This window comes from Tachypleus tridentatus, chromosome 10 (assembly GCF_004210375.1).
Source record: "Tachypleus tridentatus isolate NWPU-2018 chromosome 10, ASM421037v1, whole genome shotgun sequence".
Classification (NCBI taxonomy): domain Eukaryota; kingdom Metazoa; phylum Arthropoda; class Merostomata; order Xiphosura; family Limulidae; genus Tachypleus; species Tachypleus tridentatus.
The window spans coordinates 153502468-153618415 of record NC_134834.1 but is presented as its reverse complement, the minus strand read 5'-3'; the positions used below and the strand labels follow the sequence as shown (position 1 = coordinate 153618415).

The window sequence follows — 115948 nt, the reverse complement described above, 5'->3', positions numbered from 1 at the left end:
CAGAAAAATTATTCTCATATAAAGATGAAAAGGATTGTATCCTTGATACAATCAAACTTCACAAAAGTTTGAACAAAAATGGAATTATTGGAAGACAATATAAATTAGTCAATACACTCACATGTCTACCAGTTTGTCTATTTATTTAATTTACTTTGGTTTCTTCTGTAACCATAGTTTTATTGCATTCACACTTTCACAAAAATAGTCAAAACACTTTCTTACAAGATTTAAATTGAAATAAAAGTTAGAGCTATTAGTGGTTTTATAGCATCAAGAAGTATTACTTTTCAAAAACTACTTGTGCCCAAAAAATTTCTATGCACTTCCAAATTAATTCTTAATATGAAAAATATTAAATTTTGACAAAAATAAAAGCTGAAAGCAAATTTCTAATTCTAATCCATGTTTTTCAGTATTCAATTTAATATGGACCCCATAGTGAGGGGACCTCCCAGGGAAAGTTCTGTTCTTTCAGTTTACCTACTCTGGGAACTAAACATCCACCCACGTGTTTGCCATGCATGGTGACCTGTGAAGGGTAGAAGAGGATCCTGGTAGTTGAGGGGTCTAAAAAGTAATTATCTCTTGATGCTATAAAACTACAAACAGCTGAAGACAGGGAGCTCCCCTTCAGTCAGTTGGCTAGTCCACTTAGACTAGGGTCAACCAAGTACCAGTATTGGATGTTCTCAACAGGTGTTGTGGATATTGTATCTGATGCTGGTGTTTGGGTATAGTACTCATGAAACCCTGGTGGTGTTGCAGTGTCCTTGTTTGACATTGTAGTGCATCCCTTCCTAGGGCTCCATGGTGGGTAGGGGCAATGGGCACCAAATTTTATTATTATGGATATTCCCAATAAAAACTTAAAATAGTGAAAAAACAGTCCATAGGTAAATGACCACATCTTGAAGATTTCTAGCAGCAATCTTCAACATCTGTACCTCATTTTCTTATATTACATATTCTTTCAGACAAACCTGCAGGACAGATGTCTCCCTTTTTTGTTCAGCAAGGACAAGAGGAACTTGCTGGCTCTCCAAAGTCAGTAAAGAAGCTTCACTCAGGTGACATATTGGTGAAAACATCCACATCTCACCACAGTAAACTCCTTTTGCATTCAAAAGCAATTGGGGATATACCTATCGAGGTAACACCTCATGCTACTTTGAATTTGTCACAAAGAGTTATTGAGTGGGATTTGAAGAACATCCGAGTCAGATTCTTGCTGGTTTCTCCACCCAAGGAGTTTCTGTAGTGATGCGTATCTCCACTTACAAATATAGGAATTATGATGCCAACCAATGTTCTCATTCCGACATTTACATCACGTCCACCTGCCCCCATCAAGGTAGGTTATTTTAATTGCAAGGTACGGCCATTGGTTCCAAACGCTCTCAAATGTTTCCCATGTCAGCAGTTCGGTCACTCGAAGACGTCATGCTGTGGTTCCTTGACGTGTGCTTGTTGTGGTGGCAAGGACCATGATGCATAAAAGTGTGAAACGGACCCTCATTGCATTAATTGCAATGACTCTCACCCATACTACTTTTGTTCTTGCCCCAAATAGTTGGAAGTAAAAGAGGTGCAGTATTTTAAAATGATTCAAAACATTACTTAACTTGAGTCTCAAAAGTTGTCCACCACTTCATATCAGACATATTCTGCTGCATTTCCTTCAATTACTACAGCAGGAGTGCAGATGGGATCTCTCTGTACCTCCAAAAGAATCATTTTCAAACCAAACGAAGTCTTTTGACCTCCATGGTTAAAAAAGATGAATTTCACCACCCATCTCTGTACCTAACATACATTCCAGCAAACCCAAAGATCCCCTTTCTTTGGTTATGGATACAGGCATTTCCTCTGGTACATCTTCCACCTCAAGATGCAAAACTATCATTTGTTCATGTCCTCAGTCACTGGAATCCTCTTCCAACAGCAAAGACCTGCCCAACTGACCCAGGGCAGGATCCATTAAGGTCAACAGACCTCCCTCAAATAAAGATAAAAACATGATCATAACTAGAAGGGTTCTTCACCCAATTTGCCTACACAAAAATAAAAATGGGCACCTTGATACAATGGAACTGTCAAGGGTTATGTTTTAATCTGGATAACAAAGGCACTGATTGCTTTCTACCATCCTGTACATATTTCCTTATAGGAAACATTCCCGAAACCTGCCGACATAGTCACCTTTCGGCAGTTTTCTTGGTACAGAAATGACAGGCTATGTGACAGACGAAGGCATGGAGGGATGGCACTGTTTGTTGATCAGCATGTAGCCCACCCTTGGAAACTGTAACCATCTGTATTTCTTTGGGTCTTACCATTGCTGTTTCTCTTCACCTGTCATCTGGAGAGACCTATGCTTTCATTTAACATTTGTACTCTCTTTTTTAATCCTGGTGGGAGTTTAATGGACATCATCCCCTTTGTTGGAAGTGCTGATATTGATGGGAGGGGTTGTTCTGTAGAGTGTATGCTCTCTTATCACATCCTTTCTCTTTTCAGTAGTGGTTCTTATACTTATTTTCATGCACCTAGTGTGTCCTTTAGTGCTATTGATCTCTCAGTTTGCTCTCCTTCACTATTCTCCCACTTTTCATGGAGAGTTGACAATCCATGAGACAGTGATCATTTTCCTATAATTTTGAGATACTTGCCATGGTCAGTGCCACCAAACTTGCATGCCCCAGTGGAATCTGAATCAAGCAAAGTGGCCCTTTTTCACTGTTTTCTCAGAGCTTGATCCTGCCATCAATATATGACTGTGTGGCAGCAGGAACTGACTGCATTCCTAAAACTTTGAAGTTTTCCACAATATCCTCATCCATGGAGGAATCCTGCCTGCCACAGGGTATGGAAGGCTCAAAAATGGCCCTGGAGATACTTTTCATAGGAATCCCATACTCTCACATTGCATTATTTTCCAGCAAGTCTGTGTACATGCTTAGTGGGTAAGAATTGAAAGCTAAAAGGACTCTTGAATTACGTTCACAACCACCATATCTTGTACCACCAGTTTGAAAGTCATATGGGACAAGAATCAAAAAGGCAGTAGGTAATATAATTCTGTCCCCTTCTTGATCTTGCTCTCTGATGGCCAGGAAATTACTGATACCCTAGGCAAAAGCTTTTGCTAGTACTTCTGCATAGTCCTCCACTTCCTTAGCCATCGAGACTCGGGCAGAGCAATCACCTTTTTCCTTTCGAGCTGAGTGTATGACTATAATCATCCCTTTACACTGGTGGAACTCAAACTGGCCCTTTATCAGTTAGACCTGATGATGTACACTATGAAATGCTGTGCCATTCTTCCAGTCATGGACTGATGCACCAATGTGTTGTCTGTGCAAACACTCAAGTCATAGAAAGTCCTTTGCAAATTGTATTACTGTAGTTTCTCTTTTACTGCTGTAAATTAGATAAATAGCAGTAACTCAACTTTTGTTTTAATTCAGAAATTAAAACCTTAGCTTTATCTTAATTTCCTTTTATGAATTTTACTTGTTTGTGGCAGATAGCCTAGTTGCGCCATAAAACACCAAACCAACCAACCAATATGGACAAAAATTTTGTTTTGCACTCAGACCCCATCAAATCACATGACTAAGATACAAATGTTTGTAACATTTGATTTATGTATGTCAAATTTGGTCAATTGAACAGAGAAGAGTACTCTTTCAGTTTATTATTAATAATCTAATACATGCATTTTTATTTCTGTTAAGAAAGGATACATGGAATTAACTACACAAGTTTAAAAATTAAATTATCACTTCCTTTTCTACCATGCTAGTGTAACAGCAATATATAAAACTATGCAGGCTTACCCACAATGTAAATCTGTTTTTGTGTACACACCAACCTATCTGTGCTGTTATTACCTTAGGTTTCTGAACTTGATTTCTAGTAGACATTGTAACATAAAAAAACTTAGTGATTTAAAAAAACTGAAAAATTGGATTAAACTAAAATGGATTTAAGTTATTTAAAACTTTGATACACTGGCATCTCACAAGTTGTATGTAATGAAAATGTATTTATAACGGTATTTAACATTTTTATATTTTACTGAGCATACTGGTTTGTTTAAACAATTAAACATGTGCTCTACTTTACTATTCCTCAGTGTTAAAATTATTTGCTAAAACATGGAATGTAGGTTAAATTATGTAATAGCAAATGGTGCTGCAAACAAAATCTGAAAAACCGGAGTTTAATAACAAAGAATAAGTAATTTACAAAAGCACAACCTAGAATTGGAGAAAGAACAAAGACAGAACAAGGAAAAACAGGACAAATTTCTCTAGTAAAAAGTACAAAAACGAAATAGTCAGTTGATGCATGCTATTGTAATCAACAAGTGGAAAAGCATTTAAAACGTTTAATTACAAATATGCCACTTCTTCACTTCGATGTCATCATAGTAACAAATTCTGTGGAAAAAAAAAAAGTTAAATAAGAATCCATGAACACAGTTTTACAAATGTTCAGTCCTAAGGTTTCCTTTTATTGCATGACTCACACACACACACACACACACACACACATAACCTTAACAACTTTTAATTTTTAAGGAACTTCATTCATACAAAAACAGAATGGCTTACAGTTAATTTGTCTTGCATTATCACATGCATTATAATTCATTATCTTCATGCACAAGTAATTTAACATTTCTGCCAAATTGAAATATCACACAAGGTAAGCAAAAAACTAATTATTACAATACTTTTGAAGCAAACATTTGAACATGACTTAACATCCACTAACCTTCATAATTTACTTGACCATCACCATCAATATCAGCTTCTCTAATCATCTCATCCACTTCTTCATCTGTTAATTTCTCCCCCAAATTTGTCATTACATGCCGCAATTCAGCTGCACTAATAAATCCATTACCATCTTTATCAAATACCCTAAAAGCTTCTCTTATTTCTTCTTCACTATCAGTATCTTTCATTTTCCTTGCCATCATTGTTAAGAACTCAGGAAAATCAATTGTCCCATTTCCTAATGAAACAAAAGAAGTTTCAATTCTACAGTACATAAAAAAGTCATGTGCAAAATCCCAAAGTAACATTTGTTATATTAAGCTTTAACAAAAGAATTCAGTCTTAAACATTTTCTTCTGGGGGTGTTGAGCAACTCTTTTTACTTAAATTTGAGATATAGCAACATTTAAATAACCAATAAAAATTCTATACACATTCATCAGAACTAAAATGATAAAATTAACTTTAAGAATTCTGGTATTCAATGATGAATTTTCAAACAATTTTAGACTGTCATGCCCTCTCTGAAATTAAAATTAATCCATTTTATTATGAAGATTGCAGCTTCAACACTTTACATTCAATGTGAGACTGTATATTATGAAATTATTTTAGGAGTATTATATACTTGGTTTAAAAAGTCCAAGTACTATTCTTCAATACATAAAAATGTACATGTAACACTTTTTGCCTAGAGCAACTTTTCCTCATTGACCTTACAAAATCTTTGAACAGGAATCTTTAGACTTAGATTCTTGTATTTATTCTGATCAGCTTGATTTTATTAAGATGCAAGGTTTCAGAACATATTGGAACTGGGCAATTTGTAGAATTTATCATTGTATTGTGTGGTTCATTAAATCTATTCTTGTATAAGACTGACAGCTGGAATAAAAAAACTAAAATAATAATAAGAAAGAATAGCCAATTTTGAAGTTTCAACAGTATTTAATATAATTTATGCTCATATGTAATTGTGTAGATTCATCTACCAGCTCTAATACATTCAGTATGCTACTAAAGTGCAATCCACAATTAAAATAATGTGTAATATTTTCTTTACAAATGTTAATAACAAGAAAATACAATGATACTTTGTGATCCACTTCTGTTGTCTAGTGTGAAAATTAAAGTATTTACAGAAACAAAGTTGAAATACACAGACTTTACCACAAATAAATGACCCAACACAAAAGAAACTTGTGTGAAGTCAGTAGAGTTTGAAGACTTGCTACTCTCCCCTGTTTTCTTCACATACCAATTCCAGTAAATTTTTTGTTCCATGGACATTTTCAATACAAGTTAATCATATCTGATGAAGATTTACAAAGCTATCAGTCATTATAAATTTCCAACAATACTGATTACATACTATAGCATAGAAACTAATTCATACCATCTGCATCTACTTCATTTATCATATCTTGTAGTTCTGCTTCAGTTGGATTTTGCCCAAGGGACCTCATAACTGTGCCCAACTCTTTTGTTGTGATTGTTCCATCTCCATCCTTGTCAAATAGTGAAAATGCTTCTTTAAATTCTAGTAGAAAAAAAAGTACACCCAAAATTCATTATAATTTTAAGAAGGTATGCTGAAATAACTTTCTTTATAAGCCAAATAAAATTCACTTAAATACAACTTCAATACCTTTTAAATCAGTATTTCAAAAGCTGTAAGATACATAGGTATCCATTTCAGAGATGTTGTGATAAAATAAATCCTTTCAATGGTTAAGCATTCTATTATACAAATGCACAACAGTGTAACCTACCTGCAATTTGTTCTTCTGTTAGTTGATCTGCCTGTAAACAAACAAGGTGGTAGATGATTTGTAATGGCATTAAAGATAAAGTAACATTTATTAAAAATAAACTTCCTTCTGAAGTATCATTTTAACCTAACTTATAAAATTCAAATCTTTCTGTGTGCAAAAATCACAAGTTATACTTCAGTCACTGTAAATTAGAGTTCTAATCTGAGAAGAAAGATTTACTGAAGAAGGGTTCAAAAGTAGGCTATCAGAATGATACTGGAAGTGTGTATTATTGAAATTTATAAGATTATCTTTGAAGCTGTGAGGAGAAATCAATAAAATAAAGATTTGCATTGCATTCTGTGAAAAAACAGAACAAGATATGGAAAAGGCAGGCTAGGTTTTAAGTGAAACAGTCATTTCATTGATGAGAAATTATTTGAAGCAGTAGTATAAACTAGTACTTAAGAGTTTAAGATAGATTCCATAACTTTTTCCAAGGGTGTGAAGAGATTGCTTTAGAACAAATCTCTTACTGACCCTTTGCTAATATTTCTAATGTATTTTTGTAAAATATTAGTAACAAGATATGGCAGAAGACAATTTTATAAAGCTCAAAGTTAAATGTTTCACAAATGGCCATTTCTATAAAAAATAAAATAAAAACATTACAAATTGAATGCTGTATTTTATTTTATATAAAAATATACAGTTTTTACAAAGTTCTTGACCAATTAAAAACATCGAATAGAAAGTACCTTAAAAACAAAGAAAATGTATTGTTCATCAAAACTACTTTGGAGTAGTAATTCAACTGTTTACCTAATGTAATAATAATAAAATGCATCACAATCTATTGAATTTAGATAACTTTCATACTGAAAAAGAATATTAAACAAGTATAATGAAATGATGAATGGGTTGCTATCATGGATTGCAAGCAGGAATTTTATCTCTGCATTTATTCACATAATTTTCAAAACATATTCCTTGATAATGGTAAGGTATTCATATGAGAATTAAGTTGAAATATTGTAATTTACACAAGCTTACAAGTCTTACTTATGCTAATCTGTTCACTTGTACTTAAATTTCAAAACTATTCAAATTATTAGCATTACTTATTAACAGGTTTACTTCAAATTTAATTAAAACTGTAAAAATTAAAAGGGCACTTATATTGCTTAACTATTAACTTAATCAAATTAATCAGTAACATTATAGTAGCACTTAGTAATAATAGAATAATCAAATGTCCTCGACTAAGTTTACTAGTACTTTAGTGAAATATTAATACTAGTTAGAGTACAGGGTGACCTAAAATGAATACACCAAAAATAAAGTTGAATAACTTATCTAAAATAAAAACTGAATACAAATACAAGTAGCAGGCTTGTAAGTTTAATTTTGTTCTTTCTTTGATGAACAAATCGTTAGTGTTACTGGACATTCGTATTTAAAAGTTACAAAAGTTCTTTATACTGCAACTCCAAGAAACTCCTGGCTTGTTTCAAAGAGTTGTCTTCCAATAAGATGGAGCACCACCTCACGTGGGTTGAACTGTGAAGTTTTTAAAACAACTATTTTCCAGGCAGTTGGATTGGTTGGGATGGACCTATCAAATGGCTCTTTCGTTCGTCCGATTTGTCTCCGAGGCTTTTTAAAAATCAGACTACCATAACAAACCAAAAGTTTGCATCTGACACTCCCAGGTCCATATGGATCTGAATCATGATAAAGCAGAAACCAACCAACCAAAAGACACTAACGAACTGAAATACTTTATTCGCGATTCTTATTATCCATCCCTACTGCTATGTTGAAGAAAGTTCTGAAAATTTTTACGTAGATTTAGACTACAGCAAATGACGCAAGACATGCATAAGACCATAAATTGTTTAAAATTTAGAAACCTACCACTTATGTATATTTGATATCTTAAATAGCCAGTCATTTAACATCATATTTAGTATATTTTCGGACAACTTGCATTAGTAAAACGCTTGTGATCTGCACTGTTCAATGTATCAATTTATTATTATTTAACACCAATGAATTATGAAAAGCTATTAACTTTGCTATCCTAACGTCAGAAATACAATAAACATATCAAACTCAAACACGAAATAGTTATTAGTATAACCACTAATACTCTTAACGCCAGCCTACCCTAACTTTAGAACTAAAGCATCCATATTAATATTTACATTATTCAATGGAACGTTAAGAGTTCATAACCAATTCTTATAAAAAAGTATCATTTTAACGAGTGAATACAAAATAATATCACTATTTTTTTTCTTAATGTTTATTACTAAAACAAGAGTAATAAGTATATTAACATGTCAGTTACCATGTTTGATGTACAATGGATAAAATTTCTACTTTTTCTTTAAGAAAGTCCAAAATCGTCTGCAACTTGAACTCGTCAAAATCGAATGTCAACGGATTTTGAGGGAACGTAAATATCATTCCGCTTGTTTTACCCTTCAATTTCAGGATACTTTAAAAATATTTTAAAAGTCAACAAAAAAACAAGAACAAATATTTATTATTTAGAACCAATTTTTTGACATCTTATTGTAAATTTATTAACAGTTTACACGAAATTGTCTTGGTGTTTATTTATACGCGTAGAACCATGAAAGTGACCCGGTGAAATGTGCGCCAGAGTTTGGCGGTAAGATAGGACTTCATTCAACGTTGTTGGTTACAATCAGCAGGATTGGTCGTAGAGTACCTGCAATGCGTCATCCAAATGTATGAATTCATGCAGTCAGTCAGAAGAATGAAGAGAACGTTGACGTATTGTCGTGCGTCTTGCACACGTATTACTTCCCTGTGTTTCATAATTATATATATGAATGGTTTTTAGTATTTAACAGGAGCTATCGGATGTATAGTAATTTATAGTTTATTAAGTATCAGGTATATATCTTTTCCGTTTAGTTATATTACCAAGATATATTGTTAGTTTTTGCTTACGTGTGGAACCGTGAAAGTGCCACGATAAATTATTGGGATTTTCCAAGCATTTTAAGTACTAAAAGACTGTATATCTCCGGACGGCTGGCATGGGTATTAACGCTTTTAGCAAAATAAAGCATCGAACAACGTTTCGGCCTTGCTAGTCATATTCAGGTTGTGTTATCTTTGTTAACATGAAGATAACCTACGAAGGTCGAAACGTTGTTCTCTTTTTTATTTTAGTAAAAATGTTAATACCCAAACTAGTCGTCCTGAGATACGTTTTTACTTCGAGTGGGTTTCTTGTCATCACGAATTATCAGTGCTTCATCTGTTTAATGTATTTATATACTTAATGAATCCAAATGTGTGCACTACGGTACTTGTTATCAATACTGTTTCTGGCTTAGTACATAATAAAATTCAATATGTTAAAATATAGTTATATGAGGTTAAAGGAAACTTTTACGATGTAGAACGACGTTTAAAGTTTGGTTTGTATTTCGCGTAAAGCTACGAGGGCTGTCTGCGCTAGCCGTCCTTAGTTAAGCAGTTTAAGCTAGTCGTTACCATCTACCGCCAACTCTTGGTCTACCCTCTTACCAACGAATAGTGGGATTGATCGTTACATTATAACGCCCATACGGTTGGAATGGGGGTAGGGCCCTTGAGGGATGATGATTATAAGATGGGTGGGCTATTAAATTCTTTTTTTTTTTTTTTTCAGTTTGTACTGATGGAGATTTCTGTGATATTCTTCATGTTGAATAGTTGGCCCGGCATGGCCAAGCGCGTTAAGGCGTGCAACTCGTAATCAGAGGATCCCCGTCGCGCCAAACATGCTCGCCTTTCAGCCGTGAACATGACATCAACTCGCAACAAATGATTCATAAACACGTTAGCAAACCTGCGATAAATTATTTCTTCTAAGAATACTAATTTAACACTAACCCTTTATAACTATCTAAATCATAACTCTTGTATTAAATTTAAATGAAAAGACGTGCATATCTTACAGACATAAATAAACGAAAGGACAATAAATTACTTAAATTTGCTGATAATTTTAAAGTCTTAGGTGTTGCTAGCTGCGAAGAGGGTATTGCTGTTTTATAAAATGATTTAGATCATTTAGTGAGTTCGGCAAATAAATGGTAGCCAGGTTTTAATATAATAAATGCAAGATAATGCGCAAGGCTAAAGAGATTATAATTTCATTATATTGATTGCAGATTAGGCCACATTTGGAATATTATGCTTGGAAAGGGCAGTGATTTTTCGGAAAGGGTTCAGAGAAGAGTAACTAGAATGACGCCTTAGATGGAGTGTTTGCCATATGAGGAAAGATTAAAATATTTGAAATTATTTTCTGCTGAAAAAATAAAAGTTAGATGGGATCCGATTGAGGTACTTAAGATTATAAAGATAATTTTTAGTGCTGGTACTTTTCATACTTGACGACGAGAATAATATGACTAAAGGACACAAATATACATTTTGGCAAAGTAAGAGTTATCTTCAGCTAATAGTTCTATTTTTCTAACAGGAGGCAGTAAATTTAAGTGAGTTTAAGATAATTCTTGATAATTATGTAAATGATAGGGACTGGCTTCAAGATGTTTATGCTTAATTTTGTTATTTAACAGTTTTAGTTTAGTTTAGAGGATGGGACAGCCAAGAAGGAGTAATAGGTCCTTTATAGTCTCTGAACATTATATTATGTTTAGTCAAGTTAAATATTCAATACCACTATTTGACTGAACATCAAATAATATATGTTGTTCTAAAAACACTTTCGTATAATAATGCAATTTATTTATTAAATTAGTCTGCTTTATTTCGGGATACGCGTTGAATGTCCAAAACATCTTTGACGATTTAGTTTCAACTTTATTATGTCTCAAATGTTTGCAGCTTATATCAGCTTATATAGAGCTGTTACTGTAACATTTCATTTATAGAAAAATCATTATATTAATATGTTAAAGAACATGTATTTTTTTCAGAAAATTTTCTTAATTAATTATCATGTCTAGGTTAATTACAACTGCATTAAGTATGGTCGTTTATTGTATATTACTGACAACTTTATCAATTGTTTCTACTGCAACATGCCCCTTAAAATTCTCAGACTGTTTAAGAACATGCCCTCAAATAAGAATTGTGATGATTAGATTGTATATATTTTTCATGAATATCATTATTTTCTATTAAATGTTTCCAAAATGCACTCCTGATTTATTAAAGAAAATAATATCTGATGAAAAGCATGGTAATAAGATGCTATGCATTTTTTATGTAAAGAAGTTTTAATTTTTTAATGCAACTCATTTTTTATTCATCAATTAGGTGTCCAATTTTGGTTTGTTTCTTTGAAATTGAGCGCAGAGCTACAGAATGGACTATCTGCGCTCTGCCCACCACAGATACCGAAACCCGGTTTCTAGCATATTAATTCCGCGGACTTACCGCTGTGCCACTAGGAAGCGTCCCTATTTGGACTCCAAAAAATGGGATCACATTACACTTAGTCTAGAAGAAATTCTTCATATTTATAGCCGCGGTATGACGGTTTGTTTCGTTTGTTTTGAATTTCGCGCAAAGCTATACGTGAGTTATCTGCGCTAGCCGTCCCTAATTTAGCAGTGTGAGACTAGAGGGAAGGCAGCTAGTCATTACCACCCACCGCTAAGTTTTGGACTACTCTTTTACCAACGAATAGTGGTATTGACCGTCACATTTTAACGCCCCCACGGCTAAGAGGGCTAGCATGTTTGATGTGACGGGAATTCGAACCCGCGACCATCAGATTACAAGTCGAGTGCCCGGTATAACGGATCATAGATGTGCTGTCTTTTTAAGTACAAACTTTTAAGGTTTGTCATCTCTTGATCGATTTGAGATCTAATTAAAGTTTTGGATTCAAGAGATTAAACCATTTCGATTGATGTTTTTGACCAAGCCCAAACTCTTTTAGATTAATTTACTCTAATTCTGACTAAAAGAATTTTAATTTAAGGATAGACCAGTAGAGATCTTTATCAGTAATAAAATCGATTTAGGTACAAGCTTGGTATTGTTGACGCACAAAAAAATATAAATAATGGGGGAGGTCACATAAACAAATTTAGTGTAATCCAGTATACAAGAAATTTAAGTGCCGTGGCTACTGAGAATTCCTTCTTGTTCATTAACATACCACAATAAGGCAAATAAGTATGATCATTTGCACATATTTTTCACTATATATATAAACTTAACTGAAGTGTCGTAAATACATTAACATTAGAGAATGAAAAAGTGAAATTACAGTGACGTTGTTGGAAAACATTTGTCTTTCACATAAAAGAAAATCGCACTCGCACTGCGTGGGTTTGTAAAATCCCTCCAGTTCACAGGTGAAATTCAAAATCATCGTATTTCAGTTTTCATATAAATTCATAATTTTAAAGTATGTATGTAAAAAAAAAAAAAAAAAAATCTATGGGTCGCGTGTTGCCAAGTGTTCAGTAGATCGAACAATTCAAAAGTTAAGAAGTTATGTGAATAACATGATTGGCACTTCCACCTGTTGGCGTTGTAAACTGCTACTACTTGTTTTCTATCCAGTTGCCTTCCCTCTGGTTAGTAGCTCATAAACAGTGAACTAACATAACCAGTTGCCGCATGGTGAACAAAGTTCAGTAACCGCATGCCATATGGTAAGTTATTAGTATGTAACCTACTGCCTTACGGTAAATTATCTATATAAATACCTCTTGTTACACGGTATAAACTATATATATGTAAATTTCTGCTACACAGGTAACTGATTGTGTGCAAGTAACCTTCTGCTATACAGTGAACTACATGTATATATAATCTTCTGTTCTAATGTTAACTATTTCTAATAACCTGCTGTTATACGATGAACTATATACGTTGTAAATTTTTGGTATATAGTAGTATATGTATAGTAACTTTGTGTTACACGACGAAGTATGTATAGTAACCTTGTATTATAGTAACCTTTTGTTACACAATGAATTATGTATAGTTACCCCTATCAGAAAGTGAATTTTATGTGTACCTTTCATATACAGTGAAAAAATATTTCATGTTAACAATTTAAAACGTCCTTCTTGTGATCATATCTTTGTGGCGCACACACGTACACCTCGATTAAATAGCTGCGTCTGCAATATTCTTAAGATAAAACATCGGAAATGGAAAACGTGGTTATTGTGTGAATGGGATATGTGTTTGAGATAATCGACTTAACTTAAGCATACGATGGTAAGTCAGAGATCTAGTGCATAACTGCATGACGTTCCCTGGTAGGTCAGCGATAAGTATTCAGACTTGCAATGCTAAAATCCTGGATTGAATTATTCACCGATAGCTCATTTGGTTACTTTGAGCTTTGGGTTATGTTTAACACTGAACTAACAGAGTTCACTGAACGAGAAAAGTCTGAGACACCCATAATTAGTATATTTAGGAGTAGTTATTAAATATTTCACAAATACAGTTTAAAATTTGTAATGACAACTCAGACTACTTATTGTCCAAACGCATAGTATTTATACCTCAATAAGGAGTAACAGAATATACCAAACAAAAAATGCTAAAATAACACAAACTGCTTAGCCAAAATTAACCGATCATCATCAGTCACGAGCTGGAATTAATCAGTCATCAACAGCCATGAACCAGAATTGACCAGTAATCATGATCCATGAGCTGGAATGAATTGGTCATCATCAACCATGAGCTGGAATTAATCAGCCATCATCAGTCACGAGCTGGAATTAATCAGTCATCAACAACCATGAACCAGAATTGACCAGTCATCATGATCCATGAGCTGGAATTAATCAGTCATCATCAGCCACAAGGCGAAATTAATCAGTCATCATCATCCATGAGCTGGAATAAAATTGTTATTATCAGCTGTGAGCTGGAATTAATCGTACATCGTCATCCATGAAACCGATTTGTACCTCATGTTAAGCCAAATGTTTTTAGTATTTAAATTCTTCATCATTTGTTAAATTATAACCAGTATAGGATTGTTAGAAACTTTCAATCGTTTCAAAAGAGAGAAGAAGTTAATATGGATGACTACACACCATCATTCATGTTAAAAACAAATTTTAAATCAATATTAAAGCCTTTGTTTTCAGCAAGTAAAAACATTACACTTAATTAATCCAAATTTCAAATGTGTTAAGCAATTCAATCAGTTTAGGTTTCAAAAATTTTACCAATTGAACATTACTTTGTATTTTTGTTTTATAACAAATAGAAATCAGGACTTGGATGCATGAATTATCAACGAAACGTAATCAGAAAAATTGACCATTCATCCCTTTTATTAATTAATAAGAACTTCGGAGTGAATATAAAGAAAGTGTATAATAATCTGGGATTAAAGGGAAAAACTACAAAGATTAAACTTCTTTTAGAACAACGTGAAGATACATGCATATCAATTAAAAGAAGGTAAAGTATTCATGTTAAAAGTTCTGTTGGATGCTGTTATGCTGACCACGGGCATAGAAAACAGGTTTTTGGTACGAATACTTACTACTGAGCTACTGGTTAGGCTTAGGGTAAAGTAAAGACGTTGTATGTATATTATATCAATTTTTAATGAATCTAAAGAAATATCAATTAAAGAATAAAAAAGTTAAATTTAAAGTCACAATATTAAGTTTAAACAGTAACTTTTGTTAGCATATCTCGAGATTCGATTATAACATTTTTTAATCATTCAAAAGTCTTAGTTCTGCATTTCATAATACAACTGTGAAAAAAAAAGATCCAAATTACTGTTGTGTAGGTTTGTATCTGTTCAGTGATTCTTTTCTATTAAATCTACTCGGCTAAGAAAATATATTGATGTTGTAGCTCGATTTTACATCGCAGCATTTGAAAACTGCACCTTGCACTTTTAATATATTTAATGGTTATTGCATAAAAAGCTAAGTTATATGCGTTTCCGATTAAGCTTAGCCAGATGCATCAAATAACTCAAAATGTTGTTTCAAGTTACTTGGTGTGCTTTTATATGTAACCTATTATCTATACACGTACTCTAGATTTGATTTTTGCCTTATGCCTATCATTTCAATGATATTTTGGAAATTTTGGTGAATGTTAATTCGTTCTTTGTGTAATTTTTATACACTGGAAGGATTTAAAGAAGTGCTCAAGTTTACAAACGAACGTTCTATTCCTATTGGTTGTCATGTGAAAAGTGCAGGAGTATGTGTGAATCATAATAAAACTTTAAAATATTTTATAGTTGTTCAGCGCATCACTGCAGCGCAGTCTTTCGACTCGTTACGTAAAGTAACAAAAAATGTTAACAGAGTATGTATGTACATACATGAAATCTCAAGGTCTCCGAAAGAAACGCCGCACTGCGGTACTTCTGCACAACACTGCAGACAACTCGAATGCTAATTCTAAACACGAAACAAAAACAGTTACTATGACAACATTGAGTTTACGTTGAACAACTGAGTAATGTGGAATAAAGCCATCTCACAGAACTGAATGGTTTCCCCTGCATAAACTAATATGTATCAAATTAACAAACACAAACAGCAAAAACTAAACAATGTTTTCAGCTGTATACAGTTAACGGTTAATAATCTTATTTCTGATTGTGCGTTCCAAATTCCTTAGGTAAAATGGTTACATAAGCAGGTGCAGTGTTACACTAAGTTAATCCAAAGCTGACCAGACATCTTATCTAGAACTACTGTCAAACCAAATTCTCAATGCTTCTACTTTACTAAATTAAAAATTATCGCCGTTTGTTTATCAAAAACTTAACAAATGGTAATTAAGATGGGTATCTTGCATTTTTAGAGCGTAAACTGGTAAAAAAGGTTGTTCACAGTGACTTTTGAAATAATGATCTGATGTGAAATAATAATAATACAAAAGTTTATAAAAGTACATTAGTTCTATGAAATACAAAACATGATTAATGACAAATTTAATTTTCGATGTAATTACATGGTATTTATAAAAGGTCATAAAACGGCTATAAAGAAGTGATGTCGAAGAAATTGTTCACTTTTGACTTCTTCAAAAGAAACGAATTTTTCACATAAATAGTGGGGCCCGGCATGGCCAGGTGGGTTAAGGCGTTCGACTCGTAATCTGAGGGTCGCGGGTTCGCCCTCCCCCAAAAAAAAAAAAACACGCATAAAAGAAAACATGCTCGCCCTTTTAGCTGTGGAACGTTATAATATGACGGTCAATCTCACTATTCGTTGGTAAAAGAGTAGCCCAAGAGTTGGCGGTGGGTGGTGATGACTAGCTGCCTTCCCTCTAGTCTTACACTGCTAAATTAGAGACGGCTAACGCAGATAGCTCACGTGTAGCTTTGCACGAAATTAAAACCACCAACAACAACAAACAAACATAAATGATGTTGGATTTATTTTTCAGGAATTGTTTAAGTCTTAATTAAGAATTAAATAGGATGTTAAGACTACCGGTAAAAGTAATCGACCTGTTAAGAACTTGTGTGGGAGAAGGGATGGTAAAAACGGGTGGAGTTCATTCGCTATATTTGTTTATATAATAAATTAACAAGACATGTCTAAATGAAAACGGGTAATACGTATATAAATCATCCCATACCTATTATAAACATCAAATTAACATATCCAAAATAATAAGTAATCACAGTTATAATTTACACCACTATTCACGTTACGATGACAAAAAAACAAACAAACAACAACAATATCTTGCTACTGGGAGCGTCTCCCGATGGGGCAGCGGTAGATCTTTGGATTTACAACACTAAACTCGGGGACTCGATTCCTCTCGGTGGACACAGTAGGTAGCTCGATGTGGCTTTTGTATAAGAAAACACACACGTCACTGTGAGGGCGACCTCCAGTTGGAGATCTAGAGCAGGAGTGGGCAACTTATTTTTCATAGAGGCCACAACTGTGACCAATAAAAACACCGTTGGCCACACTATTCAAAAAAAAAAAAAAAAAATTGAAAGATGTTAGCTTAATAAAAGTAATTGCATTTCAACTAACCTTCAATGGGAAAAAATTGATGGGGTTTTTATCAACAAGTTTCGTAAAATTTGACTTGATATCTATGCTCAATGAGCATCTTTGCTCTGCCTTTAAATTTATGTCAGTAAGCTGAGATCGGTATCTAAACTTGAAAAAATCTAGCGTAGAAGATTTTGACTCACACACACATGGAAAATAATTTTGAAATTGCTATCTTTAAATTTGGAAGATTCTCATTTATCAGAATAGTGAGCCACCTCTCTCTTATAGAATATTTTTGTTTATCTTTTATGTGTTCTACACTTTGCAGGGTAAGCATCTCGTATTCAACTCCACACTTATCCAAAGACAAAAAAGATGTAATTTCCTTACTGAAATTTCCTAAGTCAAAGTGAAAAGGATCATGAAAAAATTCAAATATCAATTTCAAATCTTTAAATTTGGAGAAACGTGATTCAAATTTTTGAGATAGATTTTTGATCCAGTTTACATAGAGATCATCTTTAGCACCAGAGAAATCATAGTCCTTATTATTTTCTAGAAAACTATTCAACTTTGCATAATGTGTCAAATCATTATTTTGTAATTGTTCCGCAAAGAGGGTTAGATTTAATTGAAATTCGTGAATAGACTGCGATTTCTCGCTTATTATTTTACCCCTTCCCTGAAACTTCGTATTCAAATCATTCAAGTGAGCCATCATGTCGCACAAAAGGAGCAAATCACACTGCCATGACAATGTTTAAATTTCAAGGACATTTTGAATCTTATGTTTTTCAACAACATACTCTTTTATTTGAGGAAGTAAGGAAGTAGATCGTTTCAAGACTTTTCCTCTACTTAACCATCTTGCCTTTGCAAAATTATCAAAAGTACAGTCACTGCTTTTCGTCAAAAACTCAACAAACTGTCCATGAATGAGAGAGTTACTACTTCTTATATAATTCACATTTTTTACAACAATGTTCATTAAAGTTTTCAATTTATCACTTTTAGACATCTAAGCACATAAATTTTCCTGATGCAAAATGCAATGAAAAGATGGCAGCGTGGAGTTCGCACTATTTTCAATTAAATGCTGTTTCAAAAGAAAAACAAATCATGATTTCGCCCCAGTCATGGGCACCATATGTTGTCACAGAAACCACTTTTTTAAAATCCAGACTGAATTTTTTTCTACATTTCAAAAAAATTTAAAGATGTTTTTTCCACATGTTCTTTCTCGTAATCCACAAATGCCAAACATTTCTTCCCTCACTGGAAGATCTGAAGTTACATATCGAACCCAAAATATCAACTGTGCAGTATCACTAACATCTGTTGATTTATCTAGTGCTAAAGAAAAATACAAACAGTCTTTTAATTGTTCAAGCAACCGATTTTCTATGCCTTTCGCTAACTCTAGCATTCTGCGGACAATTGTTCTTCGACTTAATTGCAAATGATTTACCTTTTGAAGAATATCTTTTATTTTTGAATTATTATCCTCCAAAAGAGTTTCAATGACCACAATCAATATTTTTTTAACAATTCAGTATGAGAAAATGATTTCTTTTTTGAGCTAGAATCCAAGCTACTTTATGGCTAGCTAACGTAACTAGTTCTCTCGACGATAAAACTCTTTTTAGGTCTCCTTTTTGTTCATGAAGTTGTGTTTTCAGACGACTAATTTCATTTATAAGATTTTTGCTATCAGCTGGAAATTTTATATCAAATTCGTTGTGAAAATTGTTAAAATATTGCTCAAGGTTGTATACTTTATTATTCCTATAAACTTTGTTACACAAAAGACACACTGGCTTATTATTTGCTTCAATCACTGCAAATTTTAACTCCCAACTTTCATTAAATTCACGTTTTACCAGTCACGCGCCATTCTCTTTTTGGAAGTAATGCAAGAATCAATTAAATTGTCTTTATTTTCTGACTGTTCACCATCATCTGGATTCTTTCGGTTTCGAATTATCCTCTTATAAATATCACGGGATTAAAAACAAATTATATTTAAAAACTTGAAAGTTGCACAATAAAAATATGTTTTCAAGCGCATACAAAACAACGCATACTCGATAACAACCATCTAAACCAGACGATACAAAATGGGCGGAATCCGTGTCAGTGATGAAGGGCGCGACATTAGCGATGACGTGAGGCAGTGCAGTTGCTGATTACCAAATTTGCGATAAAAAATAAATGAAGGAAAAAGTTGATTCCTAAACTCGAGCTGACCACAACTGTTGCCCACCCCTGATCTGGAGTTACTTAGGTGTCGTTGACAAATTTTCCTTTTTGAAAACACACGAATGTGCCGAAACTGTTTTAAATATCCAGACCTTTGAGAGTATGTTCTATCCATTTACTCGTAATCTGAGGGTCGCGGCTTCTAATCCCCGTCACACCAAACATGCTCTTCTTTTCAGCCGTGGGGGCGTTATAATGTGATGGTCAGTCCCAATATTCGATGGTAAAAGAGTAGCCCAAGAGTTGGCGGAGGTTAGTGATGACTAGCTGCCTTTCCTTTAGTCTTACACTGCTAAATTAGAAACGGCTAGTGCAGATAGCTCTCGAGTAGCTTTATGCGAAATTCAAAACAAACAAATTGTGGTCTTACACCAGTCACTTTGTCATTTAAATAATATGATCACACTACGTACATTATTACGCCAATTTACAGAAACTGTCGTGATCGCGATTATACAATATTTATGAAATTAGTGCAGCAGCATACTAGACGCATATATATATATATATATATATATATAGGGGAAAGGGTTAAGCTCTCCAAGTATGTATTCCCATATCAAATGTTCCCTTGCCCTTCTATATCGGTGCTTATGGTACTGGTATGATTATACTTATAAAGCTTTTATTACCTTCAAATAATGATCAAGCCGAACTAGCTACAATATTTACTACCTGCAAAGCCTCATGCTAGTACAGCAGTAAGTCTACAGATTTGCAACGCTAGAATTAGGGGTTCGATTCCACTCGGTGGGCTGAGCAGATAGCCCAATGTGGCTTTGCTGTAAGAAAACACACACACACACTACCTGCAAGAATTTTGCCACAGGTTGAATAACTTTTCATTTGTTATCGGGCACAAAATTACACGACAAGCTATCTGTGCTCTATCGAACACGTCATCAAAACCCGATTTTTAGCGCTATAATCCCTCAGACTTTGCCGCTGAGTCACTGGTGGAGGAGAAGAGTCATTTTTAGATTAGAATTCATTCTAAAACTTTACTTTTTATCAGTAGATTTTATTTCAAACATAATTAGTAAATTATAAATGTATATATGTGCATGTATTTAATAATACCGGACCTTTTATTATTGCATACTTTTTGGATGACTCTTTCAAATAATTATATGTGTTAAAAATTGTGCAATTTAAACTATGTAAATGACTTGAGGATTAATGGTATTAAGTCGTGAATTTCACGACTTAATAGACATTGAAGATAAAAAACAAATGTGTCAAAAACACAATTCAGTCAATAATTACATTTTTTATGTATTTTAATGAGTCACTGTTGCTTTATTAACCGAAAAAGATAAATATATAATTTCTAAGATAACTTTTACTTCAAGCAAGCTTATAAGCTGCGATAGTTAAAGAAACATTATAATTTAAAAATATAACATAAGATTAGTCCAAAACTGGAATGTATTCAAATTCTAATGATAAAATTTACATTGCAAAAATATAGCTTGAAATTTAACAAGTGGTTCCAGTAGTGCAATATAATAAGGCACTATATTCATTTTTACCTCCGCCACTGGCGGTAGGCAGAAGTTAAGTTTTCACCCCTATGTGTGTTTGTTAGAAAAATTTCTTAAAAAGGCTGAATAGAATTGGGAGAAAGTTGGTATACATTTGGATTATGAACCAACTCAGAAAATTTTGTAAGATCGAAGCCATAGATGAAGGTTACAAGAATAAACAAAATCCCTATCTGTTAACATGTGGACCTTTTTTTTTTTTACACTATTTTTGCCCTATAACTCAATCAAAAATAATCGTATTTTGATGATATTTGGTGTTTGCATATAAAATATTGATCTTCATTGTCTTATCAAAAATGGTGTGTTTCTGTTGATAACGATGGTCACATAAGCTCAGATTTTCGAATTTTTTAGGAGCCAAATATCATAAATGTTGCGTGGCGGAGATATGCGCGTTAACAACAGCCCCTCTAGTTTCAAATCTTCAACAATTTACTTCGTGCTCTTATTTAATCAAACTAAAAATTAACAAAAAAGATGCGTTTTTATTATATTTACATAATTATGTCAATAGGATAGGTGAAATACGTTACACTTAATACTTACTCCACGAATTTAAATTAAGATATACTACATGCTACCTCTATACTTTACAAGACTATATACGTTTTACCTTCACTTTATGTACATAAACGTAATATATAGGTGTAGCAGAGCGAATACAAATCCGATGTTTTATTGGTTACAACTAATTCTTGGAATTAATTACAGTCCAATTCATACAGCCAGGTGGATAAGGCATTCGACTCCTTATCTAAAGGTCGCAGGTTTGAATCTCCGTCACACTAAACATGCTCGCCCTTTCAGCCGTGGGGATCTTATAATGTGACGGTCAATCCCACTATTCGTTGGTAAAATAGTAGCCCAAAAGTTGGTTGTTGGTGGTGATGACTAGTTGCCTTTCCCTACTCTTACACTACTATATTAAAGGCGGCTAGCGCTTATAGCCCTCGTATAGCTTTGCACGAAATTCAAAACAAACCAATCCATAAAAATATTTGATGAGAAATAATAACGTAATGCGCACACACAATTTACAGGTTTGAAAAATCAAAAACTCTGGCAGAATACAAATTTATTGTGTGCAGAGAGAAACAATCTAGAAATAGCGTCAAATTTTATTTTACTAATGAATTTTAATTTTCAATATTATGTTTTCTACAAGATGGTAGTGAAGGAAAAAGTATTTTAGTTCAAATATGTGAATTCGAACTTACTACTGATTATTTACAAGAACAAAAACAATTCTTGATCATAATGTCAATTAGAATATCTTCAACGTCATTATAGTTATACTTGTTTATGGATCAAATAAGTAAAAAATTAAAAGTAAAATACTGACTTGTCAACTAAACTTCTACAAATGGATTCGTCTCTAACATTCCATATGGTACTGGAAAAATTATTTACACATACCAACAGTGCTAGAGTTATGCAATGTATTGTTTGTAGTTAAGTGGCTGCCTATGCTCCGCTCACCAAGGGTATTGAAAGTCGGTTTATGGCGCTTTAAGTCTGTATACATATCGTTGCGTCACTTGGGAGCAAGTAGTTATGAAAACCCAGTAGTCAATTAAAGAAAAAAAGAAGATTATCATAAATAGTGCTACTCTGTCATAAAATATTCTCTAAACATTTTCTAAATAAATATTGTTATAAAAACTGAGTTAAACAAAAACTTGGTATGTAATATATGATGCCACTTTGTCATAAAATAGTTTTTTAAAAGACCGATGAAATAATATTAATAAGACTTAAAATCAACTGAATAATCTGAAATCAGGGAAGATTAAACAGGAAAAAGAAATTTACCTAAATTATCTGTTAACTGAATAAGCACAGAGTCAACCACAAACTGCAGAAGGAATGTAAACTATAATTTCGAATTTACTTAGTCCACCTTCATGAAGTGTGAAAAACGTTTATTGAGATGTACATTTCTACTATAAACAAAAAATCAGAGGTATTAGAAAAGTATTTGCTATTAAGATATGTCCATGAACTGATAAGTCAGTCTGATGAGCCATGGTTCAAATAATGTTTATTGTGCAATTTACATATTCCATTCATATACCCTTGACAACCTCCAAATTTGTATCTAGCTTTTTAAACATTTACTCTATCCCTGTATATTAAATCTATTATTTGTTTTCCTTTAGAGTAAAGGCACATCTGCTGTGTCCCTATGGGGAATCAAGATTTGGATTGCAACACATGTAGCTCTATGAACGTACTACTGTCCCACTAAGGTATCTGATACATACTCTTCCCCATCATGACCTGTTGCTAAATCAGCCATAAGGGTAAAATAATTTTGTCATCAAATACATAACACCATGTTGAATGGCACTCTGTAAAAGGTTATAGCATGCACACTTTGACTCCCACCTCTGCATATAGGGTTAAGTCTGAGAAAGAAAAATAGAAAAATTCCCATTGTTTCATTATACGTTAAGTATGAAAAAAATCAATACTTTAATTTCAAGTTTCTGGTATTTGCCAATGAAGGCTGACATTTAAGATTGTAAAAAAAGGTAGGAATATAGGAAAATGTCTTTAGCACACAGAGTTTTAAGATGTATTACACACTCTTTAATGTAAATTTTCAATTGTAATTTATGAAGGTAACTCATAATTTAAAGTAAGAGGAATGATTGGAAAATGCATTACAGCCCAAAGCAGGGTTTTGAGTGCTAATCATGTGTTGGACACAAGTTTTGATGTTTTTGAAGACTGTGTCAAGCTTTGGTGAATGCCTTTTTTAATTTTATAATTTGCAGTATGTAATAAATGAATCAAATACTATAAGCTTAGTATATGTAATAAAAATTATTAAATAATGTTCAGTAAAGTAGTTACTTCTTCAGGTTTATCTTGCTAGAAAACAAATGTAAAAGTAAGTCATCAACAAAGAAAGCCATTTTTGTTTGATTTTACACACATAAACATTCCCAGAAATGCCAACTGTAGAAACAACTGTTATAAAGAAAGTTTCTAAAGATGTTAGAAAATTAAAATCCTGAGGTACAAGCAACTGAGATAAATAATTCTTCTAATATTTTAAGAGCTTACTCTAACACAATTCAATACCACTTACCTAGTGCTCTATATTAATCACATCACCTTTAAAATACACTGGAAAAATTTATGTCACAAAAAGCTGAGAAAACAACAAACATACTTTGACTGCCTAACACTGTCAAAACTATGAACCTTGATCTGTGTAAGAATAAAGCTTATTTTGTTGACTCATCCCACTCTAACGTTTCTTTTAACAAACTAATAAAAAGGTTATTCATTTTGAATATTTTGACATGATATGATGAAGTAGGATTTTTGGGTATTTCAATTTAATATGATAGTAAATCTTATTTATTTTGAATATTTCAACTTGCTATGATAATAAAGGTTATTTATTTTAAATATTTCAAATTGATATTTTTTTGTAGGATATTTATTTTGATATTTCAACTTCATGAGACAGTGAATATTATTTATTTTGAATAATTCAAGTTGCTATGATGAAGTTATTTATATTAATTTCAAATCAATATTTTTGTAAGTTATTTATTTTGATATTTCAACTTCCTGTGGTAGTGAAGGTTATTTATTTTGAAAATTTCAACGATATGACAGTGTAGGTTATACTGATATTTTAAGCTTGCACGAAGGTGAAGATCATTTATTTTCTGTATTTCACCTTGATATGGTAGTGGATGTTATTCATTTTGAATAATTCAACTTCATATGCTGGTGAAGGTTATTATTACTTTGACATTTCAATTTTGTGTTAAAGTAAAGTTTATTTATTTTGATAATTTAACTTGATGTGGTGGTGTAGGTTATTTTGACATTTGAATTTGCTGTTCCAGTGAAGGTTATTATATTTTAACTCCATATGATGGTGAAGGTAATTTATTTTGATATTTTAACTTGTGTAGGATTTATTTGATAGTTAAACTTCATATGTTATTTAATTCAATGTTACTATGGAGGTAATTTATTTTGATATTCTAACATTTTATTATAAAGTAAGATTATTTATTCAATTTTTCAAAAATCTATTATTTTCAGTGTGATTGCATTAAGTGTATTTTTCAAACATTATATCACCCAAAATAAAAACTGTAATAAACAACTTAATATTCACATCACATACTTCATAACATTTTCTTAATGATATAATGGAATGCTATCTTCATTTTAAGAAGGGATATCTGCAACTAATTAAAATTTTATCACAATTCTAGAACACTATGGTATTGCTTCTAAAGTCTGTAAATAATAAAATAATTTTTTATATCTCAAACTAATAGTGATTGAATAAAGGAAATATCATACCTTATAAGAACACATTAAGAGTATTAAGTGTTTTGATTTCATGTAAATACAGTGGAATACAATAAGCACAATTGATATTCTTTTCTTTTATTATTTTTGAACTCTCTAATGAAAGCAATGAATTATTCAGAAGTAAAAATAATTGGTATATCAAGTAATTACATCTTTGGTAAAGTAACTTTCTTTCTTTTATTCCCCAACAATTTTTCAATAGAAAAGAGCAAACCCACTAAATGAATTAGAAAGTTTCTGAGGTGATCAAGGAATAACCTGATAATCCATGACAATTAAGCTTCTTTAATTTAAGAATACATACAGCTCAACATTAGTTTTATAAAACTCGGTCAAAAAATATTAAAAACCAAACACTGAAACTCAACAAAATTATGAAAACATACTTACTAAAAGGCAACAAAGATTACATTACAACGACAGACTAAAACTTTATGGAACCAACCAACTTTTACTTTTACATACTTTTACATAATTGAACTTCCTGTTCAATTATGTTTTTTACTAACATTTTATTAATGATTTCTTATTTTATTGATTTAAGTTACTCCAACTTTTTTGGTTAATTTTTTTTTTTAATTTTGGAAAAAGTATGTTCTATTTTATAGGTGTAACATGAAATTTACCTTACCCTTCTGATATGTCTTTTTCCCAAATTTAATTTGAATTTGCTAAAAAACAAAAACTTGACCATTAATTTTCAGAAGGATATCAATTACTATTGAATTAGAATTAAACATTAGTTTGATTTTCTCAATAGTTGAGGTTTCTTCGTTCCTTATATTATTGAAATAATATATTAAAGTTTTTTTTCACCTGCAGTCCCATTACATTTTTCATCTAGAAATTTGCTGACATTTTTTTAGATACTTTTTTAACAAAATGAACATTTGTTCACTCAATATAATGTGTCAAACTAATTTTTAAAAGTGACACAAAAATGTGGAATGTTTCTGCTTTGAGGAAAAACAAAAACATGCAATAATACTGTAGGTAAAGTTAGATGTGATAGCAGAATCTAGAAAAATTTAAGAATTGATCCAATGACACAATGTCAATGTTTTTAACTACTAGTAATTCTGTTTTCACAAATGCTGATTTAAAGTTAAAAAAACAAAAGAGAGAAAGAGAGAGAGAAGTTCATAATACCTGTTAAGCTATTCTTGATGACAAGAAACCCACTTGAAATAAAAATGTATCTCGGAATGGCTGGTATGGGTAGTAACAGTTTTATTGATAAGCAGAGAACAACGTTTTGACTTTCCTAGGTCATCTTCAGTTAGCCTGAACAGAAACGTTGTTTTCTGCTTATTGATAAAAGTGTTCATACCCATACCAGCCATTCTGAGATACTCATGTTAAGTGAGACTGAGAGAAGTTGCTAAAAGTCATTAAACCATTTCCAGACTGGTATGTCATTTTTTTTTCTGAAAACATATGACAACATTAAGTTTTAAAATATTTTGTCTAATCCCCTCCAAAATAAAACTATAGCTGAAATTTACTATAAAATTCTAAACTTTTAATTAGTACATCAAAAGCATTTTATCATCACAGGTCTTCAAAGAACTGAAGTAATTATATTTCTGTTTGCTACATAAAGGAAATAGATTAATTTCCACAATTCCCCATCTTTTATTTTTATATATACAAAAGTTATTGCACAAGATAAGACTAAAGGGAGGTCTTTTGAAACATCTTTACCTTTGCATTTCTTTCAGAAATTATAAAATCTTTGTAAATAACATGCAATGATAAAGTAAGATAAACAGTATTTGTGTTCAGTTTAAATAGTGTTTATTTCTTCATTGGAAAATTTCTTTTATAAAAATGTGTTTGACATGTAATGCCAATAGGTTTGATTGTTGTATTACTGCTGACAAGATAGAGTGATTTGTGAACTTTGTCCTTCAAGTCAATGATTACAGGCCTATTTTATGTTACAGTTCAGTAAAATAATAGGTTGCATGTCTTAAAATCAAAATAGAAAGTGCAAAGGTTTTCATGTTTTTGTTTCAACTGTATACTTTTCATAAATTGTATAAATTACAAGTCTTTTATATATACAAAGGCAGAAACAGCAACATTTTACCACCAGGTTAGAAAGAGTTAAATAAATCAATTTCTATTTTACTTTGTGTAATTAGAGTATGTTGCAAATGCCTGAATATAAATTTAGGTTTAAGTTCTTGCAGTCTTAGTAACAATAATAATTTCTTTAGGAACTAAATATAAAATATGTATATAGCATTAAACATAATACACAAATTCACATAAACTGGTAACAGCATAAGATTTCATTCAAGGGTGTGAGGGACAATGGAGAATGGCAAAATAGGGCTAGTAGCTTCTAATTCAATAGCTGTTGCGAGGCAGTCACTGGCTATATCCAACTGTCCTATTTCCTGTAGTACTTGACCCATATTGTACCTGTAGGTAAATAATATGAATAGATGGTTTGAAAATGTGTTAAAAATAAAATATAAGAGGTAAATGAAGTCTGAAAACCAAACTGACACACTGAAAAATGTATTACAAAAACATATTTTAATCATGAAACATCAAATTATGCATACTGCCCTTATACATGATGTTATATACAGTAGACTTACACTTCCAACTCAACTGTCTCACATGACTGATTAGAAGCAAAGATGTCAAGTGTTAGTGTCGTGGTAATGAAAGCACAACTAAGATGGTCAAGGTCATGTTGTTAGAATATCAGAGCACTTCTTCCAAAGAAGATATTTTACAGATAGCTTTTTAAAGGGAAACAATCATAACATAAGAGGTACAAAGACTATTTAAAGTTGAAAATGAAGCTCTATAGCATTAATGCTGACATTTAGAAACTGATGGCTCTAGACTTGGTGTATGGTTGTTTACAGTGGAGCTTGGCCACTGAATCTCACCACACCAGAGATATAAAAAGCCAACCAGCGTTTTTGTAAGTCTCATTAACGAGATCTACAGTAAGTTGCCTCATACCCAGAATTCTCCTGGCTATGCCCTGTAAGTAGGTTCCATGCAAAAATTGGAGTTAATAGATATTCACAGGTACATCTGAAACCAAAGAAGTAAAACAGCTGTCTTCTTCACATGTAATGGATGAACACACACAATTACATATTCAACGTAGTTATATGCATTGACCTATATGTGCAGTTATATATTAAACTTTAATGTAAAGTTATATACATTGCCTTACATTTCTAGTTATATACTGACTTTGAACGTACAGTCATACACACAGTCTTACATGTACAGGTAATTCTTTAACTAAATATATATTTCTTACTATCACCAAATGATTTAAGAAGACATTTTAATTATATGCTGAAGTACAAGAATTTTTATTGCTGCTAGATGTTTGAATTTTGTTATCCAATGAAATATTTAGCTAAGTGTCACAGAACAGTACTTTAACTGTTAGCAGATGTCTGTAGTATTCTGTTAATAAAGACTGAATATATTTAGTGATGTACCACAGAATAAGTATACGTATTGTTGCTAGGTGTGTGCATTCTGTTTAATTAGGATATAATGAACAAGTACACTCGATTGTTGTTAAATATTTTAAGTTAACATTTGTGAAGAGATGCAATCCTGAAGAATTGAAATAGGCATGCAAGTCTAAAAAATTAGAATTTGAGAAATAAAACTGAAATATTTCATTAATATAGTCCCTTTCTTTCTGGCCATAAGATACACTGAGATGAGCAAAGTGTACAAAAGCCACATGGTTTTCACTTTGGATGATTTAACCCCATTGCCACGAGCATCCTTTACTACACAACATAAGGTTTAGTGTTTTACATTCAACATATTTTTTAGTTACTTTTTGTTTATGTTGAGCCAATCAGTATAGCATAAAATCTTTGCCAGTAACCCAATTTCTAATATCATACAAGTTTTAAGTCCTTAATTTTATAACATTCTGAATATCCCATAGTGTGACACACACGATACCTTTTCTCTAAGTATCTTCTCATCTCTATTTTATCCACCACCCTTTCAAAAAGTACAAAATTAAACACCAATTACTCACTATAAAATTATTATTGCTCAGATAAACCTTAATTCTTATAGCCTTCAATTCTGTTTGGTTACATAATTATCAAATAGAAAATCAAAAATGTATCTCAGGATGTCTGGTATGGTTACTAGCACTTTTACCAAAATAAAGCAGAGTACTACATTTCGACTTTCTTAGGTCATCTTCAGGTTAACAAATATAACACAACCTGAAGATGGCTTATGAAGGTTGAAATGTTGTTCTCTGCTTTATTTTGGTAAAAGTATTAATCCCCACACCAGCCATCCTGAGACACATTTTTATTTCAAGTGGGTTTCTTGCCACCACAAAATAGAATATTAGACCTCTTCTGCTACAACCACCCATCACATACTTTCTTTCTGGCTTTGTTAACAGTTCTTTCATGTTTAATTATATATTACCTAAAATCAATAGAAAATAAAAGTTTGTATCTAATAAATTATGTATTTTATTACATCGCGTTATAAAAGATAGGTGTCAATTCTACTTATAATACAATTTTGGTTCCCACGGGAATCACAATGGCTAGCTGGGATGAATTTGTAATGGCTCGTCACATAGTTAGAAAGCTAGAATAATTGTGGTTGTTAGATGAAACTGTTTGCTTTTTAGCATGTTACTAGTCTATGTTCTTTGGTGCATTATTTAATTAAATAAAAATTATTTAGTATTTTACAACCATTACTACAAAAAGGTATGGTTAAACATTGTCAACAATCAACAGCAAGAAATAAGAATATTCAGGCAAGTACTTTATTTTTTTTGTTTTTCACGTTTATTTTTTATTTATCATTATAAAAGTAACTAAAATGTAAAAATAAAGATATCTTTAGGTTAATTAAGGCTATATTAGGTAAAATAAGCAATAATAACAATATAATAAAAATATTTCATGAGGTCTGCACTGCATGTGAGCAGCAAGGTGTAGAACATGGGTAATGTAATTCAATAACATAATCTAATTGGTGTACAATTCAAATAGGTAAGAATAATAGTCAAACATGGTTCAAAGGGCAATAAAACAATAAAATTTAATTACAAATAGATGTTTTCTGTTATGGGTTTAAAACTACTTAGGATTAACAAATATAGTTTCACACTACACTTCAAGTCATTCTCGAAAGAAAAAGAAAATAATTTATATTTAATTACATTTTGTGTTTGTGTGTGTGGGATTACGAGGTCAATCAATGTGACGAATCTTGTACAGAGCTAGAATTAAAAAAATAATAGATGAAATATAAAGTTGAATTTGAAATTTATTTAAAAGGTTTGAGAAACTACACAAATCAAATTTGGGGTTTTTGAGATGAATAAAAATGTATTTTTAGTCTAAATATGAAAATCACTTCACACATGGATTATTCAGAACAAATACTCAATTTATTAATGGAGAAATCCTCTTTTTAACTTACTGAAAAACATCACACAAATGTTTTTTTTAATACATGAAAGGCTTATAATATTTAGTAAAAGACTGCCAAATTTCATGAAAATATTCACACTACATCAAGTGTCAGTAGTATCAAATCTATAAAGACTTTATGCAAGTACAAAAACGTCACATGGATGGTAAAACTGACCAAGTCCATGTGGAGATAGTTACTGCACGGCTAGTTTGCTGTATAATCAAACTTATATTTCTGCAGTACTAGTGCCAGTCCAAAGTTCCATATCAGGACACCACTTGTGATTGTGGTTGTGATTAATGCTTTTTTTTTTTTTTATTACTGTTATTTTCACCTTTAGTTAACTTTACAGGTATTGTTTAAATAATACACTTATGTGACATTTAGTCTTGTCGTTTTCCTTGTTTTTGAAATATTTTGGTATCAGGATGTTCCAATATAGCAGTGTTTTCTTGAGATGTAAATTCTTCTGTGACGACAAAAGTCTTGTAGTTGATTTAATTTCCACCTTTACTTTGGGGGTGTTGTACAATAATAGGCTTACCCAACCTACCCATATGTTTTTTTGATGTGAAGATACCATCCTGATACAGACATTGTACCATAGTGTTTTTTCACTATATATACTTTCTTAGCCAGACAACTTTTGTTTAAATACCTTTCCAATTAAATTCCTGTGGTGAACCCAGCTTCTGACTGGATAAACTATCTATATAATTTCTGACTGTATGATATTTTGTTAGAATTAAAAAGTGTTTGAGTACAGCTGCAGGAATAGAAAAACTTAAGTGATTATGATCTTGATATTGTCAGTGTTATATTTCTCTCTAATAAGTTTTACCAGTATTAAATTAAACCCACAAACACCTAAGTTTAATGGGTGTAATCATAATATTATAATCTGGGATTAAATATTACAAAGATGTAACAGTAGTTTGGCATCTCTTTGTATGATAGATGGGTGATAAACTGGTCCACAGGAAAATTTTTATACACATACCATGCCTGAGGTGGAATAAGGGTTGGGTTTATATCAACAATATGTCACGCAATGTATACGTAAAAACGGTTCGTTTGGGTTGAGAAAATATTTTATGTAGAGGAGCGAACAAAGTTTCGACCTTCTTCGGTCATCATCAGGTTCACAAAGAAAGAAAGAGGTAACTGACTGGAAGCTGACCACATGTTTGAAAGGGGTCGTGTAACTGAGTGTCGGAATATAGGGGCGGTGTTAAATGTTTGAACATATAATTTTATACTATTTATTTTATGTTTAATACAGGTATAAAGGTGTTCCTTTGTATTGGTTTACTTTGGGTTTGAGTTGTTGTATAAGTAAGGCTTCTTTAATTCTGCGTTTGTTTATGTTTGTTTCTTTATTTAGTATTTGAATGTTTTTTATGGTTATGTTGTGTTTATTTGACTTGCAGTGTTTGAAAATGTGTGAAGGTGACTTTTTATGTTCTTTGAATTTGGTTTCCATTTTTCTACTTGTTTCTCCAATATAGAAGTTGTGGCAGTTATTACATTGTATTTTATAAATAATGTTGGTGTGGTGTTTGTCAGTGTAGTTTTTACATAGTATAGACCTTGGTTTTGTGCCTGGTTTTTGAATAAATTTGGTATTAACTGGAATGTCATATTTTGTTACTAGTTTTTGTCAAATGTTGGTTATTTTTTTTGCTGATGTCGGGAATATATGGTGTACAGTATTATATGGTTTAATGATATTTTGATTCATGATATGTATTTACTTTTGTTGGTTGATTTTGCTTTCTGTCTAGGTGTGTGCATATAATGTTTCCTATGGTTTGTGGAGGAAACTTATTGATGTTGATGAAGTATTGTTTTTATTTTGTCTAATACATCGTTAATTTTATCTAGTGAACATAGTTTTATGGCTGTGTTTATTTGGTTTCTTAGTATGTTGAGTTTTTGTTTTGTTTCATGTGCTTAGTCCCAAGGAATGTATAGTCCACAGTATGGGTGACTTTTTGGTGGATTTCTGTTTTAAATTTCGTGTCAGTTCTTGTAATTTTGAGGTTAAGAAATGATATTTGATTGCTTTCTTCCTGTTCACATGTGAAGCTTATGTTTGGATGCATAGAGTTAATGTGATTGAAAAAATTAAGCGTCTGTTCTGTAGATCTGAATCCTGCAACCGTGTCATCTACATATTTGTACCAGTATAGTGGTGGATGTAATGTTGTGTTAATTGCTTGTGTTTCAACTTGTGTGTGTAGCAATAATATGTACAAAATTTTAGGATCTATACTAAACATACTCATGTGATGGATCTGAAACATTCTGTAGTAACAATATGTAACATGCCTAATGTTACATAAAGATTTATATTAACAGTGTCTCATATGATGGATGCAAAGTGGTAATGTAATAACAATACATATAATTACTGATACTACACTGAGTCTGTCTGTAATGATATCATGTAATCATGAATTATATTACAATAAGCCTGTAATAAAATTATGCACAATGCCTTATGCTACATATGCATGTGGTAACAAGTAATCATAAATAGTTTTATAATGAGCCTTTTATACTTGTTATAAGTAAATAGATCCTAAAATTCCACTAAAAGCCCATTAATTCTTGACTATAAGTACTTATATTTGACACATAGGCTTAATGGACCATTTTCATATATTATTACACTTCCATACCAATATGCAAAGATGGCATCCAGAAGGTCTTTTCTCACAATAGTCATCTTTTGCCAAAACATTATCTCTACTTAGTTTCAGTAAAAAACTCTGTAATCTATTTTCTCTAGTTTTGGTAGGATCACTTAGTTTATTTGTTCCTGAAGATGGACTTTAGTTGGTGAGATTATAAGAGTGATTATAATATATATTGGGTCTGTAGTAATAATGTGTACCAGGAGTGATGTTATAGTGGGTTTGTACTAATAATATGTACCACAACTAATGTTATACTTGGTCCACAGTAACAATATATATCATGACTAACAAGCAATGTTACACAGGAGCTACCATAGTAATACATACCATGACTGATGTGACATAGGGTCTATAGTCACAGCTTCTCGCAAAGTTTTTTCTGCCAAATGACAACTTCCTAATCGATGATATACCAGCCCCTACAAAATTTATGTAATTTCTTATTCAACTAAATAATTATATAAAAAGGAACTTACAAGAAGAAAAAAAAGTAGACAAGTAGACAGTTTATTACAAAACTGGTAAATGTTCAAGGAAGTACAAATGATTCTTAAACTAAATACAATTGTAAAGTTAGGCTTAATGCTTGCAAATTGGTTTGGAATATTAAAGAGAAATTAACATCATTTTACTCTTTTGCTATAGGTTGCTATGTCTTTTAAAATTTTGCACGTGGTTTAGGTTTTATATATACAGGTGAATAATTAAAAAAATCACAAATAACTACACTGATACCATAGAATCTATTAAGTTTAGTAACTAAGATTTATTTAGATTTTAAAAAATATGAAACTTTGAGCAGACCAAACCTACCTCCTTGAAAATTTGGGTTGAAAGAACATAGAAGCCTTTCATATAATAAAATGGGCACATTCTAAGCTGTTGATTGGTTATTCACATGTCATATACTGTAGTAAGAGTATACAGGGACCATTTCAAAAAAAAAAAAGAGTTGAACAGGGCCACTGTGTTTGATTCAGTACATAAGCCTTGTATCTCAAGAAAATAAAAAGATATGAGGTTCCTATTTTATATTTTAGCTTATCAATATTAGTATTATGAGTTCTTAAACTGTAATAAAAGTGTAGACTTAGTATTTTGACATTACAAACATCTAATTTTAAACAGTGCCACATTAACATACCATGTGACTCCCTAAAATCTAGATGTATTCTTTTAATGCCAACTTTTAAATTAAAAAATAACTCACAATTTTTTTATAGATTGATATATAATCTACAATTTGATTCTAAACTTCTTGACAAAAATTCATAAAATAGTTCAATGAAAATTTGAATACAAGTGAGGACATGAAGGACAACACTGAGGATTTAATCAGAGAGGATGGTAGGAAATGCAAGAAAGTGAAAGTTGGAGCAATTAAACAAGGGGATACCTGAGAAGTGAGGACATGGCAAAATCTTGTAAAACAGATAGTGCTGACAATACTCTGCAATTAGTAGCAACAGTGGATACACATAGCCCCTTATCAAAAAGCTAGAAGAGGAAGGAAGTCAGGTGGAGGAAGGTAGGATAGAACAGAGAAAATCCATGATTATAATACTGATGACTGTAGACATACCACTTACATTGGTTTACTGACATGGAGGATTCTGTACATGAAATAGAAAATTAGGAAAACAAATTGCAGAAATAGTTCATCTCATCTGGCAAGGGACTGAACAAAAGCCACACATGAAGATAGAATGTAGGAAGAGAAGGATACAGAGTAACCAAATTAGGTTGCCTGAAAAGAGTGGATGAAAGGGGAAGACATGTCAATAGGGGTGGGTGATGCAGAAATGAAATAACAGTTGGCCAAAGTGGACCAACCAAGAGGGTGACACACTTCATCACTTTGATCAGCCTATTTAACTATGCAGCTTCTTGCCATGTCTTGTATAATGGTAAGATCATGAAGGGGACGACAAATGGTAAGATATGCATAAAGGTGATACTACCCCCATTCCTGAAAGTTAGAGTCAGAGGATGAAGAATAAGAGACCAAACCTAGGATTCTTGGAGTTCAGGTGAACGGCCAATGCATCCAGTTCTGATGCTCCTCATTGTGAACACAGCAAACCAAATAACTGAGGGTTGACGGACCAGTCCATCAGGAGAATTTTGTCACGATGCAGCAAACAATTTGTAACCAGGTTTAAAGCATCTGATATATAACATTCCATCAAATAAATATGATGGCTGTTGGTCCAAAGTATGAGGTCTGATGTGTGGAAACAAAGAGACTTTAACTGAGTGCCCCCCTTTGCTATGTGATGTATCATGGAAATTTCAGAATGGATCATAACCAACTCATTCCAGTGAGACAGAATCAAATGAACTATAGCCTGATGAACACCAAGAAACCAACATCTCAAAATCTCTTTCGTGTCCAGATATGTACCAAAACCTGAAAGAGAAGCATTGTTAAAGACTGCACCTCCGGAAGAGAAAAAAAAACACCCATTGAGTTATTGTTTTTGTTTAATCACCAGGTGAAGTTCATATGCAGGGAAGGAGTGAGATGGATAGGGGTGTCCAAAGGATCCCAAATGATGTTCCATCAATCCTGTAAAGCCCACTAAACAGGTAGTATATGGGCTTGACTGAGTGGAAGGAGGGGCTCCAAAGAAGGCTATGTTCTCAAAAGAGATACAGTCACTCGTATAATTGAAGAAGAAGCTTCACAGATCACAAGCATGAGGGAGAAGGTTGGATCCAGATGAGATTAGAATTGAAAATTACCCCAAGGTGAACAAGGTACACAATAGGGAAGAGGAAGTGCTTCATTACTTTGATAAGCTGACCTACCTATGCAATTTCTTAAATAATAAACCAACTGTGAAGAGAAGAGTTAGCATGTGGAGGAGATAGAAGCAACCAGGCACCAATGTAAGGGTAGAGATGAAGGTTCCTAGAGCCTGGAACTGGTAGATACAACTCTGATGGTTGAAATTAAGAAAATGCTGGGATGCTGGGGATATAAACATTTGAGACATCTACATTCATCATCAACAGGCCAGAAGCAAAAATCCATGAGAGAAGTAAGCATGACTCCACATTATATGGAGGAAGTAGTTTAAGAAAAAAAAAAGATTGATGATTGGACACCAGGTCCAGGCCTAACTGGAATCAATAAATAAGTGGGAATAGAAACCTGATGGAAAAGGATCCACCTATTCAACAATGCTATTGCGAAGAAGGTTAACACCCATCTTGGACAGACACTGGCTATAAAATGGGATAAAAATAAGAGGATGAGGAAATGGCATAAGGGGACAGAGGAGAAGGGAAAGAAAAATGAAGAATGATCCCTTCAGAAAGAACCTGCAGAACCCAAGAGTCTGTGGTCAGACTCCTACACAGTGGCAAGATGCAAAAGCCTGACCCCCACCAAATCTGTACTATCACACAAACATTGAGGGTGCTGTTTAAAACATTGATGAAAAAAATCACCAGTTGATCCCAGAAACTGGAGACAAAGATGAAGGAGACAAGACAGAGAAACATGCTCAAGAGAAGGCTGAGACAATTATGGATTCTGAAGAGTCAGGAAAGTCCCAAAGACAACTTGCCTTACAAATGGAGCATATGTACATCCTATAAGAAGGATGGGGATAAACAGATAGGACAAAAGGATGTCTTGACCCAAAAGCTCCCACTAACAGAGGAGCCACATTTGAAGGAAAAGAAAGGAAGAGGGCAGTCATGACAGAGTGGAAAACATCAGGGTATGGGTCTCCACTGAAAACCCCTCATTGATTAAGGGCCTCAGATAAAAGATTAATGGAGGAAAGAAAATGAAGTAGGAAGGATAAGATGAGGCAAATATGGGAGAGCTAACGATGGGAAAATTAGATGCCAAACCCTACAAAGCAAAGATAGAAAAAAATCCAACTGTTGCAACCCAACAAATAAAAACTTAAGCCAAAGCATGGGCTTCCATATTATATGAGGGTTGAGGCATACAGACCCCCGAAAATTTGTCCACAAACCTATTGGCACGAACCCCAAAATCTGGTGGGGAAGGGGTGGACCAGATATTGGGCTAAAAGGTATCTCACTTGAAAGGGATGGTGAGGAATTAAAGAAAATGAGAGACAAAAAGAAAAAGTAATAAAGCTGATTGATCAACTCCCAGAAAAGGTAAATGAGGACTAGGCCCCCCAACTGTAGCTAAATGTGACTGTGTGGCATAGGATAGGTGAGAGGAAAGAGGATGTTGAAGTTATAGTCTTCTTGTTCATGTGCAGCTTGTTCAAGAAGACATGACAGGATTATATCAGCAAAATCTCAATTTCTCACAATTGCAGCCAATTTCCAAAAAAACCAAGGTCAGAACATCTGCTGCTGATAACTGCAAACATAAAATCACTGTAGGACAAGCAGCAGCAACAGTAATAGAAACATTAAATTCTTAATTCACGAATGATCACTGTTAGTAGAAATAATAACAAATCCACACAGAGAACTAAATAAAATTATTAAAGACATGATATTACGTGTATGAATGAAAAATTAGAGAACTGAAGTGTAAAAAACTAAGTTCTAAAAACAACCAATTGAAATTTATCAAGTAAAGCTCATGTTAGCAACATGTCTAAATAGCATGAGTGCTAACTGAAAAGTAAAGTTGAGCTACACTGTATAGAGGGAGTCAGCTGCGCTTGGAGTTATGCCCCACTCCTATTTGTGGAAAGTTGTTGTATTTTCATTTGCATGCTATCATACAGTTGCTTCACATGAAAACATGTGAGGGTAAGTGGGAGTACGAAGCAAGTGGTAATAAAATATCTGTGCATCTAGAGGCCAGTAAAAGTCAAGTGAAGCTGTTATTTGAAGTGGAGGTAACAACAACCTTTTTAAAAGCAGTGAACAAAAGTTATAAGAAAAATTACATATGTTAACAAAGTTCTCAAAAGTCTAATCTCAGAACTTACCAAATGCTGCATAGCTTTTACATGAAGAGGATTTACAGCAATGGCATTTTGGAAGAAGGTTTTGGCTTCATGAAATTCTCCTTTATGTTCATGAATCAGTCCTTTCTATAAGAAAAACAAAATATTCCAAACATTATAAAACACAAATTTTATAAAGACCAAGAGCTTAGCTGTATTTTAAGTTAAAATCCAATCTGAAATAATGAAATACTAACCATCACCATAAGCTGATGAGATAATGGGAAAATAGAGGAGGCTTCATGGACACAAGCTTCAGCTTCTGACACTTGACCTAAACGAAGATATACTTCAGCTATAAGTAACCAGATGTGAAGTTGCAAAATCCAAACAGACTGGGGTCCTGGACGAGGATGAAAGCCACTTATAGAGGAGGCCACTTCTGATAAGGCTTGCTCAATTCGAGAGGCAGCAGCTACGGAATTCGTAGCAGGTGATCCTATAGGAAATAGCATTACAAGTGAATAACTGCTACATTGAGGTTTTCTAGTATTCAGTACACTATGGAATCATCATTGTTACTCCATGGTTAATTAATTGTGAGAACACTATGGGATCATCATTATTATTCTCTAATGAAAACAACAGATCATCAAGGAGCAACAAGAACCCCTTGGTGATCACATTACTAGACTGCCACAGAGTAATATAACACAAATTACCAATAACAAGGAGCCATTTAGTTTTAACAATGTCTTTGCACCTTCACCCACTCATAAGAAAATTAAATATTTAAACCAATCCTTTATTTTTCAGAAAATCACTGATACCCTTATAAAATGAAACTTTTGTAAACTGCTGTCTCCTACTACTGCTGATAGCAACTCATTCCATAAATCACTCATCCATTTAGAAAAAGCAAATGGCTTCACTGGAACCTAACCTGTCATTTCAAATCTTAAAACTTTTTTCATCCTACTATTTCCAGAATACAGCACACACAAACAATTTATCATGTTAGAAGAACATGCAGGTTCAAGAAGTATTTTAAGAAATGAATAAAAACTCTATAACCCAAATGTTTTTGAAAGGCAGACCTTTCTTCTTCAAGGACAAACTGGGAATTCCCAATCTGCACACACACATACATAAAATCAGGTCTTTATTATACTGATTTGCTGAATAATCTTGTAAGCCTCAACAACATTATGCCTTACCCTTTTTGTCTCAATAGAAATTAGTTCAGATCTTAACTTCTTCCTTTATGATAACTCATCCAAAGGTCTATACAAATAGCTATCTCCTTTTCTGAACCCTTTCTCAGTAAAAGAAATACAAACTGCATGCAGTATTCCAAGTGAGATGTAACTAGTGATTTATGTAGAAACAATTTTATGTTTGAGTTGAAATTAGTATGTCTATAAAAATTCCCTAAAATGGCAGTAAGAAAAAGGCAAGAGTCTTATGAATGTGAGCAGTTTAATAACTGCTGCCAATTGCAAATAGGAACTAAAGTAGATGATTAAGTTTATGAGAATTTGAAAACCCTTAATGCTGAGCACTGAAGAACCAGATGGACTGCTAAGCTATACTGACATCAATCATGTTTGATTATTATTGTCTATTATAAATCCACTCATACATTTAGCAAAATTGTTTTCTTCAATTATAAGCCTAATCATATTTTTTTTTTGGTAAAGATTAATTTTCACATTATAATCTACAGTTCTCTAGAGAAAGGCTGCACAGAATTTAGCTACTGGGTGCAAAACTGAGAGAGATATTTTCTTCAACTTTGTATCTGATGCATGATGATTTTTACAGGCTTTTTTTTTCAGGGAAAAATGTGTGCATTATATGCCATTAAATATGTTAATTCAAATTTTAATACATTAAGTTTATAATACAGCAAGTTATTTTTCTGAGTTATGCAAAAATAAATTCTTACAAAGAAAAAGTTTTTCTTTTCTGTTTGGTAACATTATTAAGAAGTACTCAGAGGTTTTCCAGAACTATAAAATTAATACATTCTACAATTAAATGAATTGTTTATTGTGTTTCAATGGGTAAGGGAAAACATGCCTTAGAATTAAAGAAAAAAATTAAAATTGTTTAAATTGTAAAATTTATCATCAAATTTAATTTAAAATTATTTATAAGCCAATATTTCATTTAAGAAATTAGTTTAAATTTAAAGACTGTCCAGAACATGCAAGACCACAGCTATGTGGGCTCTACAGTTCATTGAAATCAAGGATTAAAGAGCATGTAGAAAATATTTCATATAACTACTCAGCCATTCTTTTATACAGTTCACAAGACTGTGACTTTTTTTTTCTACTGGCCAAGACTTCAGCATTCAGGGAAGTGATTCAAGATAAAGTTACACCAAAATCTCTGGATAACAGCCACAAGTGGTAGATAAAACTCTGATTCAAAGGAAAGTGCAATACCATGAAGATAGTGCAAGATGAATGTACTGTGAGGGTCTACAGAGGACAAAGAAGACAAAAATGAAGAAAAAAGATGAGATGTCCAATCTGACAGGAGGGAACATACAACAAGTGAGGGAAGAAGACAGGAAATAAGATCAAAAGACAGATCCAATTTGTTAGGATAAAAGGTGAAATATCACAAAGTGAGAAGGAATGGCAGAAGATAACAATTTGGTTACACATACCCTAAAAATGTATGTGCTACATAACATAGAAGCCTATCCAGATCTGGTTTAGGGTAAAGGTAGAATATAGAAAGAAAGGAAATAGAAGAAAAGGATGAATAATGCTCTTGAGCTGCAAAAAATTTACGGAAAAAAGGAATGATTGGGGCAATGGTAAACACACAGGATGTAAAAAACCCTACAGTAATAGAGAAAATGGAAGGTATTGGATAGGGCCATCCAATATTTGGAAAATAAGGAGACTGAAGACCCATGGTCGAAGAGTCAGGCACGAAATTCCACCAAATAAGCCACAGAATGTTTGTCAGCAGGAAACACCCTGTTAGCAGAACAACAACAGAAGACTTTCCACTTAGGTAGGTATACTTCCACAGAAGATGGCAGTATGGAACTACCTAAGAAGGAGGCAACTAAATATGAGAAGCTGAATCATCTCACCAAACACTGGACAAAATTCACACCTGAAGATGCAAGCCAGGTAGAGTAGAGTGTAGAATTTGTAATCAAGGTTGACGAAGAAAGTAAAAGAGGAAAAGGTGGTGATAGGAACATATGTTGTAACCTTGGAAAAGAAGATTGCACTTGTGAATAGGGTGCAATTGGGACCCATCTAAGTGTGAAGTTGACATGAGAACTCACCCAATGAAGCAGTCAGATGGGAGATGACACAAAGGTATTTTTGTGACCAAACCTGCCTGAAGGTATAGGAAGCCAAAGCTTTTGGATGCATTACAAGTGCCCAAAAGAGTTGGTTGTTTGGTTTGGCATTTTATGACACAAAGCAACTAGGCTATCTGTGCCAAACATTTGGTAAAAAGTTAAAATTAAAGTAAAAAGGAATAAAGATAAAACAAAATAAAGTTTAGTTTTTGAATTAAAAACATAAATAGTGTTAAATCCAATTTGTATATCTAGCTTACAGCAGTAAGAGAGAAACTACAGTAAAACAAGTTTTAAAAGATTTTCTGTAGCATAATTTTAATTTTTATAACTCACTAGAATGATTAATGGGTAAGTTCAAACATCAGCATTAGACACCCAAAGTTGGCCTTTCCTGTCCTGGTTTCGAGTTATTTGACATTAGAGCCATTTTCTAATTAAAATTCAAACTATTTGTACTTGAATTCTTAAAGAGGAATCACATTAAAAGAGGTCTAATTTATAATTTTAAAACTTAAATTGCATTAAAAAGATTAATGGCCTTTAAAAAACTAAAATCATTTGTAAGGTGGACCATCTCCAATGATACTGTCTGACGTTATGGATAAACCTTGGGACAAAACATGTTTAAAATGGTACTGTCATTGAGAGTTGTAACAAAGGCAAGACAGTAAAATGTGGCTTATTGTGACTTGAGCGTCACACAGACAAAACACTGGTGCATCAGTTTCAGATAAAAGAAAACGATGAGTTAAAAAAACTGTGACCAATGCGTAGTCTAGTTAGAACAACTTCTTCTTTCCAATCCTTATGGAAGCAAGATGGCCAAAGTTCAAAAGAGGATTTTATTTGGAAAAGCTTGTTCTCACATTGCTCACTCCAAGTCAACTGCCAACTGGCACAAAGCTGAGCCTTAAATACAGGACTATAGTCCACGTATGGAACAGCCACAGCAGTGATAATGCCAGAGCAGACAGATTTAGCTGCAGTGTTGGCTAACCCGTTCCCATGAATACCAACATGGTCTGGTATCCAGAAAAACTGGATAGAAGTAGATGTTAAAGAGAAATGGGCCAATCAGTTTTAAATATCAGCAAGAAAAAGGTGAGAACTAACGTGAAGCAATTCCAGGGCCAGTGGAGAACTAAGCAAGTCAGTATAAATAATGCAATTACCCAATTAGTATTGAGATGTGTTGCAAAAGCAACCAATTAGGGTGAACTCCATCAATGGCAAAGGTTCCTGAAAACAAGAAGATCTAATACCACCTCTGTTGGATAGATTCAGTCTGAGCATGAAAGAATCTGCAACTAGACTAAAAGTACCTGATAGCTGACATGTGATAAGGTGAATGTGATGTGGGTGGGCCCAGTATAATAGATCCAAAATCCTAAAACATAGATCTCTGGAGCTAGTGCCCCTTGCTGGTTAACAGGTTCCACCACCATATATTTGTCTGAATGAATTATCATCAGACAATGGCTTGTGAGAAAAAGGAAGTGATGCAATGACCAGTGTACTGCTAGAAGTTTAAGAACACTGATGTGCAATACAGTTTTGTCTGCAGAACAAGGTACCATTGCAGGGATGACCAAGAGAAATCAGTGCTGTCATGGAGAACCACATCTACAAAAGCAACAGAACCTCACAAGCAGTAAGTGACCGAGTTAAGAGGGAATGGTGAACTAAAAATTTCATGAAAAGAAGACAAAGGAGAAAGCAGTGTACAACTGATAATGGTGTTAAAAATGACTTCTCTAATTTGATCAACAAGCCCACCCAAACCACTCCAGAAAGTAGTTGGTAGGCATGGGTGACTGATTCCTGCATAGAAGGAGCCAATCATCCATGTAATGATAAAATTGCATCCCCAGAGCAAGAAAATGACAAACAAGAGCCTGTACTATGTGACAAAACATATAAGGAGCCAAGGCAAGTCCAAAGGGAATGGCCCAAAATAGGTAAGCCACCCCAAGATGGACAAACCAAAGATACTGAAGATATCCATTTTTAGCATTCACAGCCCTTGAAAAAAGGTCCATTTCAGGGTGACAAGAAACTATCGGGGGAATATTAAGAGCGTGATAAAGCAGTTGAAGCAAAATAAATTTAGACCAGCCACTAATCCCCAGATTTCTTGTGGACAATAAAAAGATGGGAAAAAACAATAATCCTGGAAGGATGCTGAACTGGTTTGATTGTTTGCTCAGATGTTGCCAAATGAGATGTATAGAGGGAGACACATCACATCAGCATGCTATGCTACTATTAGATAAGAGATGACATATATTGATTTGCATGAAAATCATGTTAGAATATAGCAATTCCAATGGGGGAAGGGGAGTGCAGGCTTGTGGCATGTGATGTGCAAAGAAAAAGTTTACATATAGAAGGCAGCACTGGATATCACAATTAACTAATTTACTGAAACTCACAGTAAACTCAGTAGTTCCAATATCATATACTGTAAGAATATGATAAAAACTGTTACATAGAAGGTCAAATTAAAGTTTCACCTGTCTTCAAATAGTGCCTGGAAAATTTCCAAGAATTTCTTGATGGGCATTTGACACACTAACATTTCTAATCTCAAGGTCAACCACATCCACTTGCGAAGTCAAAGCTGAGATGCCAAGTGACAGTTTGAAGTTGAATGGCATGCTTATAACCAATAGAAAGAGCAAATTTCACATTACACCAGTGTAGGGATTTGTAGCACCAGATAGAAAAGAATCTTTGTCCGCTGTTCTTTTGAGGTGTGCATAGTGCTCGGTAAGTGTCTCGTCTTATAAGTATTAGTTTGCTAAACAGTTAAATAGAATTTAGGTTTTACATTTTTATTTTAAGTAGTTATATATTATTTGTATTTATGAATGCATGTTTGAAAATCTGATGATTGTATACATTTAATCTGATGCAGTTTGACTTGTTAAAATGTTTGAGTGAGATGGCATCATTTTTATGTGTGAGTATAAGTGAAAGAATCTGTGGATGACATTCGTTCTAGAATAAATACAGAACACCAGGGGGTCACACTGACAGGAACAGTTTGGCATATCTGCATGAAGAATAAAAGGCAAAAGAATTGGAAAGGAAAAGTAAAAATAAATTATTATTGAAGAGATAAAAGATGTGTACATGTTCCCATTTCTTACATTTAAACATTTTATTGCAGTGTTTGTTGATAATAATATTTAGAATTAATTACAGAATAGACAAAATGAATAATAAGAAATATACATTTAAAGACATTTGACATTCATTCAGAAAGTTCTAGAAACTAAGCAAATGAAATGTGAATAATTAATATAATAAATAGTATTTTTATACTAAAAAAAATTCAAATCACATTGCATGTAAACTATATTAAAAATAAGTTTTATTATAAATTGTAGAAAAAATAAAATTAAATGTATTATTTTTCTAAAACTACATAGTCTTCAACAAATTTAAAACTATTTCATCAACTACTTTCATTTTTATAGAGTTTTTATGAGAGTTACAAGTAACTACATTGTAGTCATTGGAATAACCCTTTTGCTTTAGCTAAGTGAAAGAATGCATGTGATGTCTTTCAAGAGTTATTTTAAAAATTTTATTTAAAAGTTTACAGTTGACATCAAACCAAAGTTTATAACTCAAATGTTAATATTAGATATGTTTTAATTTCTTAATTTAAAAGGAAATATAAAGAAACAAAATGCCAAATATCAAGTCTTACTTTTCACACAGCCCCCACAACTAAGTTATTGCCCATTTTATATTTTACTACCCCTACTGTACAATGTGTACAGTGACTGACTCATAATAAACTTAAATTTGAGATACAGACAAGCTAGGATATAAAAATAAGAACCTTCTACCTCTTTATCTTGATGAGATATGAACATATTTAGTTAGTCCAATAGCATGGTTCCTCACATTACTCCATTCTTTTAAAACATCTTGTTTAGTCCCATCTACTTATTTTGGTAAAGTGTTTACTATCAAGAGAAAAAGCATTTTCCTATGTCTGCAAATCTGAGTTGTTTGTAAACAGCTTGTAGGAGAGTGTCATAATTTTGCTCAAACTGTTGAAGTATGATGGCCAAGTTGTTGCTCTGAACAGATATGAGGTTTTTCAAGTCAGGTGTATATTTGAAGCCTACAAAAATTTACAAGGTTTGTAGCAAGGATTAACACATATGATGCATAAGCACAAAATCTTGTTAGACTCTTACTACTTGAAATATTTGTTTCTTGAAGTATTTTTATTAGTTTTTTTTGTTTTTATAAAAATTTAAGCATTTGTGAATAAACAGTATTTATTGTTTGAGAAATAACTTTGCTGAAAGGGAAATAGGGAATTATAAGCATACACAAAAATAATTGCCTTATATGCCTATTCAGTGTATTGATAAATCCAAAACATCCCAGAAGGATGCCCAGTACTTAAACACTTGCAATGTTTATTTATCAGCTCCAAACCATATAATAAATGTTTTCACTGGTACAGCATGGAATCTTATTATTCTGTTGAAATCTCATTGTAAACAATGTAGGATTTTTAACTGATAAATTCCACATCATCTTCTCAAAATAAGGGTTAAATTGTCTTTCTTCACTCACATTTTGTTGCTCTCAAGAGTATCACATTACAGTGTCATGTAAAATGTCTAATGACACAAGCAGTGATTTGGTGCTTTATTTTCAGCAGATCTCTACTTCAGTCATTGACAGTAAATTAAACACAGAAAATAAATTTGAAATGTTTAGCAGGTGGAACTCTGAAGAGAAATACATTGATAATAAAGGAAAAATGGTGCAGCTACTCATTTCTGATTTTACAACTTTTCTTTATACTTTGTTTGAAGAAATACATATATTGAAAGGTAGAAGTAATAACAGATGAAATGGTTTTACTGAAAAAAAAGGACAGGTTTTAATTAGAGATTTTTTAGAGTAAAAAAGTACTTTTAATTTTAATTTCAAATTCACTTTGCACTTGAATTGGTCAAAAAATAAATCATGGAAAAATCTTTAGAAAAAAAACTCTTTTTTTTTAACAAATGACAATATTTAGTGAAAGTCTACCAAATTTTGTTAAGATGCACATACTATAACAATAAAAGTTATAGTGTGGAAACCATAACAAGTACAAATTGGTTATGAGGTCAGTCAATTTAATTGACCCTGTGTTTAGAGAGTTGGTACGTTTTTCACAAGTTACAAGTTATTAGGACTGATTATGTTAAGTTTTCCAGAATTAAGAGTGCACCAATGTTATGTTTTTCAAAAAAACATAAAATTTACAATAGTACTTGAAGCTAAGAACCAGAATTTATACATATATACTATTTTCTTCTTTGATGTTATATACAGTATTGGTTAAAATGTTTAAATGTTTAAGTCTTATTTCATTACTAAGATTATTTTACATTGTTAGTTTAGTATATGAGGTTAAGAAAATCACTTAAACAAGCTTAACTTTGAAAGATTATTGGATTTATGGTTGAAAATATTAACAACAAAGGCACCCAAATGATGAATCATTACATTATAATCTATATATGTTCATTACCAGGTTGACATTGATTTTTACCTAGGTAGGTAGTTTCTATGATCAGAAATATATGAAATATCTATCAATCTTAACTTCTTAAACTTATGCATTTATTCCTGATATTTTCTTTTGTCTTTAATAAACCAATTAGGTTTGATCTCCCTGTATTAATCTATTTTTAGGATCATGTCTACTTTGAATTAAAAGCAATTTATTTAAACAAAAATCCAAATCTACCTCACATCTTCTTTTAATTCACTGTCAATTTCACCCCACTTGTATGGTTTGTGATGTCATGCTCCACTTGGCCATCACTGGCTGCGGCTGATCACGTCACATCACTTGGCCTTAATACCTGTGCTGCAGGGAACTTCGTGCACTTAGCAGTCGACTTGTGACTGTAGTAATCATGCATCATTTGTGATTTTTTCCTAATCTTTCAATCCCTTCATACTAACTATGTCAAGCAAAAACAGAAAGTGGTCGAACGAATACATACAATATGGATTCACGTGTATAACGGAACATGATGGGAGTCAGCGTCCTCAATGCATGATTTGCAATGCCAAGTTGAGCAATTCTAGTCTAGCACTGGCAAAACTAAGAGAACACTCCCTAAAGCTGCATGAGATGGGAAATACAAAAATACAACACTTGCTGAATTCAAGGTAAAGAAAGCCAGATTCGATGAAAAGGCTACTTTGCCTGTTCTTGTCTTTGTACCCATCAACAAACCGATCATCACAGCATCGTACGAAGTTGCGTACTTGATCGCAAAGCAGGACAAACTACACACCATTGGTGAAGCACTCGTAAAACCAGCTGCATTGAAGATGGCAAATATCATGCTGGGAAAAGCTGCTGAAAATAAGTTATCCCAAATTCCTCTTTCAAATGACACCATCAGCAGCAGAATAGATGACATGAGCAATGACATCTTGGCTCAAGTAGTTGCAGATCTGATTTCAAGCCCAGCAAAATTCAGCCTTCAACTTAATGAGACCACCGACATTTCCAATCTAAGCCAGCTTGTTGTATTCGTGCACTGTGTGAAGAACAAGATAAGAGAAGATTTTTTATTTTGTAAGCCTCTTACAACAACGACTAAGGCAGCTGACATGAAGAAACCTGTGGATGACTTCTCCAGAGACAACGATCTTTCATGGGATATTGTTTCTGAAGTTTGTTCGAATGGAACTCCAGTCATGCTGGGACGAAACACTGGTTTTGATGCGCTGGTGAAAGCCAATGCACCACACATCATTGTAATGCACTGTGTTCTGCACAGGCATGCGTTGGCAAAAAAACCTTGCTTTCAAAACTGGCAGAAGTATTAAAAATTGTAGTGGAATGTGTGAACTTTGTGTGAAATAGTGCCCTGAAGCACTGCATCTTCAAAGAGCTGTGTAATGAAATGGGCTCTGAATTCAAGGTACTTTTGTACCATTCTAACGTTCGGTGGTTATCCCGGGGATAGGTGCTGAATCATGTTTTTGCAATGCGTGTGGAATTAGCCCTGTTTTTGCAAGAGCACCAACACTGTCATGCAGATTGCTTCTAAAAATCTGAGTTCATTCTCATTTTGGCATACATGGCCTATATCTTCAATGCTCTCAATCATCTCAATCAACAGATGCAGGGCAGTGAAGTCAACATCATCGAAGCAGAAGAAAACCTGAAGGCTTTTCAAAAAAAGCTACTGTTATGGAAATGACGAACAGAGAATGATAACTTCACAAACTTTCCCCTGCTAGATGACTGTGTAAGTAAGATCGAAGATGTGTCTGATATTGGAGACATTTTTGTATCCAGGGAACTGAAGCAAGCAACTGCCATACACTTAGATGAGCTCGCAAAGTCTCTCGATGGATACTTCCCCACCAGAGTCATATCCAGCATGGGTGAGACAGCCGTTCATGTTTAGTGTTGTGACAGCAGATGTTAATGATGAATAACTTCGACGAAATCATTGAATTTCAGCAGAGTCAGGTTCAACAGCAACTTTTCAGAACAACAACATTCTCAATGTTTTGGTGTCCCCAAATCGTAGCATACCCTCTTATTGCTAGGAAAGCCCTTGAGATCCTCGTACCGTTTGGTACAATGTATCTTTGCGAGCAATCCTTTTCGAGGATGGTAGACATAAAAACGAAGAAAAGGAACAGACTTTGTTGCAAAAATGATATGAGAGTGGCACTTCCCAAGGTGAAGCCACACATTTCTGAACTTGTCTCTGAAAGGCAACAGCAAAAGTCACATTGATTTGCAGTAACTATTCCATTTTCTCTTAGCACATAGCTACTCAGAGGTAATATGCCTTTAAAATGGGAAATTTGAATCTGATTGTCACCTTACTGACATGTGGGCTAGATAGCAAGGTCAGAGTTATTAGGATTCATTTATAATATTCTTTAATTTTGAGCTACTAACCAGAGGGGATGCAGGTAATCAAGAGCACTTGTTGCCAAGAGTATATAGAACCAAATAATGAAATAGACTGTTATTTTCATAATGCACCCATAGCTAAAAATACAGAATGTGTTTACCAGATTTACATCTTTAACTGTTTGATATGCAGGTTGACACTCTAACCACTAGACCATGTTTGGATTGAGCATCTTATAAATGCTTGACATAGCTAACAAACATGTGTTTTGAATACTTTCATTGGTATTCTTGCTTGCTTGCAGGTGTTCTTATTCATGCACTTTTTACTGAATATTCAGGTGAATTATAACATCTCAACACAAGAATGATCTTTTTATTCATTTCATTCCAGTGCACTTGTATTAGAAAAAAATTCCAGATAGCTTCTTATTTGTTCTTAGGAAAACTCTGTTATTTCCACAATATTTATATACAGTTACATACAGAGTATATAACAGAATATTACAACAAAAATAGCATAAAAATACATTAGAATCAAATTACCTTTATTATTAATGAATCAGTTTGTCTTGTATGAAATTTTTCATGGACAGTGAATCTATAAATAAGACTATATATCAGACTTACAATACCATCAATTAAAGTGAATTTTCCAACCAAATTCCCCAAACAGTAAATTTCACATCAATGAAATAAGAATGAGAACATTTGGTCCAAGAATTGATTTTTGTCCTAAACCCAAATATAAACCTTTCATACAGCAGTACAAGCAGAAAGGATTTTACCAATTAACCCTTTGTGATGATGAGAAACCCATTTGAAGTAAAAATGTATCTCAAGATGGTTGGTGTGGGTATTAAAACTTTTATTAAAATAGAGAACAATGTTTCGACCTTCTTAGGTCATCTTCTGGTCAACAAAAAGGATGAATCTCAAGCAATCATTTCAGCCTTTTTGTTCACCTGAAGATGACCTATGAAGGTCGAACTATTGTTCTCTACTTTATTTAATAAAGCATTTTGATATTCATAACAGCCTTCATGAGATACAAATAACTGTTCAATCTTGGTTGTTATTCTTATCAATCTATCTATCTATCTATATATATAACATTAATGAAAAGTATGTTGAGTAATATTAAACAAGGATTCACTCACTGGCTCCAAATAGTCTAGAAGATAGTGCTGACCCCATAAGGTTCTTGGTACTTTCTTGTTTTATTTTAGTTCTGACACAGTTGGGTGTCAATGTTTGGTGTGGTTGTCGTGTTAGTTGTAAAATACAGTGCCAGCTCAGTGTGGGTGTTGGTTCTAAACACAATGCTAGCTCCACATGAGTGTTGGTGGCTTGGTCTTGCAATGTTAGTTCAACAAAATGCAAGTCAAACTTGGATGTCAGTGCTTACTGTTCTGACCTTGACATTTATCCCTCTCTTAAAAACCAATAAACACAAAATTGTCAATAAACTAAAAATACTTCTTAGCAATTGCACATTGTATTCTATCTTGCAATTATTTCAAAGACAAAATGAACCAATTTTTCACCTACATTCACTATTGTGATTCTAAAATTCTTCTTAATATTACCTTGAGAAAAAGCTCCAAAGGAAGAATTTAAAATTCTATCAAATATTGACCCTGATGATAAAAACCTTATTTAGTTAGTGTTTTTTTTATCTTTAGTAAATGTTTTATAGCTTCTTTTTCTTTATTATTATTATTACTTTTAAATAAGAATAATATAATTTTTCAGTAGGTACACATCTCAGCAATTGGAGAACTGTTACACCTATTCCTACATTAGAGTTATCAGTAATGTTGTAACACATTAAGAATCATTTTGTAAGTGGCTGAGGGAATACCTGGTGCATTTGTAGCTTAAGCTCAAAACAGTACAGTTGGTGACATGTGCTTTGCAAGCCACAGAAATCAAACCCTGATTTCAGTGATATAAGCCCCTGAAGCTTACTGATAAACCACCAAAGATTTTCAGAACTTCTAAATGATATGTGTATTATATTATTTGTTTTTACACAACTGTTAAAAAAAGAATAACTTTTTAAAATTTGTCATATCAGACACAGTTAATTAAAAACATATGATATTTGAAGTATTTGGGCTATTGAAAACAAACAATAAACATCCAGGCCTGCAGTGTTGTTTATAACTCTGTCACAGATTATGATGTACACATTAGTGCTATCTACTTATGACTTGTACTTTTTGACATAAAAGCTAACAAGTGCTATCACATTTGTATTATCACTAACATACAGTAGTTTTTAATCAGTTCTCAAACAAGGTCCAAACAAATGGCAAGATACTGAAAAACATAAAAGCACTAATGATACTTTGTTACCTTCAATACTTTTACTCTTACTGATTGTTGGTTTATTGCTGATATTTCCAAAATTGCAATTTAATAATATTTACTATTTTAGAGTTTGCTTACACTTGCTATTAATGGAAAAAAATTACAATCTTTAACTATGTAAACAGCATTGGTATTAACATAAGAAATTACAGTTTTGTGTGTACATAATTAGGTAGTCTTCAGCACAGGACAAGATATGCCATTAAGATAAAATATATAGTAATAACTTGGAACCAATAAGAAAAAACCAAAAGAGAAAACCTTACTTTGAAATATATAATGTATCAGTTTATATGTATATATATGTAAATCCTTACCTGAATCTCTATCAGAAAATTCTGAAGAATATACTTGGAACATGCTCCGACTTTCACTGGCTACTCTTTGTATGCTGTCTCTCATGTCACTGAAACAAAACAAGAAAGAAACAAACACAATAATATTTCAGTTAAAGGTTAAAGACTGTTTGAACAGAACAGTGCAAAGTGAATATAAATGTTATTAATGAATTGCATTTACTGTAACTTAACCATAAAAATTATGAAAATAAATTTAATGTATTTGATTTGAAATTGGAATTCTTCTATGTATGAAGTTAATTTATTAAATTTTATCACTATGAATAAAACTTTATTTTCTTTGGTGAGATGCCCTACGTCTACTTCATAAGTGTTTTACATTGTTTCCTACACCTATTTTCAGATTTATCAAAGCATAATAATATTTTTCTATTGTCATAAAGTTATGTGAATGGCAACCCTGATTTCAATTTTATGCAAATCAAGGAGTTCAGTTATGTAATTGATGCACATTTCATTACATATAAAAGTGAAGGAAACACAATGAATTTTCCATTCTCGAAAAGTATGGTTAACAACAGATGTAGCCTTATTTTCAGACAGTCAATACAGTCAGCTTGAGCCCTGAACAGGGAAGGGTAAGACCACAGTGGGAAAAAACCTGCACAGCTGTCCAGGCTTGAAACAGCCTCAGCTCCCAAAATGAATCATTCAGAGTAACAATTGAATGGATAGCCAAGAAAACAGAACCAGGTTTCACAATGATTGGTCTTCATGTTGGATGACAAATAGCATGTTTTCTTTTCTATCTTATTCATACAGGTTAGTATCTTTGGGGAGAAGTCAAGAACATGTAGATCGATCAAATGTTTTACTCATAAATGAATCATGTTTTGCATTATATCCACACAAGATGTATATACAGTTTGGAAAGCATTATAGATGAAAGACACACATATGGCAGTGGTGATATAATAATTGGACAAAGGACATGATGATGTAGTGTTACAATCATCAGTATTGCAATATGCAACTATAGTATTGTACAAAATTGTTAGGACAAGCTGATATTTTTGTTATTCTTTTCACTTTATGGAACTAATTATTCCATGCCATTAAGGAATGTAAATCTCAACACTATGGTAATGCTTCACTGATCCTTGTTGACACTCACATAAGCCAGGGTGAAAATACTTATTATTCTTTAGGATTCCCAAAACCATGTACCAAGTGTATGTTATAAGGATTCTGCTTGAATGAACATACTAATAAAATTTGGGGTGTGAAATAACTGTCATGGTAAGCTATGCACTGTCTTAACTATACAGTAATTAGCTAGAATATAGTACCAGTATATGCTAGAAGAAATCAATTTAATAGTACTTCACCAATAAACCTCAATAAAAACAGTTTTTAATGCTGCATATTAAGTTTTATTATCATGCCACAGCTCAAAGAATATAGAAAATTGTTAATAAAGCTTTGCATGATGCTGGTTGGACTCAAATTTCTGCAGACTTGAAATGTTCCTCAAACACTGTCAAGTACACTCCATATTGTGAGACCAAGAAGAGTAACTTTAAAAATATAAATGGATGAGATAGAATACCTAAACTTAATGATACTGATGTTAAGCATCTTCATTTATGCAGCCTTTGGGACAGAAGGAAATCTGCCACTGATCTCACCATATACCAAATGACAGAAAGGTGTCCCAATCCCAGTATCAAAAATACTCAATGTGAAAGGAATATTTGATCATGTAAGGGATGATTTTCTGCTGAGGCAAAAGGAGATATTTGCAAAATAAATGTTATAATGGACCAGCACAAGTTCTATCAGATACTGATCCATTTTCATATACCCAGCAGTTTGCATATTATTGGTAAAGGATTCTACAACAAAGATAATGACATTAAACAATCATCCAACCTGTGCAAAAATTATTTATCTAAGAAAAAAGCTGCTAGAATTCAAATGATACAATGGCCCCCAAAGAGCCCCATTCTCAATCCAATTGAGTAGACCTGGAATATGATAGATCAAAAACTTGACAAATCAAAAGTTACTTCCAAAGAAATTTATGGAAGTGTCTAGCAAAGCACAAAAGACACTTTGACTAAATATGTTGCAACAATGCCTGCATTTATTAAAACAAAAGAGGGACACAAAGTATTAACAACTGGCTGACTCAAGCATTCCACTAAGTTTCTATTGTACTAGATATGAAGATTAATAAAATTGTGATGTTTCACCTGTGATGTACCTTCCATTGTTCTTTGAAAGTAGCCTGAATTCTAATTTTCAGAACTCTTTGGTGGATGATATACACTACCCCTCCATGCCCAACTGTTTAGCAACTACCTGAAAGAGGATAATTAGTGAATGGAATGTCTAGCACTCTCACTTGAATCTGATTGATCACATGTAAAATGTTATAGGAAGAAGTGTAGCAATGATAATAATATAAAGCAGCATTCACCGTTTTAACTCCTCATCGTAAAGCACTTTCCAATGTTGAAGCATTTCCTTACTAGTCAGAAGTGCCATATCTCCACCCATACAATGTTCTTCCAGGTAAGCTTTGGTATACAGTAAACTAGTGAGAAAAATTACACAATGACTAGTTAATAACATTTACAAAATATTAAAATAGAGAAGTAATGAATCATAATTTTAACCAAGAGCCCATAAGCTAATATTTGAATAATAAGAAATTGCTCACAAACATGAATCAGAACTAAAATGTTTGATTTATGAAAATTACTTAGTGTATATGAAATTTGTATAATTCATTTAGTATCATTTGCCAAGACCATAGAAACATTGTAGAGGAAAGAACAATGCAGATTAAAAGTTGACCAATATATATATATAAAAACACATTTGAATACCCACCATATATGGCCTAATAACTGGTAACTCTGATGAGCTAACAAACTATTTATTGAAGAATAACTTTCATTAATCCTAATTAGAAAGTATAAGTTATATTTTTCCTTAGCTGTACTGTTGATATTACTAAAAACTTACACTGATATGTGAATATTATCATCTTTTGTTTTTTGTAAATATGTTTTAAGCATAAAGTTGGCATATTTAACAGTGGAGCTAGATTTAATTACTCATGCTGACAAAATTAAGTTGAGATAGTCTGATTCAACCCTTTCTCTTACTTCAAGTTACCAGGATACTCTTCCAAGGCAGCTTCTACTAGCTGAAGAGCTTCAGAGTATTGCTTCTGAGCAGACAAAAGCAGAACAAGCAAATGGAGAGAGCCAATATGTTCTGATCTCAGGTGAAGGGCCATTTTAGCATGCTGAACAGCCTCAGTTAACTGTAGAAACAAATCTTCAATTCAAATGTGAATTACTATATTTTCAGTCTGTAGCCTTAATTAAAAGCAGCAACTTAGTAAAACCTTTATTTTTCCAACATCATAAGTTTAATTCAGAAGAATCATGAGGGACATGACAACCAACAAAAATACCATACATGACCTGGAACTTTTAAAATAAAAGTGATTAATATTTAACATACATACACACAATTTGTTTACTTCTTATGTATATGAAACAAATATTCTTAATAATTAACAGTCAAAAGAAGCAAGACACAAAAGTTCAGGGCCCATCATTCTTTTATGTTAACTGATACATGTAAAAAATTAATTTACCTTAAAGAAAATGAAAAAAAATCCCAAAATTTGTAACTGCCCAAAAGAAATATTAAAGTGCTATTTATATAATTTACAAAAAATAACACACAGTTAAGTTTTTGACAGAAAGTCCAAAATATGACCTTAATTAAATCTGCAATTGTTAAATAATCTTACACCAAATTCAAGTGCCTAATTACATAATGTAAAAAAAGTAATATAATCTATCTGTTCATAATTTTTGCTTTTAATTTTATCTTAGCTAACTTTTTGCATATCATATGTTTTGAAGTCATAGAATGTAAAACAGCAATTAAAAGTAAGCAAGAAGAGTGTTCATCTATTTAAAACTTTCATAATTAGTGATGTGAATATACTGGTGTTGAAACTTTGATGAACTGCATTGGCTAACAACCTGGATGTTAATGACACTTATCTTTGGATTTGAGAATCCAAGTATTAAGTTTATAAAATCTTCAACTAAAGAAGGCTTCAGAACAACTGGATTTCACAATGGTTGAGACCTTAAGAAATACAACACAAATTGTATACACATTCATTAAATAATGTGAATTTAATATTTAATCTGTTTGTTGTATTCTATTTACTGCTTGCAATGTGACATCTTGAGTTTCTATCGGTCCAACTGCACGGCATCCCAAGTTTCTATAGGTCAAGTTACATAGCATCTTGAGTTTCTATAGGTTCAGTTACAAAGCATCCCAAGTTTCTATAGGTCCAGCTACTACATCTTATTGTCTCATCACTAGATCATATATTTTTACAATGTATGTATCACACTTTAAAGTCATAGATTGATTATTGAAAGTTGGCAAAGCATGAAAAAATCATTAGGACACCAGGAAGAATAACCTCCATAAAATAATTTTTTCTTTCATAAAATTTCACTGTGAATCTTCAAATATTTGCTGGAAGAAGAAGAAAAAAATAATAATGTGACCATATTTTAAATTTCTTAACAGATTTTTTTAGTAGCATTTCAGAGATTCTATTTGTAATAATTGCAATATTACAATGTCTCTTTCACTTCCACAGAAGTGTAAACACAGGAGTTACACTTTAAGGAATAACTAATGTTATTTTCTTAGGATACTAACATACCTGTCTAGCCTGTGCATAGTGCAAAGCGAGATAAAACTCGGGTAAATGATCATTTGGGTCAGAAGATTGAGCTCTACAAGAAAAGCAAAAGTTGTCAAGTTACTAATCAAAAACAAAAGGCACTATAAACAAACACTCTACTGTAACAATAAAGTTATTTTGTGGCCAAACCCACAGAAAAGTCATGCAGCTTATCTTTAGTGGGACCTCAACCTTTTGTCATTTATTTGACAGTTTAAAGCATGGTACAGACAGATAATAATTAAAAACAAACAAACAAACAAACAATGGTAAGATAATTAAAGTCAACATATTTCAGAGAGCCTTATAACATCAGCTGACACCCAACAAAGTTGTCAACTTTCCTCTCTCAGTACAGGCTTGGTCAATTTGACTAACCACATGACCTCTTTGTATTATTTCAAAGCCTTTGTAGATTTAATACCACAAACCTTTAACCCTCTCATCCTGAGTATCCTTTTCTGCATGATACAACGTTCAAGTACCTCACATTCAAAATGTTATCAAACTACTTTTTGCTTATCTTATATCAATCAGTATAGCATAAAATCTTAACCAATAATCAAAATTTTAATAGTATATCATTTAAGATCTTAATTATACAAGGCAATATTAAAAAAAAAAATCCACAAAAGCTCATGTTTATGTGAAACTTGTGTAAACTATAACCATACACAGACTTTACATACATCTGTAATCACTCATTAATAAAATACCTATGGAAAACAAGCATACAAGGTCTTAAAAAAATGATTAGTTAAAACCCTTCATGAGAGTTCTCAAAGTGAGGGCTAGTCAAATCTCAGTTTGTGAAAAGTGATTCAGAACATGATAAATTTTTTGTCAAGTTCCATATTTCCTCTTTTTATTTTATTATTCATTTTTATACAACTAGTTTCTTCTGTCTCTTTGTTGAGACTAACTTGTCAACTATACTTGTGCTACTGTACAACAATCTTTCTGTTTTCTAATCATTGGCTATTCTCCTTTACCTTGTGGCTGTTTACCTATACCATGGTTGTTTTTGTTCAAAAGACAGCTGGTTTAGGTGAAAGTTAGGCTAAATACTCTTTCTTTTTAAATATTCTGCCATCATTGAAAGAAGTGTGCTATGTTATGAATGTACCTTGTTTGAACACTTTTTAGAAGTGCGAAGAAAAAAAGTTGGTGAGGTAATTACTTAGCATGTAGAAATGTACAGGTTTCATTGGAATTTAATAAATTTTATATATGTCAAACCATAGAAATTATATTTCACTATTTGTAGCTCTTGTCTACATTATTTTGTCCATAAGCCAAACACGAAGTTGGTTGCACAATAAACGTTTTCATCTTTTTTTTCTGGCTTAAGAATGAGAAGTACTGCTCCATAAGCAACTTAAAACAGCAGGTTGTGAAGAAAAATGTCTTCCAATATAAGCTGTTGATATGGTCATGGATAGACTTTCATACATTACTGTAATTGTTGATGGAAAATGGAGTAAGAGAAGCTATGGACACAGATACACAGGCAACATGGGAGTAATGGTTATTATTGGTCAAAGAACAAAAAACTTGTTCTTAGGTGTAAGAAATAAATTTTGTTGTGTATGTACAGTAGCAACAAAGAAAGAACAGATAAGCACAGTTGATACAGAAACTGGAATGGGTCTTCCAGTGTAATGAATTTTGACATAATTATAGAAGGATTTCAAAAGTCAGAAGAGATATATAAACTCCAATATAAGAAAATAATTGGTGATGGTGATTCATCTGTACATAAAGAAGTTATGAAGCGTGTGTCTTATGGCAAGAATGATGACAAAATGGAATGTACTAATCACACTTTATGACAATACACAAAAACTTTATTCCAAATAGCAAGAGAAAGTGCAGAAAACTATAAACACTTGAGCAAAGACAGAATACTGAGATTTAAAAACTGTGCTCGTGGAGATATTTAGCACAATGCATAAAATAGTAATTCTGTAGAGGAACTGCAGTAAGATTTAAAGAATGCACTCTACCATGCATTTGATGATCACAGCAAGTGGAAATCCTAATACCATTCCCATGGAAACACAACTGACATCAAGACAAACTATTTGAACAACATATCTTATAAAGACACACAGTCTGATAAGCAATTCAACATCTAACTTAGCAGAGACTTGTATGTACACTGCTGGCCAAAATCTTAAGGCCAATGAACATAAAGAAAAAATATGCATTTTGCATTGTTAGACTTAACCATTTATTTGAGTAGAGCTTCAAAAGTTGAAAATAAGAAAATGGAAAATAAAAATAAAAACTTTTTTAGCATTTAATAGATAAAATGTGAACACTATGAAATTAGCCTAAATACTAGCTGGCCAAAAGTTTAAGACCATACCAAAAAGAAGTCCTAAACAGGGTAGGAAATGCCCAACAAGAAATCTTAGAAGTGAGTTGCACAGCTGTCATTGCGAATAACTGCAAACATTCGCTCTGGCATGGTTGATATAAGCATTTGCCAAAGGCTGGCTAAAATGTTATTCCAAGTGGTGAAAATAGTTTCATGAAGATTGTGCAATATTTGAAATTGATATCCATTTCTATAGATTTCCCTTGCCATTCACCCCCAAACATTTTCAACGAGGTTCAGTTTGGGGGCAAACTCATTGGATGGTCCAAAAGAATCACATTATTTGCCATGAAAAAGTCCTTTGTCTGGGGGGAAAGTGGATTGCAGCATTGTCCTGCTGAAAGATCCAGTCATTTCCACACAACAGTCAACAAGGATGCTCTCTCCAATAAGTAAGTTGGATAAAGCACAACCCAAAATGGACCTCTACCCTAGGAAAGTTTTGTTAAGTGTTTGGCAGGATATTGTTGGTGTGATCCACTTTGAGTTGTTGCCACTCAATGTAACAATTACATCAGATTTCTATTGTCAACAGTTAGACTGCTTAAATGTTGCACTGAAAGAAAAGAGGCCTGCTTCGATCAACCATAAAGGTGGTGTGTTACATCAGGATAATGCCAGGCACCATACAGCAAGGATCACATCTGCAAACATTGAAGAGCAAGACTGGGAAAAACTTCCACATCCTCCTTATTCTCCAGACCTTGCCCAATCCGATTATCATCTATTCCAAAGTTTGCAGAACTATCTTGATGGAAAAGAGCTTAGAACACATGAAGATGCCAAAACTACCCTCTATACATTCTTTTTCTCCAAACCCCAAAATTTTTATAGAAATGGTATTCAGAAGCTGGTGAATCATTGGCAGGAAGTAATTAATAATAATGGAACCTAGATTATTGATCAAATAACATCAAAAGTGTTTGAAATCCTTTCTTTTCTTCTGAATCTAAAATCTTTCATTACTTAACGGATGACTTGATATAATTAAATTTTATTGTTTTATTGCTGTTTGACTGTGTCGAACAACTATTCACACCATTATAAGTTATAAATCACTTGGAGAATGTACAGCTCACATTATGCTATCAAATTACAATACTCATGAGCTACTCCAGCTACTCGTGTGCATGCCTAATGAAATATTTTTATTATTATTCATTTTACCTTATTTAACCTTAACTAACTTAACAGATTTTTGGTTTTACATTTAAGTTACTTTCATAATAATAAATAAGAAATAAATAACTTATCCTTGTTTTTTTTTCCTGTTGATGACACTTAACTGTAGTTTTTGTTTTTTATATTACTGAGAGTTATGCACAAAATTTTTGTTTAATTAAATAATGCACCAAATAATATAGAATAATTATATGCAAAAAGCAGACAGTTTCCTCTAACTATCACAATTTTTCTATTCTTTAACTATGAGATAAGAGCTATTATACATTCATCCTTATCTGTCCTGTGGGAATAAAGCTTGTACTAAAAAAAGAAATTGACAATTATCTGTTCAGAAAACAAGGCAATATAACACATCATTTGATATATAAAAACTTGGCTTTCTATTGGTTATAAATAATATAGAATTAAATGTATGATAAAACTATCAGCAAGTCCTGAAAAAAAGAGGATGTTTCAGGTAGGTTTGGTTAGAGGAGTCCAATTTTCTATTTGATGGCTCTGTAACTAAACAAAATCGAAAGCAATAAAAATTATGATTTATCTGAGCAATTACAATTTTATAGTGAGTAATTTACATTGAATTTTGTAAATATTGAGAAGTGTTGAACAAAACAGAGAAGATAGAATGTTTATAGAATATTTGACACCTTTTTCACACTAGGGGAAATTTGGGATTTTTTAAAATATTGTCTTGTAAAATTAAAAATGTAAAATTTATATGCTATTAAAGTATGGATTATTAGTTACAATTGTCTGCTATACTAGCTGGAATAACACAAACAAAAAATTAGTTTAATAAAATATTGAATTTGAGACACTAAAATTCTGTAACAAATGCAGTAAATGATGTCCCAACAAATAAGATAATGAGATCAACAGAAAGCTAACATGTTAAAGAGAGTTTAATAAGATCAGCAAAAAGCCAACAAAGTTCAAAGATCTATATGTATTAAGTCCTACTGTATAACTAATATTTCATTTGATATGATCTGCAAGTAATTAGTTTGTAAAATCTTTTAATCATAGCAATCAAGACATTATATATCCTACAACTCTAAATGACTTGTCAATTGTGTTACATACTTTAGAAAGGCTTCAAAGGCTTTGGCTCTAACTGACTGTTTCTTTGGCTGTGGTCTTGCTTGTTCTGCCAGAATATGATGCCCAAGTCCAACAGCAAGGTAACAACGGCACAAAAGACCCTGAGGATGTGAACGTTCCCGCTCCAAAGCTTCTTGAGCCATTTTGAGTCCTTGTTCTGGTTGGCCTAGATGTTCGTAGCATAGTCTTGCTGCCAATAAGGAAGGAAGACTTCCAGATGGCTGTAGTTGAGCACATTCTTGTAAAACTAGGTATCCTTGACCATGCTGAGGAAGAGATTACTTGTATGGTATATAAATAGCATTTTCAATCTTTGATATTTTGGGTTACATATGATCATTTTTAATCTTTTTTTTTCCAATTTTATTTTCAAAGCTTATTACCAATGAAAACACTTTTAATAACTAATTAAACATTTCAATAAAAATCTCACAGCATACTTTATGAAAAATATTCTGAGTTATTTCAATGTTCACTGTTTAATTGATTTACTTGAACTCAAGTGTTTTATTAACATCATTAATTTAGTAAAGCAAGAACAAGATTATATCATTATGACATAAATAAGACATACACTGTCAAATGTACCTGGTTTTAATCAACTTACAAAGCTAAAATTATCTTGTAAAACTAAGTTTCAAATTTATATTCTGATTTCATCAGGAACATAAGTATAAAAACCTCACAGAAGCCAATAAATATAAATATTTCAAGGATTAACCAATTTCTCTCACTACTTGGATGATAAAAAAACAAAAAAACTTTTGAATTAAATTCTCTTGTTTCCAAAAGACTAACAGAGTAAAAATGGAGTGAAAAAAATCCTTTTCATTTGTTAATTAGAAAGTGTGTGTGCTATTCTGCAATCACTGTTATCCACTAATTTTTATGTTAGTCAAAAATATGATGAGATTTTATTTATCCTACCTTATTCATGATAAAACATTCTGTATGTACCAAAAATGTAGTGTGATTTTGCTTTCTGAAAAAATGCTGAGAGCAAAGATGCAGAAAAATATCAATATTTTTATGGTTATTACAAATGTAATTAAAGCAATGACATAAGCTCACATTCCCTTTAATGTTTGAATAACAGTAACATCATAAAGCAAACTCTTGCAAAAACCTAAGTTAATTTACAACCAAAGTCTTCCACAGAATATAAAGTTGCACCTAATTACCTTTCCTGCAGAAATTAGTGACAAAGCATATTGAAACCAGATATGATACTCCTCAAAGGAAAATTTCATTGCACCTTCAAAAGACTGCAAAAAAAAACACCACCAACAACAATCAGAAATACACCCATTCATATGAGATACAAATCAAAGACATAATATATTAATTCACACATACATCTATATAAATACCTGCAAACCAGTTATCGATCAATTACTTTTACATTTTTTGAGGAGGCCCTTGAAGCTTGAATCATTTTGTTATTGACTTTCCTGTTCAATGGGTTTCAAAATTCCACCAGAAACATTCATTGCTGAAGATGCAACAAAACTGTTTGGCTTAGAGATTGTTTTTTGTCAATACACTTTTACTTTTACTCAAGACCAAAATAACTTTGGGAATAGACATTAAAGGAAAAATGAAAATACAACATTAAACCACTATGCAGTATCAAAACAACAACAACACTGGTGATTATTTAAATAAAGAAATCCTGCAGTAACTGGTACAACTTGCTTTCTACCAGAAAATATCAAATCATTTTGAAAAAGCACTGGTCAGTTCTTTCCACACCCTACTGGTAATTTTACAACCACTAAATCAAAGAACTTTTATTTGACAAGTTCTAGTACTGATAGTAAATATTTTAATTTAAGCCTAACACTCACATATATTTTCTTTCCTTTGTGTTTAAAAAACTTTAACTGGGGCAAAGTATATTACACATACAAAAAAACTAGGTAAAGTGTAATTTGCTAATTGATGTTACTCAAGACACTATCTTCCTATTTCTTCTTTTTTTAAACAAAGTTTGGATTTACCTTTCATTTAATATGACAAATGTCTTCAGAAATTGTAACATAAATTTACTTTTTAACCATAATGTTGTCACAAGCATCTTTTACTGTGTATGACACAAGGTTTGTATCTTACATTCAAAATTTTATTAAAACTACTACTTGAATATGTTATAGCAGTGAGAGCACAAAATCTTAGCTAATAATTTATATTTTAATAATATATAAGTTCTTAATTCTACAAAGCAATATTAAAAAAATTCTGAACTTCCCCTAGTGTGACACATTTACTCTTAGCATGTCATCTTCCCTGTTTTATACATCAACCCCCCAAAAAAGTAAACAATTTATCATGAATTCTTCTATATAACATTGTAACTGCTCAGACGAACCATACTTTTTTATAGTTTTCTTTTTTTTTTTGGTTACAGAGCTATCAAATAGAAAATCAGACCCCTCTTGCCACACCTAAATAATATGTTAATAGTTCTCTCTCAAGTTTAATTATACATTACCTATAATCTATAAAAAGTCAAAGTGATCATCTATCAAATGAAAGTAACATAACACTATATTCTGAATGGTTAATTGTCAGTTCCATTCAGAAGACAAATGCAAAAAGGTTAATGACTAGCTTCAATTAATTTGTAATGACTCTTGTCACATAATTAGAAAGCCAGGATAATTTTAAAAGAGAAGAGAATTTTTCCAAATTTTGCATGTTATTAGCCTATATTGTTTGGTGTATTACTTAATTAAATAAAAGTTATTAAGTGCATTACTACCATTTGTAGAAAAAAAAGGTTAACTCTCTTTGACAATCAACAGCAGGAAAAAGAGAAGACCAGTTAATATTTTATTTCTTGTTTATTCTTTATTTATAATTATAAAAGGTACTAAAATGTAAAAATAGAAATCTCTAAGTTAGTTAAAGTTAGATTAAGTAAAACAAATATTACAATAATATTTCATGAGGCACATATTCAAGCAAGTCGCAGCAGCTTATGGGTAATGTAATTCATTAGCATAACTAAAACAACACATTCCACAAGTAATTTACAACACATAATTGCAAGGATATTAGCAGACATGGTTCAAAGTGCAATAAAACATTAACATTTAATCATAAATAAATGTTTTCTGTTACAAACTGAGAGCTACTTAGGATAAACAAATGTAGTATCATGTTATAATCTGAAGCCATTCTGGAAAGAAAGAAAAGGTAATTTTGAGTTATTTCAATTTTATTCGGTGATTACAAGGTTTGTCAAATTGATCAATTGAGATTAGTAAGGGAAATTAGCAGATAAACTACACAGTTTTGCTAAAAAAAATGTTTGAAATGAGTTTAGAAGGTTTTAGGGATTACATAAAGGAAGTTTGAGACGTTTGAAAAGAGGAAAAGTAAATTTAATTTTACATGATAATTATTTTGCATGTGGACCATTCAAAACAAATACTCAATATATTCATGGACAAACATTTATTTTATTATAAATAGTTCATCAAAAAATATTTTTTGTATGTGAAAGAATGCCAAATTTTGTGACACTATATTAAAAATTTGAAATAATAAATTTAAAGAAATTTTAAATAAGTACAGAGAGATCACATGGTTGTCAAATCAACTGAGCCCATATTGAGAGAGTTAATCCTAAACTGTTGTACTTAAAAAATGTATTATATATGCAACTTCATATGAAACTTGTATTAAGGTGAAAGTTATTATTTCCCTACACTGAAAATATATTTTCAATAAGTACTTACCTCCTATCACATTTCTTGTTCAGTGCTGCTCTCTATAAGCACAACTTTTATGCATCCTACTAGCCTTGATACTCCTACACACCCCACAGTGAACATGATTCATGGTATCTTCATGTGTAAATTATCATGCAATAACCCTCCTTATGCACATTACTTCCGCTTTTCAATTCAGTCTAACCATCCCTTCAAGATTAGGCAAAAATTAATCACTGGTAGTGTGGAAGAAGTATTAAAGGAGGTATATAACTACAGGAAATATATTTTCAGAGTAAGAAATTAACCTATGACACAGTACCTTACCTTCATTTACATAATAGCTAGAATCCCACATTGAAAAGAAGAAGAGATTGTTGCAAGGAATATAAATAAGTATCCTTTGAAAGTATCCAAAGAACACACATAGTGTGATTCCCCACTGGAATAGAAACAAACATGGGAGACTATACTACTTTTGCCTAATGTGGTAGTAAGTGTCACAAAAATGGTAGAAAATTATAAGGAGCACATTCAGTAAATGAGATATTAATATCGGCAGTCGTTAACCCCACATTGAGTAGAACGAAAAGGGAAAATTTTGTACTGGTAAACTAAACAGGACACATTGGTGCAAATCCACAACCAAAATTAGCCTTCCAGGAAACCAACAAGATGGTAGGAAGAGAATGCTGGTATGATGGTTGGCTTCAAATCCACCTGAGGCCAGATTTCACTAAGGCAGAGTGCCAAATGGACTACAGTCACTGTGCAGCATCATCCTTCAGAAAGAACTGCACAGAAGCTGGAACACATGGATGACTGACCAAGCCTACAAGCAAAAACAGATTTGAAACAAATCAAGCCTGATGTGCATATCAACCTCAGGAACCCACATACAGAGGTGAAGCATATGAAGCAAAATTGTGCGACCAAGGTAATATGAAGAATCACAACCAGCACGTGTGAGAGGACTTATGTTAATTGGTCTCATATGAATCCAAAACCATTCAATTAGACTTATATTCAGTTTATGGTAGGATGAGAGATCCCAACCAGAAGGATGAACTGTAATGTAGAAGATCTAGTCTCTCTCTTTTATATATGACTATGATTCAAATGGAGGATTTTTGTCATCTACTGCCAACTAAATGGAATTGAGCACATTAAGGAAGTTGCATCCATTATCTGCTACCCCAGTAGCTAGGAACTGGTAGGTGGCAAAAACTCTCATACTCCACTAGAAGACAGGAGAGAATGTGGTGAAAAGTCCAGATGAATGCCAACAGTGCAATGGGTTACCACAAAAATTCCTATTCTGAAGAGCAGTCCACCCAATTTATTCAATCAAAGGGACACCAGGGATGGGCAGTAAACCTACTTTGTTTCATCCATAAAGTATGTTCTGGAAAAAAGTATTTAGTTGAAGTAAAACACTGCAAGGAAAATCTACAAGTGGTTTCATGGAACACCTCATCTCAACAGTGTATGTTCTGACCATGCACATACATTGAGATTAGTGGAATTAGTCTTCACTCAAAGACTACTTTGGTGTGACATCCCATACAACAATCACCATGCCACCCCAAGTAATATTATCCTCTTTTACCCAACCTCATCAAAGTGAAACATTTTGCACTTGTTATTATTTTCATTCTATTACTTTTAAATTAATAATCATAAGTTCACAAAATTAGGCAGATTATCAGTAAATATTACTTTCACATGCAAAACAGAATTTTTTAAAATTAAGTCTCAAGGTTTGTTACACAATCTATCAATACTTCTCATGCCTTTTTTATTTTTTAATGTTCCCTATCCTATGAAATGTAATTTTTAAGATTAAAAATAGTTTTGTGCATCAGAAAATTTACAAATTTTGCATGTGAAATCCTTATCCTGTCCAGGTAGTTTCATCAAATGTTTATTAAAAAAAAACTTTACAGTTCATGTCATTTTCACTAATAAATCTCCATATGAGTTCATTCAATTTCACTGATCTTATAACCACCATATAATATTAGGAAGTTAATATAATTTATGCCTTTTTTATTCTAGAATGATTACAGATTATAAAACGAAATAATGTTTAGACAAAATAACTTAAATCTCATAACATTATACATTTACATATATTTATTATATTGACCTTTCAGCCATGCTAACAATACAAAAGTTACAATGACACACCACACATGCACTCATGTTACCATATCCAACAATATAAAACCGACCTTTAATTTTTACAAAGTGACTTACCATGGCTGTATTTTAGTGGACTAGTAGTTGGTAAAATACAGTCATATTTATATTATTATAAATTGTATATGTCTATAGACAATTACTATTCATGAACAAGTTCTTAACTGTATTTAAGACAGAGAACAGTCAATAAAGAAATAAAGTAAACAATTACCACTTCTAGTTATAACTTCTACACTTGTTGCTGCTTGTATTAGCTTACCAGGCCTTAAGAAGTTTCACATATGTAGGATATGAAACAACATTTTATATACACATATGAATAACCAAATAAATCACAAGTTACTTCACTGGTACCATAAAACTCCATTATAGCTTATCAAATCTAAAAACAAATATGTATTTGAATTTAAAAAAAAATATGAAATCATGAAGAGACTCAATACTCAACTTACCAGATCAAAGGTATGTCTCAAAAGAAAGAAAGGACACAGTTATATTTGAAAGTGGTTGAGAAAATCATTCTAACTGGTTATTCATGTCATATCTAGCAGTATGTATGTATATAGGAACTGTTTCCAAAAAATGTTAAGAGGTGAATGGGAACCACTGTGTTTGATTCACTAAATATAGTGATAGCTCAGCAAATTGAAAAGATAAATGGTTTTTATTTTACATTCTAGCTTGTCAATATTTGTAAATTGAGTTTCTAATTCAGACAAAATATAGACTTTGTAAATTTGATATCACAAACATCTAATTTGAATCATTACTGCATTCATCATAACACGTGACACACAAAAATTGACATTTAGGTATGTTTGTTTAATATTTACTTTTAAATTAAATAATGTATAACAGAAAAATTAAAATTAAATTCTCCAGTTTGATATCAAACTTAAGAAGATAAATTCATAAAACAGAGGTTCAATAAAATTATGAATACAAGTTAACAAATGTGATGATGTGGTTTGATTTGAATTTTGCACAAAGCTACACGAAGGCTATTTGCACCAGCTGTCCCTAATTTAGCAGTGTAAGAGAAGAAAGAAGACAGCTAGTCATCACCACCTAATGCGAACTCTTAGGCTACTCTTTTACCATTGAATAGTGAGATTGACCATCACATTATAATGCTCCCATGGCTGAAAGGGCGAGCATGTTTGGTGCGACTAGGATCCAAACCTGTGACCCTCAGATTACGATTCGAGTGCCTTAACTACCTGGCCACATATGCGATGATATGGGTTTTGAACTGTGATCTGTTTGGAAAGGGTTAATAAATTATAATGATTAATCAACTCAATGTCCAGCTCCAATAAAGAAGGTACACAAGACTTTCACATTTGACAGAAGTTGCCAAACGAAATTTAAATAAGTTTATTCTTCAGTTTCAGAAAGTTGTACCTCACATAACACACTGAACTGAGCTCTTCTTGCCAGGGCAATAGTTAGAAGATCATAAACAGCTGTTACGTTGTGGTATGAATGAATCCTGATATCTCTAAACTCTGGAGACCTGTCTAAAACAGCATTTCTCACAGCCTGTCGAAAAAAATAAAATAAATTACTATAGAAAAGAAAGACAATTAACACAACTTTAAAAATAATTTTACAATTCTGTATATTATGCAATAATGTCCATTAATTAGTTCATTGTTTTCATATATTTGCACAGAGCTAGTCAAGGACTATTTGCCATAGTTATTTCTAATTATGAATAATGAAACTGGAGAAAAGGCTGACAGGCAGCATCCACCATCAATGCTTATTTTTAAAAATTGTGGGATTTGACTGTTACTGGTGTGCAGTAATGTGATGCAATCAATGGACAAGCAGATCCATAACCTGGTATACAAACTATTGGACCATATTCAAGAGAAAGTTGTGATCTAAATAACTGCATTTAGCCAGGATAACAGATAAAAAAAACTTAGGACACAGAAAAGTTCTTCTATTGAATTAATTACCTTTTTTTCTCTTTACAACTGAGTGCAAACATTTTATGAACTAATGAGAAAAGTAAATATTTTCTTACCATTGCTTCACTAATGAACAGTAGCAATAAAATTTCCTCATTTTCATCTTTCGGTACAAACAAACTGAAAAAGAAAGTTTTATTCAAAAGTAATAGAATATGATGCAACTGTTTTAGACAAACAATCCTGCTTTTGCTCTGAACATTACTGCATATTTCAAAGGTTACTAATAAAAAAGATATATTATTTTAGTTTTAACATTCAACTCAAACTACTCTGTGAGTCAGGTAAAGAAATAAATCAAGGGTGAAACACTTGGTTAATTTATTTGTCATTTTTTGAATCATTACAAAATGCATCTACAAGTTAAACAGGTAACTAAATACATACCCTTTGTCCAGCTATATGTAACATGAATTATAACGTTACACAACAAAACAGTTAATAGATAATACATACAAACACTATCTTCCTTGTTTGTTGTTATAATGCTTGTATGTGATTGATGTCATTTATAGTATTAGGAGCAAATAAACAGCTATCACTTACTATGAAAACAGTATAAAAATACATATTTTAAAGCTTGTTTTAATTTTTATTGTTTATTGTACACACACACACACGTAAGTTATATATATAAATGAAACAAATAGCTAAGGCCCAGCATGGCCAGGTGGTTAATGCAACTGATTCATAATTCGAGAGCTAGGGCTTCAAATCCCCATCACACCAAACATGCTCACCCTTTCAGTCGTGAGAACATTATAATGTGATGGTCAATCCCATTATTAATTGGTAAAAGAGTAACCCAAGAGTTGGCAGTGGGTTGTGATGACTAGCTGCCTTCCCTCTGGTCTTACACCAGTAAATTAGGGGTGGCTAGCGCAGCTAGCCTTCGTGTAGCTTCACACAAAATTAAAAAAACAAACAAAGAAAAACATATAGCTTCAATACTATTATTTACATTACTTGTTATAAAATGGTAAAAACTCTACAACCTGAGCATTTTTTGGAAAGGATCTGGTTATGTAGTTTTTACCATTTTGTAGCAAGGCCTATTAAATCAATGCATTTTTTCTTACATCATGAATTTCATTAATTATTAATAGACAATTAAAATCAGCACTATAAAAAATAATGAACTTAATGTAAAATAAGTATTATGAAGATTAAGAATCAATTATAAATCCTAGTTGTCGCCTTAAAGTCATAATAGATAATGTTTGTAATAATACTTCCCAAATCCATTAAGGATATCCCTTCTGCTACATAAAATTCAAACTCTGATGTTAAACTAGCCAACAGGCATGTAAAAATCAACTTAAGGCATGGAGTTGAGTACTTAACATCCACAACATCTCAACTCATACTACCTTTCACTGTCTACAGACTGTTGTGGGAAAACAGTTACACTTAAAAGTTCTTATAACTCCTAAAGCAGAAATGAAACCATCTTAACATTTCTACTATATGCAACTCCCCACCTCGGTTCTTATAAAAGAAATAAAATAAAATAACAAAAGCTCTTAAACTAAAACTCTAATTGTATGATCATGTGCACATGCATATATAACACTCACACACATGCATAATTAAATTAACTCCTGACTTGGAAGTTTTCAATCAGTAATCTTTATTAATACCTTTACCTTTGCCCTGTGTATTTTAGTGGTTTCCATGGGCCTTCTTCTCTTTGGTTCTCTGCAATAGGAAGATAAGTATTGTAGGCCTTTTCACACACTCCCCTCAGAAACACTTCAGCAAGTTGCCTGGACATAGTCTGCAAACCATGAGAATGTCATTATCTCAAATTTCAATAAGAGCTTTACCAATCTACATTTCTGCTGCTACACTGGTAATGAAATACTTTTTACAAAACTTGGAAAGGAATTATCATTGCATATCAACATCAACAACTATACTACTTTCCCCAGCAACATTAACACTAGACATTTGGGTGCACTGGAAAGCAGTAAACTATCACAAACAAATACGTACTCTGCACCTGATTTCCACGACCCGAGAAAAATGAAAGTTTCTGACTTTTCAAACCTTTCTATGATCAATATATATTATTTATGCTTCTGATGTATCACTGAACTATAATATGTGAAGTTCCAAAACACTATTCATGTACATGGTTTAATAAAGATAAGATAAATTACATATTATGAGTTAGTTTGCATGACTGTCATTTAGCAAAACTTAATGTATAATGTTAAACACTATATTTTATCAAGTTTTATTTGTGAAGTGCAATTAAATTCATTTCTTCTTGTGTGTACTGGTACAATATGCTACCTCCTTTCTATATAGTTAAGACATTGCATGGGGTACCATGACAGTTATTTTGAATAATAAATTTGTTCACCATGTTCATTCAAGCAGAACCATTGAGATGCTCTGAGCATAATTATATGGAAATTATGACTAATTTAATTGTCAACAAGGAAAAGTGAAGCATTACCATAGTGTTGCAATTAATATTTTGTAGTGGCATAAAAAATTAGCCCTAAAAATAGAAAAGATAATAAAATATCCTTTGTACAAAACTGAGTTGAAAACAATACATTGAAATAAACTTGTTTTTGACATAAAATAACTGCAACCATTAACAGTACTACTTACTCATCCAGTGTATGCTACACATTATTTTACTACATGCTTTTAAATTCATTTTGACCATAAATCTATTGATTGCTCATGTGACAGAAAATAATTTTGGCTTACATCAGTTTTGTTTATTCCCAAGATTGATAAAATATACCTACAAGTAAATAAGTGGTAAATTCCAATCACACCATGTAACAGAATTTTTACTTTTTCTTGTTCCTGGGCAGAAAGTGTCATTTCTCAATTGCTTATGCTTAAAGTAAATGGAAAAGACATATTTTTCTCTTCAAACTTTGCTTTTGTGGCCTGGGTAATAAAATTTTCAAATTTACCCATTTTCCAAAGTATTCCAGATAGATTCAGTGCTGAGTAGCTGATAGAGAATTTTATCAAACTTACAATAATTTTCAAGAATATTGTAGAACTTATGAGTCAAAACTGGTGTCTTCGTTGGACCACAAATAAAGAATATCTTGGAGTGCACAGAATTCCCCAAAAAGCTAAGTAGGAAGGAACAAGAAGCTTGGGACAGCTTTGTCGCGGTGGTTCGGGGCTTCTTGGGCAAACACAAGGGCGAAAATTATGTGGAACAAGTTGAAGCTCTTGTGAAGAACTACGGCAAAATGGACTGCAGATGTCCCTGAAAGTCCATATCCTTGATGCTCATCTTGATAAATTCAAGGAGAACATGGAAACATACTCAGAGGAGCAAGGCATACACTTCCACCAAGACATACTGGACTTGAATGCTGCTACCAAGGAGCATATAACAAAAACATGATGAGAGCTTATATTTGGGGGCTGATACATGAAATTGATTTACATTACAGTCACAAATCTCGAATAACTACTCACTTCTAAACATTTTTCTATAACTTTTGTATAAATACATGTAAATCTTCATTCATATGTTGTTTTATTCATACCTTATGTAAATGAAAATGTGCAAATTTGCCTGTTTTTATATAGAAAATAGGTTGATTTCTAAATTTCATTACTCAGGTCACAAAAGCAAAGTTTGAAGGGAATAATGACCATTTTCTGTACTTTTACAACATAAGCAATTACGAAATTACACACACTATTCAGGAACAAAATTTGTGTTACATAGTGTAACCGATCGTACTGTCGAAAAGGTATATCTTTAACAATTATCCATTTATCTCTGGCTAATATAAAATTGCCTTTTTAGACAAAAAACATACCTACCTTGTTATTCACTAGAACAATACTAACATTTTGTCCATTCCTGATTTATATCAGTAATATAAGAATCCTAGTAAAACTATAGATACATCTACTAATGATACACATAATTATCATGTTTGATTTATATATATACATACGTATAACATAACATTGACTATATACATCTACATAACTTATCCTATTTAATTACAACATCGTAATTAGTTTATTGTGTTATTGAAATCATCGATTACACTTTCTTTACGAGATGCAGTATTAACCCTATTTACGTCATTTTGGGGTTTGTATACAACTACTTGAGGATCGAACTTCACTCATTTCCTCTTAGTTGTAGGGGTCACTTCAGGTTGAGTTGATATAGAACCACGTGAGGTAATGTTATAGTCATGGGTCATTATCCCAACTTCTGATGTCACTGGGATATTTGGGGTATTCTCCTCATTTACTGTGGCACTACCTTCAGTACTGCTACGACTAAATGGGATTTTTTTCTGTTATTACTTCATCACCTAATACAACATTTTCTTTTTTTCTGATTCTGGAGTTTCGATTTCTGTCTGTAGTATTTCTTCATCGTCATCACGAGATAAATCAAGCTCTTCTAAACTGTCATTCTCTTCATATGTGTTCTTATTTTGATCGTGTTTTCTTCATCAACTACACACTTATATTGATAAAGTCTGTAACCTTTTGTTTTCTTTAATCTTTAATCTAAATTTGTGCGATAAATTTAGGTCAAACTGATTATCCTGAGAGGGATAGAATAGGTCCACTGAATAACAAGAGGTTCAAAAAAAACTAATGTGAGATAATTTGTGGTTCTCTTATTTTGACTGAGCTCGTGAGAACAAAATAAATTTTTGTTACATAATGTTATATATAAATGAGAAAGACACGTACACAATTTATGGGCACAAACAATTTATTTTTTTCTCATCTGTATCCAAGCAATACTATTGAATCACATAAAATTCACTGACTTTTCTCAATTTTTTTCCCGTGATTTCCTGTGCCAAGAATGTAAAATATAAAGCTTACTGATTCTTTTCAGTTTTCTTGATCCACTGAAAAATGTCTTCAGAGAAAAAAAATTATTGTACCTTAGTTTACACACTCTAAATGAGCAATATATTTTTGTGTAAATATTTCTTTGCAAAACAACAACTAATCATATGATATTCTAAGACTGATATGAATTTCAATTTTATTCGTTTAATTAACACCACACACACTATTAGATATACTTTTAAACAATTCTATTATGGTTAATGATACTTAAAATAATTTAAGATCATTTAGATTTTCTGTTTAGCACTAAGAACAATTTTCAAACAAAGTGAAGCATACTATTCCTGCACCCCTTTTGAAATATAACTGATAAACTTATTGTTGTAAAAGTCACAAATCACTTGTATTAAGCAGATTCACATTGTAAATAACAAGTCACACATTTTAACCAGATTCCCATTATAAATCATGTTTGATTCATATTAACCAGATTCACATTGTGAATCACATTTCATTCACGTTATGCAGACTCACATTGTAAATTATGAATAATCTTCTGAAATCATTAATGCATATGTAAAACTGAACAAAGTATGAAATATAAAGACTGCAACTCACACAATCCAACGTAATGTATACAAGATTCAAGTAAGTTTGGTCAGATGTGTACTTTTCAGCTAAATACGAGCAGCAGTAATCTGACATTAGAAGCTGACAACACTATTTATTGGATGGTGCTTTTATAAATAAAAACACTATAATTATACATATTTTTCTCCTCTGTGGATTAAACAATATGGCAGGATTGATTTTCCTCAAAAAAGCTTAAATTACAGACTTTGCTGAACTCTAGAATGAGTTAAAAGGCTAAACAAATTAAATATTTTGTGAAAAGTTGCATGTAGTATTATTTCTTGAACATTTAAAGACGTAATTTTGCATTATAATTGTGATTCAGATAGAGTGGTAGAAACATGCATTATTTTGTGAATGATGTAAAATTTACTTAATATCTAATATTTATGTTAATTTAAGAAATGTACTACATTAATATTAAACAATCAAATCCTGAAGGAATGTTTACTTTTAACAGTATTCCAGTTATTTATTTCTCTACCATTAACTCATTACAAATAATGTGCAGAAAAATCTCTTTCCTTGTATTCAACCCTGATTTCTAATATATTCACCCAGTCTCTTCTCAAACTGCTCTGTAAAATGTAAGGTCTAATTATTATTCTTAACAACTATCCCATTAGAAAAATAACTATCTTAGCTCAACCTGTAGAGGTATGATCCACTGAAATAAGTCTGTATCAAAGAATTAATGTTCATTATAATTCTGAATTTACTTCGTACATATTCATGAAATTTGATAAGCTTTTAGTAAACATTACAAGTATGCTATACACAAAAAATTAAAAATTTTTTAATAAGGTGATTGTACTATAGATTTTAATCCGAATTTACTTTAGTCATTCTGACTCAGACATCAATAAGATGTTGAGAAAAATGTTTTTCCCTTTATATTTTCCAAATTTCATTTTCATCTCAAAAATCTCCTACATTAAATTTAAAAGTTTTTCAAGAAAAATTTTATATTTGACCAACAACAAAAACAAATCTTTTTTAGTCTTTTTTATTTTCAGAATGGCTGCAGCTTGTATTGAAAAAATTATTTTAAACAGTTTCAGGTTCATAACAATTTATCTCTGTTTTCAATTAATTTTATTGTTTTATTGCTCTTTGAACCATATCTACTGCAAATAACAATAAACCACCCATCAGGAGTGGGGAGAGTGTAAGGTAACCATTTTAAAACACATAATCAGTGAAAACCCACTTGTAGAGAAATATATATATATGCAAAAACAGCTCGTTTGGGTTGAGAAAATATTTTACATAGAAGCAAGCCGTTTTTGCATATATATATTTTAAAACACAAACAATAATTAAAACACTAAAACAAAATGCCACCAAGATTACTATACTTTATCTTGCTTTCTAACTGATGTATAAAGGAAACTGAAAATTTTCTTTACTTATTTGTAGCACCAACTTTAGTCTTCAACTGATACAATATCCTTGGGAAATAGTGCCTGTTACCAAAGTAAATTGACTTAACGATATTATAATCACATACTTCACAACATGCTTTTTCTTTTGGTCATAAACATGTACCGCTAATAAGTATGATTAAATCAGTAATTTAAAAATGTGAAAAGGTTAGAATAATTCTCTGGTGAATGTAGTAGAATCACTAATATCCCAGAAAACAAAAAGATGGAAAGTTCTTACATTAGATTCTGACCAATATTTGGCAATTCTAATTGGAAGACATTGCTAAACACATATAAGTGCAAAAAGAAAATCTAAAATGGAAAGTTCAGAGCACAAAGGATCACGTGACACAAAGAACTGAAGATTAAGAATTTATTTAAATATTTACATTTCAAACAAAAAAATCAAAACTTGCATTATATTCAAATTTGAATTATAAGCTTTGTTTTAATACCAAATTTACTGAAAAATATTAATGAGAAAGTTGTTTACGTACACATTTTTAATGCGTACTTTGACCCCACCTGCACACACAGTTAACTGGAATTGTGTACAAGTTTTCCATTTCTTAAGTCCTTTAATTTTCATGTCTGCAGTTTTTCTATAAGAACATCACCTAAGCTTATTAGATTACAAACCTTTGAAAGTCTTGAAAAATCTCAATCCTTTATCTGAAACCCTCTCTTCAGAAGATCCATATCAAAAGATTTCAAACTATCACTATATGATAACCTGAAATCATTATACTTGTCTCATCTCTTCATGAAATCGATATCTCATACATAACTGAATACTGCTTCAGTGTTAGAAAGTTAACCAATTACCTTTAACACATGTACTCAATATTTATATGTACAAGAGTTAATATAAAACTGTTGATTACTAGTTGATGTACATTTCTAGAACCTTTTTTCAATGTTTTCAGTCCCAGAAACTGATGTACTGCCTCCCTAAAGTGTTGCAAACTGCTAAAATGCATGTGCAATGATAAATTATTATGATTTACAAATGAATATTCTTTCATTTCTCTTTCCCTATATTTTAAAAATGAAATTCCATAGATTGACAAGATGGCTGTGAAGAACTGATGGTTGAGAAAAAGAGGTGTAAAAAAGTTTTAGAAACGCAATAGCATCAAATTCTTTTCCAAACAACTTCATCTTGAGAAGCCAGTAAGATTTCTTTAATTATACAATAATAATATGTGTTAAATTTCTATGCAAATGGATAAATAGGGTCTGTTTAGCAAATTAAATGCAATGTCAGTGAAATTATATATTGTGGAAAATATCTAACATAACACTCATTCACTTTACCTTATGTAGTCAGTGTAAAAGTTACATTATTTGAGATGCCCATAAATGTACAATGTTGAGAAAAAAAAAGTAAATGAAAATTAGACATCCATAATGAATGTAGCCTACTTAAAACAAGAAATTATATTAACTTCTGATTTGAAAACAAAGTTCAGCAGGAAAACTGGTGAATAATCAGAACCACATCATATGATAATGGAACTCCTGCTCATATGAAACTGGAAAAACTTTTTTTATTATGTGACGTGCAACCTCCAACTTCACAAAATTTTCATCTTGTGCATACATATATTTCCAATAGGGGGTCATGATTTTCCTACTTCACCTCTGATTCTTGTCATGGAGAACTTTATTTTTATCCATTCTCAAGGTGTCATACACACATCTAATGATCTGGCAATATCTATATAAGTGCAATAGTACTGTCTGTTGTATGTCCATGTAAATACTTTGCAGAGTGTAAATAGATCTTCACCAAAATTGGCAAGGAGGTTCATAATGTCCATGGGGAAATAAATTTTGCATTTCTTTTTAAATCATTCCTTCACCCCTGTTGATAGATCTTCACTAAATTTGGCATGAAGGTTTGTTGGGTCCATGAGGAGATACATGCAAACTTACAATTTCACATTTTGTGTTTTGCTGTTTTATTGGCATTTTGGGTTTCCAAATTTTTAAAATTTTATATATAAAGGGAACAGCTTTTCATGTCCGAGGATAACCTTTCATTAATTACAAATTTACATAACTTTCATCCACGATACAGGTACCCCAGCTAGTTTATATAATATTTAGAGGATACTATGAGCATGTATCTAACACAATATTTAACCTGGAAACAAATTAATATTTTTTGCAAATTATTAAGATGAAAAATTCAAGTTATTAAAAAAATAAATTAACAAGAGCTCAGAATGTTCAATTTGACTATAGATTATGAATAAGAATACTTAAGTGATTAGTTACTTGCCTAGTTTACTTTGTGGAGCTGGTTTCCCCTGCACTAACAAGGACTCAGAATTTTACATCTTATTTATAAAATATTAAAAATACTGAAGAGTTTATTTACTTGTCTTAGTGACTGGGTGGAGCTGGTTTCCACTGCATTAAGGACATTTCGATACTGTTCCACAGCCTTATATAATTTCCTAAAATACAAAATAAAATATCCGTACCTGTAACAAATCAATATTTCACAATTTCAAGAAAAAGCCATTTCAAAAACTTAAATCTTATGCGAGTGAAAAAATGTGCTGTTGATTTTATTTATCTTCTTTTATGTATTTAATTATATTGTTTTTATAGAGAGTTATTTTTATTAAATTGTTTCATGAAATGTATATTATTTATGTAAATCAATATTTTTAATACTTTATTCTTTTCCTGTTAATGCAATGTTATGTAACCACACCCAAGGTGCAGCTATCTTCCACTAGTCATTTCATACAGTGAAGATCTATATGGGACATGTAAAAATACAACAGGTCATCAGCAATTACTGAGATTCACATTTGAATTTTCACTATAAAACTATAATAAATTGCAACTTATAGACTGCTTTTAAACTTTTCTCAGTGTAGGATATATCTTTGCACTAACTTTAAAAATAGAATGTAAAGTAAAATTTTTAGCAGAAAGTCAACAAGTTAAAAGAAACACATTTCTAAATCTACTATGTAGCAATCAAAGCCTCTTACTTGACCAGCAGACCTCTTCTTAATTTAGAAATGTAAATGTATCAGTTTGTTCAGAATTAGACATTATTTTTGAACTGCAAGTTTAAACCAGTGTTATAAACTTGCTTGAATCAAAGTAAGCACCATTTGCTTCAAAGTACTTTTGCCAATGTGTAACGATGCTATTTAAGCCTCTGCTGTTGAAATTAGAGTTTCTGTGGTCAATGAAATCCCTGGAAGCTTCTTCTGCAGTTGTAAAACACTTGAAGAAAATGAAAATCTGTAGCAGAAAGATCTGTGAAATAAGATGGATGAGGCAGAACATTGATTCCCAACTTGTTCAATTTTTGCAGCATTATTCTTGACATATACAGACAAGCATTGCTATGAAGAAGAATAAGACTCCTTTGACTTGACCAGAGCTTGTTGTTTCTCATGCAACTTTTGATGCATTTTGGCAAATTCTTCACAGTATTTGTACACTGTGATTATTTCCCCTGGATTCAAAAAAGTTGTAGTGAATGATGCTGGTTGCCATCCACCATGACCTTTCTTTGGTGAAACTTGAGCTTTGGGAAACACTTTGCAGCTGTTTTGATATTGAACCATTGTGCAGATCATTTCCGACTGTCGTACAGAATCCAATTTTATTGCATCTCACCATCCATTCAAAAAATGGATCATTTTGGTTATATAATAGCAGTATAAACCAGGACTCATAATGCTGACTTTGTTGATCTTCAGTGGGCTCTTGAGGATTGGTTGGTTGGTTTGGTGTTTTATGGCACAAAGCAACTAGGCTAACTGCACCAAACATCCAGTAAAATGTTAAGGTAAAAATTATTAAAATTCAAAAAAGGAAATTACTGTAAAACAGAGTAAAGTTCAATTTTTGAATTAAAACATAAACAGCATTAAATCAAATTTTACATCTAGTCTATAATAGTAGGAGAAAAACTACAGCAATACAAATTGTAAAGAACTTCCTGCAGAATAAATGTAATTATCATAACTCGCCAGGATGACTAATGAGTAGTTTAAAACAGCAGCATTAGTCACCTGAGGTTGGCCTTTCCAGTCCTGTTTTCGAATTACTTGATGTCATGGACATTTTCTAATTTCAAATCAAACTAAATGTAAAATGTACTTTGATCTTTAAAAGGAAATCACATTAAAAAAGGTTTTATGTGTACATTTAAAAACTTAAAAACATTTCTAAGGTGGACTGTAACCATCGCCAATAACACTGTCTAACGTAATGGATAAACTTTGGGACAAAACATGTTTAAAATGATGCCACTGTTGAGTCATAATGATGGCAAGACAGTAGAATGTGGCTTATTGTGATCTGAGTGTTACACAGATAACACATTGTTGCATCAATCCCAGATAAAAGAAAACGAGTTAAATACTGTGACCAATATGTAGTCTAATAAGAACAACTTCCTCTTACTGATCCTTATGGAAACAAGATGGACAGAGTTCAATAGAGAGTTTTATTCGGAAAAGCTTATTTTCATGTTGATTTCTCCAAGTCGACTGCCAACTGGTATGGAGCCAAGCCTTGAATACAGGACCATAGTCGATGTATGGAACAGCCACAACAGTGATAGTGGCAGAGCAGACATATTTAGCTGTGGTGTCAGCTAACCTGTTCCCATGAATACCAATGTGGTCTGGTATCCAAAAAACCTGGATAGAAGTAGATGTTAAAGAGAAATGGGCCAATTAGTTTTAAATATCGGAAAAAATAATGTGAAGCAATTCAAGGGTCAGCAAAGAACTAAGCGAGTCAGTATAAATAGTGTAAATTTGAGTACTGGTTAGCTTCTCTGTCATCCAGGACAAGAAAAATGGTGTATAGTTCAGCAATGAACACAGAAGCTGTAGAGGGTATTTTGTACACAACCACCAAACCATAACAAACCATGGCAGAGTCCATAGAGTTATCGGATTTCGAACCATCAGTATAAATAGGAATGGAAGGATGGTTTGAAACACGTTCAACAAATAACAGACAGTATTTCCAAATGGGAGTATCTGTTTTCCTCAGATGATTTAAATAAAGGTCATATTTGGGGACTGTAATAAGCCATGGTGGAATGAGCTGACCAGTAGATACAGCAATGTTATCCAAGGACAGACCCAATTCATTCAACTGCTCCTGGATATGAAGGCAAAAATGAAAAATGGCAGATCATCTGTTCTGAAAAAGCATGGCCCACTAAGGAAGGAAAATGCAACCCCAGGTAAGATGCTGTGGTAAGGATGGAAGTTTTGAAGCATACAGTAGAGACTGTTGCTCTACTGTCAGGAGGTTCATGAGACTTTGTGTATAAGCTCTGAACTGGGAAAGTGCATAAAGCCCTGATGCAGAGCCAAAGTCCCTGATGATGAATAAGTGCACAATATATCTTTAGCATAGAACATCGATCCACTCCTCAAGTGGCGGAAGAGAGAACACAAAGGATGTTCAGTGCTCTTGTACATTTGACCCATAACTGCTTGATGAATTTTGTCTCAGGAACCACAGGTAGCACAACTTCACCGATATGAAGCTCAGGATCAGGGTGAATACCCCATTGGTAGCAAAAGTGCATGCAAACAGTTTTAGAGAGAGAGAAGTTAAAACCGTTTGCTGTGGTCCACTTCAGTAAATGATTGAGGGCAGTCTGTAGCTGCCACTCATTATACCTCATGTTTGACAACTGACATGAGACTTGAAAGTTTGCAACAGTAAGAAGGAGTTGTTCAGTGATGGCATTATTCTTTAAACTGAAAAGTGTGACACTCAAAACACAGCCCTGAGGGACTCCCAAGTTCCTGTAGAAAAGAAAGGGTAAGTGTTGAACCCACACAAACTTTGAGTTGCCTGTCCATTAAAATTTTTTTAAATAAAAATGGGCAAATAGCCACATAACCCATATAAATGGAGGTCTAACAAAATAACATAACTCCATATTGTATCATGATCTTTCTCAATGTCAAAAATACAGAAAAAAAATATTGTCATTTGAGAAAGGCTTCTATGATTGATGTTGAATCAGGTGTTCCATGGTGGAGCGCGCTGTCATCGGAACCCACACTGGGTGGGCAAGAGGAGGTTGTTTGATTTAAGAAACCAAAGAAGATGAGCATTAACCATCCTCTCTATGATCTTACAGAGACAGCTCATCAAAACAAGTGGATGGCAGTTTGAAGGAATCTTGGGATCCTTCCCAGGCTTAGAGAAAAGTAGGACAATAGCCCTGCGACAGGCATCAGTAAGAACAAACATTCTCCTGTCAGATCTGGTTAAAAGCAAATAGAAGAATAGCAAGAGAAGCAGGAGATAGATGGCACAGCATTTCATAGTGTACATCATCAGGTCCGATCTATGTACTGCCAGACCGATGAAGGGCCAGTTTAAAGGGACAATTATAGTCATAGAGATAATCAGCTCGAAAGGAAAGAGATGATTGCACTGCTGAAGCCTCGATGGCTGAGAAGGTGAAGGATGAGGCAGAAATGTTAGATACCTGGCAAAAGCTTTCACCTAGAGTATTGGCAATGCTCTGGGTATCAGCTACTTCCTGGCCATCAGATAGCAAGATTGAGAGGGTGACTGAATTATATTGCCCACTGACCTTTCAAATCTTGTCCCATATGACTTTCAAACTGGTGGTAGTAGATATGCTGGTTGTGAACTTAATCCAAGAGTCCTTCTCGCTTTAACATCTTACCCATTGAGCATGTGCATGGGCCTGCTGGAAAGTGATGTGGTTTGAGAGTGTGGGGTATCTACAAAATGTATCCCAGGCCTGTTTTTGAGCCTTCAGTGCCATGTGGCAAGCAGAATTCCACGATGAACAAGGATATAGTGGAAAATGGGTCAGAGATTTTAGGAACACATTCAGCAGCTGTCTGTGTATTAGTCAGTTACTGCTGCCACACAGCCGTCCATTGATAGCTTACACAATGGCAGGATCACATCCTGCAAGAGCAGTGAAAGAGGACCAGTTTGCTTAATTCATAAGGGCATGTGGGTCAGGCAGCACTGACTATGGCCAGTCTCTCAAAATTACAGAAAAATGATCACTGTCTGAGTGCAACTGTTAAATGACAGCAACAAGAGCTGACTGATCATTGGTCTTTCCAGGCGACAGGTAGAGAGAACAAACAGCCTCCAAGGGTGTGTCGAGTGGTAAAGACAGGGTGGGCACATGGTGATAAACCAATATTGTCACCCCTCCATGCACTCACCCATCACACAGCCTGTCATTTCTGTACAAAGAAAACTGCTGAATGGTGACTGTATCGACAGGTTTCAGAAATGTTTCCTGTAAGGAAAAACACACTGGATGACAGAAAGCAATCAGTACTTTGATGTCATCCAGATTAAAACATAAACCTTGACAATTCCATTGTAACCAGATGGCCCTTTTTATTTATGTGTAGGCAAATTGGGTGGAGAGCCCTTCTGTTTACGACAACAATTTTTTTTTATTGTCTTTATTTGACCTTATGAGGAACCTGCTTATCCAACTTTTGTCTTTCCAATCGCACTTGGGTGGTTGGCAATACGTGATTTGCTCGTGTTCAGCTTTTCTGCAAGCTCACATACAGTTATGCAAGGGTCTGTCTCAACTGCTTCCCTTGATGTGTTTTCATCTAAGGATGGCCTCCTTCCAAGACCTTTGTGGTCTTCAAAAATTTCATCTTCATGTTGAAACCTTTGAAACCAATACTGAACCACGCGTTCAGTAACAGATCCATAGCCAAATGGCTGGTTGATGTTCTGTGTACTTTCAGTTGCTTTTCGTCCAAATTTGGAGTTGTAGAAAAAAGTCAGACAAAAGTCCTTCTTGTCCATGCTGCCTTGGAGGTTGCAAAACTTACTCTGAGTAGAGTTGAAACAGCAAACAATTAAGACACCTTGTAAGTGACAAACATTGAATTAAATCAACCAAACAAAGGTAAGTTACTTGATATTCAACTTCTAAATGTCATTGTGAGAATTCCAATCTTTATTTCTGGACAACCTAATATCTCACTACTTATACATAGTGTGAGTAAAATGTAATAACAAATAAGGAAATTTTTACAATCTACTTTATAAAGCTCTGCAATTACCTGGTTGGAGAACACTGTTTTAAAATATTTTAGTTTAAAGTTTTCTAATAGGATCAAAAGAGTGTCGGGCATTAAATTAATTTTCTTGGTTAGAGACTTAACAAATTACACACAACATATCTGAGCAGGCAGTGTAAAAATGAGCAGATTAAATTTTTTGGTCTAATTACAAATAAATTATTTTAAGTTTTTTTGCATATAACCTTTCAATAAAGAGACCACAGAGAAAAGCCAATTTTACACTATATCAACTTGCCATATGCTACTATTTCAACCAACAATAACGGTTTGGCCTCATGTTTAATGAAAATTTACCACTGTGTTGTAGGCTTATTTTTGTAATTCATAATTATCTTTTAAATCAGAGGAATACTTGGACAAACTTGGAATTTAACTACATTATTCAATTGTTGTTGAACTGTGAATCTGGCTCAAATGACATCTATTTCTTGATTTGTCTGCTTCAATTTGTTTTTCTTTCTAATGAAAATAAAACTAAAAATAATCATGCAATTATTATTAGGTGCAGAACGAAACATATCATTAAACAAAAAATATGTTTTTGTTGATTTGATAAGCTGTATATGCATGGGCATCAATATGAAATTTTTAGCTGTATAATCTATAAGCCCTCAGAATTACTGCTGAGCAAATGGGAAGAAGATAGGCAAGAAAATGTGAAAATACAATTTGGTGATGTGCTTAACAGAGATATTCTCAGTGAAATGTTTTTATCAGGATATACTCCGAGTGTTATTTTAAAACTAATAGAGCAGAAAATAGTTTATACCCAAAACTGCAACACCGATTGTACAGTTTTCAGATGCAACATTCAAGAAAAACAACTTGTTACTTACCCACTTCTTATCAAGAAAATGGGAGCTCTTTGGAGAGCTGTCTCTAAAATATATCCAACTCTATATTCTGTGTTTGGAGGCAAAGGTGATCCAGAGCCTGACGTGGTGGCACCTGAAGACAACTGAGGAAGTGAGCCTCCACTGTGACCCTGGGTACGTTCAATCTCCTGAAGATAGCGAGAGCTAGTTCCCAGCTTGTACCAAACAATTAATAATCTGTTCATCTCTTTCAGCAGCTTTGTTCTTGCTTGTGGTCTGAAGAGGAATCTTCTCCAGACAGAGCCCTTTGATAATAAAATCAGCAGGAACATTGCACATAAAATAAACCCAAAGTACATAATTTAAAATATGAATGACAAATGGAGGTACTCATCATTTGTTTGGGTTAAGACTTTAATAAAAAGTGTAGGTGGATGCTATGATAAGTAACACACAAGTCCTGACTTTCACAAAACTTACTTATAATACATATTATTCGAGTATTCATTATTAGCTCACCAAATCTTTTGTATAAAGTTTAGTATCTTAATATATATATGCTTAAAACATGATATACATTCTGCAATGGTTAGGGCAACTTTGTAGAAGTGTATTATGGGCTGAAGCTGCAAGATCAAAGGTCTAAGTTGGAAATGAATATAAATTAAGAGGCAACTCTTTGTTTTTGTCACTGCTAGCACACTTTTAGTGATGTACTAAATATTTGTGAACAAACATTAAGGCATAATGATGCAGCTACATGTATGAATGCAGTTAATTTTAACTTACATCAGAGATAATACAAGTTCAATATGAACAGTAACGGGGCTGTATGGGTTGTGAATTCCTCATTAACATGCCCCTTGTTCCAAACTATGATCTCAAAAAAGATTAGTTAAGACTTGCTCGGAAACCTAGTAGTAGTTAGATAATGAACAGACAGACAAACAGATTTCTGTGCTTTACACATATGAAAGATTTTCTAAGAAACTGTCAAAAAATACTTGAATATACCCAGCAATGAATAAGGTTGATTATTTATCAACTAAACAGATTAAGATTACTTGAAATTTTAAGGAGACAAGAATGAAATGCAGCTAGAATATACAGGGTGGCCCATAAGTCCCTACCCATCCATATGTTATTAAGTTATATTCAATTACGCATGTATTATAAATTTGTTTCTTTATTTCAAAGAAATATGGCCAATGTAAGCCCATTTACACCTGAAGAGCGTATTGTGACAAGTACGTGGGTATATGAGGGCAGAATATTGGTGACACCCTGGATACATAAGATATAAGGATGGGTAGGGACTTACGGGCCACCCTGTATACTTTACACCAAAGCTATAAATTTAGTTTGATTCTTATAGATATAAATAAGTAGAGCAAAATAATTACAGAAATAATGCATATCAATTTGTGTATATGCATTTAGTAAATGTATCACATGTTAATTTAGTTAGGGCAACTTAGACTTCAAGTAATAATATAATATTGTCTTTATTTTCCTCACAATTATCAGAGAATCCTAATCAAGATGCGATGGGATACGAATAATCTAACAAGTCTTTCATCTGATTTTTTTAAAGAGAAATAGTGAAGAAAATATTAAGAAGTTAATTATGCACTTTTAACTATAAAAAAATTTACTCGACCTACCAGTAAATATTTGAACAACCCTGAGAATACAAATTGGTTATATCCATGATATCAAATACAAATAGCCCTAAAGTACAGCTTGATAAAAACTACAAAATACAAGCAGTTATTCCACGAATGAAAATATTCCAGAATCAATCTATGTTTTTACTTAGACTTCACAACTGGCCTATTGTATGCAGGTGAACCTCAGCAAAAAATGCCTATGTAAATTACAATACTGCTGTTCATAGTAAATAGTGTGACAATGAATTTCCTGTCACTTCACAAAATAAAGGCTTAAAACCAACAGAACAAATTCTTCATTCTGTAAGAAATGGGTAGAATAAACCATATCAGATGGCCACTACTGTTGCAAGTCAAATACAAAATGTTATCACACAACTTTCTTGGACATTGCATTTTTTGTTTCTAATAATTCTAGACTTGTACAATTCTTTAAGAGTGGGCCAAGTTGGGGTTAGAGATTACTCCCTGAAGTGGTATTTTTGTTACAGTTTAGGGTGCTCTTTTGACAGCTGGTTTATACAAAAGGTTGGTCACTGTTGTTTATCATAATTTTTGAATAAGGCCTTTTATCTGTCTACAATATTGAACAGCTTACTACCAAACCAGTGTATTAATGCAGAGAGTTCTTGCTCATACAGCCTAGATTTAAAAAAAAAATGATGGTTTGTCTGTCCTCAACTGTTCCCAATAAAATCATATCAAATAATTATCTTCTAAAAATACCCTCATCCCTGTTCTTCTGTATTAGTGAGGTACAATTCCACAAACCCAGTTTCAGATTTTGTAAATGCTAAATAAAATGTTCAATTGTGTCTATGCTTTAAATATTGTAACAAGCAGAAACACTAAATACAAATGTCAATATCATATCCTTTGTTTCTTGTTTATTTATTTAAAAAAATGGCATTATTTTGGAATGGGTGTCTACTTACTGGAAAGCTGTATAATTGTCAAGAAGAAAAAAAAGATTTGTACTTTGATTTATTAACTTGTTTGTAAACTCAGGAATTTTTAACAGCATCACAATTTTTTTTCATTTAAATTTATCACTTATTAAGCTACACACACACACACACACACACACACACATATATATATATATATATATATGTGACAAAATATTTGCTTTTATTGGTGGGCTTAAAACATGTTGAAGTGAGGCAAGTTTTCAATTTATTTTTACTAATAGTTAAGCCTGCAAGATAAGTTAAGACCTATACCTTGTGTGTGAAATCAAAAATACACTGTATTAATAGACATCTAAATATCACTAAATTGGGATAGTAAAAAATAATATTTACAATTACTCTAGTATGATTACATCTTTATTTACAATAAGCTGTTAATAAAATTTAACAAAATGCTCTTTACTGGTTCTATAAAGATTTCCAATAGCAGTATATACTGACATCTTGATTGTGCATATTGAATGCTTTAAGCTGCTGTCAAAGAGGAAATTCACACACCAGAGATCATCAGGTCAGTTGAGTATGCAACACACAGACCCTTGTTCAAAAGGTTATCTATCATTGTAACTCACGTCTTATAAATGACTAATATAGAAAGCATTTTGACAAGGCTTTGTGTTTTGAATTCCCATCCAACCTGAAGATCTCTGACATTAAGCAAAATGACTGGTTGATAGTGTAATGAATTCAAGATGATATAATGTTCTTTCAACTGGTAAACCTAATATACAGGATCATTAAAGTGAGATTTGTATATGAAAAAAATTAGTCTTATTGTGGTGCAAAGGTTTTTTTGTACAATGAATATCATTTTATAATATACTTTACTAATGGTTGTTAGTTTTGTATATTATACTTTATTAATGGGTATTTGTAAACTATAAACATCTTTCTCTCACAATAAGACTCATTTTTCAAATATTTCTTTATCCTTTTTCATTGGGAACTCCTTTAAATGCTTTTCTGCACATGTTACCTTAAAACTTTAATTAGACCTCCCTAATATCAATGTATGTGTATGGAATTAATATTATAATGTGCATTGGTAATCAAGTATTTTATTTTATTCATGTTTTAAGTCCTTTATTTCAAAATATACCTTTGAAAACTACTTAAAACTACACTTGTATTATAACAAGATCAATGGTATGTATCATAATTTATCTTTGATGAATTGCCAATTCATTATGTTATTGTACATTGTTAGGCCTGGCATAGCCAGATGGTTTGGGTGCTTAACTTGTAATCTGAGAGTCATGGGTTCAAATCCCAGTCACACCAAACATTCTCACCCTATCAGCTGTGGAGGCATTATTATGTGATGGTCAATCCCATAATTAATTGGTAGAAGAATAGCCCAAGAGTTGGTGGTGATGAGTAGCTGCCTTCCCTCTAGTATTACACTGCTAAATTATGGACAGCTAGTGCAGATAGTTTTCATTTAGCTTTGCAAGAAAGTGAAAACAAAGAAACAAATGTAGATTACACCTTATGATTTCAAATAGCCAAAAATATGAATTTAGAAATTTTATCAAATCTATGATATTTGCCAACAAGCCTGATTCACACAATTTTCTTTATTTCCTGACAATATTTGGAGATTGAAATGAAGGTTTTTTTTTACTGGTACATGGCCATATATTCCATTCTCATTAAGTATTCTAGATACTGTACATCTGGACACTTTTCTGATATTTTATACATGGTCATTTATCTCATCTTTAAGCTCAGTGGCAGTCTTCCTTCTGTCCCAAAGATTGCATAAATGAAGACACTTAATGCCAGTATCATCCCATTTAGGTGTTCTGTCCTTTAATTTCCCACTTTCAAATTTACCTGTCTCAGTTTCATGGTCTATGGTGTACTTGACAGTGTTTGAGGATCATTTCAAGTCTAAGGCAATTTGTCTGAGAGTCCAACCAGCATCATGTTAAGCTTTTATACAGCTATTTTTCTGACTAATAGTTCTCTATGTTTTCTTCAGTCACAACATGACAACAACACTTAATATATAGTGTTAAAAACTGTTTGTTTGTTTTCATTATTATTATTATAAACATTTATTTATGTAGTGCTATTAAACTGATTTTTTTCTAACACATACTGGTACTATACATTAGCTATTTAGTATACAGTTAAGATACTGTGTGGGATACCATGAGTTATTTCATGCTAAATTTGATTAGCATGTTCACTCAAGCAGAACTCTTACGACATGCCCTCGGTACAAGTTTATGGGAATTCTAGAGAATGATAAATGCTTTCATATTGGCTCATTCATTTGTTAACAGGAATCACTGAAGCATTAGTGTCTAAATTTACATTCTGTAATGGCATGGAAGAATTAGCCGTTAGCCCCATAAAATGGCAAAATATTATCTTCTCCAAACACTTTTGGACAGTATTGTACATCATGCTTTGCTTCTATTGTAAAGGCATAAGATATTTAAAGCTGATAAAAACTTTTGCATGCCTCCCAAGAAACTATAAGATGCCTCTGTTGATTCAGAGTTACCTCATATATTGTTGTACAAGTGAAATTTACAACTAGATTTTAACAATTTGCACAAGCCCCACAAGGAAGAGTTATTGGTTCTATATTACAGGCTTTTCTGGAAAAAATAACAAAATGGCATTTTGACTGCATACCTTGTGTACTGCTTGCTGTTGTTTTGTGTCTTATAGTGCAAAGCAAGTAGGCTATCTACACCAAACAACTGGTAAAAAATAACAGTAAAAGTATTATAAAGTGTAAAGGAAAATTAAGATTAAAAAAGTTGACACAATTTCAGATAAAAACTTAAATAGAATTAAATAGGCCAATGGCCCTTAAAATATTAAAAAAAAATTTGTAAGGTGGATAGTGTCACCATCATCAATGAGATAGTCTAATGTCAGGGGTAAACCCATGGTAAAAACTTGTTTAAAATGGTGCTATCACTCACAGTAATAATAATGTCACAACAGTAAAATGTGGGTGATTGTGACTTCAGTGTCACACAGAGCACACATTGGTGCATCAGTCCTAGATAAAATACGAGTTAAAAACTGTGACCATTGATTGATTGATTGATTTAGTGTTTTATGGCACAAAGCAGCGAGGCTATCTGTGCCAAACATCCGGTTAAAATGTAAAAATAAAGTAAATGTAGTAAAAGACATAAATGGAAATGAAGGTAAAACAAAAAAGTATAAAACCAATGTTGACACCTAGTCTACAATGTTAAGAGAGAAAGCAGAGTATAAAAAGTTGTAAAGTATTTACTCTAGCAAAATGGTAATGATCATAACCCGCCAGGAAGACTAACAGATAAGTTCAAGAACCACCGTCAGTCACCTGAAGTTGGTCTTTCCAGTCCTGGTTCGGGTTATGTGTCATAGCAGCTATTATCAAAATGTAAAAGAATAGGAGTTTTAAAAGACATATAGCAAAATCATAATAATGAGTAACCAAATGTCCAGTAAAAAGATAAAAGTCAAGTAAATGGAGTAAAATTTGTAAAAGTAATTGAAGATAAAAGCAAAACGGCAATTAAAACAGAAAATGGCGCAAAAACCAATGTTGACATCCAGTCAACAAAGTTGTAAAGGTCTACCTGTAGCAGAATGGTAATGATCATAACCCGCCAGGAAGACTAACAGGTAAGTATAAAAACCACCGTCAGTCACCTGAAGTTAGTCTTTCCAGTCCTGGTTCCGGGTTATGAGTCAATATGGCTAGTACTAAAAGGTATAGTAGTAAAAGTGTGAAATGATATGCAGCAAAAATATAATAACTCGCCAGGACGACTAACGAGTAGTTCAAACAGTAGCGTTAGTCACTTGAAGTTGGCCTTTCCAGTCCTGGTGTCGAGTTATTTAATGTTCTGGCCATTCTCCAATGTCAAATTGAATGAGAGAGATTAAAACTGTAAAAAAGGAACCATAATTGAAAAGGTGTAATAAATAAATATGCAACACTTAAATGAGATTAAAAAAGATTAATGGCCATTAAAAAATTAAAAACGTTATCAAGGTGGACAGAGTCACCATTACCAATAACACTGTCCAATGTTACAGATTGACCCTGGGAAAAAATATGTTTAAAATATTGCCATCGTTGAGAATTGTAACGATGGCAAGAAAGTAAAACGTGGCTGATAGTGATTTGAGTGTTACACAAACTACACATTGGTGCATCAGTTCCAGATAAAAGAAAATGATGAGTTAAAAAACTGTGACCAATGCATAGCCTAGTGAGAACAACTTCCTCCTTCCGAACTTTACGGAAGCTAGATGGCCAAAGTCCAATTTTGGGTTTGATTTGAAAAAGTTTATTGTTGCGTTGCTCACTCCAAGTGGACTGCCAGCTGGCACGCAGCCGAGCCTTGAAGACAAGACCATAGTCCATGTACGGAATAGGCACAGGGGTGATGGTGCTGGAGCAGACAGATTTAGCTGCCATGTCTGCAAGCTCGTTCCCGCGAATACCAACATGGCCTGGTATCCAGAAAAACTGGATTGAAGTAGCTGTTAATGAGAAATGGGCCAGTCGGTTTTTAATATCAGCGAGAATAGGATGTGAGCCAACGTGTAGCAATTCCAAGGCAAGTATAGAACTAAGTGAATCAGTATAAATAATGCAGTTGGAGAACTGCTCAGCTGCAATATGATCCAGGGCAAGAGATATGGCATACAGTTCAGCAGTGAACACAGAAGCTGTAGAGGGGATTCTGCGCCGCAACTACTGAACCACAGCAAACCATAGCAGAGCCCACTGAATTACCTGATTTGGAACCATCTGTATAAATGGGAACTGAATGATTGTTTGAAAGATATTCATTGAATAAAAGACGGTATTCCAATCTGGAGTATCTGCCTTTTTTAGGTGACTCAAAGAAAAGTCACATTTGGGGGCTGTAATAAGCCATGGTGGGATGGGCCGACCTGTGGAATCTGCAATGTTATCCAAGGACAGACCCAATTCATCCAATTGTGCCCGGATGCGAAGGCCAAACGGAGCAATGACAGATCGTCTGTTCTGAAAAAGTACTGCCCACCAAGGAAGGAAAACACATTACCAGGTGGGATGCTTTGGTAAGGAATGAAGTTTCGAAGTATATTGTAAAGATAGTTGCAAACGGCAAAGGTGTAGAGAAGGTTCATGAGATTCAATGTATATACTTTGAACTGGAGAGGTACGGAAAGCCCCAGTGCAGAGTCGAAGTCCTTGGCGATGAATGGGGTCCAGCATCTTTAAGGCCGATGGTCTGGCAGAGCCATAGACCATTGATCCATTGTCGAGTTTCGATGGAATAAGAGCACGATGTACCTTTAACACTGAACAGTGATCTGCTCCCCAACTGGTAGTAGAGAGGACACGGAGGATGTTCAGTGCTCTTGTGCATTTGACCTGAAGCTGCTTTAAGTGTGGTATAAAGGTCAGTTTACGATCAAAGATAAGCCCCAAGAACTTGGTCTCCAGGACCACTGGCAGCAAAACTTCACCAATATGAAGTTCAGGATCAGGGTGAGTACCCCGTCGATGGCGAAAGTGCATGCATACGGTTTTAGAGAGAGAGAAATTAAAGCCGTTCGCCAGAGTCCACTTCCGTACACAATTGAGGGCGGTTTGTAGTTGCCGCTCAATATATCTCATGTTTGACAACTGACATGAGATGTGAAAGTCGTCGACATACAGCCCATTCGCAACAGCGAGAGGGAGTTGTTCAGTGATGGCATTTATGTTTATACTGAAAAGTGTGACACTCAATACACAGCCTTGAGGGACTCCAAGTTCCTGTACAAAAGAACGGGAAAGTGTCAAACCCACACGAACTTGAAATCTCCTGTCTATTAAAAAAGTTTTAATTTTTAACCCAAACACCAGCATCAGGCACAATGTCCACAACACCCGGTGAGAACTTCCAACACTGGTACTTGGTTGACTCTAGCCCAAGTGGACCAGCCGATTGACCCAAGGGGGGCCACCCAAAGGCCGCCCGTCTACAGGAATTTGAGGCCAAAGTGGTGTGTTAGGGTTGGACCCCTCAACCACCAGGATCCTCTCCTCCCCTTCACGGGTCGCCACGCACGGCAAACACGTGAGTGGATGTTTAGATCCCAGAGAAGGTAACCAGACAGAACAGAACCTTCCATGGGAGGTCCCCTCACCACGTACAGGAATCCACACCGAGGGGAAACTGTGACCAAAGCATAGCCTAGTAAGGACAACTTTCTCCCTCCAATTTTTATGGAAACAAGAGGGCCAGTAGAAAGTTTTATCTGGAAAAGCTCTTTATCACATTGTTCACTCCAAGTCTTCTGCCAACTGTCGCAGAGGTGAGCACTGAATGCAGGGCTGTAGTCAACGTATGAGATAGGCATGGTAGTGATAGCACCGGAGTATACTGAATTAGCTGCAGTGTCAGTGAGCTCATTCCCATGAATAATGTTGTGGCCTGGTATCCAGAAAAACTGGATAGAACTAGATGATAAATAGAAATGAGCCAGCCAGTTTTGAATATTAATAAGAACAGGGTGAGAACTAATGTGAAGCAATTTCAGGGCCAGAAGAGTGCAAAGAGAGTCAGTATAAATTGTACAATTCAAGTACTGCATAGTGTTATGTGATCGACGACAAGAGAAATGGCGTACAATTCGACAGTGAACACAGAAACTGCAGAGGTGATCAGGTGTGCAACCACCAAACTACAACAAACCATGGTAGAGCCCAAAGCGTCATCTGCTTTTGAACCATCTGTAAAAATAGGAATGGAAGGATTGTTCAAAAGATGTTTGGCAATTAGAAAAAGGTATTTCTAATCAGGAGTATTTGCCTTCTTCAGATGATTCAAAGAAAGGTCACTATTGAGTACAGTAATAAGCCATGGTGGGAAGGATTGACCTGTGGAGACAGCAATGTCATACAAGGACAGATCCAATTTAGCCAGGTGCACATGAATATGAAGGCCAAAAGGTACAATGGCAGACCATCTATCATGAAAAAGTATGTCACACTGAGGAAGGAAAACACAATTCCTGGTAGGATGCTGTGGTAAGGATCAAAATTTTGAAGCATACAATGAAGATGGTTTCAAATGGAAAAGGTGTAAAGAAAGTTCATTAGACGTAGTGTACAAACTCTAGACTGGAGAAGTGCAGAAAGCAACAGATGGTGAACAGCATCCAACATGTTCAAAGACCAGAGACCTATAGTTCAGTTTTGATCAATTTAGGAGATGATAGATCTTTATCACAGAACACTTATATGCTCCCTAAAGAGGTGGAAGAAAGGACAGAGAGGATGTTCAATGCTCTTGTACACTTCATGCATAGCTAATTGATGTGTGAAATGAAAGTAGGGGACCAGAGGAAGCACAACTTTACCTAGACAGAGCACAGGAATGGGATGAATATTCTGTTGGTGGCAAACGTGCATGCAAATGGTTTTAGAGAAAGAAAAGGTAAAACTGTTTGTGGTGGTCCATTTCAGTAAATGACTGAGGGCAGGATTGTAGCTGCCACTCAATAAACCTTATGTTCAACAACTGAATGAGATGTGGAAGTTGTCAACACAGTCTGTCTGCAACTGTAAGGAGGGAGTTGTCTAGCAATGGCAATAATCTTTATTATGAAAAGTGTGACACTCAAGACATAGCCCTGATGAACTCCATGTAGTGGTCTATTAAAAAAAGTTTTGATAAAAAAGGGGAAATAGCCAGGTAGCCCACATGAATGGAGGTCTTGCAAAAAGACAGAAATTAGATATTCTCGCTTGAGAAAGGCTTCCCTGATTGAATAGCCCACAGTGGAATGTTGTCATTGAAACCCATACTTGGTGGGTGAGAGGAATGTTTGGTTCGAGGAACCAAACAAGAAGAGCATTAACCATCCTTTCCAAGATCTCACAAACAGCTCATCAAAGCAATTGGATGGTAGTTTGAAGGAATCTTGGGATCCTTCCTGGGCTTGTAAACAGGAAAGACAATAGTCTGGTGCCAAGCACCAGGAAAAGTATTCTCCTGCTAGATCCAGTAAGAAGCAACCAGAAAAGTAGCAAGAGAGTCAGGAAAAAGATGACAGTATCTTGTAGTAAATATCATCAGGTTCATCTGATACACTGCCAGACCAAAGAAGAGCAAGCTTGAATTCCACCTGTGTAAAGGGGAAATTATAGTCATTGGGGGGCAATTAGCCCAAAAGGAAAAAGAGGTGCTTGCTTTGCCTTAGTCCTAATGGCTAAGAAGGTGGGTGATAAAGCAGAAACGCTAGATGCACAAGAAAAGCTTTTGCCAAGAGTATTGGCAATTCTCTGGGCATCAGCAACTTCCTGACCATTGGAAAGCAAGATTGAAGTATACTGCCCACTGACCTTTCGAACCTTGTCCCATATGACTTTGGAACTGGTGGTAGAAGAGATACTAGTTGTGTACTTAATTCAAGATTCCTACTGACTTTGATGTTTCACCTGAAAAAAGTCATGCAGTTTAAAAGTGTCGGATACCAACAACAGGTATTCTAGACCTGTTTTTGAGCCTTCCATGCCACGTGGCAGGTAGGATTCCACCATGAACAGAGATACCGTGAAAAATGTGTAAAGGGTTTAGGAATCCACTGAACAGCTGTATGGACAATACAGTCAGTCACTCTTGCCATGCAGTCGTCTACTGATTGATTACAGATTATGGCAAGATCAAGTTCCAAGAGAGCAGTGAAAGAGGGCCAGTTGGCTTGGTCCAGCTTCTACCAGGCACGAGATTCAGATGGCATCGACCACAGCCAGTTTCTCTCAAAATGACAAGAAAATGGTCATTGCCCTGTGGGTCACTTTTAACCTTCCAAAAGGAAAGTGAAGTGGAGCATATACAGAGATCAATAGCAATAAAAGACTGACTACATGCATGACTATAAGCAGAAGAACCAATACTGAAGAGGGAAAAATTGTAATTTGAGAGTATACACTTTATGGAACTACCCCTCCCATCAATATCAATACCACTCTGGAGGGTATTATATCTGCTGAAATCTCCCAGGATTATGAAGGGAGAAAGTAACTTCAATGAGGACATCAAGGTCTGATTGGTTATAGGTCTCTCCAAATGACAGATATAGAGAACAAATAGTGATGTAGTGCGACCCAAGGAAACACAGATTGCTACAGTCTCCTGAAGGTGCACAGAGTGGCAAATACAGGGTGGGCAAATGCTGATTAACCAGCAGTGCCAACCCTCCATACACTCATCCATCACACAACCTGTCATTTCTGTGCAAAGAAAACTGCTGAAAGATGACTGCATTGGTAGGTCTCAGAAATGTTTCCTGTATGGAGAAATACACAGAATGATATGAATCAATAAAATTCTTAATGCCATCTGTATTCGAAGGAAAACCCAAACAGTTCCACTGTATGAAAGTGGCCATTTTTATTTATGTGAATGAGAATTGGGCAAAAAGTCCTTCTGTTTTAGAAAACATTTTTTTCTTTATTGGAAGGAGGTCTTGCACTGGGTCAATTAGGCAGGTCTGTTTGTGGATGATTATTCCAGTGACTGATGGCATGAATAAATAATCATTTTGTATTTCAGGGCCAGAGAAAGAGATGGATCTGAGAGGACGTCCAAACCCAGAGCCAAAGGAAGTGGACTCAGGAAGTCATTGGAAGGACTGGCAAGTATGGAGATGGGAGTAGATGTAGAATTGTCACCTCTTGAACATGAATGGCAATAGATTCTTCATATGCTTTGAAAATAACAATGTTGAAAGCAAGAAGAGATGTGTTTGCAATTCCACTGCTGTAGTGGAACAGAGTGCATCAGCACGGCCAAGATGGAGCAAAGAACAATAACTCCCAAGCCACTGGGTAGGAGATATTGTTCAGTCTTCACTGTTGCATCTTTTTCTCCTCCAACCACTTATGGCAAGAACTAAAATAAGATGTGTGTAAACTATTACAATTAACACAATGTTGTTCCAGTTTGCACTTGTAAACATTGTGGTATATGCCATCACAATGAACACATGTTAAAGAACCATTACATGTTTTTGAGTGACCAAACTGCTGACACTAGAAACATCCAAAAGGGTTGGAAATATATGGCCATACCTTACAGTTCAGATAAACTGCTTTGACTGTGGCAGGCAGACATGGTGACATAAATGTTGAAATCAGAACATCAGTAGGAAGCATCATTCAGTTTTTGCAAGTAGAGATTTGGCTCCTTGCTGAAATACCTTGGCTGGAAAAACCAAAGATCTCCAACTCAGAAATGTTCTTCAAGTTTCTCTCAACAATTACACCTCTTCAGGAATTCAGGATAGCATTGGAAGCAACCTCAATAGGTGTATTCTCCAGTGCTCTTTGAATTTAGGAAGAGTTTAATGTGTTGTGGTGAGAATGTTTCCACCAAGATATCTCCAGAGCATAACTTTCTTACTGACATGGGGAAGCCAGCAAGCCCCTCTAATCCCTTTTGAATAAAAAAGGGAAACATCTGCCATAAGGATTTCTTAGATAAGGAGTGCAAAATGAGAAATTTAGGTACAGAAACTGACTGCAATGGTGACTGTCGAACAAAGTCATCCATCTGTGGCCACTTACCATTTATTGTTTTTATTCTTTTTTCTCTCCCACCCTTCATGAATAGGGGTACCCATAATAAAGTAAGAATATTTCAGTGTCCACTGTCCCCACCCACCATGAAGCCCTGTGAGGGGATGCACTGCAATGCCAAACAAAGACACTGAAGCAATGCCATGGTTTCTTGAGAACTATACCCAAACACCAGTATCAGACACAATGTCCACAACACCTGTTGAAAACATCCAACACTGTTACTTGGCTTACCCTAATCCAAGCAGACTAGCCAAATGACATAGACAGAGCCACCTCTTGGCCACACATCTACAGAAATTTGAGGCTAAAATGGTGTGTTAATGTTAGACCCCTCAACTACCAGGATCATCTCCTCCCCTTCACTGGTTACCATGCACAGCAAACATATGGGTGAATGTTCAGATCCCAAAAGAGGTAAACTGAAATTACAGAACCTTCTCTAGGAGATCCCCTCACCACATACACGAATCCACCTCGAAGGGTACTGCTTGCCACTACCAACAGTCTTTCACTAAATGTCAGGGATAATCAAGTTTGGTTGGTAGCAATACAGAAAGCCTTAGTCAGAATGATACTTATATCAGTGATTCACAAGATAACAATAATTATGGTATATAATTTCAGTTGGGTGTGTTGCATGTCCAGTTCACTAACAATCTCTAGTATTCAGCAATACCTCATTGACAGTAGCATGGAACATATAAAGTTCAGCTGAGATGTTGTACTATGGTTATCAGAGATCTATACAGAGCTTCTAAAGAACAATTTGTTCAACTTTAGTAGTAACCTTATTATAATGCCACACAAACTGACAATCACCTGCATAATGCATAATGAATGATAAAAGATGAGAGATGTTTTTACCTTTTACAGCAAATGACTCTGCTACAATTTTGAGGTTTCGGTTAGATAACTGTTTTCGAGTCAATCCATCCAATCCTCCTTCTCCAATCTGGCTTACAGATTCTTCATATGAGCCTTGGGCATACAGAAGTTTAGCCAAAAGCAAGTGTGCATCAGTCACCAGGTTTAACTACAGTAAAATAGAAACTGAGTCAAAGTTGCAAGTGGTAGATATGACTTTTGATGTAATTGATCACAAATATTAAGTACATTAAAAAGAACTGGACACTGTATGAAGGCTTGACAGAGATTTTTCATTTACTTGAAAACCAATTCTGAAACAGAATAAGGTGATTAAATCCATCTACATAATTAAATTGTCTTTTTTTTCTGTTTTCAACATAAAGTTCAGTTATGAATCTTTATATTATTCATTGCATTTTTTAATGGAATTGAGGTGTCAAAATAATCTCTCAGGATATTACAGCTAACACTTTTCTGTGAACATCTAAAACTGTGAAAATAAGTTTCACTGTATTTCAAAAACATAAAATGAAAACAGACACAGTTATAAATAATGTATTCTACCAGAATGAACAATCAGATAAGTTACAATGTTAGCCTACTTTTTTCACTTTATGATTAAGAGTAAAAGTTAGTGCATTACTCACATTTCTTCCCTGATCCCCAATACAAGACTGCAAATAACGCTTTGAATCTGTTAAACCAGTCCTTGCCTTAGGAATATTTTGTTCATTTGGTGCATATTGCTCCAAGTGTTGCTCAAGTTTGCTTTCACCAATAAGAAAATTTACAAGAGTCTCTGAAAGAATGAAATCTCAGAGAAATAAATTGTATATGTGTAATAGAATAACATACAAATTAACCATAGTAGTACAGTATTTAATATCAACTATAGGTAAACTGAAAAAAATGTCAGATTATCTTTCAAAACTATTCAGACTGCTTTTGATGATTTTATTCTAAACAACATGCAAGACATGAGTTTCACACTCAAGATGTGGTTTATCACATCCTAATCTAGTACATATCTTATTGTCTCAAAGATTAAATAAATTTTCAACATTCCAGATCTTTGCTCTAAATCACACTGGACACCTCTGTTTGGTCATATTTTCTCTCTATACAAATTGTTCTAATGCAAAGAAATGTTTAATATACGGAATTTTATAACTTTTGTAATTGATAAAACAATAAGCAATTACAAAACCTTAAACTGCTTACAGGAACTTAGCAGCTCACCCTTATCACGAACACCAAAACAAGAGCACAAATTATCAATTCACGCCAAAAAATGTTAATACAAATTTGTTTTCTTTGCAATGTATTTTTTCTTCACATCTAAAAATCAGAATGAAATAAATCACTTACAAAAATAAATTACAATATTAATCTTAAATATATAAACAATGAAAGTGAACAACAGGTAAAAAAGATATTTTACTGTAAAAACTACACAAAAAAGGATGATTTTTAATGTAAATTTTAAGCATTTTCATTTGTAGTTCATATTTAAAAGTTATTCTTTGCAGTTATTTATAAATGTCAAAATCAAAATGTGCCAGTAGAGTGGATGCTATTAACCAACTATATGACTTTTTAATATAAGGAAGACTAGGAAACATTTGGCTCCTTGAAAGCTATTTCTGCAGCTTGCACATTAACTCTTCAAAAAAAAATGAAAGCTTAAACCCACCCTGAACTTCTCAATGAACAATTCATTTCTTCTTTGAATATTTGTAAGGTGCTAGCTTCAATATTACCAATTATAAATCATTTCATAAGCTAATGATGCAACTAAAAAAGTAAAACTGTCTTAATTAGAACCTAAATTATCATTTTGAAATTGATAGAAGTGCTTGTCATCCTATTGTCTTCACAATATACCATAAAACAATCAGTACCCTTTTATTTATATTGATCCACCAAATATTCTTGTAAACTTCAACAATATAAAAGAAAAATAAATTATGAGATCTTATCTTAATTCCTATAAGGTAACCCTTCCACTACCATAATCATCCTAGCAGCCTTCAACTAAACCCTTCAAGGAAAGAATATTCTTGGTTAAAGTAGAAGACAGTTCAGTGACACAAGATAACTTTGCTCACCCTGTTTAAGATTGAAAATTCACATCAACACACATGCTTTCTTGGAATAAAATATCAAAACTCAGGGTCAGTGCCCACTCTATTTCAGATTCCAGCTTGGTATATAAAATCAGTAACAAATCATTAATAAAATTAAAGTTAAGAACAAAAAATATTAATTACAAATGTATTGTCTGTTCTGTAAAACATTAAGAGTTTAATATGTTTATTAGTAGTCCCTCCTGTTAGCAAATTCATTTGTAGGATCCTTTTAGTCATGGTCACTCATGTTTATAATGTTATAATTTTCCTACACAGAAAATAAACTTCCATTAGATACTCACCTCCCATCACACAAGTTTTTTTTTTCATTTGTGCTGCCCTGTATGTGCCCAGTTTCTTTTTTTTTTCACACACCATCAGACTTAACATTCTCAACTACCCCTCTGTATTTAACCCCATTCAGCTGTGTTGTAGCATGCAAAAGTATGTGACAATACTCTACCAATAGGAGTGCAACACTCATTTGGTGCAGCTCTCTCCTGGATTATTAAGACACCAAGATCAAAACACTGGAATTTAGGAGAAAGGGTGTGAAGTTGTGTGAAGAGGTAAATATCTATCGAATACATTTTCTATATTGGAAAAATACAACTTCTGATACAACTGATGCCTCACCTCTCACAGGACAGGATAGCTAGAATACCACATTAATTTGGTGGAGGAACTGGCATAAAAAAAAGGACACGAATTAGGCATGCCCCAGGACACATTCAACTGTAGTTCGGCAATCAATTTCAAATACTGGAATTGGGAAAAGAACACCCCATCTCTGGTAGAAGGAGGTTCCTCAACTACTTCCATTCAAACTCTAAGTGGGTGGTCAATTCCAGTCCAAAACCAGAGAATGGGCCACTCCCAAAGTAGGAAGTCATAGATCAACTGAAACCAGATATGACCCTGATGTAAAATGACATGAGCACATTAGGCTGTAAATGGGAGACCAACTCTATACAAAACCAACAAAACCTGAAAAAGGATCATCTGGCCCAAGACAGAAGTATTTTCTCTACCATTCACTTCAGACTCAAAAATCTGAAGGGAAGGAGAAGATCCATTCTTTGAACCCAAGCCCTTATGTATGCATAACCAACAAGATCAACACCTGTCTCCCCAAAGGAACTGACATCTGGATGACTGTAGGAAGGTGGAATGCAATGTGGAAGATTGAACTAATCCAAAACCATGTGGCATTAGTAATGTATCATCCAGTCCACAGGGTAAAGAGGGTTTCAGCCACTGAAATGTAAGGATTTATGTTGGCTGGTCCAGCTCTAATCCAACACCACATCATCCAGGAACCAACATCCAGATATAAATAAGATAAGGGACAGGGTCCCAACCAGAGGCATAAACTGCATTATGGCATAACATCTCCAGTCCATAACAAAATGAAGACAGATATTCCACTTCTGGTTTGTAAAGGGAGAAATACTGTACCCTATCTAAACTGACAGAACACTACCACCCTATTCTCAACTGTGTAGTATTGAGCATGCTCAAGAGGGAGCTTCTGTGGTCCACTGCCCCAATGTCTAGGATCTAGTACACAATAGTGAATCCCATACTCTACTGGAAAAGATGGGAAATGCATTATATAGTCTGGAGGGACACAACACTAGAGAAAATGCAATGGGTGTCTACAGAACTCAGTATTTAAAAGCTGGCCCATTCCTGGCTTATTCAACTCCAGAAGTGGTTGGGATGGGTAGAAATCCCTTTTTGCTTTGCTCATGCTACTTCACAAGAGTACAGTTCACGATGGACATGTTTATGACACAAAACACTGCAAGGAAGAAACAACAAGTGTTCTTGTGGAACATCTTGTCTTGATGATGGGCAGTAATGACCCAAACTGGCCATGCAGTGTATATTTAAAAACATAATATACCTGAACAGACAACACTCGCCACAGAGTGGGATTTAACAAGAAGCAATAGAAATATTGATAAATCCAGTGAACTTACTCACTTATACACTTAGAGCTGCACAACAGTGCAAACCCAACCTGTAAGGATATTCAGGAAAAGGTCTCTGGACACTGGAAAAGATCTGGATGAGAATAGAAATATACATGAGAAATGGAGAGTAGGGATATGGGGTGAATGCTAAATTACCCTAATACGTTGTAGAGGTTACGGTAATGAAGGCCTAGGAGTGCAGAGGATGCATGATACATTGATGGAGAGTACATCTGATTCTCAATGTCCAGAGGCTAAAAGGAGGAGGAAATAGCTTTGAGGAAAGGTGGTACACAAAACAGTCCACCAAAGGATGATGGGCCAGAGAACATTCAAACTATGTTCAGATTCTAATCTGGTTGAGGAAAGAGGGCACAAAACATATAAAAGGAAAAAAGCAAAAAAAAGATGACAGAAGAAGAAATATGGCAAAATTCAGTAAAAAGAAAGAGAGAGGGAAATGCTGCCCAGTTAACCGCAATGGTCAACAGAGAAAATCACTGTTTAACAGCCATGTGAAGAAGTCCAAAAGATAAAGAGATAGTTGGTTGAAAAAAAAAGAGACAATGACAAAGTGACTAATGGTAAAAAACAAAACAATATTTGCACTGATCTATGGATATTGAAGAAGGATGAACCAAACAGGAAATATGGAACACAAGCCATATGGAAAGACCAGTCCTTCTTGCAAGGGACCAGACAAAAGCCAAGTGTGAAGCCAGAATGTGAGAATGGGCAGATGAAACACAGATACATGTGATTAATGAAAGAGAGATGGGAAAGAAGAGAGAGGTAATAATGGGAACAGTTGTATAGGTTATAATAATGGTAACCAAGATTGAGCAGGCCAGGACTCAACATGGAGTGTTTTGAATGACAAATAAGACTAAGAAGTAGATGGATGGAAGAACAGGAATAAATATAATGGTCCTTCTTATACTTACTGAGAGCATCTACTGTCAATGCTGAAGAAAGTGGAACTGGTGACCAAATGGTGTTCCAATGAATGGCAAACTCATTCAAGTGGGGTGAACCAAACTGAGACATTAGCCACTAGAAGACTTATGGATTGAGAGAATACTCTCAGGATGAGATAAGCAATGCATGAAAAGATTGAGAGCACCCAGAATAGGACAAGTCTGCAAGAGAACATAATGGCTATGAGCCCAAAACAGAAAATCCAAATGTTAGAAAACAAAGGGACTAAAATCGGATGTCCCTTTGCCAAGTGATGCAAGAGACCATGGTTGAGTTACTGGAATGGATCATGACCAACTTTCCCTTCAGAATGGGAAGAAAATGATCCGAAGGAGGTTTTAGAGATTATGCAAATAATAATTGAGATTTTCAGGATGAAGAATAGTTTTCTTAATTATAATGTGATTATCACTTGCACTCATACTAGTATCAAAACAGACTATTTTCACAAATGGGAAGGAAATGATCCAAAGCTCAATAAACAGTCAAATGCTTCAGAAGATTGATCTGAAGCTTGAGCTTGACCAGTGATGCGAGATTTCTCATGAATCCCTAAATGCTCCCCAACATATTAGAGCAGCATTTGTAGAAAGGGTGTAAATCTGGTCTGCTAGATGGAAAAGAAGCTCCAATCATGCTGTTGTTTCTGTTTAGCAACCAAACAAAACCAAGAAGGAAGGGAGGAAGATTGACAGGGGAATCCAGGAGATTCCTGATAAGGTCCCACTGATTGTGTTATGCCCAATGAACCCTTTGTGGGCTCAACCCAGGTGAATAAGAACTTCAAAGGATGTCCAAGTCCCTGAAGGTAGAAGAAACTCCCACACAGGTAGAGTAGAAGAGGATGGATTGTGCTTTCACAATTGCCAGCTCCATAGACTGTAGTTAACCCTTTCTTAATGGGTCAAAGGTCATGTCATCATGTTTGTTGATTTGCATTCAAAAATGTTATTGAACTACAGTTTTATGAATTTTTGTCAATACGTTTGGATTGTATAATTGTAGGTAACTCAAAGTTTAATGTTATATATGTGTTAATTTCTTGATTTAAAAAGGGAATATTAAAAGAATATGCCTAAATATAGATTTTAGTGAGTCATGTGGTATGTTGAATACAGCACTGTTTAAAATTAAATGTTTGTGATGTCAAAATACTAAGTGTATAGTTTAATAAAAATTAGGAACTCAAATTACTAATATTATCAAGCTAGAATATCAAATAAGAACCTCATTTTTATTTTGTTGAGATATGACTTGTACTGAATCAAACACAGTGGCCCTTTTCAACACTTTCAATTTTTTAAAATAGTTCCTTGTATACACTTACAACAGAATATGACATGCTTACAATGGTCCATTTGTGGTTTTCTTATCCATTTTAATCTGTGAAAAGGTCACCACATTATTTTGAACCAGGACTTCATGATGGTAGGTTGTGTCTTTAGTTGCTCAAAGTTTCATATTTTCTTAAATCTAAATACATCTTAGTTACTAAGCTTAATAAATTATAGTGGAATTCTAAGGTATAAGTATAGTTATTCATGATTTTTTGGTTATTCAAATATATATACATCAACACCTCCTCAAGAAAAATGTTTGTTTTTTTTCATATTCTCCGCTTCTGAAATTTTAAAAGGCTTAGCAACCTATGTTCAGGAGCAACCAAATTCAGAGGATGCTCTTGGCAAGAAGAGATAAGTGTTTGCTTTGCTTCTAGATTTATTGTTCTATATTTTAAGACAAATTAGTTTAATAATTTATTTCTAAATAGCAATAGAGTGGGTGTGTGTGTAATGTACAATAGTTGAGAAATATGTATATTACAAAATACTAGTCTACTAAAACATAGCCATGATAGAGAAGAAAAAGTAATCAGTGATGTCGAGAAAACCCACTTGTAGAGAAAAATATATGTAAAAATGGCTCATTTGTGTTGAGAAAATTTTTTATGTGGAGGAGTGAACAACGTGAACCTGATGATGACCGAAGAAGGTCAAAATGTTGTTCACTCCTCTGCGTAAAAAATTTTCTCAACCCAAATGAGCCGTTTTTACATATATATTTTAGGAAAAACAAAAGCTCAGTTTTATGTTACTGGATATGTAACATGAGTGCATGTGCATTGCACCAATGCAAGTTACGTAATATGTAATGTTAGGAAGGTATGATTGCAAGGTCAATATGATAAAAAATACTAAATATATAGAGTTATAAGATGTAACATCAGTGCATGTGCACTGCATCAGTGAAAGTTATGTAATATGTAATGTCAGGAAGATATGACTGGAAGGTCAGTATAATAAGAAATAATAAATACATAGAATTACAAGAATTAAGCTAGTCAGACTAAACTATTTGTATTTTTGTGTTATAATATGTAGTCATTTTCACATTAAAAAGCTTAATTTATATTTATATATATATTTTTATGATGGTTACGAGGTCAGTCAAGTGACAGACCACATACAGTTAGAGCACAGAAAATAAAATATAAAATATTACTCAAAACAAACATTTGAAATGCATTTAAAAGGTTTTAGAGATTATGCAAATAATATTTGAGATTTTCAGGATGAAGAATAGTTTTCTTAAGCATAACATGATTATCACTTTGCACTCAGACTAGTATAAAAAAACAGACTATTTTCACAAACAAATGTTTAGTGAAAATATTTCATCAAAAAAAACTGATTTTTTTGTACAAAAAAATTGTAATCTTCACTAAAAGTACATCAAATTTTGTGAAAATACATGTTATCAAATGTTACAGTTCACATACTTAATGTGTGTAAATGTGTAGACAAAATTCATGTAAGTTATACCAAGCCTGGAGCAAAAGGATTAAAGGAGATAAGATTGAGTGTGACTGAGGTAAGATTTGAAAATGACCCCATGATGAACATGATATTGCGTCAAGTTCAGGACAAAGTTCTCTAATTTGGTTAGCCAACCACCAACACAGTTCTTAAAAAAGAAACTGTGAACTAGGGAACAAGAAGTCAGTCGTTCATGTAATGATAAAAATATAGTCTTTGAAAGCTGAGCAACTTGCTGAAACCTTTGATCACCAAAAACAATTGAAAGGGGCTGAGGACAGCTCAAATGGAAGGGCTCTAAATTGGTAGACCTTGTCCTTGTGAACAATCCAAAGTAACCAACAGGATGCAGAGGATATGGGGATAAGGAGCTATGCATTAAACTCATCAATCTTTACCACCCACAAACCTGGAGTACACACCCATCAGAGAGATAGGAACAACTTCATGGTAAATCAAGGAAGGTCTATGTAGTGGTTCAGATACGAAATGATCAGCTGCCAGTACCCAGTCTTCCTGGGAACGACAAAAAAACAGGGATACAACCCTCAAAAGGATTGGAACACAGGCTTGTTAGTACCTATGGAAAGAAGGTCTGGAGCTGCCTTGGAAAGTTGCTGGCTGGATATGGGATTCTGAGAAGGAAGAAAGGCAACTGGGAAAGGAGATAACAGAGAGGGTATGTGAAAATAGAGAGTCCTTCTGGTGAGACTTGTAGAATACAAGTATCTGTAGTAATGGTTCTCCATACATGGACTAAGTTATACAGCTGACTCCTACAAGTTCTATACTAACCAGATAGTCACTGATACCATTGGCAGTATATGGATCAGTGATAAACATGTGCCTTTGACACTCAAGCAGAAGGGATAAGACAGGGCATAGATATAGGAACAAAAGAGGATTGAAACAGGCAAATAACAATGGAGAACAGAAAAGAATGAAGATGAGCTGACTCCACAAAGACCAAGGTATATCCCCAAAAACAAACTGAGGCAAAAAGAGTGCCATGTGTAAATCTCTTAATGACAATCTCACCAATGTCAGAAGGGCATCCCATCCCAAAATATCCCAACAAGTGTGAATAGACAGGGCTGAGTAAGATAAATGTGTCAACATAAATAATGACAAAAAACAAAAATCCCTCAGTGAAACAAATAATAGTCTTGAATAAAAGGTGAATGGAAGAGAAATAGTGTATGAATGAAGTTAAGGTTAATGAAAAGCAAAACTGTGCCTGGGAGAAATGAACTGAGGTGTCAGGTAACAAGTGATGGGACAAGTCATGCAACACTGGATATCAGGGTAAAACAACCTTGTCTTAACTAGTCCAAAACAAACCTGAAAAAGGTCTAGAAGAATAAAACACAACTGAAAAAACTGCACAGCAAAGGAAGGAGGAGATATTAGACTGTCCAAGTCTTTATTTCCCCTTTCAAGCATCTCCAAAGTAAGGAAGAACTTGCAGAGGATCAGCAGAGCCCAAAACATGAGTAACTCCATTTCTATTGAACAAGAGCCAAAACCTCCTTTGCCAGTATCATTGCAGCCTATGCCACAGCAACAGGTAGTTGAGTCATAGCAGTGGTAGCATTTGAAGTTATTGTGATAATAAGCTGCAAATACATCACTGATTTTTGAGAGGATAAATGCATCAAGATGAAAAAATCTTGGTTTAAAAAAATGGGATCTTAAAAAAGAATTACAGCATTTCACAAAAAACAAATTCAACTCATACTGAACTGCTTTTAACTAACTGAAGTTGAACATATAAATTCAAACACTTAAGTACAAAAAGTAACACAATTTCACAAAATTTGAAAACAAAGTGTGGAGAACACATCTAAGTACCTGAGTGCCAAATTAGGAAATGATGTTAGACTCTATAATCAAGGAGTAGACAGCTGTACCAGGAATGTGCATCAAGCTCCTACCAGTGGAGAGTTGTCGCATACTTTGGCATGCTACAGTGCAGCTAAACCACATTACAAACAAATACATGGAGGTACGTGAAAGCACCAAGATTAGTGGCAAGCTAAAAAAAAAAAAAAAAATTAAGCATAGAGATAGGAGTATTAATCGAGAAACGCTATTATGTTTAAAGAGGTATGATATCAGAAATGCAGATTTTATGAGTAGGGGCATATTCCAATGCTAATTTGCTGTACATATCCATCACTCTTTTTGTTGGTAATAGTTACAAGTTTAAGCTATTACCTATCTGTTCATTTATTTATTTATTGTTGAAAGTAAATGGAACTAGTACTTTCCTTCTGATTTTGCCATTAACTGTTTGAGGGAATTAGATTTATAACAGATTACACACCTACGTATTTAGACATGCAAGACTGTTCAATCATTTCAAAGCAAAAATAATGTTATCATAATTTACTAGTAATTTTGTGAGCATCAGTATTTGTTTATTCCACCCTGCAGAAATCCTGCTCACTTTATGGATTTATTCATTTAGGAAACTCATACATAAAGGTTGTAACTACTTTGCAAACTATGGATGGATCTCCACCATAATTGTTAGACGTACATTGGGTACACATAGAAATATACGTAAATTTTCATTTTTACATTTTGCTGTTTTATGGGGAATTTTTACCACTACCCCACCCCCTGTTAATGGGTCTTCCTCAATTTGCCATGAAGATTTTTTGCATCCATGTAGATATTTAGTTTTTATGGATATTTTTGCACTTTTCCATCTGCATGTCCTAAGATAATTTTTCATTAATCATGAATTTAGATAACTATTGTCCAAGGAACTGGTACTCCAGCTAGTTAATAATAAGTGAAAGGCAAAACCTTTTCTAGAAAGAACTATGTGATAATTCATGTAGTGAATGTTTCATAATATTGCATTGTAACAGAATTTTATTTCTTGTTTAATATGACCATAGCAAAATTCCACAATAGTGAATAAAAGTTGATCAAATTATGTTATCAGAGAGGAAACTACCTCTTTTGACTTGTATCTGATATGTTTATAAATAAATTCTAAGATTCTTTTAGCTTTATTTAGGATGATAGAGCACTGCTTCAACAGCTCATAACTTTACCACCATTCCAAAATATTTTTCTTCATTTGTATCGAAAGTGTAAATAAGACAACAAGAGCCCAAATACATTAAACAACTTTTTGTAACTATAATTAAAGGCTACAGACAAATTATTTGTCCAATTTAACACCTGACCAAAGACATTCTGTTATACTTCAAAATTCTCAATCCAGCAAAAAAATAACCAGGAATTTAATGCCATTATCAATCTGTCAATATAACAATTATGCCCTTAGCGACATGATCAAATAAAAACCAAAAAAATCCAAATAGTGACCACTGATAAAACCTCCTTGAATCATAGTGTATGTTAATAAATTTGATATAAATTATATAATGTTCAATTTCTTACTTTCAAAAGAAAATTTAAAAAAAAATCTCAATCTTCACTTATCTGTATTACAAAACATGTCTGTGCTCCAAATTCCTCCTTTTATCTTTCATGATATAGTTTCCACAATGTTAAACAAATTGAAAACAAATTATAAACACAACACAATAACATAAAATTTGAGACCTTCACCTTCTTGATTTTTAAGGTACCAAATTTCTTCAACCCATCCCATTTCTGTTCTTCAAGATAAACACCAATTTACAATCAATAACTGTGTTCATAATGAAGACAAACAACAGGTTCTCCTTCACATAAATCTTGTGCATCTCTTAAAATCCTAATAAAACAATGTTATAGTTCCTTAGGCCTTACTGATTTTGAATATCTCAATCTTTGTTCTTCCACCAAGTGATTAATACCTACATTACTGGGATACTGCTGACAACAGTTATTTATGTGTGTGCATCTGTGCATTCACCTCTAACATTTAACATCACACTTTGGATTAAAATGTGCATTCACCTCTAACATTTAATATCACACTTTGGATTAAAATGATACTTATTTTACATAAGTGAATTGTTTGTTTTGTTTTGAATTTTCATGCAAAGCTACTCAAGGGCTATCTATGCTAGCTGTCTGTAATTTAGCAGTGTAAGACTAGAGGAATGACAGCTAGTCCTCAACATCCACTGCCAACTCTTGGGCTACTCTTTTACCAATGAATAGTGTGATTAACTGTCACATTATAATGCCCCCATGGCAGAAAGGGTGAGCATGTTTGGTGTGATGGGGGAATAGAACCCGCAACCCTCAGGTTACGAGTCGAGAGCCTTAACCCACCTGACCATGCCAGGCCCATAAGTGAATTGATTGTGTAGTACTGTATACTTTAAAAGGGTTATTGTTATTATTAAGGCATTATAAAATACACTACTACTAGTTTAATGTGATTGTACTGGTACAAGCATTACTCACAGAATACTAAATTTAACAATTACCGACTTAATTAATCACGTACACATTTTACACAAAAATTGCATGAACCCGTAGTTCATCTTACACTAATTCTGTACTGATTTTTTGGTCATTTCCAGACTGCAATGGTTGTAATGTTGTCCTGTACTTTATTTTAATTAAAGTTTTAATACCCAAACCAGGCATCTTAAGAAGACAAACTTTTGGTTTATAATGCCCCCATGGCAGAAAGGGTGAGCATGTTTGGTGTGATGGGGGAATAGAACCCGCAACCCTCAGGTTACGAGTCGAGCGCCTTAACCCACTTGACCATGCCAGGCCCATAAGTGAATTGATTGTGTAGTACTGTATACTTTAAAAGGGTTATTGTTATTATTAAGGCATTATAAAATACACTACTACTAGTTTAATGTGATTGTACTGGTACAAGCATTACTCACAGAATACTAAATTTAACAATTACCGACTTAATTAATCACGTATACATTTTACACAAAAATTGCATGAACCCGTACTTCATCTTACACTAATTCTGTACTGATTTTTTGGTCATTTCCAGACTGCGATGGTTGTAACGTTGTCCTGTACTTTATTTTAATTAAAGTTTTAATACACAAACCAGGCGTCTTAAGAAGACAAACTTTTGGTTTAGAAACAAAAACATCAAAAACAGATTAAAATAACCGACCATTCTTACCAAATCCAGTTGTTCGTTGAGAAAGCTGATCAGCTAATTCCAAGACCTTTTTCCAATTAGATTCTTCGCGATGTCTGTCTATCTCAATTTCAAGGCGTCCAGCAGCCTTCGGTTTATACGCCATTGCTACAACTACTAGATCTCCTGGTAAAAGATAATGTTGCTAGACATTTCTTTTAAAATTCCCCTACCGGTTTATTAAAATCCTTCATTTTCACCACATTTGAGAAATTTTCCAAAATGAACGAGTGATGTATTGGGTTTAACTACATCAAGCTACGTGCTGTGTCCACCGTGGGAATAGAACCTCGTATTTTAGCGCTGTAAGCTCATAAATTTATCGCTATTCCACTGGAAGACATGTAAATGTGAATAAAATGTACTAATTCCATTTTGTACAGACTATTAGTAGGTACATTTTTACATAGATCTAAAATATGAGTCAGTTAATAAAATTTATGATGCAAAATTGTTGGATACATTTACAAAACTTTAGACACATAGTGACCAACAGAAACTTCAAGGCAAAAAGAAACATTTTTGACATAAAAAAAGCGTTTCACAAGAGAACTTTCTAAAATTTACAACATAAATTACAATTCAAGTACAATAATAAAGTAATCTGAGGGTCGCGAGTTCGCATCCCCGTCGCGCCAAACATTCTCGTCCTTTCAGTCGTGGGGACGTTATAATGTACGGTCAATCCCATTATTCGTTAGTAAAAGAGTAGCCCAAGAGTTGGCGGTGGGTGGTGATAACTAACTGCCTTCCCTCTAGTCTTACACTACTAAATTAGGGACGGCTAGCACAGATAGCCCTCGAGTAGCTTTGTGCGAAATACAAAAACAAACAAACAAACAAAAATAAATTGTTATTATTTTAAAAGCACAAACTAAATATCATGTAGGAGTGTGTGCCTAATTTATTTTAATTTTACGAACAAAACAAACAGGAGTGATACAATATCACCCATGCGATCCTGACAGAGTTAATATATTCTAATGTGAAACTTGTTGTTGAAACTAAAGTCTTTTATAACCTAAAGATGTCCTAAGAAAAACGAAACGTTGTTATGTGCTTTATTTTAATTAAAGGTCTAATACCTATGCCAGCCTTCTTGAGAATACATTTTTACGTCAAGTAGGGTTCTCGTCATCACGGAAGACCTAATTTCAGGACAAGTTGTGGTTGTAGTAAGACCCACTGTGACAATTAAAGGTGTGTCGTTATTGTTGGAAAACGATTTGGTTGGGGTAAAAGTTGTTGCCGAACCCAAAATGGTTAATAAGACGATCACTGTTTCATCACTGGGAGTGCATATTTAAATAGTGAGAAAACCTGCGGGTCCTTTTCTTGTTCAGCGATCAGTTTACTTCTAAAACACGGAACTTTCACAACTGAATAAGATCCTTCACGTTTATTATTATTGTTGGTGAGGGATCTGATTCAGTTGTGAAAGTTCCGTGTTCTGGAAGCAAACCGATCGCCGAACAAGAAAATGATCCGCAGATTTCCTCACTATTTTAATATACACTCCCAGAGAACGAACTGGAGAAAGTTCCAAATGGTTGCTTTTGCAAAAATGCTGTGTGCATGAGAAAATGGGAATCACCAAGTGTACCAACAAAAGAGGACTGGTATGTAGATTATCAAATTGTTGCTCCAAAAACATATTATTTTGAAATATTGAAAGATGCCTATGAACTTCCCATGGGAAGTCACCAAGATTTTTCTTAGTTTTGTAAAACTTATCGTATCTGTCAATTGGTCGTAAAACCAAACTAGAAAATTCCAGTTGCTCCTTTGAAATGTATCCCATCTTTAAAAAAACACCTCAGTCGTGTGATTATTGACTGTGATAAGTTAAAAAAATATAACATTTCTGTTAAATCACTTTCATATGCTATGTAATTTTATTATCATAAGGTCATTTGTATTGACTGTGTTATATATGGTCGTGATTTTTGGAATTATATAATTCTTTGACAGTGTATTTTATTTAATGTATTGTTATCACTGCATATGTTTTTATACACCATTGTGTAAATTAATTGAAACAAGACGGAAAATTACGATTTTTTCAATTTTTTGCGCTTTATTTCTGAGAATCCACAAATTACTCACAAATTAATAATGATATGACTGCCTTTATTTTTCAGAAGATCATTAATCTGCTTTGGCATCGAGTCCACGAGTTGACTACAATCTTTACTAATTTTTGGATCGCGGTGCCACACCTCAATTATGGTCTCAATTAGCTTATCTTTCGTAGTACAGTCTTTTCCCCGAAGTCTTTCTTTACAAATCACCAAAAGATTTTCAATAGGATTTAAGTCCAGAGAGTTTCTAGGCCAGTCTAGCACCTTTATTCGCGTTGTAGTCATAAACTTCTTCACAAGTTTCGATCTGTTGCACGGAGCCAAATCTTGCTGAAAAATGCCAGATCCATCTGGAAATCTCTTTTTCAATTCTGGAATGACTCTTCTCTGCAAAACTTCGATGAACTGTGGTCCTCGCATCATACCTTCTACGATATGTAAGCCTCCGACGCCATAGTAGCTGAAAAAGCCCCAAAACATCTTCAAGGGATGTTTTACTTACTGATTGATGTGAGATTCTCGAAGTTTCTTACCTGGAGATCTGCGAACATGCAGACTTCTTTGACCCTGAACGAAGAAATAAGTCTCGTCACTAAATAACACCTTCCTCCAATGTTCTTGCGTCCAGTTCTTGAATTTCGGACCCCATTGATACCATTTTTTCTTCATTGAGTTGGTAAGAAGTTGTTTTTTGACTGGTCTCCTTGCCCTTCTAACGCAATTTCGAATAGCGTAATATTCCTCAAACTTTCGTCATATATCCCAAAAATAGATCGACCATACTGCAAAACACAGCTAATGGCGCCGTCTGTGTGAAAAAATGACTATTAAAAGAAATCAGCGAGTTCAGCGAGCCTACACCGGCCGCCAT

The 115948-nt window shown here is 33.5% G+C and overlaps 2 protein-coding genes across 2 annotated transcripts; both read right to left on the bottom strand.

The window, feature by feature from the left end:
- Window positions 1-4212: 4212 nt before the first annotated feature.
- LOC143230668 (calmodulin) lies at window positions 4213-9043 on the bottom strand. The gene is made up of 5 exons (XM_076464590.1): window positions 8898-9043; window positions 6563-6593; window positions 6187-6330; window positions 4786-5028; window positions 4213-4448 (listed from the first exon to the last, which is right to left on the bottom strand). Exons 1-5 carry the CDS (start codon window positions 8898-8900, stop codon window positions 4420-4422), a joined length of 450 nt encoding a protein of 149 aa, XP_076320705.1. The 5' UTR covers window positions 8901-9043; the 3' UTR covers window positions 4213-4419.
- A 16707-nt stretch (window positions 9044-25750) lies between these two features.
- LOC143230666 (tetratricopeptide repeat protein 7B-like) lies at window positions 25751-113276 on the bottom strand. Its single transcript, XM_076464588.1, is given in 19 exon segments — window positions 25751-28121; window positions 34187-34278; window positions 38800-38904; window positions 39015-39256; window positions 52718-52806; window positions 55182-55298; window positions 55876-56036; window positions 57480-57552; window positions 62152-62435; window positions 63351-63434; window positions 69495-69632; window positions 70126-70189; window positions 71716-71846; window positions 79343-79421; window positions 85919-86104; window positions 86106-86202; window positions 99997-100165; window positions 100647-100798; window positions 112979-113276. Coding segments are annotated over 19 exon segments (2520 nt in total). The 5' UTR covers window positions 113103-113276; the 3' UTR covers window positions 25751-27988.
- Between the last annotated feature and the right edge of the window lie 2672 nt (window positions 113277-115948).

Coding starts and splice junctions, on each gene's coding strand:
- LOC143230668 (XM_076464590.1), bottom strand. Junction 6,331..6,562: donor AACAGAAGAACAAATTGCAG/GTAGGTTACACT, acceptor TTTTTCTACTAG/AATTTAAAGAAGCATTTTCA. Junction 5,029..6,186: donor AAATGAAGTAGATGCAGATG/GTATGAATTAGT, acceptor TTGTTTCATTAG/GAAATGGGACAATTGATTTT.